A 144,179-nucleotide genomic window follows, 5' to 3' on the forward strand; every position below is an offset into this window, starting at 1 on the left:
CTTCGACGCTCCCGTCACATGCGACTCATGGAGGCCGCCATTTTGGGACCATTCTGCTACCGCCGACTGGACCAGTCATCCGCAGCTCGGCTCTGTTCCACTCGACCAGTCCCGGCCCCATCACCTCAAGAATTCTATGATGGCCGTCCGGGTCAATGGGTATGAGATGTCCTGCCTCTTCGACTCCGGGAGCATGGATAGCTTTGTCCATCCAGATACGGTAAGGCGCTGCTCCCATCGGATTTTCCCCGTATCCCAAACAATCTCCCTTGCTTCCAGATCACATTCCGTGCAGATCCGGGGGTACTGTGTCGCAAACCTTGTGATACAGGGCGTCGAGTACGCCAACTTTAAACCTTACATCCTTCCCCATCTCTGCACTCCCCTCTTATTAGGACTAGATTTCCAGTGTAACCTCCGAAGCCTGAAGTTCGGTGGACCCCTGCCCCCTCTCACCATCTGTAGGAAAAGAACCCCAGGCATCTCTTCAGGTCACCCCTCCCTCGCTCTTTGCGAACCTCACCCCCGATTGTAAGCCCTTCGCCACCAGGAGCAGACGATACAGTGCTCAGGACAAGGCCTTTATCAGGTCGGAGGTCCAGCGACTCTTGCGGGAAGGGATCATTGAGGCCAGTAACAGCCCCTGGAGAGCCCAAGTGGTGGTCGTCAGGACCGGGGAGAAGAACCGGATGGTCGTCCCCTACAGTCAGACGATCAACCGGTACATGCAACTCGATGCGTACCCGCTTCCCCGCATATCTGACATGGTCAACCAGATTGCGCACTACCGAGTCTTCTCCATGGTAGACTTGAAGTCCGCATACCACCAGCTCCCTATCCGCCCGGAGGACCACCACTGCACTGCCTTCGTGGCAGACGGCCACCTCTACCACTTCCTCAGGGTCCCCTTCGGCATCATCAGTGGGGTCTCGGTCTCCCAACGAACGATGGACCGAATGGTTGACCAGTACGGGCTGCGGGCCACGTTCCCGTATTTGGATAATGTCACCATCTGCGGGCATGATCAGCAGGACCACGATGTTAACCTTAAGAAATTCCTCCACACCACCCAACTCCTTAATTTGACCTATAACAAGGAGAAATGCGTTTTCCGCACAACCCGACTAGCCATCCTTGGCTATGTCGTGGAAAACGGAGTCTTAGGGCCTGACACCCATCGCATGCGCCCCCTCCTGCAACTTCCCCTTCCCCACTGCCCCAAGGCCCCGAAGAGATGCCTGGGGTTCTTTTCCTACTATGCGCAGTGGGTCCCCAATTATGCGGACAAGGCCCGCCCATTTATCAAATCCACCATTTTTCCCCTGATAGCTGAGGCCCGCCTGACCTTCGACCGCATCAAAACAAACATTGCCAAGTACACGATGCACGCTGTGGACCGTTCCAGGTGGAGAACGATGCGTCGGACTTTGCCCTGGCCGCTACCCTCAACCAGGCAGGAAGGCCCGTGGCTTTCTTCTCCCGTACCCTCCATGCCTCTGAGATTCGACACTCCTCTGTCGAGAAGGAAGCTCAAGCCACTGTGGAAGCTGTGCGATATTGGAGGCATTACCTGGCCGGCAGGAGATTCACTCTCCTCACTGACCAACGGTCTGTTGCCTTCATGTTCAATAACAGACAGCGGGGCAAGATCAAGAACGACAAGATCTTGAGGTGGAGGATCGAACTCTCCACCTATAGCTACGATATCTTGTATCATCCTGGGAAGCTGAATGAGCCCCTAGATGCCCTGTCCCGCGGTACTGTTGCTAACTTTGCCTTAGTTTAATTGCTCTGTTTTATCACCTTTGCTCTTGAGTCGCCAGGTATCTTTCTGATACCGCCACGTGGTTCAAGTCAGAGTAATGATCAATAATCCAATACACCGCTTAGTAAGATTTAAATCAAAGCACATTTATTATACACAGTAATCACTACTCATGTACAAATTCTACGTCTAAGCTACTTCTACAGCTAACAGGCCAATACTTAACTTGGAACTGGCCCACCAGGTCAGGGAAACAAATGGCCTTTCGTTCGGGTTCTGAGCCTGCGGGATTCGAAGTTGGTACGGACTGGTAGCTAGGAGCGCCTATCTCGTAGCGAGCGTTGAAGCAAGACTTACTGGATATCGGCGGCGGCTGAACTGGTCACTGTCAAGGGTTGGTTCGCGTTGCTGAGTGACCCGGTCAAAAAGAACGGTTTGAACTTGGGCTTAATTCTTATCGTCCCCAGGGGTTTCCCGCCTTTCGGGGCGGACCCTGTACCTGGTTCCAAGTGATTGGACTTGGTCCCAATCACTTAGTTTGATTTTCTCCAATGCTGGAGCGGTTCCCTGATCGATGGGCGGTCTTGAGGTGGTCGTTCACCTCCTTTTGTGTAGGCTTCTGCTGGCGCCGAAGAGTCTGGTTTTGCTTTGTGTGTCTAAATGTTGCTCATTGTTCCCGGGAATTGCTCATTAATATGCAGATGGCTGGTGTTTTGTTATGCTGATGGTTGCTGGTATCGATATTGTCTGGCCTTTCCAGAGGTAAATACACACTCAACCTGCAGCTGCTCGTTTGTGTCCTGTTGACTGACTTTCCCATCAGCCTTTGCCGTTCGCCATTTTAAATCGGAAGTTAGCTATTTTAAATCGGGAGTTAGCCATTTTAACTGGCTTTAAATTAGAGGGGAGTTACCAGAAATGAGAGGAGTGTTTAATCTTAGAATGGAATGCAGTGGAGATATGTTTAAGTTTATCTTGGCCCTCACAAAATTCAAAGAGAAGGAGGACAAAACCTTTTTTCTAGGGCTTTTGAGAATATAGCAACCCAGATGGCCAAGTGATAAGTGGACATTACCCATGCAGAATAAATTGATGGGACAGACACATGAAGATTATGCTTTCCTGTCAGAGGAGCCTGGTGACAGTGGGGAAGAAGCTGTTTTTGAGTCTGTTCGTGCGTGTTCTCTCAGAGAAAAGAGCTAACACTTTGAGTCCAAATTACCCTTTGTCAAAGCTAAAAGGTATAGGAAGTGGGAGATACTTATAGGGCATAGAAAGGAAAAGGTGATGGAGTTGCATTGCTGGTTAAAGAAGAAATGAACGCAATGTTGGGGAAGGATATTAGCTCTAACAATGTGGAATCTGTATAGGTAAAGCTGAGAAAGATCAAGGGGCAAAACACATTTGTGGGGTTGTTGGGAATGCCATTAAACAGGAAATTAGAGATGCATGCGATAAAGGACATCTACTCGGCAATGTGGAAAATTGCCCAGTTAAGTCGGATGCACAAAAAGCAGGACAAATCCAACTTGGCCATGTCCAAATACAACAAGACTGACAAGTGGCAAGTAACATTTGTGTCATACAAGTGCCAGGCAATAACCATTTCCAACAAGAGAAATTATAAACATCACCCCTTGACATTCAATATCATTACCAGCGCTGAAATCCCAACCATCTACATCCTGGGGGTTACCATTGACCAGAAACTGAACTGGACTACCCATATAAATACTGTGGCTACAAGAGCAGAGCAGAGAGGGCAGCATGGTGGGGCAGTGGTTAGCACTTTAGCACTGCTGCCTACGACGTTGAGGACTTGGGTTTGATCCCGGCCCCGGGTCACTGTCTGTGTGGACTTTGCACATTCTCCCCGTGTCTGCGGGGGTTTCACCCCCACAATCCAAAGATGTGCAGGTTAAGTGGATTGGCCATGCTAAATTGTCCCTTAATTGGGAAAAAAAATAATTGGGTACTCTAAATTTACTTTCAAAAAAGGATGAGATTGCAGAGTACTTAGAAGTGCAGGATAAAATAGGACCGAGTCAGCATGGCTTAGTCAAGGGGAGGCCATGCCTGATAAATTTGTTAGAATTCTTTGCGGAGGTAAGGAGGAAGTTAGACAAAGGAGAACCAGTGGACATGATACATTTGGATTTTCAGAAGGCCTTTGACAAGTGCCATACAGGAGGCTGCTACATAAGATGGTGTTAGGGTAAAGGTCCTGGCATGGGTAGAGGATTGGCTGACTGGTAGAAAGCAGAGATTGGGGATAAACGGGTCCTTTCAGGATGGCCGCCGGTGACTAGTGGTGTTCTGCAGGTGTCAGTGCTGGGACCACAGCTATCCACGATATACATTAAGGCTCTGGAAGAAGGAACTGAGGGCACTGCAGATGATACAAAGGTATGCAGAGGGATAGGTTGTGTTGAGGAAGCAGGGGGGCTGCAGAAGGACCTGGACAGGCTGGGAAAGTGGGCAAAGAAGTGGCAAATGGAATACAATTTGGAAAAGTGAGGTTATGCACTTTGGTAGGAAGAAAAGAGGCATAGAGTATTTTCTAAATGGGAAAACGCTTTGGAAATCAAAAGCACAAAGGGACTTTGGAGTCTTAGTTCCGGATTCTCTTAAGGTTAACATGCAGGTTCAGTTGGTGGTTAGGAAGGCAAATTCAATGTTGGCATCCATGTCGAGAGGGCTAGAATACAAGAGCAGGGATGTACTGTTGAGGCTGTATAAGGCACTGGTCAGATCCCATTTGGAATATTGTGAGCAATTTCGGACCCCGTATCTAAGGAAGGATGTGCTGGCCTTGGAGGGGGTCCAGAGGAGGTTCACAAGAAAGATCCCTAGAATGAAGTATTTGTCACATGAGGAGTGGTTGAGGACTCTGGGTCTGTACTCGATGGAGTTTAGAAAGATGAGGGAGATCTCATTGAAACTTACAGAATACTGAGAGGCCTAGATAGAGTGATCATGGAGAGGATGTTTCCACTAGTAGGATAAACTAGAACCTGAGGCCACAGTCTTAGATTAAAGGGACAATCCTTTAAAACAGAGATGAGAAGGGATTTCTTCAGCCAGAGTGTGGTGAATCTGTGGAATTCATTGCCGCAAAAGGCTGTGGAGGTCAAGTCACTGAGTGTCTTTAAGACAGAGATTGATAGGTTCTCCATCAATAAGGGAATCGGGGTTATGGGGAGAAGGCAGGAAAATGGGGATGAGAAACACATCAGCCATAATTAAATGGCAGAACAGACTCGATAGGCAAAATGGCCTCATTCTGGTCCTATGTATTAAGGTCTTATGGTCTTGGTGTGTAGGGGCAATTTCAAAGTTTGCAGATGACACAAAACTTGGAAGCATTGTAAACTGTGAGGGGGACAGTGTAGAACTTCAAAAGGACATAGACAAGTTGGTGGAATGGGCAGATAAGGGGCAGATGAAGTTCAATATTGAGAAGTGTGAGATGATTCATTTTGGTAGGAAGAACATAGAGAGGCAATATAACATAAGGAGCACAACTTTAAGGATGTGTAGGGGACAGGGACCGGGTTGTATATGTGCATAAATGATTAAAGCTGGCAGGACAGGCGGAGAAGCAGTTAAAAAACAGACAGTATCCTAGGCGTTATCTGTAGTGACATCGAGTACATGAACGAAGACACTAATTAGACCTCATCTGAGTTCCAACTTCAGGAAGGATGTGAAGGGATTGAAGAGAGTGCAGAAGAGGTTTAGAAGAATGGTTGCAGGGAAGAAACACTTCAGTTTCAAAGCTAGTTTGGAGAGGTTGGGACTCTTCTCCTTGGAGAGGAGGAGGCTAAGAGGATATCTGAAAGAGCGGGCTACACAGAATAGATAAGGAGAAATTCTTCCTGCTCATGAAAAGATCGAGAATGAGAGGGCACAGATTTAAAGTGATTTGCAAAAGAAGCAAAGGTGATGTAAGGAAAAATCTTTTTTACACGAGTGGTCCTGGTCTGGAATGCGCTGCCTGGAAGTGTGGTGGAGGCAGGTTCAATCGAGGCATTGGGGGTATTCGGTGATTACTTGTATCGAAACAATGTGCAGGGGTATGGGGAAAAGGAGGGGAATGGCACAAAGTGCCACTCATTTGGAGAGCTGCTGCAGATACAGTGGGCTGAATGGCCTCCTTCAGCACCCTAACAATTCTGTGAATTGTGAACAATTACATTTAATTAAATTGCAGTTGTCTCAGTGGATGGAGCTCTCATCTCTGAGTCAGCGGAAGTTTGAATCCAAAAAATGTGTGCACGTAATCCAGGATAAAACTTCAGTGCTCTGCTGAGGGTGGGTCGGACATTCAAAAGTGCCATCTTTGGGATCAGACATTAAATTGACGTCCCATCTGCCCTCTTCGGGGGTGTAAAGGATCCGAAGGCAGCATTTGAAGAGTTTTCTTTATGTGCTGGCCAAAATTCCTCCCTTCATCTGCTTCAGTAATAAAGATTAACTAGTTATTTATCTCTTTTGCTGTTTGTGGGAATGTGCCAAAGGCAAATTGGCCGTTGTGTTCATAAAAACCAAAGACTGCAATGTAAAAGTAACATAGTGACTGAGAGTATGGAAAGGTGTTTATAAACGCCTGCTCGATCTATCTTTTCACCTTGTTCCGAGTCTTCGCGCCTTAAATAATGCAACGCGACAGTTTGATACTTTGAAGCTTAAATAGTTAAACACCTGAAAATTGCAGACTTGTGCGGTGTGGCTTTAAGAGTCGAAGTTCTGGTCGGGTTATTATCTCCAGGGGAGTTTAAATACAGCAACTGTGAGCCAATCATAAAGAAAGTATGTCTCTTCCCCACCCACCCCCACTCTCCATCAGCACCACGTGGGGTAGAGGTTTCACTCCCTCCCTCTCTGTGGTTTTTATTTCATGAGAAAGTAATTGGAAAGTAGCGAAATGATTGAGTCATTGAGAGGCAGACCCTGAAAGAGAGCGAGAGAGAGAGAGATACGAGTGAGGAACAAGGGACAACGGAGCAGAGAGAGAAAAAAATCCAAGGGAAAAGCGAGAGGGAACTGGGTGTGAAGTGAGTGCAATAGGTTCATTCAGGCTGAGGTTTAATGTTTGCAGTTGCAAATTTATGGTTTGAGATTTAGATATGGTGGGTTCTCTTTCACCCCCACCCACCCAGCGATCTTAGCTCCCCTCTAGTCCTACACTTCAGCCCGGGGCTCATTGAGCAGCTCCCGGGAGGGACGGGGACAGACCCGGGGACAAAGCGGAGGTGGCAGCCGCAGGCTCTGCGCCATTCATTTCTTTTTGTTTGAATTCTTAGTTTAATTACACTTAGAGTTACAAATCCTGTCTCTGTCCTCAGACTGGGGTCGTTCTGACGAGAGGAGTTCGCAAAACTTTTTGACCTGAATCAAACCAGGTGGTTTTAAACTAAACCGGGACTGGAAACTGAACTAAACCCCAGCGCTGAAATTGATTGATCCAGACGGGAAACTGACTACAAGGCAGCAGCATGCAGTTCCTGTTCTGCCTGCTCTACATCTCCCAGGTAAGTAGTCTGGGCTGACTCACAGAAAGATATTAATTTTAATATTTGATGTGAGAGGTTAATGGGTGTGTTTTGCTTTTTGTTTCGAAGTCTTTAAAAAGAAATCTAGGATACAGTGTGCACGCGTGTGAGGATAAAGAATTAGAAACTTGCATTTAAATAGCGCCTGTCACAGCCGCCGGCCCTCCCAGAAGCCTCTTTAATAGTCATTGGATGAGATTTTGAAGTGGAGCCCCAGTTCGAATGTGGCAAACGTGGCAGCCAATTTGTGTGCAGCAAGATCTCGTGGGCAGCGCTGAGTTCATGGATCAGCTCATGTGCTTTTAGATGTTGGTTGAGGGATGGGGATGAATGTTGGCCAAGACACTAGGGAGAACGGGCAGAAAACAAAGGGGATGTCTGATTATTGATACTGTTCTGTGTGCGTGATGTTAAATGGAAGTCTAGGAAGGACTACTAACCTGTACCGGGGCTCTGCACATGTGTCTACTCTGCACCTTAACCAGAATATCCTGTTGGGAGAATTTGTTGCTGGCATTGTGTGCTATGATTGAGCGCAAGCAAGATGCCACGGTCCATTGGGAGTTAGTAAAAGTTTGCTTTAAATTTATCCCTGAGGAGGCGGTGGGCCTTTTCTTGAACTGCTGGCAGTAGGTGTGATACAACTGGGTGGCTTGAGATACCAAAGAGGGAAGTCCATTGTTGGTGGGGACTGCCACATATGGGCAAACAGGGCGAGAACTATAGATTTTGTTTTTTTAAAAAGGGACATTGTTAAAAAACCATTTGTTTCAATGATCTGACATCATAGTTACTTTTAACTTAAATTCTTAACTGTTATGGTGAGGTTTGAGTTTGTATCCTCTCAATTACGAGTCTGGGTTGTACAGCTCATGCCTCTGGAGTTTGGGGTGAATTGTCTTGGTAGCTAATCACTGCTCACTGTTTATTGATTGCCTCTGCTGGCAAGTACAAGCCTGTGCGTATGATGTGAGGAGAAGATCTGACTCCTTTCCAATAGCTTCTGTGATCAAACAGCCTGCCAATACTTACCACCTCGTCATGTAAATGTAAATATTCCCCCCCACCCCCAATGTCACGTGCAGGGAAGATGAATGCACGATTCCTGTGGAATTGTATCTCTGGAATGTGTCAACGCCATCGAGAGAGAACATTTAATGGGAGAAGCAGGGATGCAGAACACAATCCCTGAGACGCCTCGGCTTGTCAAAAATGGGTTGATGATTTATTTTTCACTAATTATTTTTAGCAGGTTTTAATTTTTATTAAAAATGGTTGAGTTCTACAACAGATACTGCCCTAAGCTGCTAACGCATATCCTTTCTCTGACTTATTACAGCAAAACTTCAATGTCGTTTAAGCCCTACTCCCAAATTTTTGTTATTTAACCACCTTTCCTGCTGACTGTCTCAAGGGTATGGTTCCACAGGCATCCACTGACACCTTGATTGGGTGGTGTAACTTCATACTTGTGACAATAAAAGGTTGTTACTATTATTATTCTTCAAGCGGGAGTCTGGCTGCATGTGTTATCAATTCATGTTTGATCCAGGTCTTTCCTCTGCACCCACAGTTGAGTTTGACAGGGGGTGTTACTGAACAGTAATTAGCAGGTATCCCCATCCCCAGCTGAGAGGTGCTGAGGCCGATGATAGCTCGCCCTAATGTGAGAGATCTGCATCAGGATGTAAATTTGATTAGGCGACTTCTAGTCCTGTCTTTTGGCTCAGTAGCTAACACTCTTGACTCCGAATCAGAATGTTGTGCCTTCAAATTCTACTCCGATTTGAGCCTGTAATCTAGGCTGACACTTCAGTTCAATATTTAGGGAGAGCTTCTCTGCTGGAGGTGCTGTGTTTCAGATGAGATCGTAAACGGAGGTCCAGTATGCCTTTTCAGGTGGATGCAGAAGATCCCATGGCACTCCTCAAAGAAGAGGGGAATTTCCCTGATGTCTTGGTCAACAATTCTTCAACCACGGCGGCATGTGGCACAATGGTTAGCATTGCTGCCTAAGGCACTGAGGACCCGGGTTCGAATCCCGGCCCTGGGATCCCGACTCCGTGTGGAGTTTGCACATTCTCCCCGTGTCTGCGTGGGTTTCACCTCCACAACCCAAAGATGTGCAGGTTAAGTGGATTGGCCATGCTAAATTGCCCCTTAATTGGAAAAAATAATTGGTACTCTTAAATTTAAAAAAAAAAAAAAAAAAATTCTTCAACCACCATCATCACTAAAACAGATTATCTTGCTATTTACACCCTTTCTGTCGATGGAAGCTTACTGTGTGCAAATTGCCTGCTGCATTTCCTAAAGTACAACAGGGATTACACTGCAAAATACTCAATTGGCTATCGAGCAATTTGGTGTGTCTTGAGGTTTTGAAAGGTGCTATATAAATGCACGTCTTGTCTGGCTTTTTCACCAGCCAATGGAAAGCTGTGTTCTGATTCCAAGGTTTTCAGACTAAGAGTTTAATCAAGGAAATGCTTGAGTGAAATGAATTTCAGATGAAGGTGAAATTAGTTTTCACCAGTAGCTGTAAAGAAGTTCCTAGCGAATTTGGGAAGTTTAATTTGCCTTTTTTATAGTTGAAGACCAGCTTCATCTCCTATCTTGGGTTCCAAGTTATTGAACTTTCTAATTCGTTCCACTCCCTCACTCTTCGTCGTTTCCATCGCCCCCTGCAATTCCTCCCTTTCTAGAAAATATCCAATTTCATTTAAGTGTGTATTGAAGCTGCTGCTGCTGCCATCCTTTCAGACAGTGCATTCCAGAGCATGACAGCTCATTGCAGGGGCTTAGAATTGTACATGTGATAGTGTGGTGAGATTTTTGTGCAGCAAGTCCTGCTCTTAATTTTGATTACGGTTACCTCTCTCTACATTCCTGGAGGACATCCCTGTGAAGTCACTAGAAAAGGGTCTGATGTGCAAGATTTCCATGACCGTTGATTCTTCCCCCCCCCCCCCCCCCCGAAGCCTGAGGGGCACTGAGGTTGTGATCCAATTGCTGTCTTGCTTAAGATCAGCTAACTGATACCAGACTGGATGGCCAAACTATGGAGCTTCCTGCCTAGTTTGCTTCAGTGCAGCAGCAGATGCAGCCTTTGCCTGTGGATGAATTTGGATGAAAAAGCAGCTTTAATCTGCAATGCGCTTGGTGTCATTTTTCATGCCTGAAGGCCAGGAGCGGTTCCACTTCCTCACAGCTGTGCAACTGAAGCCCATGCAGACCAAGAATTTCAAGACCACCATTTTTCAGAACCATGTCTGACGTTTTGATTAACAGAATGTGCTGTGTTGACACTCAATTATTTTCCAGTCCTGTAGCGGATCTTCAGTAAAATGGCCATATTAGTTTCTGTATAAACTGTTGCAGCTCCAACCAACCAATCTTCCCATCCCCACAACCACTTAGATCATTTTTATTCTTCTTTCTTTGTTATTATAATTGGCATTTTGTGCTCATTCATGCTGCCCTTGATGAGTGGTTTTTTTTCTTGGAAGTGTTGGTTTGCACTGGTTTGATCCAACTGAGTGACTTGCTAGGCCACATCAGAGTTAATCATAGGATCCCTACGTGCAGAGGGAGGCCATTCGGCCAATCGAATCTGCACCGACCCTACCCTACCTAGGCCCAATCCCCTGCCCTATTCCCGTAGCCCCACTTAATCTACAGATATTTGGACACTTAAGGGGCAATTTAGCAAGGCCAATCCACCTAACCTGTCCAAATTTGGACTGCGGGAGGAAACCGGAGCACCCGGAGGGAACCCACACAGACACGGGGAAGTGCAAACTCAACAGTCAGTCTCACCCGAGGCCGGGATTGAACCTAGGTCACTGCCGCTGTGAGGCAGCAGTGTGAACCAGATTAGTGTGGAGCTTCTTTAGTCATACGTAGTAGGCCAGACAAAGTAAGGCCAACAAATTCTTTTTCCTAAAGAATAGTAGTGAAAGGGTTGAAATTTTATGACCTTCTGACAACTTGATGGACAATTTTATTTTATTTTTACTGATGGTTGCGTTTTGTTTCTGGATTTTCTTTTTAAAACTGAATCTAAATTCTCAAACTGCTATAGTGGGATCTGAATTAAGAATCTCCTAGCTTTTTAATTCGGATCCCTTTTATAACCCATACAGTTACATGACCATCAAGCTAATGTACTCCAGAATTCACCAGTTAGTGTGGCAGTGAACTGTGCAGCTGCAGGTTTGATTGGCCACGGTCAGTTGAGCTCCATATCCCTGTGATGCCTCGGGGATGGGAAAGTTGGGCTGAGCCATTTCTAGAAAACATAGGAACAAGAAAAGGCCATTTCGCTCTTGGATTCACCACGGCATTTCGGTGACCTGCTCACAAAGTCACAATGTAATTATAGATTAAGTAGGATATTTGACTGATTTTAACTCCAATCACTTGGATAATTTTCTCACAATTCCCTCTGCCATTGTCGTTCCTGGAATTTATTCCACAAATTGATCACATTTTGGATGAAGAATCTCCCTGATGGTCATAAAATTGCCTGATAACTAGCCTGAATCTGTGCCTCCTGTTTCTACAGTTTAATTGAAAGTAATACTGTATTGTGGATTTTGTTTTGAATCTTTGGCAATCATGTATCTATCCCTCAATAGATTGCCTCCTTCCCAGGCAGGTATTTCCTCTTAATTTGGCACCGTAACATTGGGGACCAGCCTTGTTTATAGCTATCCTCCACATTGCCTACAGTTCTCAAACGTCTCCCTTATTTCTTGGTGATCAGAGTTGACCCAGGGTTCTCCCATTTCAATAATTAACATCTCTCTCTTTTTTAAAATAAATTTAAAGTACCAATTCTTTTTCTCCAATTCAAGGGCAATTTAGTGTGGCCAATCTACCTACCCTGCACATCTTTAGGGTGGGGTTGTGAGACCTACGCAGAAACGGGGAGAATGTGCAAACTCCACATGGACAGTAACCCGTGATCGAATAATAATCTTTATTAGTATCGCAAGTACGCTTATATTAACACTGCAATGAAGTTACTGTGAAAATCCCCTAGTCGCCACACTCTCTGTTCGGGTACACAGAGCGAATTCAGAATATCCAATTCGCCTAACGGCACAAACCACTGTGCCACTGTGCTGTCCTAATCAGTAACATCTCGAAGGAATGATCTATTGTCTTGTGATTTCATAAGCGAAACGAACCATTCGGCACAAAGTAGGCCATTCATCCCATCTGCCAATGCCAGCTCTTTGTGCTACCCATTTATTTATTTAATTTAAATTTAAGCGTACCCAATTATTTTTTTCTAATTAAGGGGCAATTTAGCATGGCCAATCCACCTGCCCTGCACATCTTTGGGTTGTGGGGGTGAGACCCACGCAGACGCTGGGAGAATGTGCAAACTCCACACAGATGGTGATCCGGGGCTGGGATTTGTGCTATCCAATTTGTGTCTCATTTCCCCACCGTTTACGCTTAACTTTGCAGTCTTTTTTTTCCCTTGAAAATTACCGTCAGCTCCAATTTCAGACATTGATTTACAGATCATAACAGTCTTGTCTCTCCTTTGATTCATTTGCTACTTTTCTTACTTGGTTGGCCATTCAGTCTTTTGATGCCACGGGATAACAATGGGTCACATTTCACTAACCGGGCGGGCAAAGGATGGGTGAGAGGTGAGAGGTCCTGGTGGACACAATTTAAATGGTTTCTTTAAAGATATTTGACGAGGTTTCACAATCTCTTTGCAGTTTCACCCCCTTCCCTCCTGAGGACTTGTTGCAGTTTAGCAGAGGCTGCATCCTACCCAGTGCCGCCTCCTCTCAGTCACCACATTTGGGATCCCAAAGATCTCAAGGGCAGCACGGTAGCATTGTGGATAGCACAATTGCTTCACAGCTCCAGGGTCCCAGGTTCGATTCCGGCTTGGGTCACTGCCTGTGCGGAGTCTGCACATCCTCCCCGTGTGTGCGTGTGTTTCCTCCGGGTGCTCCGGTTTCCTCCCACAGTCCAAAGATTTGCAGGTTAGGTGGATTGGCCATGATAAATTGCCCTTAGTCCAAAATTGCCCTTAGTGTTGGGTGAGGTTACTGGGTTATGGGGATAGGGTGGAGGTGTTGACCTTGGGTAGAGTGCTCTTTCCAAGAGCCGGTGCAGACTCGATGGGCCGAATGGCCTCCTTCTGCACTGTAAATTCTATGATAAAAATTTACTGCTACAGCTGGTCATGTCCTCACTCGCCATCAATTGCACACATGCATGCACACACACGCACTACACACACCACTTCACAGTGGAATAGGTCTGAGGGATAGTGAGCAGGATCCTCGGTCAGAAGGAATTCCCCACAAGTGAGAAGATGGCACAGTGGTTAGCACTGCTGCCTCAAAGCTCCAGGGTCCTAGGTTCAATTCTGGTCTCTGGTGACTGTTTCCACTTTCTCCCTGTGTCTGTGTGCGTTTCCTCCGTGTTCTCCAGTTTCCTCCCACAGTCCAAAGATGTGCAGGTTAGGTGGATTGGCCATGCTAAATTGCCCCTTAATGTCCAAAAGGTTGGTTGGGGTTACGGGGATAGGGTGGAGGCGTGGACTTAAGTATGGTGCTCTTTCCCAAGGGCGCAGACTTGATGGGCCATTTGGCCTCCTGCACTGTAAATTCTATGAAGTGTGCCTTTCATGTCGTGCCCATTGTCAGGTACGGTTTTGTTCTACTCAACGATGTAGGATGTGAGCTGCTTCCCATTTCATGTTGGGTTAGGGATTCCTGGTTTAGGGGTCCTCATTAGAATTGTGGAGGAGCAAAAGGATTTGGGTGCTCATGACACAAATCATTAAAAAGTAAATTCATAGTTGCAAAAGGCAATACGGCGCAATCTCAAGGGCCAGAGTACAAAGGAAGAAACCGTGATGCTTCAGTTGGATAGAGAATTAGTCAGACGCCCTCAAGGGCCGGAGTACAAAGGAAGAAACCGTGATGCTGCAGTTGGACAAAGAATTAGTCAGATGCCACTGGGTTTAAAAAAAATAAATTTAGAGTGTCAAATTAATTTTTTTCAATTGAGGGGCAATTTAGCGTGGCCAATCCACCTACCCTGCACATCTTTTGGGTTGTGGGGATGAAACCCACGCAAACACGGGGAGAATGCGCAAACTCCACACAGACAGTGAGCTGGAGCCATGATTGAACCTGGGACCTTGGTGCTGTGAGGCAGTAGTGCTAACCACTGCGCCACCGTGCTTCCCCTGATTCACTGGGTTTTAAAGGGTGGGTTAGGTTATGAGGGCTGGTTGCTTGAACTTGTTTAGAAGTTTAGGCAGTTGAAGACTGATTGAATTGAGATTGTCAAAAGTGTCGATCTAAAGAAACCACTTCCTCCGTTGGGTGAATCCAGAACAAGGGGCATCATCTTGAAATTATAGTCGGGCTGTTCAATTTTTAAATCATTGCGTAGGTGAAATAGCACTGAATCTGGCCACCCTGTTCATGTCATAGTTTATCCTCCACTTGGGCCTCCTTTCATGTTTTCTCAACTAATTATATCAGCATTATTCCTTTCTCCTCATAGGCTTGTCTAATTTCCTCTTCAATACATCTAAACTATTCACCTCAACCATTCCTTGTAGTGAGTTCCCCATTCTGGGGTTTAAAAGGTTTCTTTGCTCCCTATTTGTTTTTTAAAAAATCTTTTATTGATGGCCTCGAGATTTGCCCTTCAACACAAGTAGAAACATTTCAGTTGACTACTCTATTCAAAACCTTTTCACATTTTAAAGACCGCTAGGTCACCCCTAAGCCTTCTCCTATCAAAAGAACAGAGACTAGAAGACAGTGGAGCAGAATTAGGCCACTTGGCCCATCGAGTCTGCTCCGCCATTCACTCATGGCTGATATTTTTCTCATCCCCATTTTCCTGCCTTCTCCCCATAACCCCCGATCCCCTTATGAAAATGAAAATCGCTTATTGTCACAAGTAGGCTTCAAATGAAGTTACTGTGAAAAGCCCCTAGTCGCCACATTCCGGTGCCTGTTCGGGGAGGCTGGTACAGGAATCGAACTGTGCTGCTGGCCTGCCTTGGTCTGCTTTAAAAGCCAGCGATTTAGCCCAGTGTGCTAAACCAGCCCCTGGTTCTTATTAATCAAGAACTTATCTATCTCTGTCTTAAAGACATATGATTTGCCCACCACAGCCTTCTGACAGAGTTCCCAAGAGACCAACTAATCCTGAAGGGTATACCTGTATTTCTGTTAATCATCTAACCTTTCCAGTGCCTGTGCATATTTTTTATGATGACCACAATTATGCGCAGCATGGCAGATAAGTTGTATTTTTAATAAATATATATTTTTATTCTCCTCCTTTTTCACATTTTCTCCCACATTTACACCCATCAACAATAAACAATAATCAGCAAGATATGTCAATCCCCATAATAACAACGATCCCATCCACTCACCAACCCCCGAACCTCAACCCGCATGTTTACATAAACAAATGACAAAAAGGAATCCGGGATTACCCGTAGTCACCCTCAATCTACACAGCCCCCCCCCCCCCCCCCCCAAACTAATGTTCGATGTTATCCAGTTCTTGAAAGTGCATAATAAATAGTGCCCATGACTTGTAGAACCCCTCCTAGCTACCCCTCAGTTCGAACTTAACCTTCTCAAGGGTCAAGTATGCCAACAGGTCCCCCCGCCACGCCAGGGCACTGGGTGGAGAGGCTGCTCTCCATCCCAGCAGGATCCGCCTTCGGGCGATCAACGAGGCGAAGGCTATGATATCTGCCTCTGCACCCGATTCCAACCCTGGCTGGTCCGACACCCCGAATATGGCCTCCTGTGGACCCGGGTCCAGTTTCACATGCACCACCTTGGAAATTACCCTAAACACCTCCTTCCAGTACTCCCCTAGCTTTGGACAGGACCAAAACATATGAAGGTAATTCACGCCCGCCCCCCCGCAACGCTCACACACATCCTCTACTCCTTCAAAAAATCGGCTCATCCTCGCCCTCGTGAGGTGCGCTCTATGCACCACCTTCAGCTGTATCAGCCCCAACCTCGCACATGAGGTGGAGGCATTCACTCTCCGGTGCACCTCACACCAGACCCCCTCCTCTATACCCTCTCCCAGCTCTTCCTCCCACTTTGCTTTGATCCCTTCCAGTGGTGCCTTATCCTCTTCCAGAATAGCTCCGTACACCGCTGACACTGCCCCCTTCTCCAGTCCCCTTGTCGCCAACACCTCCTCCAGCAATGTGGAGGCCGGTTCCTCTGGGAAGCTCTGTATCTCCTTCCTGGCAAAATCCCGAACCTGCATGTACCTAAACACTTTTCTCCCTGCTCTAGCCCATACTTCGCTTCCAGCTCCCTCAATCCTGCAAACCGACCCCGAAGAAACAAATCTTTTAGCGTCTTAATCCCCTTCTCTTCCCATTTCCGAAAACTTCCATCCCACCTCCCTGGCTCAAATCTGTGGTTCCTCCGAATCGGCATTTCCCTTGACCCTAAACCCAACCCGAAGTGTTGGCGAAACTGCCTCCAGATTTTCAATGAAGCTATTATTACCGGACTCCCTGAATATTTCCCTGGAGCTATCGGGATCGGCGCTGTTGCAAGTGCCTTCAGCCCCGACCCCCTGCACAAACTCTCCTCCATTCTGACCCACTGAGAATCAACCCCTCTGACCCAGCTCCGCACTTTCTCCACGTTCTCCGCCCAGTAGTAGTACAACAGGTTCGGGAGACCCAAACCCCCTGGCCGCGAGGTTTGCTAGTGTCACACGGGAGGGTTTAAACTAGTATGGCAGGGGGATGGGCATGGGAGCAATAGGTCAGAAGGTGAGAGCATTGAGGGAGAACTAGGGAATAGGGACAGTGGGGCTCTGAGGCAGAGCAGACAGGGAGAAGTTGCTGAACACAGCGGGTCTGGTGGCCTGAAGTGCATATGTTTTAATGCAAGAAGTATTATGGGTAAGGCAGATGAACTTAGAGCTTGGATTAGTACTTGAAACTATGATGTTGTTGCCATTAGAGACCTGGTTGAGGGAAGGGCAGGATTGGCAGCTAAACGTTCCAGGATTTAGATGTTTCAGGCGGGATAGAGGGGGATGTAAAAGGGGAGGTGGAGTTGCGCTACTGGTTCGGGAGAATATCACAGCTGTACTGCGGGAGGACACCTCAGAGGGCAGTGAGGCTATATGATTAGAGATCAGGAATAAGAAGGGTGCAGTCACAATGTTGGGGGTTTACTACAGGCCTCCCAACAGCCAGCGGGAGATAGAGGAGCAGATAGGTAGACAGATTTTGGAAAAGAGTAAAAACAACAGGGTGATGGGAGACTTCAACTTCCCCAATATTGACTGGGACTCACTTAGTGCCAGGGGCTTAGACGGGGCGGAGTTTGTAAGGAGCATCCAGGAGGGCTTCTTAAAACAATATGTAGACAGTCCAACTAGGGAAGGGGCGGTACTGGACCTGGTATTGGGGAATGAGCCCGGCCAGGTGGTAGATGTTTCAGTAGGGGAGCATTTCGGTAACAGTGACCACAATTCAGTAAGTTTTAAAGTACTGGTGGACAAGGATAAGAGTGGTCCTAGGATGAATGTGCTAAATTGGGGGAAGGCTAATTATAACAATATTAGGCGGAACTGAAGAACATAGATTGGGGGCGGATGTTTGGGGGCAAATCAACATCTGACATGTGGGAGGCTTTCAAGTGTCAGTTGAAAGGAATTCAGGACCGGCATGTTCCTGTGAGGAAGAAGGATAAATACGGCAATTTTCGGGAACCTTGGATAACGAGAGATATTGTAGGCCTCGTCAAAAAGAAAAAGGAGGCATTTGTCAGGGCTAAAAGGCTGGGAACAGACGAAGCCTGCGTGGAATATAAGGAAAGTAGGAAGGAACTTAAGCAAGGAGTCAGGAGGGCTAGAAGGGGTCACGAAAAGTCATTGGCAAATAGGGTTAAGGAAAATCCCAAGGCTTTTTACACGTACATAAAAAGCAAGAGAGTAGCCAGGGAAAGGGTTGGCACACTGAAGGATAGGCAAGGGAATCTATGTGTGGAGCCAGAGGAAATGGGCGAGGTACTAAATGAATACTTTGCATCAGTATTCACCAAAGAGAAGAAATTGGTAGATGTTGAGTCTGGAGAAGGGTGTGTAGATAGCCTGGGTCACATTGCGATCCAAAAAGACGAGGTGTTGGGTGTCTTAAAAAATATTAAGGTAGATAAGTCCCCAGGGCCTGATGGGATCTACCCCAGAATACTGAAGGAGGCTGGAGAGGAAATTGCTGAGGCCTTGACAGAAATCTTTGGATCCTCACTGTCTTCAGGGGATGTCCCGGAGGACTGGAGAATAGCCAATGTTGTTCCTCTGTTTAAGAAGGGTAGCAAGGATAATCCAGGGAACTACAGGCAGGTGAGCCTTACTTCAGTGGTAGGGAAATTACTGGAGAGAATTCTTCGAGACAGGATCTACTCCCATTTGGAAGCAAATGGACGTATTAGTGAGAGGCAGCATGGTTTTGTGAAGGGGAGGTCGTGTCTCACTAACTTGTTAGAGTTTTTCGAGAAGGTCACTAAGATGATGGATGCAGATAGGGCAGTGGATGTTGTCTATATGGACTTCAGTAAGGCCTTTGACAAGGTCCCTCATGGTGGACTAGTACAAAAGGTGAAGTCACACGGGATCAGGGGGGAGCTGGCAAGGTGGATACAGAACTGGCTAGGTCATAGAAGGCAGAGAGTAGCAATGGAAGGATGCTTTTCTAATTGGAGGGCTGTGACCAGTGGTGTTCCACAGGGATCAGTGCTGGGACCTTTGCTCTTTGTAGTATATATAAATGATTTGGAGGAAAATGTAACTGGTCTGATTAGTAAGTTTGCAGACGACACAAAGGTTGGTGGAATTGCGGATAGCGATGAGGACTGTCAGAGGAAACAGCAGGATTTAGATTGTTTGGAGACTTGGGCGGAGAGATGGCAGATGGAGTTTAATCCGGACAAATGTGAGGTAATGCATTTTGGAAGGTCTAATGCAGGTAGGGAATATACAGTGAATGGTAGAACCCTCCAGAGTATTGAAAGTCAAAGAGATCTAGGAGTACAGGTCCACAGGTCATTGAAAGGGGCAACACAGGTGGAGAAGGTAGTCAAGAAGACATACGGCATGCTTGCCTTCATTGGCCGGGGCATTGAGTATAAGAATTGGCAAGTCATGTTGCAGCTGTATAGAACCTTAGTTAGGCCACACTTGGAGTATAGTGTTCAATTCTGGTCGCCACACTACCAGAAGGATGTGGAGGCTTTAGAGAGGGTGCAGTAGAGATTTACCAGAATGTTGCCTGGTAAGGAGGGCATTAGCTATGAGGAGCGGTTGAATAAATTTGGTTTGTTCTCACTGGAACGAGGGAGGTTGAGGGGAGACCTGATAGAGGTCTACAAATTTATGAGGGGCATAGACAGAGTGGATAGTCAGAGGCTTTTCCCCAGGATAGAGGGATCAATTACTAGGGGGCATAGGTTTAAGGTGAGAGGGGCAAGGTTTAGAGTAGATGTACGAGGCAAGTTTTTTACGCAGAGGGTAGTGGGTGCCTGGAACTCGCTACCGGAGGAGGTGGTGGAAGCAGGGACGATAGTGACATTTAAGGGGCATCTTGACAAATACATGGATAGGATGGGAATAGAGGAATACGGACCCAGGAAGTGTAGAAGATTGTAGTTTAGTCGGGCAGCATGGTCGGCACGGGCTTGGAGGGCCGAAGGGCCTGTTCCTGTGCTGTACATTTCTTTGTTCTTTGTTGTTGTTCTGCCTTCCCCTCTGTAGCAGCACCTTACTCACTCTGGCCACCTTCCCTCCCCATATGAATGAGGTAATCCTTCCCTCAATCTCCCTGAAAAAAGACTTTGGCAGGAAAATCGGTAGGCATTGAAAAATAAACAGGAATCGTGGCAACACATTCATTTTAACCGCCTGTACCCGACCTACCAGTGACAGAGGAAGGCCGTCCCACCTTGCTAGATCGGCTTTCACTCTCCCCACCAAACTAGTGATGTTGTTCATGCGAAGCCTCCCCCACTCCCGGGCAAACTGCACCCCCAGATACCTAAAATGAGTCCCTGCTCTACGGAATGGCAGCCCCCCCACCCCCGGCCGAGACACCACAAAGTACTCACTCTTGTCCAGGTTCAACTTGTACCCCGGGAAAGACCCAAATACCCGCAGTAGCTCCAATATTCCTCCTATCGACGCACTCGGCTCCAACACATACAGCAGCAAGTCGTCGGCATATGAGGACACCCTATGCTCTATCCCCCCCCCCCCCCGCACTATTCCTTTCCATGCTCCCGAACTTCCCAATGCGATGGCCGACGGCTCAATCGCAAGTGCAAACAGCAGGAGGGACATAGGACATCCCTGTCTCGTCCCACGGTGGAGAGAAAAGTATCTCGAACTGATATTATTTGTGCGGACACTCGCCTTCAGTTCCTTATATAATAGCTTTACCCAGTTCACAAACCTTGGTCCAATCCCAAACCGCTCCAGCACTGCCATCAGGTACCCCCATTCTACCCGATCAAACGCCTTCTCGGCGTCCAATGCCACAACTATCTCTGTTTCCTTTCTTTCCGCCGGTGCCATAACAACGTTCAAAACCCTCCTAATGTTCGAAAACAGCTGCCTCCCTTTCACGAACCCCGTCTGATCCTCCCCTATCCCCTTCGGAAGGCACTCCTCCAGCCTACCCGCCAGTACCTTCGCCAACACGTTTACGTCCACATTCAGAAGTGATATGGGCCGATACGACCCACACTCCGTCGGATCCTTATCTTTTTTTAGTAACAGGGAAATCGATGCCTGCCCCAAGGTTTGCGGCAACACCCCCTTCCCTATCGCCTCCTCAAACATCCCCACCATCAGGGGTGCCAACCTATCCTTAAATTTTTTATAATATTCCACTGGAAACCCATCCGGCCCTACCACCTTCCCCGACTGCATCCTCCCAATCGCATCCTTTATCTCCTGCTCCACTATCGCTCCTTCTAATGTAGCCCTGTCCCCCTCCCCTAGCCTCGGGTACTCCAACCCATCTAGGAATTCCTGCATCTCACGGTCTCCCCCAAGTGGCTCTGACTTGTACAACCTCTCATAAAACTCCTCAAAAACCTTGTTCATCAGCACTGGGGCCACCACCAACTTCCCTGCCCTATCCTTCACCTGAAGAATTTCCCTTGCTGATGCCTCCCTCCGGAGCTGACCTGCTAACTTAGGCCTCATCTCCATGTTCATAAACTGCACCCCTTGCTCGTCTCAGTTGGCGCACCGCCTTCCTGGTGGACAGTCGGTCGAAGCTCGCCTGTAGTTCCTTCCTCTTTTCCAGCTTCGCCAGGTCCCCATCCTCTGCATACCTCCTATCTACCTCCAACATCTCATCTATTACCCTCTGCCACTCCAACCTCATCTTTATCCACCCTGGCCTTAAACGGAGTTACCTCACCTCTTACCACTGCCTTTAGAGCCTCCCAGACGACTGCCTTCGACACCTCACCCGTACAAATTGAAACCTACATATTCCTTAATTACCTTTTCAATTTTCTCACCGAACACTTGGTTCCCCAAAAGCCCCACATCCAATTTCCACCCTGGTCTCTGCGCTGCCCCCTTCTCCAGCACCATATCCACCCAATGTGGAGCGTGATCTGACACTGCAATTGCAGAGTATTCCGACCCCTTGACTCCAGCCAGCAAAGCCTTACCCACCACAAAAAAGTCGATCCGCGAGTATACCTTATGGACCGCTGAGAAAAACGAATACTCCCGTTCCCTTGGGTGCAGGAACCTCCAAGGGTCCACCCCTCCCATTTTCACCATTAGCCCAGCCAGCGCCTCCCCCCCATGGGACCAGCAAGCGTGGCCGTGATCTGTCCAATCTTGGCTCCTGCACCAAGTTCCAGTCTCTTTTCCCCCCCCCCACAACCCCCCCACAATCAGATCATGCGTGTCCAAATCTGGAATAGCCCCAAACACCTTCCTCGCGAATCCCACATCGTCCCAATTGGGACCGTATACACTTAACAGCGCCACTAATCTCCCCTCCAGTGCCCCTGTCACAATCACATCTACCCCCCTGATCTGCCACCACCTTCTCCATCTGGAAGCGTACCCTTTTGCTGACCAGCACCGCTACCCCTCGAGCCCTTCCATCAAATCCGTAGTGAAACACTTGGCTAACCCAGCTCTTTTTAAGTCTCACCTGGTCCTTCACCCTCAAGTGAGTCTCCTGCAGCATTGCTACATCGGCTTTCAAACTTTTAAGATGTGCAAGCGCCCTTGACCTCTTGACCGGACCTCCAATCCCTCTCACGCTCCACGTGATTATCCTTACTGGGGGTCTCTCACCCCCCCACCCCCCCACCCACCTTTTTTTTTAATCCACCATCACCATACCACCGGGCCCTGCCCCATAAGCCTGACCCGCCCCTGTCCATTGTTAACATCGAACCCCCCCCCCCCCCACAAAAACATCCCCCAACATCCATCCCTCCACCCCCTCTTGCTCGCCTCGTAGGCCCATTGAAGCCTGCTATCCAGGCTCCAACGTCCGCAGTCCTCCTGTCACCTCACCCCCGTTCACAAACTGACTTTAGTTAGCTAGCGCGGGTGGCTCCCCCCGCCAAGACCTCTCGCCCCCTTCAGCCCAGTCCCAGAGAAAGAAACACCAAAACAAACCCAACAATCCAACCGCTACAATTCACTAACATAACATTTAACCGTCGCAACACAGAACACCATTAACTTGAACTCTGAAACAATGCAAAGAGAAGTAAATTTCAATACAAATCAGTAAAAAGAAAGTTGTAACATTTGTACATTTTCCAGCCGCTCAAACACAGTCCACAGTCTCTCTTCCAGTTCCGCTCTTCACGTCTGTCCCAAGCCTTCTGCCCTCACGCACGCCTCCGCCGCCTCAAAATAAATGTCTTTGGCGTTATATGTTACCCTCAACTTCGCCGGGTACACCACACCAAATCGCACCCCCTTCTTATACAAAGCCGCCTTCACTCGCCCAAACGCCGCTCGTCTTTTTGCCAACTCCACCGTCAAGTCCTGGTAGATCCGAACCGCAGTACCATCCCACAGCATCTCACGCTCCTGCTTCGCTCAGCTTAATACTTTCTCCTTCATGCAAAACTTATGGAAGCAGATAATTACTGCAATTGGCGGCTCGTTCACTTTGGGCTTCGGCCTTAATGACCGATGAGCTCTGTCTAGCTCGTACAGGGTAAGGCTCTCACCCTCCCCCATCAGCTCCGCCAACTTCTTAGCGAAGTATTGCGTTGGCCTTGGGCCCTCAGTCCCTTCGGGCAAGCCCACAATTCTCAAATTGTGCCGCCTTGAGCGGTTTTCCAAGTCTTCCAGCTTTGCTCGGAGTCCTCTGTTAACCTCCACCACCCTCTGCAGCTGCAGCTCGTCTCCCATCGAGGTGACCTGGTCGCTGTGTCGTGTCACGGCCTCCTCCACCTCCTTCATCTTCTCGCCCTGCTCTCTCACCTCGGCCTATGCCTTTGCCACCTCCACCCTCATCAGGCCGTTTGCCTCCTCCACCCATGACCTCAACACGACTGCCATCTCTTTCCTCAAGGCCTCCATGTGCCTCACCAAATGTTTTTCCAGCTCCACCGCCATCACCTCGGTCATCTTCTCCACCGTAAGTAGTGCGGCCCCACCTTGCAGTTCGTCTTCCGCCATCCTCGCCTTCTCCTTCGGCGGCGTACCCGCGTTTCCTCCTTTCTTCGACGCTGCTCTTCGCATCCTTTAGCGGCTTATTGTTTTTTAATCTTTATTTTCTCCTCTCTCCCCCTTCACCCTCCTGCCCTTCATCAATCTGACATTCTTCTTTTTTGAAAAAAAAAGGGGGAAGAGAGAAAAAAAAACTTTCACCAAACTTCCTTAAATCTTCTTTCTTTCTCCTCTGCATTCACCTGGGACCAGGCTTCAACCTTCTTTCTTCTTCCTAGGTGGAAGCCATCCGACGTGGAGCACCCTCCCTACATGGTGCTCTGGCCTCGGGCCTGCTGCCTCGGCCTCCTCGTAGCTCCGCCCCGCTACTCTGACCTGCCGGGCCCGGCGCCGCAGCCCCCCGACACCCGCGCGGGGTTCTTCGCCGGTTTTTAAATCAGCCCCGCTGGCTGCTCGTGGCGGCCCCAAAGGCCGAACATAGTCGGGGGGGGGGGGGTGCGTGAAAACTCGGGGATTTTCCCGAAATTGCCGCGAATCGCGGCCACCGGTGGGAGCTCTTGTTGTTGCGGCCGCCCTGCTCGCCCACGCCACCGGAAGTCCCAGATAAGTTGTATTAGTATCAAATTACATTTTAATTCTAACCCTCCAGAAATCAACCTAGTGCTTGGTTTGGCTTTTTGTGCAATACTAACTTGAGCAATGTCTTTAGTGATAGGTGTATTCCTAATCCCAGATCCCTTTGCTGTTCTACTTTGCTTATATTATTTTCTAAGCAATATCCAATCTCCTTATTTTACTTGCCAAATTGTATTACCTCACATTTATTTATGGGAGGCACAGTGGTTAGCACTGTTGCTTCACAGCGCCAGGGACCCGGGTTTGATCCCCGGCTTGGGTTATCTGTGTGGAGTCTGCATGTTCTCCCTGTGTCTGTGTCGGTTTTCCTCCGGGTGCTCCAGTTTTCCCCCACAAGTCCCAATGATGTGCTTGTTGGATGAATTGGATGTTCTGAATTCTCCCTCCATGTACCCGAACAGGCGCAGTATTGTCCGACTAGCGGATTTGCACAGTAACTTCATTGTGGTGTAATGACACTTATTATTTATGGTGAACACTAATAAAGATTATTATTATTTATGTTGAAATTAATTTGCAATCACATGGCCATTCTGCAAGTTTAATATTTCTGGTAATGTTGTTGCAGTCCTTCTCGGTATTGACTCTCCCTCCCAATTTGGTGGTGTTGGCAGATTTCGAGATTGCTCTGATTCAAGTCCAAATCATTAAAATAAATTATCAACAATGTCTCAGTATTGATCCTTGTAGAATACCAGGTCCCATCTTTTGCCATTCTGAATATAATTACCATTTATCCCTACTCTCTGCTTGCTGTCTTTAAGCCCTGACCAAGTATTCTCTGACCTTTTTTTCATGAATCTAATTTGGGGCATCTCATTAAAGGTTTTTGAAGATCTAGATCAATGATATCTGCTACATTATCTATCTCTGTTACCTCTCCACAAACAATTCAAGTGAGGTTGATCAAACAAGACTTTCCCTTTTGAAATCCATGCTGACTATTCATGGAGTATTGTGCCCAATTATGGGCATCACAACTTGGGAAAGGTGTGAAGGGTTTGGAGAGGGTGCAGAAAAGATTTATGAGAATGATCCCAGGGATCAGAAAGATTAGAGAAGCTGGGAATTATTCTTTTGGAGAAGACAAGATTGAGGGGAGATTTGAGGAGTTCACAATCATGAGTCCAGAAAGAGTAGATGGTGAGAAACTTTTCCCAGGAGGGAAGAAAATCTGCCATCATTGCCTGGACTGGTCTACATGTGAATCTAGACCCACAGCAATGTGATTCACTCTGAACTGTCCTTGGGAAATGGCATAACAAGCTACTCTGTTGTATCAAACTGCTACAGAAAAGTTAAATAAGAAAACCAGCATTGACCTCGGCATCGGAAGCAGCAAATGCAGATCCAGCCCAGTCAACCCTGCAAAGTTGGACACTCAACATGTGGAGTCCCGTTTCCAAATTTGGGGAGTGGTGCCAAAACCTACTCTGCCATGCCCAATGGCTGTAATTAAGATTTGATGCCCCTGACCTGTCCACCACTCCCTGTCACTCCATGATGTCACAGCTGCATGTCAAGATACTGGGTTCAGCAATGGCTATGGGTCCTGACAATATTCCAGCCGTAGTCCTGAAGACTTGTGCTCCTGAACTAATTGCACCCCTAGCCAAGCTGTTCCAGTGCAGCTACAAAGCTAGCATAAACCTGAAAATGTGGATAATTGCCCAAGTGTGTCCTCCCCTCAAAAAAACAGAACTAATCCAATTTGACCGATCACTACCTCATCAGTCTATTGTCAATCATCAACCAAGTGATGGAAGATGTAATTGACAATGTTATATTTATGGTACGTACTTAGCAATAATCTGCTCAATGGTGATCAGTTTAGGTTCTGCCAGACAACTCGACCCTTAACTTCATTTATAGCTTGACAGGGCTGCACGGTGGCACAGTGGTTAGCACTACTGCCTCATGGTGCCGGGTCACTGTCCGTGTGGAGTTTGCACATTCTCCCCATGTCTGCATGGATCTCAACCCCACATCCCAAGATGTGCAGGGTTAGGTGGATTGGCCACGCTAAATTTGCTTAATTGGAAAAATAAAATTTTAACCCTTGACCAAATGTTCATAAAAGAGCTAAATTCAAGAGATGAGAATGACAATACATGACATTATTGCAGCATTAAGGAACCCTTGCAAAACTGTGAATCGGGAATGTTCACCACTGGTTAGGGTCATACCTAGCAAAAAGGAAGATGGTTGTAGGACACCAATCATCTCTTGCACCAAGACATTTCTATAATCAAGACTAGATGTTACAAAGGTAACAAAAAGACCAAACTAAAGCCTCTGTATCTGTTTGTGCATAGCATTCATAACAAAGTAGTTGATTGCATACATTTAATTAAACACATATGATCTGATAGCCATTCCTGAATTATGGCTGCAGGATGACTGTGATTGGGTCCTGAATATTGAGTGGTATATTTGACACTTGAAGAATATGAAGCTAGGTAAAGATGGCGGGGTAGTATTATTAATCAAGGTTGGCATTTGTGCAATAGTTCGAGATTATCTTGGTTCAGGAGATAAGGATGTAGAATCGATTTGGGTGAAGATGAGAAAAAGGGAAATAATTAACTAGAGAGTGGCTACAAGCCCCTAACAGTAACCACAATCCAGTATGAAGTATACAAGGAGGCACATTGGGTGCTGTGATAAAGGGACAGAAATAATCATGGGCGACTTTAATCTACACACGAACTGGGAAAAATCAGGTTGGCAGTAGTAGTCTGGCTGAGGAGTTCAGAGAATGCTTTCAAGATAGTGTTTTTTAAAGCAGCAGCACGTCCAGTTTGAAAGGGAGAAGGGTGAGTCTAAGACTAGTGTTTTGAACTTAAATAAGGGCAGCTATGTGGGCTGAGCTAATTGAATTGAAGGGAACTGGAATACTAAGCCAGACTCTAGAAAAGATGCTAGAAAATGACTAAAGGGTTGAGAAAAAAAAAATAGAAATTAGAGTATGAGAGAAAGCTAGCTAGAAATTTAAAAGTAGAGAGCAAGAGTTTCTACAGGTATCTTGAGTGTAGGTCCTCTAGAGTGAGAATGGGGAGTTAATAGTAGATAACAAGGAAACAGTGGATTAAATGAACAGATACTTTGCTTCTGTATTCACTTCGGAGGACTCTAGAAGCACTCCAGTAATAGCTGTAAATTAGGAGGTGAAAGGGAGAAGGGAACTTGATGAAATTACAATCACTTGGGGAGAGGTACTGAGCAAACTGATGAAGCTGCGGCCTGACAAGTCTCTGGTTCCTGATGGACCTCATCATAGGGTCTTGAGAAGTGGCTATTGAGGTAGTAGATTCTTGGTATTAATTTTCCAAAATTCCCTAGATTCTGGAGTATGTTCATACGCATTCCTCAGGGTAGTGTCCCAGGCCCAACCATTTTCAGCTGCTTCATTACTGACCTTTCCTCCGTTGTTATGACGTCTTGGGCTAGGGGACGGTCAATTCCAGCCCCACTTTACCTGGAATTGCAATATAAGTGAATTAACAAATAATTCTTCTAAAGTATTCAAGATCTTTGGCCCAAGACTGCTCCAATGACTTGCAGGCTCCAGATTGCTTTTTAAAAAATTTAGAGTACCCAATTCTTTTTTTCCAATTTAGGGACAATTTAGCGTGGCCAATCCACCTACCTTGCACATCTTTGGGTTGTAGGGGTGAAACCCGCGCAAATACGGGAGAATGTGCAAACTGCACACGGACAGTGACCCAGAGCCGGGATTGAACTTGGCACCTTAGTGTCGTGAGACAGCTGTGCTAACCACTGTGCCACTGTGCTGCCCTTCCAGATTAAGTAAAAACACAATTGTTTGTTTACAAATAAGAGTCAAAACATGCAATAATTAATCTGCGACGATTGGCTGCTAAACGATTATTTTCCCCATGTACTGTATCACCCTCTATCCAGATATGCACACAGGGAGGGAAAGGGGTAAAATGATGGGGATTAAAATAGATTCATAGATTCATAGAACATACAGTGCAGAAGGAGGCCATTCGGCCCATCGAGTCTGCACCGACCCACTTAAGCCCTCACTTCCACCATATCCCCGTAACCCAGTAACCCCTCCTAAACCTTTTGGTCACTAAGGGCAATTTATCATGGCCAATCCACCTAACCTGCACGTCTTTGGACTGTGGGAGGAAACCGGAGCACCCGGAGGAAACCCATGCAGACACGGGGAGGACGTGCAGACTCCGCACAGACAGTGACCCAGCGGGGAATTGAACCTGGGACCTTGGCGCTGTGAAGCTACAGTGTTATCCACTTGTGCTACCGTGCTGCCCATTATAGGAATAAAAGAGATATGTTCTTATTGCTGATGTTGAAGTCTTTGTAGTCGACTATCTTCTCTGGATGTGGAGTGTTGAAAACCGCCAATTGGATTGGATCTTCTGGTATGTGCATTCTGTCAGAACTCGCGAGAGAAAGACTGTCAGGACACTAGAGCGGTCAGCCAGAGAGAAGCGAGAGAAACTATTTCCAAGTTTATTAATCAAAAGTGTGCTTCATTCTACAAAACAGAGCCTATCAATCGTCATCGAGAGCCAGTTCATGTCCTAGGAAATTGATTTAACCGATTGGCTGTCAGCCACGTCCATCAAAACATATCCGTTTTGATGGGCCAGACCAAATAACCCTTCTGCCCGCAGGTGTCCTGAGGTCAGGCCAGATAACACCTCTGCTGGGGGTGTCCCATTTTGTTTAAAAATCAAAAGTGCAGTCCAGATACCAAAGTTATAGGAATCGGATTTAAATAGGAGGCTGTTCATAATCATAAGCCCAGCAGTGCGGATGTTTGATGTTCTGTATTCAGTAGCATTTACCAACCCCCCCCCCCTCCTTCATACTGAAGCAGTTTGACTGACCCTGGCGGAACACAAACTGTGCGTCCATGAGCAGGTTATTGCTGAGTAAGTACCGCTTTGTAGTACTGTTGATGACCCCTTCCATCACTTTGCTGATGATGGAGAGTAGACTGATGGGGTGATAATTATCTGGGTTGGATTTGTCCTGTTTCTGGCGTACAGGGCACCTACGGAATTTTATACATTGTTGAGTAGATGCCAGTGTTGTAGCTGTACTGGAACAGAGTGCGGCATGTTCTGGGGCACATGGGAAGGCATTGTTGGCGGGGTTGAGGAAAGCACAAAGACTGGGCGATTGTTATCTCAGACTGTCATATAGTTTAAGCCAGACAACGTTTGGGCTTGATGAGTGGCAAGTAACATTTCATACTACACACAAGTGCCAGACAATAACCATCTCAAATAAGAGAGAACCTAACCAACTTCCATTGACATTCAGTGGCTTTACTTTATTATCACTGAATCCCCAAGTATCAATCTCTGGAAGATCTCTTGGGGAAGATCTCGGATACTTACCAGGTGATGCAGGAGGAGGAGGCCTCGGTGGTGGAGTTGAAAGGTAAGTGGGAGGAGGAGTTGGGAGAGGAGATCGAAGAGGGGACATGGGCAGATGCCCTAGGGTGGGTGAACTCTTCCTCTTCGTGTGCGAGGCTCAGCCATATACAGTTTAAGGTGCTGCACAGGGCACACATGACTGGGACAAGGATGAGCTGGTTCTTTGGGGGTGAGGACAGGTGTGTTAGGTGCTCAAGGAGCCCAGCAAATCACACCCATAAGTTCTGGGCATGCCCAGCGCTGGAGGAATTTTGGAAGGGCGTAGCGAGGACGGTGTCGAGGGTGGTAGGATCCAGGGTCAAACCGGGACGGGGGCTCGCAATATTTGGGGTGGCAGAGGAGCCGGGAGTGCAGGAGGCGAAAGAGGCCGGAATTCTGGCCTTTGCGTCCCTGGTAGCCCGGCGAAGGATTCTCCTTCAGTGGAAAGATGCGAGGCCCCCAAGCGTGGAATCCTGGATCAGCGATATGGCAGGGTTCATTAAATTGGATAGGGTGAAATTCACCTTGAGAGGGTCGGTACAAGGGTTCTTTAGGCGGTGGCAACCGTTCTTAGACTTTCTGGCAAAACGATAGACATTGGTCAATGGCAGCAGCAGCTCGGGGGGGGGGGGGGGGTTACTTTATTTTTGTTTATGTTATTTACACTGGAGGGTCTGAGGGGCTGTATCCACCTGTTGTGTTAAGTCGGGGTGTTAATGTTAATTTATTATTTATGTACGGGGGGGAGGGGTTTGGGGGGTTGCTTTTTTAGACTGTGTTTTGTACTTAACCCTGTTGGGTTCTTTTTTCTTTCTCATTTTGTTATTGATATTTTATGAAATTCTTTAATAAAAATTTTTTTTTTTTAAAAAAGCAACTACAACACAGGACCACTTGCGTGCCAAACAGCATTAGCAGCAAGTGATGGACAGAGCTAAGCTCTGCTGTCCTGCCACATCCAGTCGTGAATGGTGATGGACAATTAAACAATCCCTGGAGGCTCCACAAATATACCCATCCTTAATGATGGGGGAGCCCAGCACATCTGTGAATCAACTGTGCCACCCGTGACCCTGATGAAATTTGTTATTAGTGTAATTCTTAGTATAATCTGGATTGTCTAGCAAGTGCTAGCCAATCCCAAAAAACAAGGCTGAGGCATTTGCTGCAATCTTCAGCCGGAAATGCCGAGTGGATGATCCTTCTTTGTCTCCTCCTAGAGGTCCCCAGCATCACATCTGTCAGTCTTCAGCCAATTCAATTCATTGCATGTGATGTCAAGAAATAACTTTAGGTCCCGGGGGCTGCAAAGGCTATGGACCCTGAAAATATTCTGGCAATAGTACTGAAGACTTGTGCTCTACAACTTTCCGCGCTCTAGCCAAACCGTTCTGGTACAGCTACAACCCTGACATGCAGCTACAACCCTGACATGCAGCTACAACCCTGACATGCAGCTACAACCCTGACATGCAGCTACAACCCTGACATGCAGCTACAACCCTGACATGCAGCTACAACCCTGACATGCAGCTACAACACTGACATCTACTTGGTAATGTGGAAAATTGCCCAGGTATGTCAGATGCACAAAAAGCAGGTCAAATCCAACTTGGCCATTTCCAAATGCAACAAGACTTGAAACTGACAAGTGGCAAGTAACATTTGTGTCATACAAGTGCCAGGCAATAACATCTCCAACAAGAGATATTCTAAACATCACCCCTTGACATTCAATATAGGGCAGCACAGTGGCGCAGTGGGTTAGCCCTGCAGCCTCACGGCGCTGAGATCCCAGGTTCAATCCCAGCTCTGGGTCACTGTCTGTGTGGATTTTGCACATTCTCCCCGTGTCTGTGTGGGCCTCACCCCCACAAACCCAAAGATGTGCAGGGCAGGTGGATTGGACACACTAAATTGCCCCTTAATTGGGGGAAAACAAATAATTGGGTAGTTTAAATTTATTTTTAAAAAAAGATCAAGAGGCGAGAAATCCTGCAACGTGTAATTAATCTCCTTACTCCCTAAAGCCTGTCCACCATCTACGTGTTGCTAAATTGAACTTAACTGCATGGGTCACCAACGTCTGGCAGGTTTCTGGATGTGGTACACTTGGATTTCCAGGAAGCTTTTGATGAAGTTCCATGTAAGAGGTTAGTGTGCAAAATTAAAGCATATGGGTTGTGGAATAATATATTGGCATGGATTGAAAATTGGTCAGCAGACAAGGAACTGAAGAGGAAGCCTTTTTTGAAATAACGAGCTGTGACTCGTGGCGGGACCCAGCTATTCACGGTGGCGCAGTGGTTATCATTGTTGCCCTACGGCACCAAGGTCCCAGGTTCGATCCCGGCCCTGGGTCACTCTCCATGTGGAGTTTTCATGGGTTTTGCCCCCACAACCCAAAGATGTGCAGGGTAGGTGGATTGGCCATGCTAAATTGCATCTTAATTGGGAAAACATTGTGTACTAAAAGGCAAATGTATGTTGGCCTTCATTGCAAGAGGACTTGAGTACAGGAGCAAAGATGTTTACTACAGCTGTACAGGGCCTTTGTGAGACCACACCTGGAGTGTCGTGTGCAGTTACCTGGAATATTGTGTGCAGTTTTGGTCTCCTTACCTGAGAGAGGATATATTTGCCATAGGGAGTGCAGCCAAGACTGATTAGTGTGATGGCAGGATTGTTGTATGGGAAGAGTTTGGGTTGACTAGGCCTGTATTCAGTGAAATTTAGAAGGGTGAGAGGCAATTTCATTGAAATATGTTGACGGGGCTTGACAGATTGGATGTAGGGATGTTGTTTCCTTTGGCTGGGGTAGGACGTCCAGAACAAAGGGTCACCGTCTCAAGATATGAGGTAAGCTATTTGGGACTGAAATGAGGAGTGAGGGTGCTGATCCTATGGAATTCTCTACCACAGAAGGCTACGGAGGCCAAGTCACTGAAAATATTTTAAAAGGAAACGGGTTTCTAGCTTATAAATGTGGGGAGAGAGCGGGTGTATGGTATTGTGAGAGACTCTCAGCCAAGCTCCTATTGAGTGGTGGAACAGGCTTGAGGAGCTGAATAACCTCCTAGTTTCTATATTTCCATGTATCAAATAGCATGTCCCTTCAGCTGTTCGCAACAGGCAAACTACTGACCATACTCAACCAGCTCCTGCTTGCAAAACTTTGTGTCCAACATTAGATGTCCATCTGCGATTGGAGAACACTTGCTAACCAAATCTGCTGCCTAAGAATTACACTGATAAATTGCGGATTTAGACTGATAGTTAATTGCAGATTATCAGTTGGGCTCTCGGCATGCGAGAAGGCTTGTGCAGGCACACGGTGGTTCACACTGCTGCCTCACAGTGCCAGGGACCCGGATTCAATTGCTGCCTTGTGCATCCAGGTGCTCCAGTTTCCTCCCATTGTCCAAAGCTGTGTGGGTTAGGTGGATTGGCCATGCTAAATTGCCCCATGATATGCAGGTTAGGCTATGGGGTTTCGGGGATGGGGCTGGGGTGGGGTGGGTGGGGGAGTGTATATGGATAGCTCATTCAAAAGGGTTGGTGCAGACACGATGGGCTGAATGGCCTTCTGCACTGTAGGGATTCTATGATATATTCACACACATGGTCCTGCACTTGGCAGACAGAAGGAACACGTCAGCACATTATGCCTTTTCCAACTAAAGAAAATCTTTGGGGAACGGCGGTCTCTGGTCATTTCCCATGAAAACGGGAATGGGCACAATCGAATGGCCTCGCCACGCCCAACTCGGTGATGCTATGAAGCCATTAAATCTTGTGAGATTCGCGGTGCTCGGAATGCCTCTTGCTCGCAAGATCTAAGGGATCGTATGAGATGTCGCAATCGGCTCACTGGAATATGTCGGTGCCAGATGCTTTGGATGCCCGGGAATGAACGTCTGCACCCGAGAGACCTGGTGATGGCTATTCTTTTTTAAAAAAATTTAAGAGTAGCCAATTATTTTTGGTTTCCAATTGAGGGGCAATTTAGTGTGGCCAATCCACCTAACCAGCACATCTTTGGGTTGTGGGGGTGAAACCCACGCAGACATGGGGAGAATGTGCAAACTCCACATGGACAGTGACCCAGGACTGGGATTCGAACCCGGGTCCTCAGCGCCGCAGTCCCAGTGCTAACCACTGTGCTGCATGCTGCCCCAAACCTTTCTTTTCTTAGGGGATGTTTAGCATTTTAATGGGGCTCTTTGGTGGGAGGACGGTGGAGGGTGAGTGCACCTTTTTTTCTTCTTCATAATGTGGGGGAGGCGCACGTAGTGGGGTGGGGGGGGGGTGATCAAGTGGTTAAGAGTTTTAGAGGGGGATGGAATTGCTGTTTGGTTCAGTGGAGGGGGGGTACTGCTGATGGGGGTGGGGCAGTTGAAGTGCAATAAGGAGGGAATTGGTGACGGTAGACATATGAAGGTTTGACCTGGTGAGCTGCAGGATGTGAGCTGGGGGCCGGCCTAAGAAGGAGGATGTTCTTTTTAAAATTTAGAGTACCCAATTAATTTTTTCCAATTAAGAGACAATTTAGCGTGGCCAATCCACCTACCTGCACATCTTCTGGGTTGTGGGGGTGAAACCCACGCCAACACGGGGAGAATGTGTAAACTCCACACGGACAGTGACCCAGAGCCGGGTTCGAACCCGGGACCGCAGCGCCTTGAGGCTGCAGTGCTAACCACTATGCCATCGTGCTGCCCTAAGAAGGTTAATCGGCAGGGGAGGGGGGCAGGTTGCCCCCTGACCAGACTGGTCACCTGGAATGTGAGGCGGCTGAATGGGCCAGTCAAACGGCCGCGCGTGTTCGCACATCTAAGGAGTTTAAAGGCGGATGTGGCATTTCTACAGGAAACGCACTTGAAGATTGGGGGCCAAATTAGGCTGCGAAAGGGATGGGCGGACAGGTTTTTCATTCGGGGTTGGACTTGAAGATGCGGGGAATGATGGCGCTAATAAATAAGCGGGTAGCATTTGAGGTGGGGAACAAAGTGGCAGAGCCGGAGGGAAGGTTTGTGATAGTGAGCAAGAAATCGGAAGGGGATTCCAGTGGTCTTGGTGAATGTTTATGCCCCAAGTTGGGATGATAAATTCATGAGGCGGAGGGCAGCACGGTGGCACAGTGGTTAGCACTGCTGCCTCACGCCGCCGAGGTCCTAGGTTCGATCCCGGCTCTGGGTCACTGTCCGTGTGGAGTTTGCACATTCTCCCCGTGTTTGTGTGAGTTTCGCCCCCACAACCCAAAGATGTGCAGGGTAGGTGGATTGGCCACACTAAATTGCCCCTTATTTGGAAAAAATGAATTGGGTACTCTAAATTTATTATTTTAAAAAAATCAGGCGGGTGTTGGAGAAGATCCCAGACCTTGACTCGCACCTGTTGATTATGGGGGAGAGGGGGAAACATTAAGACGATCATCGAGCCAAGATTGGACTGGTCGAGTCCGCAGTCAGGGAGGGTGTTGGCGGTGGCAAAAGAGCTGAAGGTGTTCATAGGGGTTGGCCCTTGGAGGTTTGGGAGGCCGAGGGCGAATGAATTTTCATACTTCTCCCATGTGCACAGGGATACTTTGTGGTGGATGGGACTCTGCTGGTGGGGTGGCAGACTCGGGGTACTTGGCGATTGTGGTTTCTGACCATGCACTGCACTGAGCGGACTTGCAAGTGGACCGGGTGGAAGGAGGGGTGGGGGGTGGTTTGTTAACTGGGCGAGCGGATGAGGGCTGCCATTCGGGGGTATCTGGAGCTGAATGACATGGGTGAGGTATCTGCTGCCATATTATGGGAGGCGCTTAAGGCAGTCGTCAGGGGGAGTTGATATTGATTCGGGCGCACAGGGACAGGCTGCAGTGGGCAGAGATGGCAAGACTGGTGGAGCTCCTGTGGGTAGATGGGAGATATTCGGAGGCCCCTGAGGCGGGATTGTTGGAGGAGTGTCAGGAGCTCCAGATGGAATTCGGGTTGGTGTCGACGTGCGAGGGAGATTGGAAAGGTGAAGAGAGGTCTTGGACCTGGTGGGGGAGAATGGGGCGTTTGAGGAATTTTATAGGAGGCTATATGAATCGCCCGAGTCATATGCACACTGTGCACCACCTTAAACTGTATCAGGCTCATCCTTGCACAAGAAGAGGTCCCGTTTACCCTACGCAGTGCCTCACTCTATACTCTCCAATTGATCTACCCGCCCAATTCCGCTTCCTATTTCTCCTTGATCTTCACCACCCGCTCGCCTCCCTGCTCCCCCAGCCACTTGTATATATCCCCAGTTCTTCCCTCCCCTTCTAAATCCGGGAGCAGCAGTCGCTCCAGCAGAGTGTATCCCGGCAACCTAGGGAACCCCCTCCCAGACCTTTCGCGCAAAGTCCCTAACCTGCAGATACCTGAACGTACTCCCCATCGGCAGCTCTACTCTCTCCCTTAGCTCCTCCAGACTGGCGAACCCTTCCTCCAAATACAGATCCCTTACCTTGACCAGCCCCACTTCCTTCCACTTCCTGTATACACTATCCACCACCCCCCCCCCCCCCCCCCGGCTCAAAGCCATGATTCTCGCACAGCGGCGTTAGCACCAACATCCCTTCCACTCTAAAATGCCTCCTCAACTGTTTCCATATCTTCCCTGCGGACTGCACCACCGGGCTCCTTGAATACCTACTTGGAGCCATTGGCAACGCTGCCGCCACCATAGCCCTCAAACTAGACCCCTTACAAGATTCCTCCTCCATCCTAACCCACTCTACCCCTTCTCCTTCCCACCACCACACCTTGTTCACATTCGCCGCCCAATAATAATGAAGTACGTTCGGCAATGCCAACCCTCCCTCTGCCTGTGTAGCAGAGTCCTCCCCACCCTCGGCACCTTCCCCGCCCTTACAAAGTCAGAAATGATCGTCTCCACTTTCCGAAAAAAGGCCCTTAGCATAAAGATCAGGACAGCTTGAAAGATAAACAAGAGCCTCTGCAGAATATTCATTTTCACCACTTGGACCCTCCCTGCCAGCGTTACGTGAGGGTGGGGTATTACCTATTGCTTATGTGACTTCTTGTTCGTTCTGCTGCTCTTGGTTTATGTATATATTTATAAATGCCTTCATAAAAATGCTGTCAAAAAGAAATGGTGCCCTTGTCTCTTCCTGCACTGACTAGTGCAGGAAGCAAGGTCAGCGTTGCCTCTGCGGGGCGGTCCTTGCCGAGGTCAAAAAGAGCCCCATTTGATCGTGGGGCTGTTCTCAGAAATACCCCATTAAACGCGCCCAAAATGGGACTCTCTTTCATGTTACATCGTGCCCAATGTCACCTGCCTGATTTGCATGTGAAACAGAAACTTGGCGGTGAACAATTCTGTTAATTAGAGTCAACATACCAAGCAATCAGCACTCTCTTCTCATGGAGTATAAATTGTTCCCTTGACTTTTGGCTTATCCTGATGAGTGCAAGTCCCACAACTTTGAAAGCATATCTCTTTTTAGCAATACTCAAGTTCTGTACTACTAACAACTATTTAATATTTCTATTATTTCTCTATCGTTGCCTTTCTGTCCATTAACAAATGGCCTTTTCCCATCTTTGATGTTCCTTTCACATATTTTACTATTTTTTCCTGTGCTCCTTCATCATTTCTCTTTGCCCTCTCATGCTACCCTCTGATTCCTAATTGCTGTTCGACATCATTGTTTGCCAATATAGTCCCGTTTATGTTCCTAAGCTCTATTCCCAGCGTCTCTTATCTCTATCCACGTTGGTACTATTTCTGTCTGGCTGGTGGCAATTGTGCAGACACTGCACCTCCCTGTTTGTTGATTTGGTGTTCAGAATCTTTGGGCATGTGAGTTCCACCATGTACACAGGGAGAACATGCAGACTCCGCACAGACAGTGACCCAAGCTGGGAATTGAACCTGGGACCCTGGAGCTGTGAAGCAAATATGTATGCGTGGCTAGCTTCATATGCCTATTGAAAGCTTTGCCCGTTGACAAGTTTGTTCAGTTACGATTTTGATGGAGATGACCACCTATGACCAAACCTTAAAATTTAAACTCTGGTGGTGGGTGAAGGATCTCCCACCTGTCATTACCTGCACCACTGTGTCTGTAAAAGAGTGCCTTTATTATGATGGCTTTGTTCATTAAGATTTTCCTCTATTAGTGCATCCACGCTGACCATTGTGGACCCTTCACAGCTACTGGCCTGCTGCAAACCTTACATATTCCTTTTTCCCTGACAGCACAGAAAAGCACCCCCCCCCCCCAACCAGACGTAGAAGGCGCTGTTGTGTTTTTGTACAACAGCACATGAAAAAAAAATCACAACATTGGTAACTGTGTCCTCCAACAGTGATTGGCATATAAACAAGCTAATGTGGCAGAACAGTGGTATAGTCAGGGGAGAGGGGCTCTGAATGGATGGATGGATGGATGTTTGGTTCCCCACAGGTCACCTACCAAATTTAACGTGAAGCACATGTTGAAATGGCAGCGACCGCCAGTCGGTCACCCAGTAGTCAATTAATTAATCAAACTCCCATGTGAAATCGTGATTAGTAATCTTACTATTTTAGATATTGTGGTTCCTGTTTATCTCAATATCAAATGAGTACTTTTATTTACCTTCAGCTGGTCACTCTGATATCTTTGTTCCATTACAATGATGGGGGAAGCTGTCGATGAAACTCCAGTCCTGGCCTCAGATTAACTTGGGTGCAGCAAATCGATCAATTGCTTTAACTGCCCAGTGTAAACCATGTGTTTTTTTTTAAACTACCAAGCTGAAGCTTCTCCAGAATGCTTTTAACTTTGCAATCCAGTCCTAATTAAACCGAAAGAGACCGGGCTTTAAAGAATTCTGCAGGAGCTGGCTGAGGAATGGTCTGGCTGGCAGTATTCAAGGCCTCAAAACCGTTCTAATTTGTTGCCTTTTAAAAGAATTCAGTCCTGGTTAATGGTAGGTGGTGGGGGAGGGAGGGAGTGTTTAACAGTGTCTGTCAGACACCAAATAACCTCCAGCCTGTGCCACAGATGCACCATCTGCACAGACCTTGTCTAAACTTACTTCCTCCTTAATTGCCTGTTCTGTCGACTCCTATTGTGTGGAATTAAAGAAAAGAATCTAGATTATTTACTGTGGAGCCTCACTGCTCTGTCTTCCGCCCTCTTTGGAGGCTATGATTCTTGGTGGCTGAGAGATTCTTTTTATGCCTGGCTTTGAAGGCTGAGAACTTGTGCTGGTGTTTGCTCTCTCAAAAACATGTGTGCTTCTGGACCACATGTCCAGCGGGTCCAGTCGCTGTCCCATTGTTTCATTGTGGATCTGAAGCAGTCTGGTCTCCTGGTGGAAATACTGAGCCTGTGATGTGGAATAGCGTCGTGTAGGGAGGAAAGGTTTTTTTTTAGAGATGGGGGTTTCAGAATTTTTTTTCAAAAAATTTGAGCCATTCGCGTTGAGGGCCGCTGGATGCGTGAGGTGTGAATGCTGCTGCGGACCAGGATGAGCCCAGGATCAAACTCCTTCCAACCCATCTTTTTCTGTCCATTCCGCAATTCCATCAATTGTACTATTAGCTGATGTCAGATGTGGTCTTCCATGTCCCTGGGTATTGGGGAAAGTGAAAAATCTGCCGGTATTTCTGCTCCTATCCAGCCAGGCCTTTTCATTTTAACTCGTTCATGGGATGTGAGCATCATCTTAATTGCCCTTGACAAGGTGATGGTGTGCTACTGCTTTGAACTTCTGCAGTCCATGTGGTGTAGGTACACGCAGAGTGCTATTGGGGAGGGAGTTTCAGGATTTTGACCCAGTAACAGTGGGGGAATGACTGATATTCCAGGTCCGGATTTTAGGTGACCTTGGCGGGGAATGTCCATGCTGCACTTGTCTTTCTAGATGGTAGAAGTTGCAAGTTTGGAAGATACTATTGAAAGAGCATTGAGTTGTTGCACTGAATCTTGTTGATTGTGCACACTGGCAACAGTGGTGGAGGAAATGGTTGGGGTTCCAGTCAAGTGGACTGCTTCATCCTACATGGTGTTGAGCTTCCTGAGTGTTGTTGCCCCTGCACTCATCCAGGCAGGTGGAGAGTATTACATCACACTCCTGACTTGTGGACAGGCTTTGAAGAGTCGGGGGGTGAATTACTCATCACAGCATTCCCAGCCTCTGACCTGCTCTTGTGGCCATAAGTTTTTATGGCTGGTTAAGTTCCATTTCTGGTCAATGGTAATCTGGATTGCTGAATTCTCCCACCATTAGCAATAGTAATGCCATTGAACATTAAGGGGAGATGATTAAGTTGGGAAATTGTCAATATCTGGCACTTCTGTGGCCTGATTTGTTACTTGTCACTTAACATTCCAAGCCTGAATGGTGTGTATGGGCTGTGTCAGTATCTGAAAATTTGTGCATGGAACTGAACATTTGGAATCTTCACTAATTATCCCCATTTCTGACCTTCCGATTGAGGGAAGGTCATTGATGATGAGCTGAAGATAGTTGGGTTTGCACTCGTCCGAACTCCTGTAGCAGAGCTGAGATAATTGGCCTTCAGCTACCTCAGCCACACCTGCCTTTGTACGAGGTATGACTCTGGAGAATTTTCCCAGATTCTCATTGATTTTAATTTTGTTAAGGCTCCTAGCTGCTGTACTCAGTCAAATAGCTATCTTGATATTGAGGGCAATCACTCTCGCCTTTTGACTTCAATTCATGTTTGGACAATGATTGTGAATAGACCAGGATGGTAAATGGCTAAAATTGGATTTTGTTCAGCTTTTTATGGACCACATAGTCGGGTTAGATGTCTGTATTGTATCTGTACTGAAACAGCTTGGCTGGAGGTGTGCCCAATTCTGGAGCACTTGTTTTCAGTACTACGGCCAGGATGTTGTCTGGGTCTATTGCCTTTGCTGTATCCAGTGCCTTCAGCTATTTTTTAATAACCTATGGAGCAAACTAAATTAGCTGGCTGGCATTTGAGATGCCAGCAGAAGTATGAGTGGGAGCAATGGTTAATCAGCTTGAAATCAGCTGTGCAATTGCCCAATATTTTTTAAATCTAAATTTAGAGTACCCAATTCATTTTTTTTTCCAATTAAGGAGCAATTTAGCATTGCCAATCCACCTACGCTGCACATCTTTGGGTTGTGGAGGCGAAACCCACGCAAACACTGAGAGAATGTGCAAACTCCACACGGACAGTGACCCAGAGCCGGGATCGAACCTGGGACCTCGGCGCAGTGAGGCAGCAGTGCTATCCACTGCGCCACCATGCTGCCAGCAATTGCCCAATATTTGAAGAGGATCATCAGTGGTGATGCTTCAAATAGTGGAATAGCCTGCCAGAATTCAGTAAGTAGCCCCAAATACTGAATCTATATTAAAGATATGATCCATATGATGCATGGTACAGCATGTAAAATCTATACTTCAACTCCATTTACCTTGTGCATTGTGTATATGAGGAGAATAGCGGGCTGAAGGACCCTGGGGAAACCTTTCACGACTAGAGATCTCATGAGTTTTGAGTGGTGAAGATCAAAGATACTGGGCCTCCACAGCTGTTAAATTCCTTCCTATTGTGTGCGCTGTGGTTTTTTTTACAAAAAGAGAAGTATACGAAGATATTTACACACAGTTTAAAGGCTTGTGAAGAGGTTCTTGGGCAGTGAGCCAGTTCAGTTGTCCAGCAGATTCAAACAAACTAGTTACATAGCCAGCGATACTGATCAATGGTTTGAACATTGAACATCTGATAACCTACTTACTGATGGCAGATTGACGAAGGGTGATACAGCCAGTACCCAGTTCCCCCTCAATCTCGCGAATTATATTTTTACCATGTATGAAGAGACCATTCAGTCCATTACCCCCTCTGCTAGCTCTAGGGCTATCTCTTAATCCCTTACCCCATTTCTTTTCCAAAATTGTTCCCACTTCCCTTTAAAAGTTATTCTGGACGGTGCGGTAGGTGGCACAGTGGTTAGCACTGCTGTTTCAGGGTGCTGAGGACCTGGGTTTGATCCCGGTCTCTGGTTGCTGTCTGTGGAGTTTGCATTTTCTCCCCCTGTCTGCGTGTCACAACCCAAAGATGTGCCGCGTAGGTGAATTGGCCACGCTAAATTACCCCTTAATTGGGGGGAAAAAAGAGAATTGGGACAAAAGAGAATTGGTACACAAAATTTATATTTAGAAAAAGCGATTCTGGATCCTGTCCCTAACATTGTTCTGGTTGGGCTTTCCATGATTTAATAAATTCGAAAAACAATTATAAATTTTTTTTTTTAATTCTCCTTTTTCACGTTTTCATCTAAATTTACACCCACCAACAATCAACGATAACAAATACAATGTCAATCCCCTGGCCAACAATTCCTCCCTCCCACCAACTCCCAAACAACCCTCAACATTTTAAATACAAACATCAAAGAAAAGGAATCCGGAATCCACCATCACCCCATACATAGTCACCAACAGCCTTCGTGTTCAATGTCGTCCAATTCCTGAAAGTGCATAATGAACAAAGCCCATGAATTGTAGAACCCTTCCATCCTTCCCCTCAACTCAAACTTCATCTTCTCGAGTGTATCCCTCCGCCAGGCCACAGGGGGGACATCATCTCCACCCCAACAGGATCCGCCTTCCGGCGATCAGCAACATTGCCTCCGCACCCGCTTCCAACCCAGCCGATCCGATATGCCGAATATCACTCCCAGAGGACCCGGCTCCAGCTTAATATGTACCACCTTCAAAATTACCCTAAAGACCTCCCTCAAATTCTAAAAACAATTTGAGAAATATTTTGAAAGGCAAGGGAGGGAGATGATGGAGACCCCCAAAGTCTATCGAGGAGGTGCTTGGCCCAATATGGGAGAAGTCCGGGACAACTTCGAAGGCCATGAAAGAAGATGGAGAGGTGCTGAAGGATGTGGAGGGGACCTTGTCACAGCATAGCAACCACATTGCCTCATTGGAAGCTGAGATCCTGCTGGGTGTGCTGTGATTCTGCTGGTGGATGAGAAACGTGAGCCGAGGGTGAAGGTCGAGAACTTGGAGAACAGGTTAAGTAGACGTGGGCTGTTGGAGGGTGTGGAAGGCCTGAGGCCAACCGAGTATTTTTTCCAGTTGTTTGCAAAGCTGGGGCGGAGTAAAGAAGACACGAACAGATGTCCCCTCCTTAGCTGGATAGAGCCCACCGATCACTGCGGCAGAGGCCTCTGGTAAATGAGCCACCATGGGCAGTGATAGTCCGTTTTCATAGCTTCCAGAAGAAGGAGCGGGTCCTGAAATGGGCCAAAGAGAACTGGGACGTGAGGTGGGATTGAAACAACGTCCGGATTTACCAGGACATTGGGGCAGAGCTAGCGAAGAGGTGTGCAGCCTTTAATAGGATGAACTCGGCATTATATAAGAGGGGAGTCCATTTTGGTGGTGTACTGGCGAAGTTGGGAGTTGAGTAGAACTCGAAAGTTAAATTTTTTGATACATCGGAGGGGATGGAGGTTTTTGTCAAGGAACAAGGACTTGGACTTAATTGAAAGTGTTTGAATGGGACCTCAATGGGTGTGGTTGGGAAGGGTTTGCTTGGCGATGTTTCCGTATATATTTCTGGTTATTTGGGCGTTCTTGTTCTGTATTTGAGGGGGCGTGGAGTGTCCAATGTATATGTATTTGGGGTGGGATGGCCGAGGTAATGGTTGAGGCAGCAATATGGATAATCCATCGCCGATGGTAGGATGTTGAGAATTGCAAGAGCTTTGGTTTCATTAGAACATAGGAATTAGCAGCAGAACTAGGCAATGCAGCCCTTCGAGCCTGCTCCACCATTCAATCAGATCATGGCTAACCTCTTCCTGGACTCAAATCCACCTCCCTGTCTTTTCGGTTATTCCTTTGCACAGCAGGTGAGCTTCTCTTTTTTTTTTCTTTGTTCTTTAGGTGTGGGCCCTAACAGGGCTACCTCACTAGCAGTTAGGTCTTAGCGAATGGGAGTGAGGTGGGGGAGGGTCTGCGGCCTGTGGAACCTGATTAAATGAGTTTCGATGAGCCTAGCGTGCTTGCCTGGTATAAGGCGCTGAAAAGGCATCTGACAGGGTAGAACGGGGGAATCTTTTTGCGGTTTGGGGGAGGTTTGGATTAGGGCCCAAGTTTGTGTCAAGGATATGCCTGTCTAAAAAAACTCCCTCGGCTAGTGTTCACACCAACACCATGAGCTCTGGGTACTTTCAATGAAATAGGGAACGAGACAGACCATGTCCCCCTATTGTTTGCATCGACGATAGAGCCTTTGGCCATCACTTTGAGGGCTTTGGGTAAGAGGAAGGGGTTAATTTAGGGGAGGGGTGGAGCATCCCTGTATGCTGATGACCATTTACTTTGTGACAGACCCAGCCCCCACTATGGGTGATATAATGGAATTACTGAGGTGCTTTGGCTCTTTTTCCGGATATAAATGAAATCTGCAAAATGAGTATTTTCTGGTAAACCTGGGGGTGCTTCCAGTTCGCCGGGTCTCTGGTGTCCGAGATTGGGCCCGACTCCGTAAACTAGTATGTAGGGTCAAGACCAACCTGCAAAGGTGGGATAACCTTTCCCTGTCCTTGGCAGACAGGGTCCAATTGATCAAGATGAACATTCTGCCACGATTCTTGTTTTTATTCTAGTGTCTGTTGGTTTTCCTTCCCAAGTCTTTTTTTGGGGGGGAGTGTTGAGAAGTTGATGTCATCCTTTATGAGTGGGCAAGACCATGAGGATTTGTAGTGCAGTCCTTCAAAGGGATAGATAGTCGGTGGGGGGCCTGGCATCGCCAAAGTTGATATTTTATTACTGGGCAGCTAATGCAGAGAAGGTTGGGTTGGTGCAGTGATCTACATGGGTGCAGAGAGAATAAAGGTCATGTAGGAGGTCTTGTCTCGGGGCATTAGTGACGGCCTCGCTCCTGTTCTCGCCAACTAACGTATTCATCAAATCTAGTGGTTTCCACTTTGAAGATTTCGAGACAATTTTAACAACATTTTAAACTGTGGTCAGTGTCAAAGCTGGCTCACATTAGTGCCAACCATTTGTTCAAGCTGGTGACATTAGATGCCATGTTGGGGGTGTGGGAAGGGGCTGCAGAAATTGGGCAATTTATTCCTCGAGGGATGGTTCGCCAGTCTAGAGGAATTGATGGAAACGTTTGCGCGCTCTGGTTTAAATTCATTCAAATATCTCCAAGTTTGTAACTTTGAGAGACTGAGTTTCCCGATATTCCCAGTGGCGCCCCAACATCTCGGAAATGTTTTTTTCCTCGTGAGGTTGGAGGAACGGGGCAGTTCTGGATGGATTTTATTGGAAGATTCAGTGTCCATGGAGGAGATTAAGGCTAGATGGGAGGAGGAGTTGGGGCCATATTGGGTGATGTGTGAAGTGAGGTCCTTCGTAGGGTAAACTCCATGCCTACGTGCGTGCGGCTTGGGTGATCCAACAAGGTTTTTAGGGTGCACCTGATCCAAGTCCAAAATGAGGTGTTTTGCAGGGGTCAAGGCGAGCGCTGGTCTTGCCCCAAGCTTGTGGGTTTCTGGGCCTCCTTCTTTAGCACCATGTTGGCGATTCTGTAGATTGAGCTGGAACCCTGTCCGTTAGTGGCCATACTTGGGGTATCGGATTCACTGGAGCTGCAGACCAACGCGGGGGCCAATGTCCTGTCCTTTGTCTTGCTGATTGTTCGGAGGCGAGTACTGATGGTCCCCATATCCACCCAGTGCCTCGGTGTAGCTGGGAGATCTGATGGAGTTAAGAATGCTGTGAGGGGAGCAATTGGTGTTCTAAGATGCAGTCATTTGTTTGTTTCAAGGAATTGGTCACCGTTAGTTGTTAACGATTGGGGGGAGGTAGAGAGAGAGATGGGGGTGTGAGGATTCAGTTTTTGTGGGTTTGTTCTATTTTTCTGTTTCCTTCTAGTTGACGAATGTAAAAAAAAATAATTCAATTTTATAAGTTGAGAAGTGTTAATAAAAACAGCTTTATAAAAACAAATTCTCAATTGGTGATTATCTTTTTAAAAAAATATATTTTATTCGAGTTTTTTGGCCAAACATAACAATACGTAGTGTTTCTTTTACACAACATTAAAGCAATATAAATAGCCGTGGCCAGTTTTTAAACAAGTAAATAAATAATATATATAAACAAAAACAAAAGAAAAACAAAACTAAATGGCAACTGCCTTGTCCAAAATAAATACTCTCCAAAATTACAGTCCAACAGTCCAATATACAATTACATATACCAAATACCTATACATGTACAATAACATCCCTGAGAGTCCGTCCGATTACTCCCCCCCCCCCCCCCTCCTGGGTTGCTGCTGTTATCTACTTCTTTTCCATTCCCTCTATCTTTCTGTGAGGTAGTCGACGAACGGTTGCCACCGCCTGGTGAACCCCTGAGCCGAACCCCTTAACACAAACTTAATCCGTTCTAACTTTATGAACCCTGCCATATCGTTTATCCAGGTCTCCACCCCCGGGGGCTTAGCTTCCTTCCACATTAACAATATCCTGCGCCGGGCTACAAGGGACGCAAAGGCCAACACGCCAGCCTCTCTCGCCTCCTGCACTCCCGGCTCTTCTGCAACCCCAAATATAGCCAACCCCCAGCTTGGTTCGACCCGGACCCCCACCACCTTCGAAAGCACCTTTGCCACCCCCACCCAGAACCCCTGTAGTACCTGGCATGACCAGAACATGTGGGTGTGATTCGCTGGGCCTCTCGAGCATCCTGCACACCTATCCTCTACCCCAAAAAATTTACTAAGCCGTGCTCCAGTCATATGTGCCCTGTGTAGCACCTTAATTGGTGATTATCTTAAATTTATTGCCTCTAGCTCCTGGCTCATCAGCTAGTGGGGATAGTTTCTCTTCACTGATTTATTTTTTGCTCCCTGCTCTGATGCAACTTTCCCATTTAGTGGACTGTTGGGGTATCAGACCAGACCCCAAGTTTTTTTTTTAGGATACTGGACCAGACCCCAAACAATTTGTAAAGCTGTGAGGAAAGGATCCTTCACCCCCAGAGTGATGACTCTGACCAATAGGTATCTTGTTAAAACATTAGGGGAGGCGGTGGTGTAGTGATATTATCGCTGGACTAGTAATCCAGAGATCCAGTCATGCTCTGGGGACCCGGGTTCGACTCCCGCCACGGCAGACGGTGAGATTTTAATTCGATAAAAATCTGGAATTTAAAGGTGACCATGAAACCACTGTCGATTGTTGGAAAAACCCATCTGGTCTACATGTGACTCCAGACCCACAGCAATGTGGTTAACTCTTAAATGCCTTCAGGGATGGACAATAAATGCTGGCTTAGCCAGCGACGCCCACATCCCATGAACAAATGTTTTAGAACGTTTTTTTCAGAAAATATTTTATTAAGGCATTTAGAATTTTAACAATTTTAAACATCAAATGAAAACAAAAACACAATAATATAACAAACCCTAGCCAACATGGCTACATAAACAATGCCACCTTTCCCAACCACCCTTCTGTTGGTTCTCCTATCCTTACTTGTGTCCCCCGTGCGCCCCCCCCCCCCCCCATCCTTGCTGACGGCTTAATTCTTCTCGAAGAAGTCGATGAACGGCTGCCACCTCCGAGCAAACCCTTCAAGGCGAATTTTTCAAGTCTGAGAAGCCCTGCCATGTCGCTAACCCACACCCCCGACCTCGGGGGCTTCGAGTCCCTCCAACCTAGTAAGATCCGTCTCCGAGGGCAGCGCGGTGGCGCAGTGGGTTAGCCCTGCAGCCTCACGGCGCTGAGATCCCAGGTTCAATTCTGGGTTCGCTGGCCGTGTGGAGTTTGCACATTCTCCTCGTGTTTGCGTGGGTTTCGCCCCCACAACCCAAAGATGTGTAGGGAAATGAATTGGGTAGACTAAATTTATTTTTACAAAAAGAAAGATCCGTCTCCGGGCCACCAGGGAGGCAAAGTCCAGGACGTGGGCGCCTCTCACCCCCTGGGCTCTCGGGTCACCTGACTTCTAACACACCGAAGATCGACACCTCTGGACACGGAACCACCCTCGCTTTAAGACCTCTGACATGCCGTCGGCAAGCCCCTGCCAGAAACCCCTTCTCCTCGGACATGCCCAAAACATATCGACATGGCTCATGGGACCCCCCACACAGATCTCTGAGACCTTCCCCTCTCCTACTCCTGTTCTCGATACGACCTTATCCTGTAGCCCCTGGGGTGGCAGATGTGGGAAGGTCGAAACCTGCCTCTGTACAAAATCCCTCGCCTGCAGATACAGGACCTCATTCCCCCCCCCGGCAACTCAAACGCCTCCTCCAGCTCTTCCAGGCTCGGGAAGCCCTCTTCAATAAGAGGATCCCCAAATCTCTCGAACCCTGCCTGCTGCCACCTCCGAAACCCCCCATCCAGCCCCCCCCGGCTCTGAGCGAACCGGTGGTTATCGCATATCGGTGCCCACACCGATGCCCCCTCTAACCCCAAGTGCTGCCTTCACTGTCCCCACACCCTCGGGGCTGCCACTGCTACCGGGCTTGTGGAGTACTGAGCCGGCGAGATCGGCAGAGGTGCTGTTAACAATGCCCCCAAACTTGTGTCCTTACATGAGGCCGCCTCCACCTGTTCCCCTCCCCCACTACCACTTCCTCACCATTGCTATATTTGCCGTAGTTAATAAAATTCGGGAGGGCCAGCCCCCCCAAACGCCCCCGCTCCAGCAGCACTTTTTTCACGCGTGGGGTTTTACCCGCCCAAACAAATCCCAAGATATCTTCGTTCACCTTTTTGGAAAATGCCTTGGGAATAAAAATTGGGAGACTCTGGAAAACAAACAGAAACCTCGGGAGGACCGCCATTTTAACTGTCTGTACCCGCCCCACCAATGACAATGGGTGCGCATCCCACCTCCGAAAGTCCCCCATCTGTTCCGTTTAGACAGCTGCTCCCACTCCCGCGCCACCTGGATACCCAAATAGCGAAAGCTCCCTCCCACCACTTTGAACGGCATCTCGCCCAGTCTCTGCTCCTGCCCCCCCCCCCGCCTGGATCACAAAGACCTCACTCTTATCCATATTGAATTTGTATCCCGAAAACTGGCCAAATTCCTCTGATATCCCCATAATCCCTCCAATTCCCCCCAGTGGGTCCAATATGATCGTCCGCTTAGAGCGAACCCAATCCACAAATCCCTGCCCAAACGCAAACCGCCCCAGGACCTCCCATAAGTATTCCCACTCCACCCGATCAAAGGCCTTCTGTGCCCATGGCCACCACCACCTCAACCTCGCACCCCTCTGGAGGCATCATGGTTATATTCAACAACCTCTTAACGTGGGTCGCCAAGTGCCGCCCCTTGACTAATCCCATCTAGTCCTCCCAATTACTCCTGAGACGCAGTCCTCGATCCTTGTGGCCAGGATCTTTGCCAGTAATTTGGCATCCACATTTAACCGGGAAATCTGCCTATACAACCCACAATTTTCCAGATGCTTATCCCGTTTTAAAATGAGGGAGATCGATGCCTGTGACAACGTCAGAAGGAGTGCTCCCAACTCCTTTGCTTCATTGAGGGCCCTTGCCAACAGTGGGCCCAACACCCCCGAGAACATCTTACAAAATTCCACTGGGTACCCATCTGGTCCCGGGGCCTTACCCGATTGCATCGCCTCCAACCCCTCTACCACTACTACAAGCCCAATTGGGGCCCACAAACCCTCATCAACCTTCGGGAACTCCAACCCTCCAAACCTCTTCATCCCATCCTCCTTGGCTGGGGGTTCCAACTTATACAATTTGCTATAAAAGTCCCTAAACACCCCATTCACCCCCGTCGGGTCCAAGACCGTGTTCCCTCCTGTGTCCTTCACTTTCCCAGTTTCCCTCGCTGCCTCCTGCTTCGTCAACTGGTGTGCTAACATCCTGCTCGCTTTCTCCCCATACTCTTATACTGCAACTATTCCTTCACAACTGCCCTACCGCCTTACCCGTGGTTAACAACCCAAATTACATTTTCAGCTTCTGGTGTTCCTTTAACAGCCCTTCCTCCGGGGTCTCTGAATATCTCCTGTCTGCCTGCAGGATTTCCTCCACTAGCCTTTCTATCTCCACCCGCTCTGCCTTTTTCCTGTGTGCCCGAATCAAAATAAACTCCCGCCTGACCACTGCTTTCAGTGCCTCCCAGACAGTACCTGCCGAAACTTCCCCCGTGTCATTAATCTCAACTTATCCCCGGATGGCCTTACTCACCCGCTCACACGTCTCTTCCTCCGCTAACAGTCCCACATTCAGCCTCCATTGTGGGCGCCCCCCCCCCCCCCACACTCACTCGTAAATCCACCCAGTGCGGCGCATGGTCCGACACCACAATTGCTGAATATTCAACATCCACCACCCCAACCAACAACGTCTTATCCACCATGAAAAAATCGAGGGAGCACACCTTGTGCACATGGGAGTAAAACAAAAATTCTTTCGTTAAAATCTTTTTTGACCACATCATTAGCAGCAAAGAAAGCGCTTTACAATTATCAGTTAAACTGTTCTTAAATAAAAGGAAAAACATTAAACTCATTAACTACACCTGCCACTATATATTTTTCAACTAAGTGACCTATTACAGTTCAAAATCTACTCCTAAATAAAGTTAGCAATCAGGGTTTCTTGCTGTGCTCTGTGCAGACCTTTGGCGAGAGATCCTTTTTAGGAAGAACCTGAAAATCCTTCTGTCTTGTCAGACTACAATCCTGCAGCAGACCACTGACACCCCCCCCCCCCCCCACACTAATTACATCTGTACCACATGACCTGCTTAGCTTGGACTAAACACCATTCCCTCATTAAATTATCTACACCACAGGGACTCTCCTTTCTATGAACAATATTCCATTGTCCATCTCTGTAAACCAGTCAATGGTTAAAATTAGTGACTACCTTTTACGACTCAATCACAGCTTTAGAAGACATACATTGTCTATGTATTTGAACCAGGGTTTTTAATAACATTATTACAAAAAATATAATAATTTCCGACATCCATCACAGGAATTTTCCTCACCTTAATTACATTTCTCTGTATTAAATTGAGTCGATAGATGTCAAATCTTTGAGAAGGTGACTGAACAGGTAGACGAGGGTAGAGCAGTTGATGTGGTGTATATGGATTTCAGTAAAGCGTTTGATAAGGTTCCCCACGGTAGGCTATTGCAGAAAATACGGAGGCTGGGGATTGAGGGAGATTTAGAGATGTGGATCAGAAATTGGCTAGCTGAAAGAAGACAGAGGGTGGTGGTTGATGGGAAATGTTCAGAATGGAGTTCAGTTACAAGTGGCGTACCACAAGGATCTGTTCTGGGGCCGTTGCTGTTTGTCATTTTTATCAATGACCTAGAGGAGGGCGCAGAAGGGTGGGTGAGTAAATTTGCAGACGATACTAAAGTCGGTGGTGTTGTCGACAGTGTGGAAGGATGTAGCAGGTTACAGAGGGATATAGATAAGCTGCAGAGCTGGGCTGAGAGGTGGCAAATGGAGTTTAATGTAGAGAAGTGTGAGGTGATTCACTTTGGAAGGAATAACAGGAATGTGGAATATTTGGCTAATGGTAAAGTTCTTGGAAGTGTGGATGAGCAGAGGGATCTAGGTGTCCATGTACATAGATCCCTGAAGGTTGCCACCCAGGTTGATAGGGTTGTGAAGAAGGCCTATGGAGTGTTGGCCTTTATTGGTAGAGGGATTGAGTTCCGGAGTCGGGAGGTCATGTTGCAGCTGTACAGAACTCTGGTACGGCCGCATTTGGAGTATTGCGTACAGTTCTGGTCACCGCATTATAGGAAGGACATGGAGGCTTTGGAGCGGGTGCAGAGGAGATTTACCAGGATGTTGCCTGGTATGGAGGGAAAATCTTATGAGGAAAGGCTGATGGACTTGAGGTTGTTTTCATTGGAGAGAAGAAGGTTAAGAGGAGACTTAATAGAGGCACACAAAATGATCAGGGGGTTAGATAGGGTGGACAGTGAGAGCCTTCTCCTGCGGATGGAAATGGCTGGCACGAGGGGACATAGCTTTAAACTGAGGGGTAATAGATATAGGACAGAGGTCAGAGGTAGGTTCTTTACGCAAAGAGTAGTGAGGCCGTGGAATGCCCTACCTGCAACAGTAGTGAACTCGCCAACATTGAGGGCATTTAAACGTTTATTGGATAAACATATGGATGATAATGGCGTAGTGTAGGTTAGATGGCTTTTGTTTCGGTGCAACATCGTGGGCCTAAGGGCCTGTACTGCGCTGTATCGTTCTATGTTCTAAATGTAAGTTAACCTAATTATGGTCCCTGAAATTCTCTCCCAGTCCTCTTGACTCAGTGGTAACACTGTCTATTCAAGTTGTGGGTTCAACTTCCAACCCAAAGAATTAAGTGTGTGGTCCAGGTTGACACTCCAGTGCAGTACTGAGGAACTGCACTTGTCTGAAATGTTAAATGGAGATGTTTGCTCTCTTCATGGACAAAGATCCAATGACGATATTTTCAGAAAGATTAGAGGAGTTCACCTGGTGCCTTGACCAATATGTCCTTGCAACTGAAACCGCTTAAAGGTCATTTATCACATTGCTGTTTCTGGGGCATTGTTTGCAATGCTTCCTACTTAAAAATCATGACCACATTTCTAAAATATTTTGTTAATAGTGCAGCACTTTAGGATGTCATGAAGGATGTTGTTGTAAAAGCAATTTTTTTCCCCCTCTGTCTCCAAAGGTTGATGGGGTGGCTGCTAAACGTGTAGATAATTGAATAAAAGAATGGTTGCAGCATGGACTTGAGGCCATTGGGTTCATGCCAGCTCCCTGTACGAGCATCTCTGCTAGTCCCATCCCCAGCCCGTGAAACTTGCAATTCTTTTTCTCTTCATGTACTTTTGAAAGCCATAATGGAGTCTCTCAAGCCAAGAATTACATATCTCGATCAGTCACTGTGTTCTATAACAGTATTTTTTCCCCCTGTCACCGCCGCTTCTTTTGCCGCTCCGTGTCCTCTGGTTCTCAACCCTTCCTCCAGCTGGAACAGTTTCTACCTATTTCCTCTGTCCAATTCCCTCAGGATTTTGAACACTTCAATCAAATCCTTTCTCTAAAAAGAACAACCCGCAGCTTATCCAAACTATCCACATAACTGAAGTCCCTCACCCTAAAACCATTCTACATAGAAGCATACATACCCCCCCCCCCCCCCCGCCCCATATCCCTTGAACCCTTTAGCACCAAAAGCTCTATCTAATTCCTTTCTGAAACTACACAACGTTTTGGCATCAACTACTTTCTGTGGTAGTGAGTTCCACAGATTCACCACTCCGAGTGAAGACATTTCTCCTCGCCTCAGTCCTAATAGGTTTACCCCTTATCCTCAAACTATGATCCCTCGGTCTGGACTCCCCCCACCCTCTGGAACATTCTTCCAATCCTGTCTCATCCTATTTTATACGTTTTTATGTGATCACCTCACTCTTCTAAACTCCAATTAATATAATCCTAATCGACTTAATCTCTCCTCGTATGACAGTCCTGCCATCCCAGGAATCAACCTGGTAAACCTTTGCTGCGCTCCCTCCAGAGCAACAACTTCCTTCTTCAGATAAGGAGACCAAAACTGACTGCACCAAATACTCCAGGTGTGGCCTCGCCAGTGCCCTATACAATTGCAGTAAAACATCCCTATACTCAAATCCTCTCGCTATGAAAGCCAACATACATTTGCCTTTTTAACTGCCTGCTGTACTTGCACGCTTACTTTCAGTAACTGATGCAGCGACTGAGGACACCAAGATCTCACTGAGTATCCACCTGTCTTAATTTACACTTATTCAAATAATAATCTGCCTTCCAAGTTTTGTTATCGAAACGGTAAACCTCACATTTACCCACGTGCATATACCCCCTCAGCCTGTTCAAATCCTGCTGAAGCATCTCTGCATCCTCCTCACAGCTCATCCTCCCACCCAACTTTGTATCATCTGCAAATTTGGAGATAGTGGGCTGGATTCTCCGTCCTGCCGCGCCATATTTCTTGTTCAGCACGCCGGCGGGAATACTCCATTTCGCTGCCTGGTCAATGGGGTTTCCCATTGTGGGGCAGCCCCACGCCGTCGGGAAGCCCTCGGGCTGCCGGTGAAATGGAGCATCCCGACGGCAGAGAATCCAGCTCAATACAATTAATTCCCTCGTCCAAATCATTAATATATAATATGAGCAGTTGGGGTCCTAGCACAGATCCCTGCAGTACCCCACTAGTCACTGCCTGCCAATCAGAAAAAGACCCAATTTATTCCAACGTTTTGCTTCCTGTTTGCTAATCAGCATAGACTCCACACGTAATCCGATGCACTTTAATATAGTAATCTGCTATATATGACCTTGTCAAAAGCCTAAATAAACCACACCCAACGATTCTCCCTGGTGAACTCTACTAGTTACATCTTCAAAGAATTCTAGTAGATTTGGCAAGCATGATTTTCCTTTCATAAATCCATGCAGACTTTGTCTGATTACACCACAGCTTTCCAAATGCTGTGCTATGTAATCCTTGATAAATGGACTCGAGCAACTTCCCTATACCTACGTTAGGCTCACTGGTCTCTCACACCCTGTTTTGTCTCTACCTCCCTTTTTGAATAGCGGGGTTACATTCGCTACCCTCCAATCTGTAGGAACCATTCCAGAGTCCAAAAACGTTTTTAAAAATTATAAATTTAAAGTGCCCAATTCTTTTCTTTCCAAATTAAGGGGCAATTTAGCGTGGCCAATCTACCTACCCAGCTCATCTTTGGGTTGTGGGGGTGAGACCCACGCAGACACTGGGAGAATGTGCGAACTCCCACACGGACAGTCGCCCAGGGCCAGGATCGAACCCAGGTTCTCGGTACCATGAGGCAGCAGTGCTAACCACTGCGCCACCATGCTGCCCAGTGTCCAAGAACTTAAAATCTTTACTACATTCATCCTAAAGCTTTTGCATCCTTCCTGAAGTGTTGTGCCCAGCATTGGTCACCATACTCTACTTGAGGCCAAACCAGTGTTTTAAAAATGTTCACCCGAATGTCTTTGCTTTTGAACTCTCTGCCTCTATTTACACAGCCTGGAATCCTATATGCCTTATTAACTGCTTTCTCAACCTGCCCTGCAACTTTCTGCCATTTTTGAACATATGCTCCCAGGCCCCTCTGTTCCTGCACTGCCTTCAGCTTTAACCTTTTTATATTCCAGTATATTGCCTCTCATCCCTCTCCTTGCTTTTCCTACCAAAATGAATCAATTTGCGTTTCTCTGCATTAAATTTAATCTGCCTCTGCTCACCCATTTCTGCCAGCCAGTCCATAGAGCATACAACAGGTTTCTTAGCAACTACTTGGTGTCAAGAAATACACCAAAGGGTCCAGAGGAGATTCACAAGAATGATCCCTGGAATGAAGAGCTGTCGTATGAGGAACATTGAGGACTCTGGGTCTGTACTCGTAGGAGTTTAGAAGGATGAGGGGGGGATCCTATTGAAACTTGCAGGATACTGTGAGGCCTGGATAGAGTGGACGTGGAAAGAATGTTTCCACTTGTAGGAAAGATTAGAAGCAGAAGAAACCATCTCCGACTAAAGGGATGATCCTTTAAAGCAGAGATGAGGACGAGTTTCTTCAGCCAGAGGGTGGTGAATCTGTGGAACACTTTGCCGCAGAAGGCTGTGGAGGCCAAATCACTGAGACAGAGATAGATAGGTTCTTGATTAATATGGGGATGGGGGGTTATGGGGAGAAGGCAGGAGAATGAGGATGAGAAAAACATCAGCCATGATTGAATGGCGGAGCAGACTCGATGTGCCGAGTGGCCTAATTCTGCTCCTATTGTCTTATGGTCTAACTACCACCATTTTTAAAACAACACAAATTACACGGCGTTATAGAAATGTTTTAAAATTATGAAAGGTGGGGTAGAGAAGCAGACTACCTAGCAGTTGAGAAAAGAAGTGCGCAATTAAGTTCAAGAGCGTAGGAAAAACTCTGAATGCTGGCAGACTTGAAATGGGAGGGGGACATAAATGTGATTAGGACTAAGTGGACTGGGATAGGTTGATTAGTCCATTTCTATAGAAATGATCCTATCAACTGACCCTGGAGGACATCAGCTTTACATCATACCCAAAACACACTGCTTTCTGAATTTTAACCAACTTCCTGTCTGTGCTACGACATTCCCTTTTACACCTCGTGCATGAATTTTATCAATGAACTTCCTATATGGCACCTTACCAAATTCCTTTTTATGAAAATTCTCGTACATCGCATTCACTGCGTTCCTTTCAACAATATGTTCCGTTATTTAATTTGCTGGAGGTTGGTTAGAGCAGTTGGCTGAATGGCTGGTTCGAGATGCGGAGTGTCGTAAACAGCGAAGGTTCAATTCCTGTACCCACTGAGGTTATTCATGAGGGCCCCGCCTTCACCCCCTCGCCTGAGGTGTGGTGACCCTCTGGTTAAATCACCACCAGTTATCTCTCCCCTCAAAGGGGAAAGCAACCTATTATATTTTTATAAAACCAAAAGGAGAACAAACAGGAAATCACATGACAAATAAATAACTCACTCCCCCTCATGCCACCCTCCCCTGCCGTAACCCTCCACCCACTCTGCCTCTTTTAACCCCAAAGTCTCTCTTTCATCTCCCCCCCCCCCCCCCCCTGCTGACTTCTTAACTATCCTTGAAGAAGTCGATAAACGGTTTCCATCTCTGGGCAAACCCCTCCACAGACCCCCTCCCGGGTCCTTCTATTCCAACAGGTTCCGTCTCTGGGCTACCAGACAGGCAAAGGCCAAAACGTCTGCCTCTCTCGCACCTTGAACTGCCGGGTCCTCTGACACTCCAAAAATTGTCACTTCTGGACTTAGGAACACCTTCACCCTCAGCACCTCAGACATCACATCAGCCAACCACTGCCAAAATCCCTGAAGTTTTGGACAGGCCCAAAACATGTAGACAAGATTTGCGGGGGCCCCCATGCACCACCCACACCTAACCTCCACCCCCTAACTTCCACCCCCTCAAAAAACCTGCTCTTTCTGACCAATATCATCTGCGCTCTGTTAACTACTTTAAAAGCCTAGCGCACAAAGAGGATACATTCACCCTCTTCCGAGCCTCCTCCCATAACCCAGCCTCCAGCACCCTCTCAGCTCTCCTCCCACTTCAGCTTAACTTCTCCTATCGGGGCACCCTCCCAGTCCAATAATTCTTTATAAATCTCCCGACACCCTGCCCTCACCAACCCCTGCCTTCGACACCACTTTGTCCTGCAACCCCGGGGCGGCAGGTCAGGAAAGGACGGCCCTATTTCTTCAGTTTTGCGCCTGTAAGTACCTGAACCCATTCCGCTGGGCAGTTCATGCTCCTCTACCAGTCCCTCCAAGCTCAGGAAGTTGTCCCCCACGAATAGGTCGCCATACCGCTCAATCCCCACCCACCGCCACTTCCGGAACCCCGCGTCCAGCCCCGGAACAAACCTGTCATTCCTGCCTAAACCGAGGCCGCCTCCAGCCTCGGGTGCTGCCGCCACTGTCCCCACACCCTCTGGGTCACCACCATTACCGGACTTGTGGTGTACCTGGCCGGCGAGAACGGCAGAGGCGCCGTCAATAGTGTCCTTACAAGAGGTTGCCTCTATCCGCTCCCAATCTGACCCCCCGCCCCGCCCCCCCACACTCACTCCCTGTCCATGGCTATATTTATTGCCCAGTAGTAGTAGTTCATCAAATTGGCAAGGCCACAACCCCCACCCCCCCATGAACTATGGTCATGAGTTGCTAATATTTGTCAATTTCTTTTCTAATTGCTTGAAATATTTCATACTTAACTTTTTTTGGGTAGGGGAGTGAAGTAGTTCAAAAGACAGTTACATTGTAGAGAAAAAAAGAACCTTTGATTCCTATTGGTACAGTGAGTTGGATGGCCTGAATGGCTTTCCCCTCTGTATTTAACCTAGTGAAATCTAATTTGCTTTTCTTTGTTCAGGAATGTTTTTTTTTGTGTGACTCACTTCTGTATGTTAGACTGGACCTCCCACTCTCTTTCCCCATCCCCCTCTCTGACAACCTCCAATGCAGCTGAATTTGGTATGGTACAATCTACAGACTGGATCAGTGTGTGGCGATCTTCTCAATCTAAGCTGCTCATGTAAATTGGAAACAGCCAGCCTCGGAATGAACAACGATTGAAGCTGCAAATCACAGGATCCTAGTTCATCTGCACTTTACTTTTTCCTTCAACCCCTCTCTTCCCTTCTTAGTCCTCCTCCTGCTCTCACTGCCCTTCCTACTAGCTCTTTCCCAACTTTTTGCACTCTCCCTATTCTACCTCTTTCTCTTTCCCTGCAGTCCCCCCCCCTCTCCTCCCCCTCTCCCCTCTCCCTTTCCTCTCCACCTTCCTTTCCTTTGTCCTCAACGCCCTTTCCTTTCTTCTTTCCCTCCCTCCTTTCCTGGCCCATTACAGCAAAGGAAGAATTATTGTCATGTTATTAATGCAAGTTAATCAAGTAGAGAACTGTAATTTTGCTGGAAGCTACACTTGAGCAATTGATGGCAGTCGCACAAACCGAGCCATTCAAACCCCAGCCTGCACAGAGTTTGCTGATCTTGGCTGAGACCAAATGGGCAATACATTTGGCCTCAGTGCCTCTGGGCGAGGGGAAAAAGAAAAATGTCGGCAGCTCTGGTGTATCGTCGGAATAGCTTGTCAACATTCATCATGTAGGCCAGGAATATCCCAAGTATTTTGTTTCTGAGGCTCTGTTCAACGCAATAGAGCCTCGGGGGGACAGGCGTGAAGTTCAAATCGCTGTGGCTATTAACTTGCATAATTCTTTAGTTACTGATGGTTCTGATTTAGGATTTGTTCACCAATCAGCAGCGGTACTAGAAACAGCTCTTGCCAAACCTCCAGTCACAGGAAATCCAAATTGGATAAACCAGAGTCGGGAATATTATCGCAGAAATAGGGCAGTGTTGTCCACACCTTTAGGAGGGGAAGGGTAGTCATAGGTTTGTTGAGACTTTGGAGAGGTTTCATCAAGTGATCTTCTGGCTCCCCCCATTTCATTCAATGAGACCGTGCTTTCTGAACTCCACTGGGAATCGGGACACTAGAATCACAGAATAATACAGTGTAGAAAAGGCCCTTCGGCCCATCGAGTTCCACCACGGCATGAAAGGGACCTGGTCTACCAATCCTAATCTCATTTGCCAGCGCTTGGCCCATAGCTTCAAATGTTAAGATGCGCCAAGTACTCATCCAGGTACTTTTTAAAGTATGCGAGGCAACCCGCCTCTACAACCCTCCCAATTCCTGATTATCAGTCAAGTCGCCTTTCTTCCCATCCCTGATATTTTTATAACTAACAAACAAAACCATTTATATTAAAAAAATATATTTTTTTTTAAAGTGAAGAAAAATACACAAAGGGGCTTTGTTTTGTATCCGTGTTACTGTCTGGAAGATTCATTTTTAATTCCTGGAAATTTTGGCTGGATCTGGGACGGTTGGAGGTTTGGTGGTTTTGACAGTAATGGTATATGCAGAGGCCCAAATGATTAACTTCAAAAAGTTATGGATAAAACACATACTGGGTGCAGGTAGAGACTACAAAGATTAAACACTCCGCTGGATCCAATTTTCCCAGTGCTGCTTGGGACAAGGAAAGTTGAGGAAAATGGCAATCTGGATTCATTACTGGAGATGCAAGGATGGATAAGTACTGTTTAGCTTTGTTCCATTCCCTTTGGGGCGAGGTACTATTTAGGCAAACCTTTTCCTCAAGAGGTTAAGTATGAGAGTGACGTCTATGATGGAATATTATATTCCATAGGATATCTGGATAGGATGACTGGTCATTCGGCTAGACAAATCCATGCTGGATCCACTTAATGCTTCATTTTCCTCTTCTAAATCTGCCATCGTAACCGTCTACTCCCTCCTTTCTCATGCTTGTCTAGTTTCCCTTAAACACATTGATACTATTCACTTCCCTGAGGTAATGAGGTCCACTCTTTGGGTGAAGAAGTTTTTTCTCAATTGTCTATTGGGTTTCTCGGTGGCTCTCTAATATTGATGGCTTCTAGTTACACTCTTCCCCACAGTAGAAACGTGTTCACTATATTCACTCTTTGGGTTACCCCTCAGCTGCTTTTTTTTATCCAAAAGACCCAGCCTGTCGATCCTTTCTTTACGTATAACCATTCTTTTTTTTATGGCTTTTCTAACCTGTGATGCATCCTTGAGTCCGTATGCTCCATTGCTGAGGGATGGCCTCAGCACACCCTCCATGCTGAGGAAGGCCCTTAAAGCAGTTATGAGAGAGGAGATAATCGCCTACAAGGTGCATACGGATGGGCCGGAGCGGCAGAGCCTGGTGGATGCTATCCTTGAGGTACATCATCGGTACTTGTGTGATCCTACCCTGGAGCCACTGGTGAGCAGGAAGAAGCTGCAGACCAGTTTGAACTGCTGTCCACAGGCAAGGCAGTGAGCCAGCTGTGGCGCTTGAGTGGGGTATTTTACGAATATGGGGAGAAAGCCAGCCGTCTTTTAGCTCACCAACTGAGGCAGCTTCCTGGGAGATTATACAGATTAGGGATTGGAGTTCCAGCTTGGCCTCCGCTCTGGTTAAAGTTAATGTGGCTTTTGAGGCATTCTACAAGAGCCTTTACAGATCAGAGTCCCTGGAGGAGTGTTTGATCATGTCGATATTCTTAGATGGGTTATCCTTTTCAGTGATGGGAGGGGGGGGGGGGGGGGGGGGGGGGGGAAGAGAAGGAGATGGGAGGAGTCGGAGGCCCCATTTAGCCATGAGATACTAAAAGATATTGGATAGATGTAAACGGGTAAAGCTCCCGGCCCCGATGGTATAGGGTTTTATAAGGAGTTTGTGGGTCAGTTGACTCCAGTGATGGTGGGCATGATCAATGACTCCTTGTATTGGGGTTCATTGCCTGCTGCACTTTTGCAGGCTTCTATCTCTCTTGTACTGAAGAAGGACAAGTGCCCCACGGAATGTGGGTCATATCGACCCATATGGCTATTGAACATGCACACCAAACTACTTGCCAAGGTGTTGGCTCTGCGACTGGAGCCCTGTCTCCCGGAGGTTATTGCAGAAGACCAGACCAGCTTTATTAAGGGACGGCAATTATCGGACAATATACGATGGTTGTTGAATATTGTTCTTTTCCCCTCTCCCGTGTCCATGACTGAGCCAGAGGTGACTGTATCTATGGATGCCAAGAAAATTGTTGGATATAAAATATGAAAACTCAATAAAAAAATTTATGCTGAAAAAGCATTTGATAGGGTGGACTGGGACTACCTTTTTGAGATCCTTGGGTGGTCCGGATTGTGGCAAAGGTTCTCTTCGTGGGTTTGACTATTGTATAGGATCTGCATGGCTAGTGACTGCTCTAATGCCTTGAGTTAGGGGTGCCCTTTGTTGAATAAGGGTACTAGATGGAGTGTCTCAACTCGTGTTTTAGCGATGGAACCTTTGACCACAGTGTTGAGTCCTTAAGGTAAGTGGTAGGGAATAAGAAAGGAGGGGGGGGGGGGGAGGAGCATAGGGTGTCTTTATACACAGATGACCTTCTGCTTTATATTATGGATTCAATCTCCACTATGGATGAAATAATGAAGTTACTGAGGAGTTCTGGCTCCTTTTCACGGTAGAAGTTGAATCTGGATAAGGGTGAATACTTTCTGGTCAATCCCCGGCGAGGAGAGCCAATCTGGAGGGGTATTACCTTTTTGTTTTGTTCAGTCTAGCTTTTGGTATCTGGGTAGCCCATGATTGGGCTCTGCTTCATAAATTGAACTCTGCTAGTTTGAGTAAGGTTCAGTCCGACTTCGTTATTCCCCTGTCCTTGGTGGGCAGGGTCCATACTATTAAAAAGGAATATCCCCCCAAAAGTTTTATTTCTTTTTCTCCCCACTTTTCTCTCCCTAAATTCTTTTTTGATAGGGTTAATAAGTTGATCGCCTCCTTTTGTGGGCAGGCAAGACTCCAAAGATTCTGAGTACATTTCTTTCGAGGAACAGACGGTCTAGCGTTGCCGATTTGCTCTTTTATTATTGAGAAGGTGTTAGGGTGGTTCAGCGATCGTAGTTCCGAATGGGGACAGATGGAGGCCAGATTGTGCAGGGTCTCTAGTTAGTAGTGCTGGTAATGGCCTAGCTGCCATTTTGTCTGACAAGTATTCTTCAAACCCGGTGGTGGTGTCCACTCTAAAGATATGGTAGCATTTTAGGTTTTAATCAATATTGTTACTGGCTTTTATCTGTGATTTAAAAAAAAAACATTTATAAAAAAAAATAAAAAATTAATTTACAGAATGTGGGCGTCGCTGCTTAGGCCAGCATTTATTGCCCATCCCTAGTTGCCCTTCAGAAGGTGATGGTGACTTACCTTCTTGAACCGCTGCAGTCCTTGAGATGCAGGTGCTCCCATTGTGCTGTTAGGGATTTCCAGGATGTTGCCTCAGCGGCAGTGAAGAAACGGCGATATATTTCCAAGTCAGGATGATGAGTGACTTGGAGGGGAACCTCCAGGTGGTAGGTTCCCTGGTGGGTTCCCAGGTATCTGCTGCTTGTCCTTCTAGATGGTAGTGGTTGTGGGTTTGGAAGGTGCTGACTAAGGAACCTTGGTGAGTTACTACAGTGCATCTTGTAGATGGTACACAGGGCTGCCACTGTTCATTGGTGGTGAAGGGTTTGCATGTTTGTGGAAGAGGGTGCCAATCAAGCGGGCTGCTTTGTCTTGGATGGTGTCGAGCTTCTTGAGCGTTGTCGGAGCTGCACTCATCCGGGCAAGTGAAGAGTATAATCATTATACTCCTGACATCTACCTTGTAGATGGTGCACATGGCTGCCACTGTTCATTGGTGGTGGAGGGTTGGAATGTTTGTGGAAGGGGGAGCAATCAAGTGGTTACTTTGTCCTGGATGGTGTTGAGCTTCTTGAGCGTTATTGGAGCTGCACTCATCCAGGCAAGTAGAGAGTATCCCATCACATTCCTGACTTGTGCCTTGTAGATGGTGAACAAGTTTTGGGGAGTCAGGAGATGAGTTACTTGCCGTCCTACTTATTTGACCACCTATTTGTGCTGCTGAGTTTAGACTCTACGTTCAGGTAGTTTTGGGGTGGTGGGGGTGCAGTGTAGGGGGGGTGGAGAATGGTCTTGAGAGATTTGGGGGCTTATTCATAGAGGGACAGTTTGCCAGTCTGGAGGCGCTGTCGGCAAAGTTTTGATTCTCTGGGACGAATTTGTCGCGATCCCTCCAGATTCGTAGGTGCGGAAGGCCTTTCCATCATTTCCCCGTCATTTCCCTTGGGCACTGCCGTCGACCCTGCTGAGGAGGGATTTTATCTTGGCGGAGTCTGGTGGGGGGGGAGGGGCGGAAGTAGAGTCTGGTGGGGTGGGAGTATAGTCTGGTTGGGGGAGGGGGGTATGGGAAAGGGTATCAACACCATGTCAGTGATTCTTAATGTCAATCTGGAGCCTTGTCCTTTTGGTGGTCACTTTTGGGGTGCAGTTGGGGGTGAAGGGAGGTGTCCTCGCCTTTGCCTTGTTAACAGCGCGAAGACGGGTTCTGCTGAGGTGGAGGTCTTCTACTCCGCCCAGCGTCTCAGTCTGGTTAGTGACCTCATGGAAATTTTGCACCTGGAGAAGGTCAAGTACACCGTCAGGGGGTCAGTTGAGGGGTTCTACCAGAGATGGCAGCCATTCATTTCCTTCTTTAAAATGTTGGCCACGTCAGCTGTTGCCGGGGGTGTGGGGGGGAACTTGGCAGTTTAGTTTCCTGGGGGGGATTCCTTTTGGATGAGATTTATATGGTTGGTTGGGTTTTGGCTGTATTGAGGTAGCACAATGGTTAGCACTGTTGTTTCACCGCCTCGGGGTCCCAGGTTTGATTCCCGGCTTGGGTCACTGTCTGTGCGGAGTCTGCACAGTCTCCCCGTGTCTGAGTGGGTTTCCTCCAGGTGCTCCAGTTTCCTCCTACAAGTCCCGAAAGACATGCTTGTTGGGTGAATTGGACATTCTGAATTCTTCCTCCGTGTACCCGAATGTGGCAACAAGGGGATTTTCACAGCAACATCATTGCAGTGTTTTAAACATTTTTTTAGAGAACCAATTATTTATTTTTTCCAATTAAGGCGCAATTTAGCGTGACCAATCCACCTATCTAGCACATCTTTAGGTTGTGGGGGTGAAACCCACGCAGACATGGGGAGAATGTGCAAACTCCACACGGACAGTGACCCAGAGCCAGGATTCGAACCCGGGTCCTCAGCGCCACAGTCCCAGTGCTAACCACTGCGCCACATGCCGCCCTCTTCATTGCAGTGTTAATGTGGGCCTACTTGTGACACCAAAAAAGATCATTGTTATTGTATTGTGTGACATTCGTCTTTTGTGGTGTTGGTTTGTTATAAATGAAAAATCTTAAATACAGATATTTTTTTAAAAATGCGAATACAACCCTGCCAGACCTGGGTCTAGAGTTTTAGTTTATTCAATACATCCCACTTTTTACATTTAAAACACTTGTATCATTACTCGCCTCATTGTTCAATGTCATAACTACTTGTTCTATTTCCCAGTAAAATAATTACTAATTATTGAATATTTCTGCCATCTCTCTCTATCTGTGGTAAAATCCTGTCTGTCCTTTAAAAGCCCTATTTTCATCATCTCTTTTATTGATGTGCTTTTGCTCCTTGACAATGTAGCTTTTTTCTTATTATTGTTTTTTCCCTTTTTCTCCTCGTCTCATTCTATCTTGTCATGCACTCTTTTGCTACCTATGTACTTGGTGTATGCCTCCTAACCCTCAATTGTTCCATTTTGTCTTTATTTGTTCATGGACTCACCAATGATTAGTTTGTTCCTTTTCGTGGAATATATTTTTCCTACACTCTGAACACCATTCTCAATGTTTCCCGTTGTTCTAAATTGTTTGTTGACCGAGGCAATGGAAGGAGGATAACAACAGAGTGCATGATGGGAGTGCCTGTCGGATGAGTGAGAATAGGCCTTCACTTGTTCAGTTCATCTACCCCATTCTGAATGCTTTTTTGTTCTGCACTTGACCAACATTCTTCCCCAGTACAACTCCAGTGGAGTACTGGGGAGATGGGGGAATAGAGAATTTCTCGATGTTGGTAAGTGCTTCGGTTCATTTCTATGCCAATTTTCCCTTCACTCGTCTCTCATGGGGTATCTTTCTACTGTAGCCATTCTTTATGTGAGCAGACTGTTTAATCATAGGGAGTTTGGAGGCGGGGGGGGGGGGGCACAGTGGTTAGCACTGCTGCCTCATGACGCCGAGGACCCAGACTCGATCCTGGCCCAGGTCACTGTCCATGTGGAGTTTGTACATTCTACCTGTGTCTGCGTGGGTCTCACCCCCACAACCTAAAGATGTGTCTTGTAGGTGAATTGGCCACGCTACATTGCCCCTTAATTGGAAACAAATAATTGGGTACGCTTGAGTTTATTAAAAAATGTAATTAAAAAAGCAGTGCCATGCTCACATTGGCACTGCCACCTAATAATGCTGATCAGGAGAATTGGAGCAGGCTCTTCATTGCTGGAAGGATTTACTTGGACATGGTTACCATGATGTCCTGTAGAGTGGGCATGATGTCCTCCACTGCTGAATGCGGGCACTTGCCATCGAGGCTCACACTTGAATGATGGCTCCTTGGGTGTGGACATTAGCATCCTCTGGAGATGGACTGGAAGCACCCCTGCCCTTGCTGGAATGTCTTGTTTAATCTTCATTTCTTGATCCCCAGGTGCTGGCGGAAGAAGTCTGCCCGAGTGGCCAATTTACACTGCAGAATGAGTGCTGTGACCTCTGCCCTATAGGTCAGGGTGTCGTTAAAGAGTGCAGCGTCACCAACACCCTATGTCAGCCTTGTGAGCAAGGTAAGTGCCTCGAGCATGTTTGCAATCTCTCAAGGTCTGCAATCTCTCAAGGTAACATAAACTTCTATCTTCACCCCCAGCCTCCCCAAATTATTCACCTCGGATGTATCATTCCTTGCACAATTGCAGCAATACATCTCTAATCCTACACTCAAATCATCTCGCTTGCACTCATCTTCCTGTCTCCTCCTGTTGAAATCATCTCTTTCTTGTGTCAGCTGTGGCTCTATGGTGGCATAATCCCATCTGAATCTGCATATGGTTGGCACAAGCCCCACTGTGGAGCCTTGAGCATATAATCTGGATTGGCAAGTGCCGAGGACCTGCTGCACTGCTGGAGGTGTCCTTTGGATGAGAGGCAACATCTGCTTCTTTGGGTAGTTGCAAATGATGCAGTGATACCACTTGAAAGAAGAGTAAGCATGCAGGGGCAGCAGACAGTAAGAAGGCAAATGGTATGTTGGCCTTCATAGCGAGATGATTTAGTGTAGGATTAGAGATGTTTTGCTGCAATTGTGCAAGGCATTGGTGAGGCCACACCTGGAGTATTGTGTACAGTTTTGGTGTCCTTATTTGAGGAAGGATAGAATCATAGAATCATAGAAGTTTACAGCATGGAAACAGGCCCTTCGGCCCAACCAGCCCATGCCGCCCAGTTTTTAACCATTAAGCTAGTCTCAGTTGCCCGCACTTGGCCCATAACCCTCTATACCCATCTTACCCATGTAACTATCTAAATGCTTTTTAAAAGACACAATTGTACCCGCCTCTACTACTACCTCTGGCAGCACATTCCAAGCACTCACTACCCTCTGAGTGAAGAAATTGCCCCTCTGGGCCCTTCTGAATCTCTCCCCTCTCACCTTAAACCTATGCCCTCTAGTTTTAGACTCCCCTACCTTTGGGAAAAGATGTTGACTATCTACCTTGTCTATGCCCCTCATTATTTTATAGACCTCTATAAGATCACCCCTAAGCCTCCTACGCTCCAGGGAAAAAAGTCCCAGTCTATCCAGCCTCTCCTTATAACTCGAACCATCAAGTCCCGGTAACATCCTAGTAAATCTTTTCTGCACTCTTTCTAGTTTAATAATATCCTTTCTGTAATATGTTCTTGCTATTAGATGGAGGGGGGGGGGGGTGTGAGTGAAGGTTTATCAGGTTTATTCCTGGTGATGGCAGTACTGTCATGAGGAGAGACTAAATTGGTTAGAAAGAATTAGATATAGCTCTTGGGGCTCAAGGAATCCGGGGGAAGGTGGGATCAGGGCATTGAACTTGGATGATCAGCCATGGTTATAACAAAGATGGAACAGGCTCGAAGGGCCAAATGGCCACCTCCTGCTTCTATTTTCTATGTATGTTTCTATGAAAGAGCAGATGAGATCTTCCAGGCTTCTGTCTGTTAATTATCCACCAGATTATCTGGTCATTTTACTCCATTTAATCGTTTAGGATTTTTCTGTGAGCAGATTAGCTGCCAGATTTCCCTACATTACAAATAGTGACAACACATACTAGCAGCAGTGTTTTAGAGGGTTTTGAGGTTGAAATTTATGTAAATGCAAGAACTTGTGTACAGTTTGGTCCCCTTATTTGAGGAGGGATGTAGTTACATAGAGACAGTCAGAGGAGTTTCCCTTGATTGGTTCCAGAGATGAGGGCTTTATCTTGTGAAGAGAGATTGAGCAGTTTAGGCCTATACTCTTGAGTTTGGACCTAATTGAGGTATATTTGAGGATCAAAGGTATTGACAAAAGTAGACGTAGAGCGGATTTTTCTCTTGTGGGGCAACCTAGAACGAGAGGTCATGGTTTTAGGATAAGGGGTAGCAGATTTAAAACCGAGATGAGGAGAAATTGCTTCCTGAAGGGTCGTGAATCTGTGGAATTCACTACCTCAGCGTGCGGTGGATGCTGAGACAATGATGAGTAATGGATTGAGAGTTATGGAGAATGGATAGGAAAGTGGAATTGAGGCCGAGATGTTATCAGCCATGGTTATATTGAATGGCAGAGCACTCTTGAGGGGCTGAATTGCCTTCTCTTGCTCCTAGTTATTATGTTCTTTCTGAGGCTGGTTTAGCTCACTGGGCTAAATCGCTGGCTTTTAAAGCAGACCAACGCAGGCCAGCAGCACGGTTCAATTCCCGTACCAGCCTTCCTGAACAGGTGCCGGAATGTGGTGACTAGGGGCTTTTCACAGTAACTTCATTGAAGCCTACTCGTGACAATAAGCAATATTCATTTCATTTTTTTAACTGCATGAGTTGGTGTGGGGATGGGGATTAAACCGGAGACCCGCCCAAATTGTACTAGTTCCATTTCCTCACTACCTTTTTGTTTTGTTGCAGGTGTGACCTTCTCAACCAGTGCCACCCTCAGCCGCTGCCAACTGTGCTCAAGCTGCCCTGACAAGATGAAGGTTTTGCACCCATGCCAGGCCAAGAATGACACCCAATGCCAATGCGTGGAAGGTTACTACTTGCAGTCCGGCAGCAACAGGTGTGTGCTGTGCACCACCTGCCTGCAGGGCTTTGGGGTGGTGGTGGAATGCCTTGGGGACCAAGACACCAATTGCCAGCCATGCCCCAGCAACTACTTCTCTGAGAAGGCGAACAGCTTGCAACCGTGTGTGGCGTGTCGCATCTGTGGCGAGGATCATTTTGTGTTGCAAGAGTGCCAAGCGACTTCAGACACGGTCTGCCTGAGTAAGACCTGCTCTTTACATTCTGATTTATCTTTCCTTTTGTATTTCAACCTGAAAGTTTTGCTAGGCTGCTCCCTGGGGAAACTCCCATATATGTCTTTCCCAACATAGAGAGAAATTCCAGTATGCGGCCACTGCCCACAGTGCAGTCCACCTGCTCAGGTGCAAAGAACGAGGGAGAATTGTGACATTTCAGAGTAGGGAATGAGTCCTCACAATTTGACGCTCCGAAGCCCTTGTATCATTTCATTGTTTTGGCATTTCTTTGATTTCAGGCAAAAGAGCCCGAGCTTGTGCAGTATTTCCTGATCATAACTTCTCAACTCACAAACCAATTAATCTAGACTAATCCCATTTCCCACATATATATTTAATGTGGTTCCTGGTTCCCTTTTAAATGATGATATGACCATAAAACGGAGGAACAGAAGTAGGCCATTCGGCCCATCGAGTCTGCGTTGCCATTCAATGAGATCATGGCTGACCTGATATAATCATCAACTCCACTTTCCCGCCTTATATCCGTAACCCTTGATTCCCTTACTGATTGAAAATGTGTCTATCTTAGCCTTGAACATGCTTAAAGGTCCCAACCTCTACAGCTCTCTGCCATAACAAATTCCACAGATTCACTATCCTAAGAAGAAATTCCTCCTCATCTCTGCCTTGAATGGGCGACCCCTTGCTTGATTATGTCCTCTGGTCCCAGACTCTTCCACAAGGAGAAACTACTCTCAGCATCTACCCTGTCAAGCCCCCTGAGCATCTTGGGGGCGATTCTCCAATATGGAGCCCAAGTGTTCACGCTGTCGTGAACGCCGCCGCGTTCCACGATGGAGCGAACCAGGCCTGGGCGTGACCGATTCTGTCCCCCACAGGGGGCCAGCACGGCGCTGGAACGGTTCACGCTGCTCCAGCCTCCTTTCGTGGAGCCAAATGGACGCCGCGCCAACCCGCGCATGCGCAGTTGGGCCGCGCCAACCTGCGCATGCGCGGGAGACTTCTTTAGCGCGCCGGCCCCGACTCAAGATGCCGTCGGTGTTCAGGGGCCGGCGCGCCAGAAAGTCAGCCCGGGGGGGGGGGGGGGGGCGGGTGGGGGGGGGGGGGGGAGAGGCCGGCCCGCCTGCCGATCGGTGGGCCCCGATCGCGGGCCAGACCCAGGGGTGAACGGCGCCGGCGGCGGGACTATGTCGTATCGGCGCGGCCGCTCGGCTCATCCAGGCCGGAGAATTGGCGGCCCCTTTATATGTCTCAATAAGGTCGCCTCTCATTCTTCTGAACTCCAATGAATAGAGGCTCAACCTACACAACCTCCCCTCATAAGAAAATCCATCCATACCCAGAATCAACCTAGTGAACCTTCTCTGGACTGCCTCCGATGCCAGTTTATCTTTCCTTAGATGAGGGACCAAAACTGTTCACAGTACAGGTGTGGTCTAACTAGTGCCCTGTACAGTTCTAGCAGGAGATCCCTATTTTTACATTCCATTCCCTTTGAAATTAAGGCCAACATTCCCATTTGCCTTCCTAATTACCTGCCGAACTTGCAGGTTAATTTTTTTTGTGATTTGTGCACGAGGACCTGAAATCGGTCTGTGCTGCCGTTTTCTCCATTTAAATAATAATCTTTACTGTTATAAGTAGGTTTACATTAACACTGCAATGAAGTCACTGTAAAAAGCCCCTAGTTGCCATATTCTGGCGCCTGTTCGGGTATACAGAGGGAAAATTCAGAACGTCCAAATTACCTAACAACACGTCTTTTGGAAGGAAACCAACGCAGACATGGGGAGAACGTGCAGACTCTGCACAGACAGTGACCCAAGCCAGGTATCGAACCTGGGACCCTGCCGCTATGAAGCAATTGTGCTACCGTGTATTCCGCTCCTTTATTCTGCCTACCAAAGTGCCTAATTTCACATTTTTCTACATTTGTTTTCCACCTAGCAGCTTTTTGCCCACTCCTAACCTGTCAATATCCCTCTGTAGACTCTGTGTCATCCTCATCACTTGCCTTCCCACTGATTTTAATCTTAGCCTTGCTTCTGATAAAGAAATCCATGTTCTTGTTTCAGTTCTAGCATCCTGTATGTTTTCTTTTTCTACCCTGCCACCTCTTTAGAATTGGTTGCAGTGACTTGGATAAACAATGGAATTAAAATGTGGTTTTTCGTTCCCTCTCGCCTCCCTGTTTAGACAAAAACTCATCGCTGCTGAAGGGACCACAGGTCGAGCCAGTAAGAGTGGACTCAGAGTCTAGTACTGTCAACTTCACTGCCTACGACACGGGGAAGAACATCATTCCAGTTTACTGCTCAATCCTTGCAGCAGTCATCATGGGACTTGTAATCTATGTCACTGTGAAATGGTGAATTTTCCATACCAGTAACTTTATATAAAAAAAAACAAATTGCTCTTCATATTAAAAAGACAAGTTGCTCGTCATATTGTGTTATTTTGCTTCATCTTCCTCCGAAAAGGAGAAGTAGTCACTACTGAATGTAAGGTCTAGCTGCAGAAAGCCTCAGATTTAATCCCTGGTCTGTTCTGAATTACTGCACTCCGTCAACTGGGACTCTTTTTTTTTTTTTTTTTGTTGGAGGAATTGCAGGTTGGGGAGGAGAAGAAAAAAGAGATGGGGAAAAGAATGGGTAGTAAAAAGTTTCATTAATAAATGAAACATTTCTTGCTGTCTGCTTGATTGGGCCTGATCATTGACTGTGTTCACTGCCTGTGGCTCTCAACCCCTGTCATGTCCCCCTATGGAACCATACAATTTCTACAATGCAGAAGGCCATTCGGCCCATCATGTCTGTATTAACACCCTGAAAGAGTACCCTATCTGGGCCTACTCCCTGCCCTGTAACTCCTCCTAACCTGCACATCTTTGGACACTAAGGGGGAATTTAGCGTGGCGAACCCACCTAACCACCTCTTTGGACTGTGGGAGGAAACCAGAGCACCCGGAGGAAACCCACGCGGACACTGGGAAAAAGTGTAAACTCTACACAAGACAGTCGCCCAAAGCCAGAATTGATCCCAGGTCCATGGTGCTGTGAGGCAGCAGTGCTAACCACTGTGCCACCATTAGTCTCCTGTTACAAACCCTGCTCTCTTTCACATTTCAACTGCTCCATCCTCTCTCCCTTCTTCCTCCCCTCCTCTCTCCCTTCTTCCCCCCCCTCCTCTCTCCCTTCTTCTCCCCTCTCCTCTCTCCGTTCTCCCCCCCCCCCCTCCTCTCTCCCTTCTTTCTCCCCTTCTCTCTCCCTTCTTTCCCCCCCCCCCCCCCCTCTCCCTTCTTTCTCCCCTTCTCTCTCCCTTCTTCCCCCCCCCCCCTCTCTCCCTTCTTTCCTCCCTTCTCCTCCTCACCCCCCCCCCCCCGCTCCAAGGGACTGGGCACGCCGGGGGGGGGGGGGGATTGGAGGGAGAAGTAAAGTACTTGTTTAACACCCTACCAATGTCTTCCGGCTCCATGCACAGATTGCCTCCTTGGTCCCTAATAGGCCCAACTCTATGCCTGGTTATCCTCTTTCCCCATAGTATACTTATAGAATGTCTTTGGATACTCCCTAATCCTACTTGCCAGTGCTTTTCCATGCCCTCTCTTTGCTCTCCTAATTGCTTAAGTTCCCCCTTGCACTTTCTATACTTCACTTAGGCCTCTGCTGATTTGTTCCCTTTGTACCTGCTAAAAGTCTCTCTTTTCTTTTTCTTATCCTGTCCTGAATATTTCTAGACATCCAGGGTTCTCTGGGTTTGTTGTTTCTACATTTCACCCTAAAGATGTTGGGCCTGTACTCCCCCATTTCCTTTTTGAATGCCCTCCACTGCTCTGCCATAGATTTTCCCACAAGAAGCTGTTCCCAGTCTACTTTGGCCAAATCCTGCCTTATTCTCATAAAATCTGCTTTCCCCCGATCCAAAACAGTTTTTGCAGATCATTTATTTCTCTTTCCATAACAAACTTAAATCATCCAGTGTTGTGATCGCTATCACTAAAATGCTCCCCCACTGCCACCTTGAACATCTGTCCAGCTTGATTCCCCAGAATTAAATCCAGTACTGCTCCGTTCCTTGTTGAACCGTCTACATATTTTTAAAATTTAAATTTAGAGGGCCCAATTCATTTTTTTTTTTTCCCAATTAAGGGGCAATTTAGCGTGGCCAATCCACCTACTCTGCACATCTTTGGGTTGTGGGGGCAAAATCTACGCAAACACTGGGAGAATGTGCAAACTCCACACGGACAGTGACCCAGAGCCGGGATCGAACCTGGGACCTCAGTGCCGTGAGGCAGCATTGAATCGTCTACATATTGACATCAAAAGCTATCGTGAATACATTTCAAGAAACCCACCCCCTCTAAACCCTTTACGCTATGACTATCCCAATTAATGTCGGGGAAGTTGAAATCTCCTAATCTAATTACCTTATTATTTGTCTACATATCTGCTCCTCTATTGCCTGCTGGCCCCGGCAACGTGACTTCCCACTTGTTATTCCTGCGCCCAACCCACAAAGCCTCATTTGGAGACCCGTCCAAGATATCGTCCCACCTTACTACAGTAACTGGCTCCTTAATAATGCAAAACCACCACCTCTTTCACACCCTCCCCAGTCCTGCCCTCCCATGACCATGTCTGTGTGATGGCGATGATATCACAATTCCAGGTGTCAATCCACGCCCTTAACTCATCAGTCTGGCCTATAATACTCCTAGCATTATAGTAGAGGCCATCCGGCCTTGCCTTACTCCCATGGAAATCAACATGGCCGAACTACCTCTTGTCTTGTTTCCTTTCCTATAATATGCTGTGTCCCTATTGTACTAACGCTCTGTGCCCCCTCCTGCTGCCGAACTAGGTTAAACTTCTCCCAACAGCAAAACTGTTTAGAGCGAACCCACTCTTGCTGTCTCTGCTCAATGTCACTTTGTCTCACCCTTACACTCTCTCTTTCTTCCTACAGCTGGAACACGTGTAAGCAGAAGAAACAGTTGGCGAAGGCACGAGCTAATGAGCTTGATGCAGGACCCGAGGGCGAGAAGCTGCACAGCGACAGCGGGGTGTTTGTCGACACCCACAGCCTACATGAACCCCAACTCAGTAAAAGTATGACTGCTCTGGCATTGGACATTATTGTTTCATTATCTCAACTGCTGATTGGGGTGGGTGGGGGGGGGGGGGTGCATGCAGGACTGCAGAAGCGTCACTACTAAGGCTGACTATTTTCACAACAAATATGGGGAGTTGGGTGGCTTTATTCCTGGGTGGACCTGAAGTAGTTGTGTTGGGAGCCAGCAGTCGGACTATTTCCCTGCTTTCTTGGGTTCTGCTGTTGGGGAGGGCATTCCTGGAAGTAATCAGAAATGTAACTGCAGCCTGTAATTCACTTTGCTGTTTTCCCCCTACAAACACCCAAATTTCTCAATCGGATTTCAGCCTGTAATTCAATCCTAGGTGCCTGATCTTCAGTCTAGTCAGTGTATGACATCGGTTAGCACAATATTCCGGTTCCAGTGTTGACCATTAATTGCCTAACGTGATCTGTTTTCTTCCTAACCCCTCAGTTGTTCGTGCCAACCCATCCCTTTACAGCAAGCTCCCACTGCAGAAACGGGAAGAGATAGAGCAGCTGCTCGGCAACCAGGCTGGCAACCGCGCTGATTGGCGCAGCCTGGCACACCACCTGGGCTACGACGAGGAGCGAGTGGCCACCATTGGCCGTGGAGAGGATTCGGCTCACACACTGCTGTCTGATTGGTCGATGAGGGATGGTGGAAATTTGGACGTGCTTTGCAAGGCCTTGGGGAGGATGGAGAGGGATGATGTCACAGAGTGTCTAAAGTTGGAGCCAGCCGTGACCTCTCTGGTGTGACACCAAGAACAGCTTCCACCGTAAGCCTTTAACACATTGAAGATTTTGACTTGCTCACAGGCAGAAGACATTCACCCAGACTTGAAAGTGTGGCCAAGTATTTTTTTAAACTTATTTAAAAGAGCAAAACTCCTTGACTGTAACTAGGATACATTGTGAGGCAATCTGTTGACTGTCTGGGAATTGTGAATGGAAATTATCAGTGGATGAAGTCTTGCCTTTGGCCCACATCTGACAATACTTTGAGATGTGTGAGAGGTTTTTCTTTCTTGATTTATTTTTTATTTTTTAAGTATCTCCTGTCATGTGCAGGATTGCACAGACACAACCACCTGCTCCGTTTGCTCACTCCCTCCCCTCGTAGGTGCCGACTCTTTCCTCTGGATTGTGTTTTTTAAAAAACAAAAGTGATAATGTTACTGCACTAGTGATCCAGAGACTGAACGCACCATGGCAGCTAGGGAATTTTAAATTTGATTAACTTGGAATAAAAATCTAGCATTAGGAACGGGAGAACCTGAAACCTACATAACTGTTGTAAAGTCCCATCCGGTTCACCAATGTCCTTTAGGGAAGACAGTTTGACCTCTTTCCTGGCCACGTCTACCCGTGTCTCCAGACAAACACCAACCTGCTTGATTCTCCATTACCCTCTGAAGCAATGCCAGTCAGTAGTATTTAAGAAGGTGTCTCCGTGCCATCTTCTTGAGGGCAGTTAGGGCTGGGCAATAAATGCTAGTGACACCCATATCCTGTTTATTTTATTTTTTTAAAATCCTTTTGCTTCCTCCTCTCCACTACTTTGCTTCAGTGACTTCTTTATTTGGGGATAGCAAATGTTGAAAAACTCTTAGCTTGGAGAAGCATCACACTTGAACCAGTTTTCTCCCTGGATCAACCAAGACTGGCACGCACACTTTCCAGTGGGGAACAGGTGTGTGTCTCTTCGCAATAGGGAAAGACATTTTTTTTAGTGTGAGAATAGGAGGAAGAGGCTGAACTACAGGAAGTCATTCTGGTTTGGTTCTCCTCACTAGCAAACTGGATTCAGACTTGTGGACCTCTGGATTAGCAGTCCAGCTGGTCACACCCCTTGTACACATGGGGACTCCCTGCTGCTTTTGCTAACTTGTAAATCAGACTTGTATAATTCGGGTGCTTTGCACTAAAAATGGCTGCCCGCTGCTGTGGTTCTCTGCAAAATGGCTGCCCATAAAATGGCTTGGTAAAGCTAGAAGAAATCATAATAGTTTTTAAAAAAGCAATTTAGAGTACCCAATTAATTTTTCCAATTAAAAGGCAATTTGGCGTGGCCAATCCACCTACCCTGTACATCTTTTGGGTTGTGGGGGTGAAACCCACGCAAACACGGGGAGAATGTGCAAATTCCACACGGACAGTGATCCAGAGCCGGGATCAAACCTGGGACCTCGGCGCCGTGAGGAAGCAGTGCTAACCACTGAGCTGGCATGCTGCCCATAATAGTAGGTTTGGTCACATTGAACAAGAGCTATTTGCACCTTTGTGATTATTTTATGTATGAGAGATTTTTCTCTTTGATTACAACTCCATTTTCAAATATTGAAATGTTCCCTTGCAGACTCCGCTAAGTGTCCTTACCAAGTGAATCACAAATCAATGCTCTGTTAACTGATCCAAGTCAAAGGAGCTATGTTTGCCACCTGCCCACCTATGGTTTAAAGAATGGAATAAATCAGCTAGTGTTTAGTCCCTCACTGCTGCCTAATACCCTTGATTTGGTTCTCGAGCAATCCATGAAGGTCCTCCATGAGGGGATCTTCAGGCTGGTCCAAAATGCACCGTGCAAACTGACAATGCAGTGGTCAAGGCAATACGAGAGAACGAGGAAGGGCACTCATTTTGGGGCGGCACAGTGGTTAGTACTCCGGCTCTCTGCACCGAGGACTATCCCGGCCCTGGGTTTCTGTGTGTGAGGAGTTTTCACATTTTCCCCATGTCTGTGTGAGTCTCACCCCCACAACCCAAAGATGTGCTGGGTAGGTGGATTGGCCACGCTAAATTGCCCCTTGTTTTTTTATTCTTAACTTACTACTCATTGCTGGCCTCGAACAGGTTTTGGAACAGGCCGACAAGCTGCCCCCAAGTATCCAGGAAGCTTTCCTCCAACCTTCGGATGGCATATTTAATCTTCTCCAGGTGGAGAAATTCCGAGGTCAGCAAGCCAGTCTGCAGCTGTGGGTGGTGCTGCTGATTGCCAGCCGAGCAGGATTCTCCGGCATGCGATTAAGGACGCGAAGGCAAGGGCGTTAGCCCCCTTCCCCTTGTGTAGTTTTGGCTGCTCCGATAGCCAGAAGAGTGCCACTATTGGGCATTGCTTCACCCTCACCCCACAACCTTGGACATTGCCTCGGAGAAAGCTGTACCCAGCAAGTTTGGGACAAGCCCAGAACATGTGGGTGTGGTTGGCCGGGCCCCTCTGGCACCATTCACATTTATCCTCCACCTCCGAGAAGAACCTGCTCATTCGGGTTCTGATCAGGTGCACTCTGTACACCACTTTGAGCTGCATTACGCTGAGCCTTGCGCAGGAGGAGATGGAGTTAGCCCTGCTCAATGTTTCGCTCCAGAGTCCCCACCCTACCTCCATCCCTAGTTCGTCCTCCCATTTTTGTCTGGTCTTGTCCAGTGGTGTTTGCACTTTGTCCAGCAACTGTCCGTATATTTTCCCACATAGCCCCCACTTCTTGTCGCTTGTGCCTATCAGGTACTCCAGTAATGTGGTTTCTGGGGCTCCGGGGTACCCTACTGTCCCTTTGCATAGGAAGTGCTCGATTTGGAGGTGCCTCATTTCCTGTTCTTTTGCTAGTTTCCACTTCTTCGTCCAGTGTCCCCAATCTATGCCCTGCTTAAAATTCCGCGACCGTCGGTGTGCCCCGTCCTGCCTCCATCTTTTGAAGGTGGTATCGAGCATGGCTGGGGGGGAATCTGATTGCCGCAGATGGGGGACATTTTAGTTAGCCTGAAATGTTGTCTCAGCTGGTTCCATGTTCTCAGCCTGGCCGCTTCCACTGGGGTCATTGTGTATCTTGTTTAGGGGATAGGAGTGCTGTAGCCAGGGCCTGGAGGGTCGTTCCTTTACGGAGGCCTCCTCCATTTGTACCCAGTCCGTGCCGGGTTCTTGTACCCATCCCCTCACTCTTTCTGTGTTGCTGCCCAGTGGTAGTATTGTAGGTTTGGTAAAGCCACAAACCCCCTTTGATTTTCCTTCTTTGCAGTGTCGGTTTGGGAATTCTCGGGTTCTTACCCCCCCATACAAACGCCATGATTATACTGCCTACATTTTGGAAAAAGGCCTTGGGGATGAAGGTCGGTACGGATCTAAACAGGAAGAGGAACCTCGGCAGTATGTTCATCTTGATCGTCTGCACTCTCCCCGCCCGGGAGAGTGGGATGAGTCCCACCTTTGAAGAATACCAAATTCAGAATCATCTAGATTTATCTCTCCTCTGAGTTGCAACAGCTAACACCACCACCTCCTCCTCTTTTCCTTCTAATAATAATAATCTTTATTGTCACAAGTAGGCTTACACTGCAATGAAGTTACTGTGAAAAGACCCTGGTCGTCACATTCAGGCGCCTGTTCGGGTACACCGAGAGAATTCAGAATGTCCAATTCACCTAACAGCATGTCTTTCAGGACTTGTGGGAGGAAACCGGAGCACCCGGAGGAAACCCACACGGACACAGTGAGAACGCGTAGACTCCGCACAGACAGTGACCTAAGCCAGGAATCTAACCTGAGACCATGGAGCTATGAAGCAACCGTGCTACCTACTGTATTTTTGCCGAGTTTTCCTTACTCTTACGTGACCCCCTATTGGAACCTCATGCACTACACCCAAAACCTCCTTTCTATAACCCACCCGCAATACTTGATGAACTTCTGCCCACTTCTCATCTGCCTGAATATGCAACGGTCTCCATTTTCTCAATACATTATTTCTAATGTAATAACACTCTGGTATACACTCGGATTCTATTCCTGTAAATGTTTTCTGATACAACTACTTTATGGTTAGCACTGTTGCTTCATAGTGCCAGGTACCTGGGTTCGATTCCTGGCTTGGGTCACTGTCTGTGTGGAGTCTGCACGTTTTCCCTGTGTCTGTGGGCTTCGGGTGCTCCGGTTTCCTCCCACAAGTCACAAAAGATGTGCTTGTTAGGCAAATTGAACTTTCTGAATTCTCCCTCAAGTGTACCCGAACAGGTGCTGGCGTGTGGCGACTAGGGGATTTTCTTTTTCTGTTTTTAAAAAAATAAATTGAGTACCAAATTCCTTTTTTTTTCCAATTAAGGGGCAGTTTAGTGTGGTCAATCAACCTACCCTGCACATCTTTGGGTTGTGGAGGTGAGACCCACGCAAACACAGGGAGAATGTGCAAACTCCATACGGACAGTGACTCAGGGCTGGGATCGAACCTGGGTCCTCGATGCCGTGAGGCAGCAGTGCTAACCACTGCCGTCCCTGACTAGGGGATTTTCATAGTAACTTCATTGCAGTGCTCATGTAAGCCTACTTGTGACACTAATAAATAATATTATTATCTCCAAATCTTTGTGCTGTAATTGTACCAAATTTCTAGAACTAAAGATATCCATTTCATCCACCATCTGTACAAACATTGTTTCTGATAACTGAACCTGTGGCTTTGTGATCTTGTCACCACACAATCCGGAAATGCCCGAGGCTATGCTTCTTGCAACACGTCAATTGTCTGACTTTCCAACGGATTTTCAACCACAATAGGGATCACTCCCACTTGTGATCCAGTAATATCATCACCTAGGATAAATTGTATCCCTGAAAAAGGTCATTTTTCTATCACTCCAACCACTACTTTACATTGGACTCTCTACCTTACCTTACAGTGGCAGACTAATTCTCTCACCATTAATTCCACATATTACACCTTTTCTGGCAATGCTCCTTACGAACTACATGTCTCATTTCTCTCCATTAAAAATTGACTTCCTCCTGTATCCCTTAAGATCTTGATCTCCTTATCCTACTACAAGTTGCACACATGAGTAAACCTTCCTCACAAATAAAATATTTAAAAAAGGTCTGGCACCTGCTTATCCACCAACATCTGAGCAGGTTGTACACTTTCCACCACTTCCACTGGAACCATGTTTTCTTTCCCCCACTTGAATAAACCCTACTAGCTTATCTTGATTTACCGAGTGTCTTCTCAGTACTTAAGTCACCAACACTGCAACTTCAAGTGTCCAATTTTATTACAATGAAAACATTTAAGAGATACTCTTCCACTATCATAGGTTTCCCTTTTAACCTGAGGCAAACTCCTTCATATCCCCAACTAGACCTCCTTTGCCTTGGCTACCTGTGAATTTCTCATTTCCCTAGTTTCTATCCTTCATGATTGAAATTTATATCGAAAACAAGACCTTAATTTGCGAACTAATTAAAATCATCTGCCATTTCTGCAATCAGTCTAGAGTTCAAATTCTAAATTCTTTTTTCCTTTTCTTCTCGTTTTCCTTATCCATTTCTTTTTCCTTTTCTTCTCCCTTTTTCCTTACCCCTTTTTTCCTTTTCTTCTCTCTTTTTCCTTACCCCTTTCTTCCTTTGCCAATTTTTCCATTTTCCCCCTCGAGCTTCCTCCTTTCCATTTCCTTTTGAAAAGCCCTTTTTTTTTTTTTCCTTTTCTGCCCTCTCGTTCCTTATCTTCATTTGCCAATCTCTCCTTTTTCTTTTTCCTGCATCTAATTGTTTAATTTGTAATTGAATTGCAGCTAATTCTAATGATTCAGGCTGTATCTCTGGCAAACTTAATGCTGAACTATGTATTGTCTCCATGAGATAAAGTCAACTGCACCTTTTGTTTTAGTCACTGAAAGAGCCATTTCCAGTCACTCCCTATTTAAATTGTGCCACCTGGAAGAAGGCACCCGTTCGCCACACCAAGTTCAATAATCCCAAGGCAAACAAGGAATTATAGTTTTAAATTCCAATTAAAGAGCCCCTAATTTTATTACGATCCTGGACCAAACCTCAGTGGCTAGGATAGTGTACAGAAACCCCAATATTTTATTTTAATGTTGTAGGCCTGAGGAAAGGATACCTCATTCTAGGAGTGATTTCATGCAAAACAGGGATATGGTATATTAAAATATCTTTAACATCACACCAGAAAATAGCCGATAATTGGCCCTTAAACAATGCTCAGAATACAGTGACATAGTGACCCTTAACTGCTCTCATTATTTCCATTCCAACAACAAAACCATCTGCGGTCCCAATCCACTTTTAAATACAGTTAGCACTCAGGAATACTTGCTGTATAAAGATGTCTTGGATACTTTGAGGATGAGAGACCCTTTGAGACTGCATGAAAGAAAGAAACCTGACAACTAGTCAGAATCTCTGGCTGTATTTCTTCAGAAACCGTCTCGGCTCACCTTCCAGCCAAAAGCTAACACTGAAAACCTCAAAATCTGACTGCTTCACCCCCTGGCTTCTCCCTGTAACCACATCATCTTACTAAGCTGTACCCATGTCTCTAACTACTTCACAGGGAACCCTCTAAGTAAATTAGCCCAAACTTTTACAATGCTTTAATTGCATCTTTTGCTCCAAAAGCCTAGCTGTCTTTCATACCAGGATTTTTAAAAACATGACTGCAGCAGTCACGCACTATGCCAGGCTTTCAACCCTTACTGCACCAAATACATACAGTACATCTGAAATTCCTACATTGTGCGTGTGTGTGTGTGTGCACCTTTCTCTATTTTGTGGTTAAAAGGGGGCTTCGGACACTGGTACAGTGGTTAGCCCTGCTGCCTCAGTGCCGAAGACCCAAGTTTTAAAAAGGGGCTTTGGCATTGAGAATGCATGGGGTTGGTTCGGTTCCTTGATGCACTTGGGAGGTCACTAGTGATTCCACAGCTCAAAGTTTGGGAAACACTGGTATAACATGAGATTGGACTTCCAGGACTTGAGCGGCTGAAAACAAAGAAGAGGAACTGACTGAACATGGAGACTGTCATGATTCTGAGGCTCTTCAGTGCGGAACTGGACATTACCTCGTGTGTCTCATCAAAAACACTGCCATTCTTCCCGTTAATCAAGTTATTTTGCAGTGTCAAGTGAAAGCAAGTGGGGTAGAACTGTTAAGCAGTTTGCAGGGTCTTTTGCCCACCTGTAAGTGGTCTGACATCCATGATGTTTGAGAACCATGACCATAGGTGGATATTGACTGTGACCACTCCCTCCAAGTTACAAAACCTTGCCAAGACTATGATAGACTCATACATGTTACTTGGTTCGTTTTGTGGGTGGGGTGGGTTGCTGCCTGTGTGGGACATGCTCCAGCAAGGGTTAGCACCTTCAGGAGAGGAGGGCAGAACATTTGCGGCAAAGCAAATCAAGAAAAACTCTTATGCGTCACTCTACCTCTGAAGACACAACTTTATTGGGGCGTGTTTGTGAGTGGCAGGCTGTTTGTAAAGTGTTCGTATTTGTGCAAAGCCCAGATTGAAATCTTCGCCTGCAGTAGGGGTTTGTTTCTTTGGTCTTGTGTAGAATGAAGTCTCTAATTCCTGTTCCTATTGGACAAAGAGCATAAAACTGCCCAAAGATTGGTGCTAATGACCGATGCATCAGACATGAGGAAGGAATAGGATTACAAGATCTTTTAAGGGACAGTTCTGTAAGAATGTTAAAGACCATCAAGAAAAAGCCACTGAGGGGCAGCACGGTGGCGCAGTGGGTTAGCTCTGCTCCCTCACGGCGTCGAGGTCCCAGGTTCGATCCCGTCTCTGGGTCACTGTCCTTGTGGAGTTTGCACATTCTCCCCGTGTTTGCGTGAGTTTCGCCCCCACAACCTAAAAATGTGCAAGCTAGGTGGATTGGCCACGCTAAATTGCCCTTAATTGGAAAAAATGAATTGGGTACACTAAATTAAAAAAAAAAAAAAGAAGAAAAAAACCACTGAAGATGGCTGGTGCAGGAAGTAGAGCTTGAAATTCATAGTTGACATTCACCATGGGTGATGTTGTGGTCATCATTCAGGGAACTTCAATCTGCTTGTGCTATGGGTAGATTGAGTGTACATTAGTGGAGTAGAGGGAGCTTTACTTCTAACCCATGTTTAATGCTGGTCCTCTGGCCAAAATGACTGTACAGTGCTGAGCATTGGTTTGCCCGGCTTGAGGGCACAACATTTGTTCAGTTCAACAAAATGAAAAATATCCAAAATGGCTGCCACATTACCAAAAATGGCAGTCAGTGTCCAGTATTGTGAAGTATTTACTAATTTCTTGTCTTGATGTCAGTTTGTTGAGGCAAATCATTACCTATGTATGTATCATTGTTTTTATAGTTTTTTTTTCCAATACATATAGTACAAAATGGGTACAATTATCCCAGAGATTTTGAAAGAGAAGGAATTGTCAGCTTTCAATCTTTGGCTCCTGCCTTTTTTTCTGGAACTTTCTCTTGTACGTGAAGTAATGAAGGGTGGAATTTTCTGCTCTGGCGTCGTTGCAGACAGTTTGACCGTCATCTTGTTGTGCTGTCGTTGTTTAATTGTGTCCGACAAATTTATATCTTTAAAATCACTTGCATTATGTTATGCCAAATAAACATTTGAAATATTACACTCCACCCTCGGCAGTTTGTTTGTGGCTGTTTATTTCTTTTGTGATATTCTAGGATTTTCAATAATCTGCTGATGTCATTTACTGCTCTACAGAGGAGGGTGTAAACTTCCCCCTCCAGTTTTGCCCTCGGTCTCTGAGGTGGGGTTCTACAGGCACTAACTGGCTGCCGCACTTGTGTCCATTCTTAGTTGTAGCAGGCTGGTTGGTTGTGGTTGGTCATAGCAAAGTAAATGCATTATCGGGGAGAGGCAGATCAGACTTGAGAGTCATTGATTTTTAAAACTTGGTTTTTGGAATATTGGCCTCATTGACAAGGCCAGCATTTATTGCCCATTCCTGGTTGAATGACTGAATAAGGGGCTTGCCGAATCATCTCAAAGGGCAGTTGAGAGTCAATTACATTACGATTCCCCCTTTCCTCCAGGCACGGACCCCCATCCCTGACGTTTTATGGGGCAGTGAAAGGCCACGGGCTGTAGTTGGAGAAGCAGTGAGATCAGGAAGTTTCCGGAGGGTGAGGTCAAGCTGGCTGAAGACCAAATTGGGAGTGGTTAGAGTTGGGAGAAGGAGCTTCAAACTTGGGAATTGGATTTATACTTCTGGGAATTCTTTTAGGAGAGTGGGGCTGATTAGATGCCGTAAGAACAAATCCTGTGTAGACATGAGGCTGAGTTGTCTTCTGTACTGTATGATTAAAATAGGCAACAGTGTCAAATGGACAGTTAGGATTCTGGGACATGAGTGCTTGAGGTGAGGGCAGATAATTAGGGACAAACTCCTACGGAGTGACTATACTTTTAAGAATGTGAGGGCGAGATATGACCCTGGATCTATAAATGGCTTGTCCGTATTTAGCTCCACTCCTGCTGAGGTTCTGGGTACTAGCGCTGCAGTACTGCTTGTCCCCATCCATCATTAACTGTAAAAGAAAGATGGCTTTAATTGAGATCAAAGCGATTGAGGGAGAATGTGATACTCTTGGGTAAAGCAGAGCTTCACAAGCTCGGATTTGCAGAGGCCAAAGGTGAAAGGCTGTGCCCTTCCGAATGGCATTGACAGTTGCTGCGTATGGAACGCATTTCCAGACGTTTTTGGGGCAGCGAGGCTGGAATATTTGAACATTACATTCTCTCTTTTCCTTGGCTTTCTAGTGTCTGTTGGGTGCTAATTGCCTTGCAAAGCATCATCCAACTGGCCAGTTTACATGTGAACCAAGGGAGTGAATATTAGACTGGCGTGTTCCTTCAATTGTGGAGAGACTTGGGCGGTCTCCAGAGGCAGGTTTACACTTTGTGGGGCCCTATTTTCACCTTCAGTTCCTCGTCACGCGTGCCCAACCTCGCCCCACAGAACACAAAAGGCATGGTAGCACAGTGGTTAGCACTGTTGCTTCACAGCGCTAGGGCCCCAGGTTCGATTCCCGGCTTGGATCACTATCTGTGTGGAGTCTGCATGTTCTCCCCGTGTCTGCGTGGGTGTCCTCCGGCTGCTCCGGTTTCCTCCCACAAGTCCTAAAAGACGTGCTGTTGTTAATTTGACATTCTGAATTCTTCCCCCAGGCACCAGAATGTGGTGACTAGGGGCTTTTCACAGTAACTTCATTACAGTGTTAATGTAAGCCTACTTGTGACAATAAAAGATCATCATTAAATACACACATTGATCACTGCTTTTGTGCTTTGCATAACTTGTAAAATCATGTCTGTATGAATAATTGCTGAATTGAAATCCAGGTTTCCCTCCTCTTGTCAGAATGATGATCAATATTGTGATGAGTTTTGAGGCAAGCAAAATGGAACTTGCTGATGAGCAACGAGATGGAAAAATCACTGCAGTGCAGGACAAAATGAACCAGTCTAATGCAGGAGCAATCACTCAATCAACAAGATGCATACCCTGCCTTTCAGTACATGGAGTCTCATTCAGTTTTAAAAGTTAGCTTTCTTACTTCCTCTCTCAAAATCAAAGAACCTATTGCATAAACTCACGTGAGCGGAGTATCCAATCAGTCCATCCAATATCACTGGCTCTGTCTGTAGGACTCGTTTCATTGTCCTAGAAGGGACTTTCTGAAGGCCAGTCTTGAGAGTGATGGTGGTTAGTCTGTGACCAGCTACAGCCATTATATCAGACCAGCAATGATCCATTTTGAAAAACAGAATTTAAACAAAGAAATATGGAAGACAGACAGATTTTCAAGATTGTCTCGCTTTGTCCCTTCTAGCACAGCAATTAAGATAGTTTTTTCCCTACACTTAACACTTTTTCACAAAATCATCAGTTACATAATTTAAAAAAAGAATTAACGTACCCAATTATTTTTTTCCCCAATTAAGTGGCACTTTAGCATAGCCAGTCCACCTGCCCTGCCCATCTTTGGGTTGTGGGGGGTAAAACCCATGCAGACACTGAGAGAATGTGCAAACTCCACCGGGACAGTGACTCAAAGAACAAAGAACAAAGAAATGTACAGCACAGGAACAGGCCCTTCGGCCCTCCAAGCCCATGCCGACCATGCTGCCCGACTAAACTACAATCTTCTACACTTCCTGGGTCCGTATCCTTCTATTCCCATCCTATTCATATATTTGTCAAGATGCCCCTTAAATGTCCCTATCGTCCCTGCTTCCACTACCTCCTCCGGTAGCGAGTTCCAGGCACCCACTACCCTCTGCGTAAAAAACTTGCCTCGTACATCTACTCTAAACCTTGCCCCTCTCACCTTAAACCTATGCCCCCTAGTAATTGACTCCTCTACCCTGGGGAAAAGCCTCTGACTATACACTCTGTCTATGCCCCTCATAATTTTGTAGACCTCTATCAGGTCTCCCCTCAACCTCCTTCGTTCCAGTGAGAACAAACCGAGTTTATTCAACCGCTCCTCATAGCTAATGCCCTCCATACCAGGCAACATCCTGGTAAATCTCTTCTGCACCCTCTCTAAAGCCCCCACATCCTTCTGGTAGTGTGGCGACCAGAATTGAACATTATCCTCCAAGTGTGGCCCTCGAGGCTGGGATCAAACACGGGTCCTGTGAGGCAACAGTGCTGACCACCGTGCCACCCACATCAGTTACATAATTGTAGGTAAAATATTTGACGCACTTTCAGTCATCAATATTGCTGAACTTGTGAAATGTTCCTGACTCATCGGACTTTGCAAATAATTTTTCACTCCTTCTCAATACAGAAAAAGAATGTTCACTGGGAGCAGTTGTGACAGGTATTGTCAAAAATATTTTCAGAATGGTTCCACATTTGGGAAAAGTTGCCTGCAAACCACGTTCAAGTCTGTACAAATCAGCTTGTGATTTCTAAGCACCGAACACATCATTACCAATGAAATTAAGGAATTGTTTCACTTCATCTTCAAAAGGTTTGGTCTATGTCCTCTCAGTAGAACTGGCTTAATTTCTTAATGCAGTGGCTTTTAGCATTCTCATCCGAACGTCCGTCATAGTACGCAAAATAAATCAACGGGGTTTTTCTTTTCAGAGATTCACTTCTCCTTGGCAATTGCAAAATTATTGTGTTACAAATAACTGACAGTCTCAACGATGATCTTCTCTTTCACTTTTAAATGGATTTCATTAAAAATTAATTTCCTGCATATTGTATGCTTCTCGTCAGCAGAGGGACCTGTATTTTTAGTTAATGTTAGTGTCCCTTTACAGTAATTTTGAACGCCTGTGACAAAACTTTTAACAGGCTAACAATTATGCAGCATTCAGTAAAGTTATATAAACATTTTGCAGTCCCTTGCTTTAATCATTTGAAATAAATAGTTCCACTAGAGAGTAAAAACAGCACTATCGTGGCAACAACTTTACTCCAATAAGAACACTCTTCAGGCTGAGCCGATTAACACAGAATTAATTCTTCCAGATAATTTACATCTTTGAGTGAACAACTACATAGCTTTAATATGAGCTACAATATTACCCTGGTTTGGTTGAGTCACCCCTCGCCTGCTCCCCTTGCTGCTTGATGGCTGCTGACTGGCTGGCTCACCTTTGCCCGGTGCCTCACGCCTCATTTCTGCTGACTGGCCTGCCCTCCTTAGCCCTGAGGGGGTCGGGTCGCTCCTTGCCTGCTCTCCTCGCTGTTCAACAGCTGCTAACCCTGACTGGCTGGCTCACCATCTCATGGCTTTCGCTCAGCCCCGGCGTCCCACCTCCCTGTTGCTGGCTGGCCTGCCCTCTGCATCGCTGGCTGGGTTGAGTCGCCCCATGCCTTCTCCCTTTGCAGCACGGCAGATGCTGACTTACTGGCTCACCCTGGCTCTTGCGCCACACCTCTGTCGCTGGCTGGCCTGCCCTTCTCAGCCCTAGTCAAGTTGCCCCTCATCTGCTCAACGGCTGCCGATGGGCTGGTTCACCTTAGCTCGTGGCTTTTGCCGGCTGCGTCGCCTTGCTGTTGCTGGTTGACCTGCTCTCAGCCCTGGGTCGGGAAACCTTCTGGCTATGTCTTTTTTCATAAAAGTAAAACACAAGAAAATCTGCCTCTTCCCTCCTCATCTAGTAGCCTTTCGTTCCGCGTGCACCTCAACATTTGGATCAGTTTGTTTTCCCCCTCTAAGGAGACTTGACTGATCAGAGTCAGATATCATAGAATCCTTATAGTGCAGGAGGAGGACATTCGGCCCATCGAGCCTGCATCGATCCTCTGAAAGAGCACCCTACCTGATGTGTTGGGTGTTCTGGATCACATATAGGTCGCCAACACTTGAAGTAGTGCAATACTATTTTATTAAAAGGTTAACTATTTAAACATACTTGAACTGTGGGTGAATACGACACCAACTAAAGACCTTTGCCTTGTCCTAACCAGTTGATGCACTCAGCACATGGTGAATGTCTGTGTTGCAGGCTGTGAGCTCTGTGCTCCTAGCTAGCTGCTACTCGAATGAGCGGGAACTCTGATGTCCCCTGTCTTTATAGTGCATGTGCTCTCACTGGTGATTGGTTGCGGTGTTGTGTATGTTGATTGGTCCCACTATGTGTCCATCAGTGTGTGTCTGCACCATGATATGCTGGTGTATATTATGACACTACCGAGGCCCAATCCCCGTAACCGCACCTAACCTACACATGTCGCTCTGTATTGCCTGCTGATAGGTTCGATGAGCCCTGTGCCTAGGCACTATGTGTTTCTTTATAAATCCGCCTCTGGCAGTCTCCATCTGTGCACCACACCTCAGGATGGATATGTTGACCTCGGAGGAAGTTCAGCACAGCTTCACCAGAACTGATACGGAGCAACCACTTCCTCTGGTGCGACAATCCAGCAAAAAATGGGCACAATGTTCAAATTTGAGCCAAGTCATTTAGCAGTGATTGCAGGAAACACATTTTATAGAAAGGTAGTCAAAATGTGGAACTCCCTTCCTAACAGCACTGTGGGTGGACCGGCTGCAGCAGTTAAAGCAAATCACTCACCGTCTCGAGGGCAGTTCATGATGGGCAAGAAATTATTGCCTTTCTAGTGGCTTTTGCATTCCGTGAATGAATTTTAAAACATAAAGTATGGATGTTTGGGCGAATTGAATTTTCAAGACCAAGACTGATTAATTTGGTAGGGGATCGAGGATTATGGAGCAAATCAGGGTAAAGTACAGATTAGAAATGATCTAATTAAGGCTTGAGAGGCAGAATGGCCTCTGGGTGAGAAGAGTATTTATTGCAGTCTGGCTGATCCCTGCACTTCACCACTGACCTCGGAAACACTGTTGCTCATTGTAGCATGCAGATTAACCGTTAACAGCACAGATTAGAAAGGGTTTAGCTGGGCAGAGCGTCTCGGCACAGACTTTGCATTTTCTAACCAAGTTACTGGTGGGCACCAGCTGCTTCTACTTTTATGTACGTGTGTCCCGATGGTTTGATTGTCAGATGCCTTGAGCCCTGGTTTGATCGAGTTAACTGACACGAGGAATGCAATAGTTTCAGGCTCCTGGGTCGAAAAACATCAGCCAGGGCAGTAAGCCCTCTGGAATGTTAATGGGGGTCACAAAATCAGGTGAGGCCTCTTCCGAGTTGATTAGCTTCCAGATACTTTGGAAGTTCACAAATGCAGAATGCCCATCGGACCTTGGGACATGGGTGATGGCAAGGCCGCATTTATTCCTCTTCTCCAGTTGGCCAGAACACATTGAGTCAACCACATAGCACATGACTGGTGTTACCGTACTTGGTAACAATGGCAAGTTCTCTTCCCTAAAGCCACGTTAGTGACCCAGTTACAATTTTGTTTTACAAAAATCCCAACAGTTCTCCACGGTTATTTTCTTTCGCAACTTGCCATTGTTATGCTCTCACAAGCATTATAACAATCTCAATTTGCATTCATATGGCTCCTTAAATGTACGAAATGTGCCATGGTGCTTTGCAAGAACATAATGAGCCAAAGAAAAATAAATGCCCCATATTTAAAGCAAGAGCAATTAAAGCGGTAGGGTTTAGAAAGGGTCTGACAGGAAAAGGGATAAGTGGCGAGGCCAAGCGAATTTCAAAGTGGCTTTGCAACCAGTGAGGTAGCAGGGTCATAGAGTCACACAGCAAAAAAGAAGCCCTTCGGTCCATCCTGTCTGTGTCAGCCATCAAGCACCTATCCTAATCCATTTTCCTGCATTTGGTCCATAGCTTTGTACGCGATGATGTTTCCAGTGCTCATCATCTAAATGCTTCTTAAATGTTGTGAATGTTCCTGTCTCTACCACCCTTTCAGGCAGTGAGTTCCAGATTTCCACCACCGTCTGGGTGAAAATGTTTTTCTTCAAATCTCCTACCTATTGCCTTAAATCTATCTAGTTATCGATCCCTCTACTAAGGGGAAAGGTTCCTTCCTATCTAGCCTATCTACGTCCCTCATAATTTTGTACACCTCGATGAGCCCCCTTCAGCCTTTTCTGCTCTAAGGAAAACAGCCCCAGCGTAATCAACCTCTCTATAGATGAAATGCTCCAGCCAAGGCAACCTCCTGGTGACTCTTCTCTGCACCGTTTCTAGAGCAATCACATCCTGCCTCTACTGTGGTAACCAGAACTGCATTGCCGTGGCTTAACGAGTGTTTTATACAGCTGCATCATAACCTCCCTGCTCTTGTATTCTATGCCTCGGCTAATAAAGGCAAAAATCCCATATGTCTTCTTAACCACCTTAGGTCCTGCTGCCTTCAGGGATCTTTGGACGTGCACCACAACTCCCTCTGTACTTCCTAACATCCTACCTTTATTGTGTATACCCATGCCCTGGTTACCCTCTTGCTCTTAATATACTTACAAAACACCTTGGACTGTTCCTTTATTTTACCTGCCGGCAGGGCGGCATGGTGGCGCAGTGGTTAGCACTGCTGCCTACAGCGCTGAGTACCCGTGTTTGATCCCGGCCCCGGGTCACTGTCCGTGTGGAGTTTGCACATTCTCCCCATGTTTGCATAGGTCGTACCGCCACAACCCCCAAAAAAGATGTGCAGGTTAGATGCATTAGCCACACTAAATTGGAAAAAAAAGAATTGCATACTCTAAATTTTTTTTTTTAAATGATACTCGCTCTCCTAATTTATTTTTTTAAGACCCTCACCACCCCGCGCACCTTCTGCACTCCTCTAGGGCTTCCACTGCTTTTGAGTCCCCTGTGCGTGCCATGAGGCCTCCCTTCTTTTCCTTATCCTATCCTATACATATACCTTGACATACAGGGTTCTCTGGACTTGTCGGTCCCACTCTTTACCTTTACGGGAACATGTTGGCCCTGTACTCTTTCTATTTCCTTTTTCAACTGAAGCGAGGCTGAAGCAGGGTGAAGATGGTGATGCGTGGAGAAGCAAGTAAGTGGTTTATGTGATGGAGGAAACATAAGAGTTGAAAACTTAGTTCAGAATCAGTAGAATGTTGATGTTGTGAACCGTTTGCTTCAGCCTGAGGCAGTGGCCAGAGAAGGGAATGAAATTGGTAGCATGGTTATAGAATTTGTGGAAGGGGATGAAGGCAACATCCCCAGCACTTCTGGTTGAGGATTCTGGATCTGTACTCATTGGAGTAGAAGGATGAGGGGGAATCTTATTGAAACTTACAGGATACTGCGAGGCCTGGATAGAGTGGACGTGGAGAGGATGTTTCCACTTATTGGAAAAACTAGAACCAGAGGACACACTCTCAGACTGAAGGGACGATCCTTTAAAACAGATGAGGAGGAATTTCTTCAACCACAGTGTGTTGAAACTCTTTGCCGCAGAACGCTGTGAAGGCCAAATCACTGAGTGTCTTTAAGCAAGAGATAGATAGCTTCTTGATTAATAAGGGGATCAGGGGCTATGGGAAGAATGGGGATGAGAAACATATCAGCCATGATTGAATGGCGGAGTAGACTCGATGGGCCGAGTGGCCTAATTCTGCTCCTATGTCTTATGGTCTTATCGTCTAATGATTAAATGAAGAAATTGTTGGCTCCAAGACTGAGGCAGTGGGTTGAGGAAGGGAGGTAGTGGAGGGTCAAGCTGGCTCGTTAGCATACCGTTATGGAATGTGAATCTATGTTTTCAGATGATTTTGTTAAAGGGCATGTGTAAATGTGGAAGACATAGGTGTCATAATACACGCCAGTATATTATGGTGCAGACACACACACACTGATGGACATGCAGTGGGACCAATCAGCATACACAACACCGCAGCCAATCACTAGTGAGAGCACATGCACTATAAAGACAGGGGACATCAGAGTTCCCGCTCATTCTAGTAGCAGCCAGCTCGGAGCACAGAGCTCACAGCCTGCAACACAGACATTCACCATGTGCTGTGTGCATCACCTGGTTAGGACTAGGCAAGGGTCAACAGTTAAAGCTGGTATTGCATTTACCCACAGTTCAAGTATGTTAATACAGTTAACCTTATAATAAAATAGAGTTGCACCACTTCAAGTGTTGGTGACCTGTTTGTGATCCAGAACACCCAACACATCAACAGGGCCAGGGTTAGATTGTTGGGAAATCCAGAGGCAAGAGTGTGGGAGCAGGAACAAAAGCTAACAGATGAAAGATGTTTGGGAGAATGTGTAGTCGACCATATTAAAGACTGCAGGATGATGATGAGCTATACCACAGTTACGTCACTAGCATATCATTTGTGACTTTGATTAGGGCCATGTCAGTGCTGTAGCAGGAGCTACATTATTGAAGGGGTTCAAACATGGTGAGAGAAAGATGAGCACTGATTTGGCTGGGGACGATTTGGAGAGGAAAGGACAATTAGAAATGGGTGAAGTAGTTTGCAATGGTCAAAGATGGATGATGACAGTGGTTTTGAATGGTAAAGGGAATTGATGAAGATTTTGGGGCAGCACAGTAGCACACATGGCTAGCATTGTGACTTCACAGCGCCAGGGTCCCAGGTTCGATTCCCTACTGGGTCACTGTCTGTGCGGAGTCTGCACGTTCTTCCCGTGTCTGCGTGGGTTTCCTCCGGGTGCTCTGGTTTCCTCCCACAGACCAAAGACGTGCAGGTTAGGTGGATTGGCCATGATAAATTGCCTTTAGTGTCCAAAAAGGTTAGGAGGGGTTATTGGGTTATGGGGATAGGGTGGAAGTGAGGGCTTAAGTGGGTCGGTGCAGGCTCGATGGGCCGAATGGCCTCTTTCTACATGGTATGTTCTATGTATCTCTGTGTATCTATGTATTTTGGCTGGCATATGTGGGCCAGGAAGAGAACCATAGGCAAGATGAAAGATGGGACTCGTTATCAGGGTTAGGAGAAGGCTGCGGGGATGTCTGACTTGGAGGGGAAGTGTGGCGGGGTGGGGCGGAAACAAGCATAAATTTATTAGATATCTGTTGCACACCTCATCATTTGTGGTTTGTGCGTTGGGACCTCAGGTTTCTAGTCCAGCATCAAAGCCATGAGCTTTACCGTACTTCACCCTAACTGATGTTCCAAAAGACTGGTGGTATTAAATCCCAGCTTGGGTGAGGAAGGGCAAATTTAAAAACAAAAGTCAGAGAGGTTCCAGTTCTGAAGGTGAGTCGAGCTGGTTTTACTCTGACTTCCTGAGCTCAATCTCTCAGATGTCTGGGAGGTGTTCAACCGGGTAACTGGATCCCATAGCTCCAGGTTAGTTGACATACAAAGTTAATCAAAAACCTTCTTGTGTCCCCTCACTCATGTTTGAATCCAAATGCTGAGGATGTGATTTATTTCAGTGCTGGAGACTCCCAAAAGAAAGTGTGCCCATTCTCAAGGGTGTGCACAACTCTTCAAATTAAAGATTTTTATCCAACCCAGAGCTGTCATGTTCTGTGTAACTAACAGGTGGGAAGAATATTTGTGCCAATACTCATTATCAAAGTCATCATCAGTATGGGAGGTATCTGTGGTTTAATTACCATAAAATTATACATTCCTTTGTTCTTATTTCAAGAACCGTGACAAGGAAAAGATCACCCACTGTTTGAATGAAACCCAGCTGAGGTGTAGCATAGGCTACAGTTCCCTCAACACTGTCCAATCAAACAGCTTAGATACAAGGTGTATCTTCCAAGACACTGTCCAGTCAAATATTTCCAGATCAGGTATAACTAAGTAAGATGCTGAGGGAAACCTTTCACAACAACAGCCCATTCAGGGAATTGCTTGGATACATGTCAGCCCTCCGAGTTACGTGGCTGTCTCTACCTAACTGACTCCTGATCTATGAGCTTTAATTAACTGGACGTTGATGAGGCAACCCACTCCAGGCTGGAAAGGCGATTGAACCCAGTTGGCACTAATCTGATGCAAAGCGGCCATCCAGACAACCAGCGCCCCCCACAGAGGCTGGGTTGCTGTGGCAGCAGACACATTTACATAAATGCTGTAGTCGGGAACTGGGGTTGGGGATTGTAGAAGCTCCAATTTCTTTCCCCCTTTGGCTGACCAGGAATTTTACCACCCATCATAGGAATATGTTGAAAGGGTTTACAAGTTGACACTTACCTGCTTGACCATGTCATGAATTCAACTGCAAGGTCCTGGAGTGGGACTTGAACCTGGAACCTCTGGCTCTGAGGCAGGAACTCCACCCCACTATGCCACAAGGTACTGACAAACAATGGCATGGTTAACTTTGGCAAACATTAAGTACAGTAGAGAAGTTGAGGAGTGGAAATACGTGCAATGTGTCTTCTCTGGTGACCCGAAGTCTGTGAAAGGCATGCCTTAGAAAATAGTAGCAGGCAGAGGTCATTCGGCCCTTCCTGCAGCAGCTTCTTCATTTGAACACAGTAAAGAGAACAGGAGTTAATGAGAGCCTCATTCTACCTCTCTTGAATTGCACCCATTGTCAGAATGGTATTAAATGGTGAAGGAAATCTCAAGTCACAGTGCTATTTTATTCCTTTCAACCCAGATGGTATCTTTTTAAAAATAAATTTAGAGTACCCAATTCATTTTTTCCAATTGAGGGGCAATTTTAGCGTGTCCAATCCACCTACTCTGCACATCTTTGGGTTGTGGGGGTGAAACCCACGCAAACACAAGGAGAATGTGCAAACTACACACGGACAGTGACCCAGAGCCGGGATCGAACCTGGGACCTCGGCGCCGTGAGATTGTAGTGCTAACCACTGCACCACCGTGTTGCCCTCCCAGATGGCATCTTGCCTGTTAGACCTTAACCCTTACCTGAGGCCTCCCAATAAAATTTGAATATAAACCCAATACTTCAAGTGCTGTAATGGAGCGTATATTAAGATTGTGTTGACGTCTCTGGAGTGAAGCTTAAAAAACACAACCCTCTAACCCAGGTGCCAATGCTGTGAGAATCCTAAAGGTGTCATCACCCTTCAATGAGTTGAGCCAATGAGTAGCCAAGGCCTAAAGGCCAGTGAGGGCCATTACCTTGGAATACCACATCTAACACCATTGTGGGAGCTGCATTGTCACAAGAATTACAGTTGCTTGTTATCACCTCCTCAGGGGAAAGAACTAGAGATAGATAATAAATTCCAGCCTGACTAGTGATGCTCTCATCCTGCAAACCAATATGCGATATATTCCCAGCAATGGCAGTGAGGAAGCAACAGTCTCTTGAGGTGAAGTAATCAGTGGGAAGCGTAGCTGCTTAGGAATACAAAAAAGCACGAAAAGACAAAACTCAGGAGAGGTTACGATAGTCCCCATCCCACAAAATATGACACAGTGTATGGAAAGGCTCAGTAAACCAAGGTCCACTACACTAAGAAAACAAAAAGGGACGGTCAATAGAGAATTAAAGGTGCTATATTTAAATGCGCGCAGTGTACGGAACAAGGTAGATGAGCTTGTGGCCCAGATTGTGACTGGCAGGTATGATGTGGTAGGCATCACAGAGACATGGTTGCAGGGGGTTCAGGACTGGCATTTAAACATCCAGGGATTCACAACCTATCGAAAAGACAGGGAGGTGGGCAGAGGGGGTGGGGTTGCCTTGTTAATTAGGAATTAAATTAAATCAATAGCACTAAATGACATAGGGTCAGATGATGTGGAGTCTGTGTGGGTAGAGTTGAGGAACCACAAAGGCAAAAAAACCATAATGGGAGTTATGTACAGGCCTCCTAACAGTGGTCAGGACCGGGGGCACAAAATGCACCACGAAATAGAAAGTGCATGTCAGAAAGGCAAGGTCACAGTGATCATGGGGGACTTCAATATGCAGGTGGACTGGGTAAATAATGCTGCCAGTGGACCCAAGGAAAGGGAATTCATTGAATGTTTACAGGAGGGCTTTTTGGAACAGCTTGTGATGGAGCCCACGAGGGAACAGGCCATTCTGGACTTAGTGTTATGTAATGAGCCAGACTTGATTAAAGATCTTAAAGTAAGGGAGCACTTAGGAGGCAGTAATCATAATATGGTAGAATTCAATCTCCAATTTGAAAGAAAGAAGGTAGAATCAGATGTAAAGGTGTTACAGTTAAATAAAGGTAACTACAGGGGCATGAGGGAGGAACTGACGAAAATCGACTGGGAGCAGAGCCTAGTGGGAAAGACAGTAGAACAGCAATGGCAGGAGTTTCTGGGAGTAATTGAGGACACAATGCAGAGGTTCATCCCAAAGAAAAGAAAGGTTATCAGAGGGGGGATTAGGCAGCCATGGCTGACAAAGGAAGTCAGGGAATGCATCAAAGCAAAAGAGAAAGCCTATAATGTGGCAAAGAGTAGTGGGAAGTCAGAAGATTGGGAAGGCTACAAAAACAAACAGAGGATAACAAAGAGAGAAATAAGGAAAGAGAGGATCAAATATGAAGGTAGGCTAGCCAGTAACATTAGGAATGATAGTAAAAGTTTCTTTAAATACATTAAAAACAAACGGGAGGCAAAAGTTGACATTGGGCCGCTCCAAAATGACGCTGGTAATTTTGTGATGGGAGACAAGGAAATAGCTGAGGAACTAAATAAGTACTTTGCGTCAGTCTTCACAGTAGAAGACATGAGTAATATCCCACCAATTCCGGAGAGTCAGGGGGCAGAGTTGAATATGGTAGCCATCACAAAGGAGAAAGTGCTAGAGAAACTAAGAGGTCTAAAAATTGATAAATCTCCGGGCCCAGATGGACTACATCCTAGAGTTCTAAAGGAGATAGCTGAAGAAATAGTGGAGGCGTTAGTTATGATCTTTCAAAAGTCACTGGAGTCCGGGAAAGTCCCAGAGGATTGGAAAATCGCTGTTGTAATCCCCCTGTTCAAGAAGGGAACAAGGAAAAAGATGGAAAATTATAGGCCAATTAGCCTAACCTCGGTTGTTGGCAAGATTCTAGAATCCATTGTTATGGATGGGATTTCTAAATTCTTGGAAGTGCAGGGTCAGATTAGGACAAGTCAGCATGGATTTAGTAAGGGGAGGTCATGCCTGACAAACCTGTTAGAGTTCTTTGAAGAGATAACAAATAGGTTAGACTAAGGAGAGCCAATGGATGTTATCTATCTTGACTTCCAAAAGGCCTTTGATAAGGTGCCTCACGGGAGACTGCTGAGTAAAATAAGGTCCCATGGTATTCGAGGCAAGGTACTAACATGGATTGACGATTGGCTGTCAGGCAGAAGGCAGAGAGTTGGGATAAAAGGTTCTTTTTCGGAATGGCAACCGGTGACGAGTGGTGTCCCGCAGGGTTCAGTATTGGGGCCACAGCTGTTCTCTTTATATATTAACGATCTAGATGACGGGACTGGGGGCATTCTGGCTAAGTTTGCCGATGATACAAAGATAGGTGGAGGGGCAGGTAGTATGGAGGAGGTGGGGAGGCTGCAGAAAGATTTAGACAGTTTAGGAGAGTGGTCCAAGAAATGGCTGATGAAATTCAACGTGGGCAAGTGCGAGGTCTTGCACTTTGGAAAAAAGAATAGAGGCATGGACTATTTTCTAAACGGTGACAAAATTCATAATGCTGAAGTGCAAAGGGACTTGGGAGTCCTAGTCCAGGATTCTCTAAAGGTAAACTTGCAGGTTGAGTCCGTAATTAAGAAAGCAAATGCAATGTTGTCATTCATCTCAAGAGGCTTGGAATATAAAAGCAGGGATGTACTTCTGAAGCTTTATAAAGCATTAGTTAGGCCCCATTTAGAATACTGTGAGCAATTTTGGGCCCCACACCTCAGGAAGGACATACTGGCACTGGAGCGGGTCCAGCGGAGATTCACACGGATGATCCCATGAATGGTAGGCCTAACATACGATGAACGTCTGAGGATCCTGGGATTATATTCATTGGAGTTTAGGAGGTTGAGGGGAGATCTAATAGAAACTTACAAGATAATGAATGGCTTAGATCGGGTGGATGTAGGGAAGTTGTTTCCATTAGCAGGGGAGACTAGGACCCGGGGGCACAGCCTTAGACTAAAAGGGAGTCACTTTAGAACAGAGATGAGGAGAAATTTCTTCAGCCAGAGAGTGGTGGGTCTGTGGAATTCATTGCCACAGAGGGCGGTGGAGGCCGGGACGTTGAGTGTCTTTAAGACAGAAGTTGATAAATTCTTGATTTCTCGAGGAATTAAGGGCTATGGAGAGAGAGCGGGTAAATGGAGTTGAAATCAGCCATGATTGAATGGCGGAGTGGACTCGATGGGCCGAATGGCCTTACTTCCGCTCCTATGTCTTATGGTCTTGATTGTCTTCTCTGTCACACGCCCAAGAGGGAGCTGGATACATTGAGGGTAGAAGAAATTAAGCAGGAAGTGAGTGGGACTTTCTGAACTGTAGGAACAAGGTAGATGAATCTCAATGGTGATCCACAACCCTCTGCTCCTTTATGTGATGAGAGGCTGGGATCTGGGAAACTCACAGCTCCTACTCTGCCCCTACCCTGATGACACTGAACATATACGTATATTCACTGATCTTAAAGTGCATACAACGCAGCACCTTACAATGAGCCAGCATGACACATTTCTGACTTAGTGACGTGACTGAGCGGCTTCGAGGATTCTAACAGCGCTTTTGGAGCTGAGACACAGGCTTGTGGTTTCACTCCAGAGACTTGAGTACATTATTGTAGCTGATACTTTGTTGCAGTACTGAGGGAGAGCTGCACTATCAGAGTGAAGCCTCAGGCAGATAAAACCTATATGAAGAGCAGTGGATTGCTCCCCACTAGTGGCTTAGTCAATGTTTATTCCTCAACTTACATCAGTAAATTGATATTTATGGGGGCGCTACGGTGGCACAGTGGTTAGCACTGCTGCCTCACGGCGCTGAGGACCCGGGTTCGATCCCGGCCCCGGGTCACTGGCAGTGTGGAGCTTGCGCATTTTCCCTGTGGTCTCACCCCCACAACCCAAAAATGTGCAAGGTATGTGGATTGGCCACACTAAATTGCCCCTTAATTGGAAAAAGTAATCATTGGTATTTGTAGAATTTTCCTTTGTTCAAATTGGCTGCTCCGTTTCTTAACGTACAACATTGACTGCAATGCAAGTTCTTGTATTGCACAAAGTTCATCAGCATATGAACCATATGCCAGGATCATCAGAACCTGCTCAATTTGACGAAATGCTGACGGTGCAGCACAGTGATGTTGATGGGACAGCACGGTGATGCTGATAGGGCAGCACGGCAGCATAGTGGTTAGCACAGTTGCTTCACAGCTCCAGGGTCCCTGGTTCAATTCCCGGCTTGGTCACTGTCTGTGCGGAGTCTGCAAGTTCTCCTCGTGCGTGGGTTTCCTCCCACAATCCAAAGATGTGCAGGGTGAGGTGCATTGGCTATGCTAAATTGCCCTCAGGTTAGGTGGGGTTACTGGGTTACGGGGATAGGGTGGAGGTGTGTGTTTAAGTGGGGTGCTCTTTCCCAGAGCCGGTGCAGACTCGATGGGCCGAATGGCCTCCTGCACTGTAAATTCTATGATCTCATTCTATGATCAAATCCCACAGTTCTAAATTTCAGGAGCTCTGGTCCATTAAGCAGCATCTTCCGAGTGTTGAAGGGGGTGGGGCAGCTGAGCGCCTGGTCTGTTAAGGTGGAGCTTAGGTGAAGGGAACAGTACAGTTGAATGGAGGCCAAAAAAGGTTTATTTGTTGGGCTTGAGTGAGTTTTCTTTTCAGAATAGAGTCTGCCTTTTGACAATGGTTTCTGGTCTGACGCACTGTTCATCATGATGGCTCATCGTCTAATATTTAGGTTACTAAATGACTTCAGGCTATGCTCTGACCTCTGCAATTCTCCCAGTAATCTGTCATTACAGTACCCACAGGTGCAGCATTTTTGGAATTCAATTTAGCAGTTGTTTTATTGATAACCCAAATGTGCCGCAAAATAGATTCCAGCTGCAACTTGGGTAATCCTTATATTTCATATATAAACCTTCCAATCACAGAACCTTAAGCACAGGAGGCCATTAACCCCATGGGGCTTGTGCTGAGTCTTTGAAAGATGTGTCCAATTAGTCCCACTCCTTTGGTTCACCCCACAGTCACTACAAATTTTACCTTTTCAAATATATATTTAACTCCTGTTTGAAATTTATTACGGAATCCACCAGATCATAATCAACCACTGTATAACAACTAAGTTCATATCCCCTCTAATCGTTTGCCTAATTATCTTAAATCTGTGCCCTGTGACCCATTTGCCAGTTAAAACCTCTCTAACTTTAATAAGTTGTTAAATTGCTGCCCTTGATGGGCAAGGAAAGGGTTAAAAATAAAAGTAACCATCCCTCTAACAGTGGTCAACTAGCTTGACATATTCTGAATGACCACCTTACAGTGGTGTGTGTACGTGTGTGAGAGTGTGTGTGGGGGGGTGGGGAGTGCCAGTACCTGTGGATTTGTATTCCCCAGGCAGAGGAGGGAGATAAGGAACAAATCAAAAGGGAGCTATGGGTAAGGAATGTTGCTTCCTTTAAATGGAAACAGTGAGTGAGAGGCACAGGCCTCAATTTCTTGTCGTTCCCCCCCCCCCTTCTACTTTGCTGGCAGGCAGGCAGGCCGGATTTAATCCTAGATTTTGGTTTCCAGCGTCTGCATGCGATTAAACAGCAGATGTGGGGGCAGCTGTTCCATTCTTTTCAACTTTGATCATCACAGTCGAGAAGAGCAAGGCAGCAGAATCCACGCCCAACATGTGCGGCTACGGAGTCAAAGGCAGGACTGATCAATAACAAGTTGGAAACAAGAGGCAGTCGGGTGAAGAATGGGGGGGGTGGGGGTTACCTTGATCGCCATGGTAACAGACCCAGGCCCAAAGCCCAGAAAGGTTGTAGCAAGTAGGAGATTAAGCAGTGGCAAGGTCGCTTTTCTTCTCCTGACTCAACCTATCTGCTTTCCAAAACACTTTTGTGACATTTGCTGTAAGGAATTCAACAGGCTGCCACCAACCACAACAGAATTTTTTTAAAAAACTTGCTATTTGTCGTGTTATTGTTGAGAAGCTGTGCCTAAAAGACCAAGGCAAAGCTGAACTGAATGAGAGAGAAAAGTAGGTGAACTTGGAAAGTCATAGAATTTACAGTGCTGAATTAAGGTGGTGAGACAATTGCATTTCCCAGGATTTAGATGATTGAAGGATGACCCAGCGGAGTTTAAAATGATAAAAAAGGGGGCGGCACAGTTGTTAGCACTGCTACCTCATGACACCGAGGACCCGGGTTCGATCCCGGCCCCAGGTCATTGGCCGTGTGGAGTTTGCACATTCTCCCCGTGTCTGCGTGGGTCACACCCCCACAATCCAAAGACGTGTAGGGTAGGTGGATTGGCCACGCTAAATTGCCCCTTAATTGGAAATAAAAGATAAAAATGGATCCAGTAGAGTAGAGGGAACAGTTGTGCAAGGGGACATCATTTTAAAATTAGAGCTCGACTATTTGGCAGTGAATTCAGAATAATGCTTTGTCACGCATGAGGTAAAGGAAATCAGGAACCTAGACCCCCCTAATAACTGGATGCTGGGTCAACGGAAGCACTCAACATTTAGAGGTTGGCAAGGAAGGTGGCTCTGGGGTGCCCCATAGGATTCAGGAACATAGACATAGGCAGAACATAAAATGTCACTCTGTCAAACACAGTCACAACAAGAGGATGCAGACTCAAATTCAGCAGAGGGAAGGTAAGAGACAATTCAGATTTAACTGCTTCAATCAGCGCCGGGTGAATGAGTGCAATTGCTTTTTTAAAAAAAATTGTTTGATAAATGTTGTGTTATGTAATTTGGAATAACACAAGCTGCCACTTGATGCAGTTTTGAGTAAAAGATACTCCAGTCTTTGAAGTGAGTTCAATGTGTTTTATTGAACTATTAGCACAGTTCTCAATGAGTTCGACTCTCTGCTAATCTAAATGTAGAAACTCAGTCTAACTGAACCAGCCTTGCTCTAAGCCACATGCTGGGGTGTGATGCTGAGGACACATCCTGTCTTACTCTGTAGAAGTTGGTCTGTGGAAAGAGGCGGGGTGTGAGTGCCTCATCCCTTTTATAGTGAGATACCACCCCTGAGTGCCCTGACTACTCATTGGTTGTGTCCTATTCAATGTGTTCATTAGCTGCATGTTTGCATTTCATGACATCTCCCCTTTTTAAAAATGTTTTGTTGGCGTATGTGAATATATTTACATGTGAATGAGTCTGTCTAACGTGACTGACAGAGGACAACAGAACAGAACAAACAAAACAAACATTCACAAGTCCAGTCTCTGAGGCTTGCGTCTGATACTGGTCGACCGCCGGAGAGGTGACGGAGGGGATGACGGCGCCTCGACAGGCGGGTTGGAAGCCTGACTGGTGGCCTCATGGTGCGAGGTATCAGGAGGTGGCAATTCAACATTATGGAAATGGAGGAGAAAGTAGTTGCGGGCAGGCAACTTTGCGCAGTGCCTGTCGATTCCTTCGCACTATGTAGCCATCAGCCATACGTACGACATAAGAGCGGGGCGCGGCCTGTCAATCAACGACAGCTGGGGCAGACCACCCATCCGGTTCATAGAACATTACAGTGCAGTACAGGCCCTTCGGCCCTCGATGTTGCGCCGACCTGTGAAACCACTCTAAAGCCCATCTACACTGTTCCCTTATCATCCATATGTCTATCCAATGACCATTTGAATGCCCTTAGTGTTGGCGAGTCCACTACTGTTGCAGGCAGGGCATTCCACGCCCTTACTACTCTCTGAGTAAAGAACCTACCTCTGACATCTGTCCTATATCTATCTCCCCTCAATTTAAAGCTATGTCCCCTTGTGCTAGACATCACCATCCGAGGAAAAAGGCTCCCACTGTCCACCCTATCCAATCCTCTGATCATCTTGTATGCCTCAATTAAGTCACCTCTTAACCTTCTTCTCTCTAACAAAAACAGCCTCAAGTCCCTCAGCTTTTCCTCATAAGATCTTCCCTCCATACCAGGCAACATTTTGGTAAATCTCCTCTGCACCCTTTCCAATGCTTCCACAGCCTTCCTATAATGCGGCGACCAGAATTGCACGCAATACTCCAAATGCGGCCGCACCAGAGATTTGTACAGCTGCAACATGACCTCATGGCTCCGAAACTCAATCCCTCTACCAAGAAAAGCTAACACACCGTACGCCTTCTCAACAACTGTCTTGATCCTGACAGTGTCTGCCGGGGATAGCACGGCCAGATCAGTGGCATGGGCATCATAGCCCTGCTTTTGACGGTCTCTTAGCTGCTGCATCTTCTGCAGCACTGGGAGGTGATCCAGGTTGGGCAGGTGTATGGCTGGAAGCGGCGTCCGCAGGTCCCTGTTCATCAGGAGTTGAGCCGGCGACATGCCAGTGGACAATGGAGTCGCCCTGTACGCGAGCAGTGCAAGGTGTATGTCGGAGGCAGAGTCCACGGCCTTGCAGATAAGCCGTTTCACAATGTTTCGACTTTTCCATTGGACTGCGGATAGTGCGGACAGGAGGTGACATGCTGGAAATTGTATGACCTGCGATTCGATGTGCTGGATGATCTCCAGTGGCTCACTGGGCGAGGTGACGGAGTGGGACAATGCACCAGCGATGATGAGCTCCTTGCCAGTTGTGTACACTAAGTTGAAGCCAAACCTCCTAAGTTTAAGCAGGATTATCTGCAACCGAGGAGTCAAGTCGTTCAGGTCCTTGTGGATGATGTGGACCAGAGGCCTATGATCCGTCTCGACAGTGAATGTCGGCAGGCCGTAGACATAATCATGAAATTTGAGGATGACGGTGAGAAGACCCAAGCATTCCTTCTCAATCTGTGCATATCTGGTTTCAGTGGGCGTCATCTTGATGCGTAGGCTACTGGTGCCCAGGGTGATGTGATATCTCGTTGAAGCAACACTGCACCGATGCCATCCTGACTCGCATCTGTGGATATCTTTGTCTCCCGGTCTGGGTCGAAGAATGCCAAGACTGGTGCAGTGCTGAGCTTGGCTTTCCGCTCCAGCCACTCTGTCTGGTGTGCTGCCTTCCACTCAAAGGCAGTTGACTTTTTCACCAGGTTGCGTAGGGCCGTGGTATGTGTGGAATGAACTTGCCCAGAAAATTGACCATACCCAAGAAGCGCAGCACCGCCTTTTTGTCCTCAGGGACCTTCATCGCCTCGATGGCCTTGATTTTGTCTGTGTCCGGGCGCACACCATGCTGTGAGATCTGGTCGCCGAGGAACTTGAGCGTCGATGTGCCAAAACAACATTTGGATCTGTTTAAATTTAGGCCGTTGGCATGTACACAGCGGAATACCTTCTGGAGACGGGACACATGTTCTTCAGGGGTTGTGGACCATATGATGATGTCGTCCACGTACACACGAACCCCTTCGATGTCTTCCATCATCTGCTCCATGATGCGATGGAATATCGCCGATGCCAAGATGATGCCTAATGGCATGCGTTGTAGCAGTATCTGCCAAAAGGGGTGTTGAAGGTGCAGATCCTTCTGCTGGACTCTTCCAGTTGGATTTGCCAAAATCCCTGTGATGCATCCAATTTGGTGAAGAAGCATGCGTGTGCCATCTCACTCGTGAGTCCCTCCCGCTTCGGGATGGGGTAGTGTTCCTACATGATATTCTCATTGAGATCCTTGGGATCAATGCAGATGCGCAGGTCCCCCGAAGGCTTCTTTACGCACACCATGGAGCTGACCCAGTCAATCGGTTCGATGACCTTGGATATGATGCCTTTTTGCTGAAGATCCTTGAGCTGTGCCTTCAGGCGCTCTCTCAGTGGAGCAGGGGCATGTCGTGGTACGTGGACCACTGGCTTGGCATCAGGTCGTAGCAGAATCTTGCATCGATACGGCAGCGTGCCCATCCCGTAGAACACATCTGGATACTGGGCGAGGATATCGTCGATGCCGGCCTGAAGATCCACATGGGAGGATGTTGTGGTGTATACCCTTTGAATGAGGTTCAGCTGCTTGCAGGCGTGCGCACCTAGTAGGGATGCCCTGTCCGGCTTAACAATTTCAAAGCGTAACCGTGCTTTGTGTGTCGGTTGGATACGTGCAGATGGCAGGATCCCAGTGCCATGATGGCATTCCCGTTGTAATCCAGGAGCTTGCAGGCAGCTGGAAGGACCGTGGGGGGCTTCTTAATGCGTCTGAAGTCTGCCTGTGAGAGGAGGTTGGCAGAGGCATCTGTGTCCAGCTTGAACTGGATGGGGCAGTGACCTTCATCACTGCTCGCCATTCGTCCTCGGAATCCACAGCAAGGATGGATTGGACTTGCGATGTGTCTGGTGTGGCATATTCACACGTTATAATAATGCCCACATGGTAGGCGCTGTCCAGGAATTAATCATCTGGATCCGTTGCACTGCCGGGATCAGAATCCTGTATGCGCTGTCGTTGGAATTGGGAGGGCTGGCTCCTGACTGGTGATGCAGATCTGTACAGGGCTGCATCGTGGCCTGGCTTCCCGCAGTTTAAACAGTGTCTGCCTCTTGCAGGGCAGTGTTTCTTTAAATGGGCGGTGCCACAGTTCGAACACGTCATGACGCTCCGTGTGTTGTTGCACATGCGCAGTGCGGTTCTCAGACGTCTGCACCTGCGCAGTGCGGGTTTCGGCCGCTTCGTTATCCCGTTCGCATCGCGCATGCGTCGGGCCCCGGGAAGAGCACACAAAATGGCCGCTTTCGTCAATGTTGAGGCGCTGCGCCCGGGAGATGGCCTGCACACTCTCTGCCTTGTGGAAGGCTAGTCTATCACTTTCTGCCGTTTTTTACTGGGAATAGCGATTTTCAGCGTGCTCATGCACTGTGCATGTTTCAATCGCGACTGGCAGGGTTGTTTGCTTGATCTTCAGTAACTGCTCTCTCAGAGGATCAGAGTGAACTCCAAAAACGATTTGGTCTCTGATCATGGAGTCAGTGATATCACTGAAGTTGCAGGATTGCGCTAGCAGTCTAAGGTTAGTTAAATATGAGGTGAAGGATTAGTCTTTACCTTGCAATCGCTGCTTGAATATGAGGCGCTCGAAGATTTTGTTGGTGTCCACCTCACAGTGGCTGTCAAACTTGTCCAGGATGGTCTGAAACTTTGTCTTGTCCTGGTCTTCGGCGAAGTGAAAGGAGTTGAATATTTCCGAGGCGTGATCACCCGCTGTGGTGAGGAAAAGTGCTATCTTCCGTGCATCAGACCCACCACTGAGGTCTGATGCTTCGACGTAAAGCTGAAATTTCTGCTTGAATGTCCGCCAGTTGGCACTGAGATTGCTGGAGGTTCTGAGCTGGTGAGTAGCCGGAATCTTTTCCATTGTGCCGGTATACATTCGCTGGTCGTCACGGACCTTGCTGAGTTGAACTAACTAGAGTGAACAGACTCCTGGTATCATGTTGTGTCATGTAATTTGGAATAACACAAGCTGCCACTTGATGCAGTTTTGAGTAAAAGATGCTCCAGACTTTGAAGTGAGTTCAATGTGTTTTATTGAACTATTAGCACAGTTCTCAATGAGTTCAACTCTCTGCTGATCTAAATGTAGTAACTCAGTCTAACTGAACCAGCCTTGCTCTAAGCCACATACTGGGGTGTGATGCTAAGGACACACCCTATCTCACTCTGTAGAAGTTGGTCTGTGGAAATAGGCGGGGTGTGAGTGCCTCATTCATCCCTTTTATAGTGAGATACCACCCCTGAGTGTCCTGACTGCTCATTGGTCGTGTCCTATTCTATGTGTTCATTAGCTGCATGTTTGCATATCATGACAATAAATACCTGTAATAAGTTTAAGAGGGTAGCAAGAGGTGTGGTAGGGTAGTTCCCAGAGATTGGTTTTGCTGGTTTTGCATGTCTCCAAGTTGCTGGATATCTAGTAGATTCATTAATGTCCCTTACAAATGGCACACCACAGATCTGCACATTTACTGTACACTCCTGCAAAAGAGACCATTTGGAGTTAGCCTTGGTCCACGTGGATGTGCTTTCATCTCAGAATCAGTCGGTTTGATCTCCATTCCAGAGACAGGACACAAAAGCTGTCCCAAGGAGAGGACGAAGGCCGATGTCTTGGCCTTCGCCTCTCTGATTGCACGGCGGCGAATTTTGCTGGAGTGGCGGTCGGCATCGCCACCGGGGCTAGCAGCATGGTTGGGTGACCTGTACGACTTCCTGCAATTAGAGAAGATAAAGTTTGAGTTAAGGGGTCTTCAGGGGGTTTTGAAGAAAGGTGGGAGATGTTTGTGACAATGTTTGAGGGGCTGTTCGTCGCGGGGAGGGGGGTGAAAAAGGGGAAAAATCTGTACAGACTGTGTGGTTGATTGTTGGGAAGTACGTTTCCCGGGGTGTTTGTTCGCTGTAACCTGTTTTGATACATGTTTGTAATAAAATACATTTACAAAAAAAGGATACAAAAGCTGTACTAACAGTCCAATCTCATACGACTCTGTCAGAGGTGCTGTCCTTCCGATGAGACCCAAACACTCCCAGCCCATGACCCCCAACTTCTCTGCTCCAGGAATGGGCCTTGATCATCTTTCCTTGCAGTCCCGGCAGCTGTCACGAACACCATCCCAATGACCATTTCCAATGGGAGGAGTGAGCCAGGAAAGCCTGTTGTGCTCCTCAACCGAGTGGTGAAAAAACAAGTTGCATTTTCACAACTTGGTGTTGCCGGGACGGATGGAGGTACTGGCCAATCAGATTGCAGAGGGCAGTGGATTTGCAGATACAATCCAATCAGCCATGATCTTATTGAGCAGGCTTATTCCTGCTTCTAATTGGTATTTATTTGTATGAGATATTAAACTGATGATGAACTGCTGTCAGGTGGGTGTAAGGGTGGCACGGTAGCACTGTTGCTTCACAGCTCTAGGGTTCCAAGTTCGATTCCCGGCTTGGATCACTGTCTGTGCAGAGGCTGCACCTGCTCCCCGTGCCTGCGTGGATTACCTCCGTTTTCCTCTCGCTGTCTAAAGATGTCCAGGTTAGGTGGACTGGCGATGATAAATTGCCCTTAGTGTCCAAAAAGGTTAGGTGGGGGTTACTGGGTTACGGGATAAGGTGGAGGTGTGGGCTTAAGTAGGTGCTCTTTCCTCAGGGCCAGTGCAGACTCAATGGGCCAAATGGCCTCCTTCTGCACTGTAAATTCTATTTTATGAAATTATCTTAGGGCACAATTCAAAGTGCAAGGTAGTTCTTGGTCAATATTTAACTGACAGATTACCTAGTCTTTACTTCATTGATGTTTCAAATTGACTGCCTCATTTCCAACAATTGTGACTTCACTTCTGAAGTAATTAATCCAAAAAACTACTCTGGGACGTCTTGACATCGTGAAATGCAACTTGCTCAGTTTAAAAAATATATATATTTTATTAAAGTTTTCAAACACAATCTTTTCCCCTTACAAATCAACAAAAATGTTAATGTGATAACTGATATATAACATTGTTTAAATAATATAATAACCTAACCAAATAACACAAAGTAATGCTCCCCCCCACCTCCGCTCCCCATCTAGAACACAAACAATTTACCCCCCCCCCCCCGGGCTGCTGCTGCTGGCTATCTATCTTCCCCCTAACGTTCCGCTGGTCGAGGAACGGTTGCCACCGCCTGGTGAACCCTTGAGCCGATCCTCTCAGCGCAAACTTCATTCGCTCCAGTTTTATGAACCCCGCCATATCGTTTATCCAGGCCTCCACACCGGGGGGTTTCGCTTCCCCCGTAAAATCCTATGCCGGGCTACTAGGGATGCAAAGGCCACAATATCGGCCTCTTTCGCCTCCTGCACTCACATAGCTAACCCCCAGCTTGGCTTGACCCGGACCTTCACCACCTTCGAGATCACTCCCGTCACTCCCCTCCAATACCCCTCCAGTGCCGGGCACGACCAAAACATATGTGTGTGGTTCGCCGGGCTTCCCCCGCACCTCCCGCACTTGTCCTCTGCTCCGAAGAACCTGCTCAACCTCGCTCCCGTTATGTGTGCTCTATGCAGCACCTTAAATTGGATCAGGCTAAGCCTGGCACACGAGGAAGAGGAATTTACCCTACTTAGGGCATCAGCCCACAAACCCTCCTCAATCTCCTCCCCGAGCTCTTCTTCCCATTTTCCCTTCAGTTCGTCCACCAGCTCCTCGCCCTCTTCTCTCATCTCCCGGTATATCTTGGACACTTTTTCCTCCCCGACTCACACACCCTGTCCTGGATCCCTTGTGTCGGGAGCAGCGGAAATTCCCTCACCAGTTGTCTCGTGAACGCTCTCACCTGCATATACCTAAAGATATTTCCCAGGGGCAGCTCATACTTTTCCTCTAGCGCTCCCAGGTTCGCAAACGTCCCATCTATAAATAAGTCTCCCACTCTCCTGACTCCTGCCCGGTGCCAGCTCTGGAATCCTCCGTCCAGCCTCCCTGGGGCAAACCTATGGTTGTTCCTGATCGGGGACCACACCGAGGCTCCCAGCACACCCCTCTGTCACCTCCATTGCCCCCGATACTTAATGTTGCCGCCACCACTGGGTTCGTGGTAAACGTTTTCGGGGAGAGCGGTAATGGCGCCGTCACCAGCGCTTTTAAGCTCGTTCCTTTGCAGGACATCATCTCCAACCTTTTCCACGCCGCTCCCTCTCCCTCTATCATCCATTTACGGATCATCGCCACGTTGGCGGCCCAGTAGTAGTCGCCCAAATTCGGCAGCGCCAGTCCCCCTCTGTCTCTGCTACGTTGTAGGAACCCCCTCCTTACCCTCGGGGCCATCCCTGCCCACACGAAACTCATGATGCTCCTATCTATTTTTTTAAAAAGGCCTTAGTGATCAGTATAGGGAGACATTGGAACACAAATAGGAACCTCGGGAGGACCATCATCTTAATCGCCTGCACTCTGCCCGCCAGTGACAGCGGCTGCATGTCCCACCTTTTGAAATCCTCTTCCATTTGTTCCACCAGCCGAGTCAGATTGAGTCTGTGTAAGGTTCCCCAGCTCCTGGCTATCTGAATCCCAAGGTATCGGAAGTTTCTTTCCACTCCCTTTAGCGGCAGGCCATCTATCCCTCTACTCTGGTCCCCAGGGTGTATCACGAAAAGCTCACTCTTTCCCATGTTAAGCCTATATTCCGAGAAATCTCCAAACTCCCTCAATATCTGCATGACCTCTGTCATCCCCCCCACTGGATCCGTCACATACAGCAATAGGTCATCCGCGTAGAGTGACACTCGGTGTTCCTCTCCCCTCTAACCACCCCTCTCCATTTCCTGGAGTCTCTCAGCGCTATGGCCAGTGGTTCAATTGGCAGCGCGAACAGTAATGGGGACAGCGGGCATCCCTGTCATGTTCCCCTGTGTAGTCGAAAATACTCCGACCTTTGCCGATTTGTGACTACACTTGCCGTTGGGGCCCCATAGAGGAGTTTAACCCAGCTGACAAACCCCTCCCCGAACCCGAACCTCCTCAGCACCTCCCATAGGTACTCCCACTCTACCCTATCAAATGCCTTCTCTGCATCCATTGCCGCCACTATCTCTGCCTCCCCCTCTGCTGGGGGCATCATTATCACCCCCAATAGCCGTTGCACGTTGACATTCAATTGTCTCTCCTTTACGAACCCTGTCTGGTCTTCGTGCACCAGCCCCGGGACACAATCCTCTATCCTCGTTGCCAGCAACTTGGCGTCCACATTTAGGAGTGAGATAGGTCTATAGGACCCGCATTACAGCGGGTCTTTATCTCGCTTCAAGATTAGTGATATCGTCGCCTCCGACATTGTCGGGGGTAGGGTCCCCCCTTCTCTGGCCTCGTTAAAAATCCTTACCAGCAGCGGGGCCAACAAGTCCACATATTTTCTATAGAATTCCACCGGGAACCCATCTGGTCCCGGGGCCTTCCCTGCCTGCATGTTCCCCAGCCCTTTGGTCACCTCGTCCACCCCAATTGGCGCCCCCAGGCCCTCCACGTCCTGCTCCTCCACCTTCGGGAACCTTAGTTGGTCCAGAAACTGCTGCATCCCCTCTTTTCCCTCCGGGGGTTGGGACCTATATAACCTCTCGTAAAAGGTCTTAAACACCTCGTTTATCTTCCCTGCTCTCCGCACCGTGGCTCCAGTTTCATCCCTAACTCCCTTGCCGCTGTCCTCTTTCGAAGCTGGTGGGCCAACAGGCGACTCACCTTTTCCCCCATATTCATATCTCATCCCCTGTGCCTTCCTCCACTGTGCCTCTGCCTTCCCTGTGGTCAGCAGGTCGAACTCCGTCTGGAGTCGTCGCCTCTCCCTGTATAGTCCTTCATCCGGGGCCTCCGCATATTTTTTATCTACCCTCAGAATCTCCCCCAGTAATCTTTCCCTTTCTTTGGCCTCTGTTTTCCCCTTGTGAGCCCTGATGGAGATCAACTCTCCCCTGACCACCGCCTTCAGTGCTTCCCATACTACTCCCACTCGGACCTCCCCATCGTCAATGGCCTCCAGGTACCTTTCGATACGTCGCCGCACCCTTCCGCAGACTCCCTCATCCGCCAATAATCCCACATACAGTCGCCAGAGTGGGCGCTGCTCCCTCTCCTCTCCTAGTTCCAGATCCACCCAGTGTGGGGCATGGTCTGAAACAGCTATGGCTGAGTACTCAGTTCCTTCCACCCTCGAAATCAGTGACCTTCCCAAAACAAAGAAAACTATCCGGGAGTATACCTTATGGACATGGGAGAAAAAGAACTCTTTGGCCAGCGGCCTAACAAATCTCCACGGATCCACTCCCCCCATTTGGTCCATAAACCCGCTAAGCACCTTGGCCGCTGCCGGCCTTCTTCCGGTCCTAGATCTAGATCTATCTAACCCTGGGTCCAGCACGGTGTTGAAGTCCCCCCCCCATTACCAGGTTTCCTACCTCCAGGTCCGGGATACGTCCCAGCATCCGCTTCATAAATCCCGCATCATCCCAATTCGGGGCATTTACATTAACCAGCACGACCTCCATTCCCTGCAGTCTGCCACTCACCATCACATATCTGCCACCGCTGTCCGCTACAATGTTCTGAGCCTCGAACGACACCCGTTTCCCCACCAATATGGCCACCCCTCTATTCTTTGCGTCCAGCCCGGAGTGGAACACCTGTCCCACCCATCCTTCCCTTAACCTAACCTGGTCCGCCACCTTCAGGTGCGTCTCTTGGAGCATGGCCACGTCTGCCTTCAGTCCTTTTAAGTGCGCGAACACTCGGGCCCTCTTAATCAGCCCATTTAGGCCTCTCACGTTCCACGTGATCAGCCGGACTCCCCTGTCGACTAGCCATCACCCTCTCTGGGCCAGTCCCACGTCCCGGTTCCGCGCACCCACCCGTCCCCCAGGCGGCGCATTCCCGCCCCGACCACATTTTCTTTTACCATTTCCCTTTCGATCTCTGCAGCAGCAACCCAGTTATCCCCTCCCCTCCCGCTAGACCCCCATCTAGCATGGTTACTCCCCCCATATTGCTTCCGAAAGTCAGCTGACTTCAACTGACCCCGGCTTCTCCCGCTCTCTCCTTGACCCCCCGTGTGAGGAACTCCCATCCACCTTGCGCCTATCTTCCCGCCATCATCTTTCTGACGCGGGAACGAGAAAAAGAAACCCTGTGTTCTCTAGAGCTGTCCCGCCCCTCATGGCGCAGCTCCCTCTGCCGCCCCACTCCCATTCCCCATCCCCCGCCTGTGTCTCTTCTTCTTCCCCCCCACCGGCGGCCACATTTCTCAATGTCCCCCCTCCCCAATTTACATCTCTATATATATCAGCATTGTCCTTTCCCCTCCAACATCAGTCCCTCAGTTCTGATCCAGTTTCTCGTTTTTAATGAAGGTCCATGCTTCTTCCGCCGTTTCGAAATAGTAATGCCTCTTCTGGTGCATGACCAACAGTCGCGCCAGCTGCAACATCCCGAACTTCACTTTCTTCTTGTGCAGCACCTCCTTGGCTCGATTGAAGCTCGCCCTCCTTCGCGCCACCTCCGCACTCCAATCCTGATCCACTCGTATCACCGCATTCTCCCATCTACTACTTCGTACCTTCTTGGCCCGTCTCAGAACCACCTCTCTGTCATTGAAGCGGTGAAATCGCACGATCATCGCCATAGGTGATTCACCCACCTTTGGTCTCCTCGCAGGGACCCGATGGGCCCCTTCCACTTCCAAGGGGGCCTCAGCTCCCATTAGCGAGCGTAGCATCATGCCCACGTAAGCCCCGCCGTCAGCTCCTTCCACTCCCTCGGGGAGACCCAGGATCCGGAGGTTCTTTCTCCGTGATCTGTTTTCTAGGACTTCAATCCTTTCGGTGCACTTCTTATGGAGCGCCTCGTGCGTCTGCATTTTGACCGCTAGGCCCAGGATCTCGTCCTCATTGTCAGTCACCTTCTGCTCCACCACACGGAGCTCTATCTCCTGGGCCTTTTGTGTCTCCTTAAGCCCCTCAATTGCTTGTAGCATCGGGGCCAGCACCTCCTTTTTTAGCAGCTCCACACACCGTCTTAAGAATTCATCCTGGTCCGGTCCCCATGTCACCTGGACTCCCTCCGCCGCCATCTTGCTCCTTTCTTCCTTCTGCCACTGCCCTCGAGGATTCTTCGGGATCTGGTCGCCGCCGCCGATATTTTTCTTTTTTTGCTTGTTGGGGGGGGGGGGGGGAAAAGAAGAGACTCCCTGTTGCCTCACCCCACACCGGGTTTCGTCCCGAAAAGAATTCCCCGTTGGGGCTCTTAAAAGAGCCCGAAGGTCCGTTCGAGCTGGAGCCGCCGAAACGTGCGACTTAGCTGGTCATCGCCGCAACCGGAAGTCGCAACTTGCTCAGTTGACTGAGAGGTACAACAGGCTTCCTGTTAACTCCGCCTATTGGAAAATGGTTATTGGGATTGGGCTAGCAAGTCTAAAAGATTCCGATCTGAACCAGCTCCAGCCTTGCACGAGAAGACCGTTTTCCCAAGTAAAGTAGCCACGGAGTTTTACAGTACAGAAAGAGGCCCTCGGCCCATCGGATAACTAGCTAGGGTGGAGCCATACTTCAAACAGGAACTGAGAAGATTAGGCTCCACAAAACCTAAACTGAGGGCTGAATAGTGTAAGGGGTGGAAAACCTGCTATCCCACTATCTCCCCACCCTCCACCGGAAACTATGTTGGCGTGGATCCAACATGCTCCACGCCAACCCAAGTGGGGGCTCGGTCCTCTGTTGGATCTGGCAGCACCAGGAAGTTGTCAGTGGCAGCCGCTAGGGCAACAGGTGAAAATAACGATCGATGCCCTGGATCACCGGAGCAGGCAGGTCCGTGCTCATGGGCAGGGGTGGTTTAAGGGAGAGAGTGGTTAGGAAGGGAGCGGGGATTTCAGCCTAACCATGGGGCAAAGACAGCCGAAGAACACACGGAGGGCGCAAGAGGGAGGGCGAGGGGGAGCGGGCAAGACGCAGGGCACGAGAAGGACAGGACGCAGAGGGTCGCGAGAGTGGGGGCAATTGTGGGAGCGCGTGCGAAGGGTCGCGAGAACGGGAGGGATTGGGGGAGCGTGCCCGGAAGATCATCAGAGGGGGAGCGCGCGTGGAGTAACTGGGAATGAGTACGCAGAGAGTAACTGGGAATGAGTATACAGAGGGTAACCGGGAATGAGTACGCAGAGAGTAACTGGGAATGAGTATACAGAGGGTAACCGGGAATGAGTATGCAGAGGGTAACCGGGAATGAGTACGCAGAAGGTAACCGGGAATGAGTACGCTAGGAGTAACCGAGAATGAGTACGCTAGGAGTAATCGGGAATGAGTACGCAGAGGGTAACCGGGAATGAGTACGCAGAGGGTAACCGGGAATGAGTACGCTAGGAGCAACCGAGAATGAGTACGCTAGGAGTAATCGGGAATGAGTACGCAGAGGGTAACCGGGAATGAGTACGCAAGGAGTAACCGGGAAAGAGTACGCTAGGAGTAACCGGGAATGAGTACGCAGAGGGTAACCGGGAATGAGTACGCTAGGAGTAACCGGGAATGAGTACGCAGAGGGTAACCAGGAATGAGTACGCAGAGGGTAACCATGAATGAGTACTTAAGGAGTAACCGGGAATGAGTACGCAGAGGGTAACCGGGAATGAGTACGCTACGAGTAACCGAGAATGAGTACGCTAGGAGTAACCGGGAATGAGTATGCAGAGCGTAACCGGGAATGAGTACGCAAGGAGTAACCGGGAATGAGTACGCAAGGAGTAACCGGGAATGAGTACGCAAGGAGTAACCGGGAATGAGTACGCAAGGAGTAACCGGGAATGAGTATGCAAGGAGTAACCGGGAATGAGTACGCTAGGAGTAATCGGGAATGAGTACGCAGAGGGTAACCGGGAATGAATACGCTAGGAGTAACCGGGAATGAGTACGCTAGGAGTAACCGGGAATGTGTATGCAGAGGGTAACCGGGAATGAGTTCGCAGAGGGTAACCGGGAATGAGTACGCTAGGAGTAACCAGGAATGAGTATGCAGAGGGTAACCGGGAATGAGTACTTAAGGAGTAACCGGGAATGAGTATGCAGAGTGTAACCGGGAATGAGTACGCAGAGGGTAACCGGGAATGAGTACGCTAGGAGTAACCGGGAATGAGTACTTAAGGAGTAACCGGGAATGAGTACGCAAGGAGTAACCGGGAATGAGTACGCTAGGAGTAACCGGGAATGAGTACGCAGAGGGTAACCGGGAATGAGTACGCAGAGGGTAACCGGGAATGAGTACGCTAGGAGTAACCGGGAATGAGTACTTAAGGAGTAACCGGGAATGAGTACGCAAGGAGTAACCGGGAATGAGTACGCTAGGAGTAATCAGGATTGAGTACGCAGAGGGTAACCGGGAATGAGTACGAAAGGTGTAACCGGGAAAGAGTACGCTAGGAGTAACCGGGAATGAGTACGCAGAGGGTAAACGGGAATGAGTACGCTAGGAGTAACCGGGAATGAGTACGCAAAGGGTAACCAGGAATGAGTACGCAGAGGGTAACCGGGAATGAGTACTTAAGGAGTAACCGGGAATGAGTATGCAGAGGGTAACTGGGAATGAGTACGCAAAGACTAACCGGGAATGAGTACGCAGAGGGTAACCGGGAATGAGTACGCTACGAGTAACCGAGAATGAGTACGCTAGGAGTAACCGGGAATGAGTATGCAGAGCCTAACCGGGAATGAGTACGCAAGGAGTAACCGGGAATGAGTATGCAAGGAGTAACCGGGAATGAGTACGCTAGGAGTAATCGGGAATGAGTACGCAGAGGGTAACCGGGAATGAGTACGCTAGGAGTAACCGGGAATGAGTACGCTAGGAGTAACCGGGAATGTGTATGCAGAGGGTAACCGGGAATGAGTTCGCAGAGGGTAACCGAGAATGAGTACGCTAGGAGTAACCGGGAATGAGTATGCAGAGGGTAACCGGGAATGAGTACACAGAGGGTAACCGGGAATGAGTACGCTAGGAGTAACCGGGAATGAGTACGCAAGGAGTAACCGGGAATGAGTACGCTAGGAGTAACCGGGAATGAGTACGTAGAGGGTAACCGGGAATGAGTTCGCAGAGGGTAACCGGGAATGAGTACGCTAGGAGTAACCAGGAATGAGTATGCAGAGGGTAACCGGGAATGAGTACTTAAGGAGTAACCGGGAATGAGTATGCAGAGGGTAACCGGGAATGAGAACGCAGAGGGTAACCGGGAATGAGTACGCTTGGAGTAACCGGGAATGAGTACGCAGAGGGTAACCGGGAATGAGTACGCTACGAGTAACCGAGAATGAGTACGCTAGGAGTAAGCGGGAATGAGTATGCAGAGGGTAACCGGGAATGAGTACGCAAGGAGTAACCGGGAATGAGTACACAAGGAGTAACCGGGAATGAGTACGCAAGGAGTAACCGGGATTGAGTACGCAGAGGGTAACCGGGAATGAGTACGCTAGGAGTAACCGGGAATGTGTATGCAGAGGGTAACCGGGAATGAGTACGCAGAGGGTAACCGGGAATGAGTACGCGGAGGGTAACCGGGAATGAGTACGCTAGGAGTAACCGGGAATGAGTATGCAGAGGGTAACCGGGAATGAGTACTTAAGGAGTAACCGGGAAGGAGTATGCTAGGAGTAACCGGGAATGAGTACGCAGAGGGTAACCGGGAATGAGTACGCTAGGGGTAACCGGGAATGAGTATGCAGAGGGTAACCGGGAATGAGTTCGCAGAGGGTAACCGGGAATGAGTACGCTAGGAGTAACCAGGAATGAGTATGCAGAGGGTAACCGGGAATGAGTACTTAAGGAGTAACCGGGAATGAGTATGCAGAGTGTAACCGGGAATGAGTACGCAGAGGGGAACCGGGAATGAGTACGCTAGGAGTAACCGGGAATGAGTACTTAAGGAGTAACCGGGAATGAGTACGCAAGGAGTAACCGGGAATGAGTACGCTAGGAGTAACCGGGAATGAGTACGCAGAGGGTAACCGGGAATGAGTACGCAGAGGGTAACCGGGAATGGGTACGCTAGGAGTAACCGGGAATGAGTATGCAGAGGGTAACCGGGAATGAGTACGCAGAGGGTAACCGGGAATGAGTACGCTACGAGTAACCGAGAATGAGTACGCTAGGAGTAAGCGGGAATGAGTATGCAGAGGGTAACCGGGAATGAGTACGCAAGGAGTAACCGGGAATGAGTACGCCAGGAGTAACCGGGAATGAGTACACAAGGAGTAACCGGGAATGAGTACGCTAGGAGTAATCGGGATTGAGTACGCAGAGGGTAACCGGGAATGAGTACGAAAGGAGTAACCGGGAAAGAGTACGCTAGGAGTAACCGGGAATGAGTACGCAGAGGGTAAACGGGAATGAGTACGCTAGGAGTAACCGGGAATGAGTACGCAGAGGGTAACCGGGAATGAGTACGCAGAGGGTAACCGGGAATGAGTACTTAAGGAGTAACCGGGAATGAGTATGCAGAGGGTAACCGGGAATGAGTACGCAAGGAGTAACCGGGAATGAGTACGCAAGGAGTAACCGGGAATGAGTACGCAAGGAGTAACTGGGAATGAGTATGCAAGGAGTAACCGGGAATGAGTACGCTAGGAGTAATCTGGAATGAGTACGCAGAGGGTAACCGGGAATGAGTACGCTAGGAGTAACCGGGAATGAGTACGCTAGGAGTAACCGGGAATGTGTATGCAGAGGGTAACCGGGAATGAGTTCGCAGAGGGTAACCGGGAATGAGTACGCTAGGAGTAACCGGGAATGAGTATGCAGAGGGTAACCGGGAATGAGTACACAGAGGGTAACCGGGAATGAGTACGCTAGGAGTAACCGGGAATGAGTGCGCAAGGAGTAACCGGGAATGAGTACGCTAGGAGTAACCGGGAATGAGTACGTAGAGGGTAACCGGGAATGGGTACGCTAGGAGTAACTGGGAATGAGTATGCAGAGGGTAACCGGGAATGAGTACGCTACGAGTAACCGAGAATGAGTACGCTAGGAGTAAGCGGGAATGAGTATGCAGAGGGTAACCGGGAATGAGTACGCAAGGAGTAACCGGGAAAGAGTACGCTAGGAGTAACCGGGAATGAGTACGCAGAGGGTAACTGGGAATGAGTACGCTAGGAGTAACCGGGAATGAGTACGCAGAGGGTAACCAGGAATGAGTACGCAGAGGGTAACCGGGAATGAGTACTTAAGGAGTAACCGGGAATGAGTATGCAGAGTGTAACCGGGAATGAGTACGCAGAGGGTAACCGGGAATGAGTACGCTAGGAGTAACCGGGAATGAGTACGCAAGGAGTAACCGGGAATGAGTACGCTAGGAGTAACCGGGAATGAGTACGCAGAGGGTAACCGGGAATGAGTACGCAGAGGGTAACCGGGAATGGGTACGCTAGGAGTAACCGGGAATGAGTATGCAGAGGGTAACCGGGAATGAGTACGCTACGAGTAACCGAGAATGAGTACGCTAGGAGTAAGCGGGAATGAGTATGCAGAGGGTAACCGGGAATGAGTACGCAAGGAGTAACCGGGAATGAGTACGCAAGGAGTAACCGGGAATGAGTACACAAGGAGTAACCGGGAATGAGTACGCTAGGAGTAACCGGGATTGAGTACGCAGAGGGTAACCGGGAATGAGTACGCTAGGAGTAACCGGGAATGTGTATGCAGAGGGTAACCGGGAATGAGTACGCAGAGGGTAACCGGGAATGAGTACGCAGACGGTAACCGGGAATGAGTACGCTAGGAGTAACCGGGAATGAGTATGCAGAGGGTAACCGGGAATGAGTACTTAAGGAGTAACCGGGAAGGAGTATGCTAGGAGTAACCGGGAATGAGTACGCAGAGGGTATCCGGGAATGAGTACGCTAGGGGTAACCGGGAATGAGTATGCAGAGGGTAACCGGGAATGAGTACGCAGAGGGTAACCGGGAATGAGTACGCTTGGAGTAACCGGGAATGAGTATGCAGAGGGTAACCGGGAATGAGTACGCAGAGGGTAACCGGGAATGAGTACGCAGAGGGTAACCGGGAATGAGTACGCTCGGAGTAACCGGGAATGAGTATGCAGTGGGTAACCGGGAATGAGTACGCAAGGAGTAACCAGGAATGAGTACGCAAGGAGTAACCGGGAATGAGTACGCTAGGAGTAACTGAGAATGAATATGCAGAGGGTAACCGGGAATGAGTACGCTAGGAGTAACCGGGAATGAGTACGCAGTGGGTAACCGGGAATGATTACGCAGAGGGTAACCGGGAATGAGTACGCTAGGAGTAACCGGGAATGAGTATGCAGAGGGTAACCGGGAATGAGTACGCAAGGAGTAACCGGGAATGAGCACGCTAGGGGTAACCGGGAATGAGTATGCAGAGGGTAACCGGGAATGGGTACGCAGAGGGTAGCCGGGAATGAGTACGCAAGGAGTAACTGGGAATGAGTACGCTAGGAGTAACCGAGAATGAGTACGCAGAGGGTAACCGGGAATGAATACACAGAGGGTAACCGGGAATGAGTACGCAAGGAGTAACCGGGAATGAGTACGCTCGGGGTAACCGAGAATGAGTACGCAGATGGTAACCGGGAATGAATACACAGAGGGTAACCGGGAATGAGTACGCAAGACGTAACCGAGAATGAGTACGCAGAGGGTAACCGGGAATGAATACACAGAGGGTAACCGGGAATGAGTACGCAAGGAGTAACCGGGAATGAGTACGCTAGGGGTAACCGAGAATGAGTACGCAGATGGTAACCGGGAATGAATACACAGAGGGTAACCGGGAATGAGTACGCAAGACGTAACCGGGAATGAGTACGCTAGGAGTAACCGAGAATGAGTACGCAGAGGATAACTGGGAATGAGTACGCAAAGGGGGTCTGGCACGGAGGCGCAGTGGTTAGCATTGCTGCCCATGGTGCTGACGACCCGGGTACGATCCCGGCTCCTGGTCACTGTCTGTGTGGAGTTTGCACATTCTCCCAGTGTCTGCGTGGGTTTCACCCCCACAATCCAAAGATGTGCAGGTTAGGTGGGTTGGCCACACTAAATTGCTCCTTAATTTGAGAAAAAATTGGGTACTCTAAATTTATAAACAAAAAAATGAGTACGCACAGATTAACCGGGATTAAATGCGCACAAAGTAACTGGGAGTGTGTGTGCAGGGAGCAATTGGGTGTGCGGAGGGAGTAACCAGGAGTAAGTGCAGAGGGAGTAACCGGGAGTGAGTGCGCAGGGTGTAACAGGAGTGAGGGCATGAGTAACTGGGAGTGAGTGTGCAACCAGGAGTGAGTGCGCAGCATGTAACCAGGAGGGAATGCACACAGAATAACTTGGAGTGAGTACGCAGGGACTAACCAGGAGTGAGTGAGTAGAGTGTAACTGGGAGTGAGGGTATAATGTGTAACTGGGTGCCAGTGTGCGGAATATAACTGGGAGTGAATGCGCAGACTAACCGGGAGTGAGCACGCAATGTGTAACCAGGTAACCGGGAGTGAGCGTACACAGCATAAATAGAATGTGCTGGTTGCAAACCAGAAGGAAGTGTTTTGTGCTCGTGCAAACCAGGTACGAGTGTGCACAGAGCAACCAGGAATGGGCATGGCAGAGTTTAATATGAGAAGACAATATCTGGCCATCTGGCAGATACTAGGACTCAAAACAATAGAGGCCCTAAAGCATGGAAAGTGCCGGGGGAGGTTGTACTCAAAAAAGAAATCAGAAGAGCAAAAAGGGGCATAAAAACCCACTACTTGGTAAAACCCCAAGATACTTTGTGTATGAAGGGTAAGAGGGTTACCAGGGAAAGAGTACAGCCCATTAGGGACCAAAGTGGCAATCTCTATGTGGAGGCGGAAGACTGGGTGAGGTTATAAATGAGTGTTTACTATGGAGAAGGATGGTGTCGACCTAAAGATCAGGATGGGTGACAGTGATCTAATTGAACAAATTAGCATTGAGGGAGAGGTGTTAGCAGGTTTAGTGGGCTTAAAAGTGAATAAATCCCAAGGCTCATACGAGATTTATCCCAGATTATTGTATAGGGCACAGAGGACAGCTAATGTCCAACAAGGGAAGTAGGGATAAACCAGAGAGTCTATCAGCAGGAAGGAAATTATTGGAAACAAATTCTAAGGAATCAATCTCCATTTGGAGGGAAGGATTAATCAAGGATACTCCACTGCTGCCTCACGGCGCCGAGGTCCCAGGTTCAATCCCTGGCCCTGGGTCACTGACCGTGTGGAGTTTGCACATTGTCCCCGTGTCTGCGTGGGTTTCACGCCCACAACTCAAAGATGTGCAGCGTAAGTGGATTGGCCACGCCAAATTGCCCCTTAATTGGGAAAAAAATAATTGGATACTCTAAATTTTTTTTTTAAAATCAAGGATACGTTGCAAGACTTTGTCAGAGAACTCATGTCCATCAAATTTGACTGAGTTTTGCGAGGTGTGTAGATGAGGGTAGTGCAGTTGATGTAATCTACGTGGACTTCAGTAAGGCTTTTGACAAGGTCCCGCATGGGAGACTGACGAAGAAAGTAAGAGTCCATGGGATCCAGGGCAATTTGGTAAACTGGATCCAAAATTGGTTTTGTGGCAGGAGGCAGAGAGTAGTGGTCAAAGTTTGTTTTTGTGCCTGGAAGCCAGTGTTCGGTAATGTTCCACATGGATCAGTGCTGGGTCCCGTGCTGTTTGTAGTAGACATTAATGATCTTGACATTAATGTGGGTGGTATGAACATTAGAGGGTACAGATGTTTCAGGAGAGATAGAGGGGAATGTAAAAGGGGCGGGGGAGTAGCATTACTGGTTAAGGAAAATATTATAGCCGTACTGCAGGAGGACACCTCAGAGGGCTCATACATTGAGACAATCTGGGTAGAGCTCAGGAACAGGAAGGGGGTAATCACAATGTTGGGGGTTTAAAACAGGTCGCCCAACTGCCAGTGAGACAGAAGAGCAGCTACGTAGAGAGATTTCCGATAGGTGCAAAAGTAGCAGGGTTGTTGTGGGAGGGGATGTTAACTTCCCCTAAATTGACTGGGACTCATTTAGTGCTGGGGGCTTGGATGGGGCAGAGTTTGTAAGGTGTATATAGGAATGTTTCTTGATGCAATATGTAGATAGTTCAACGAGGGAAGGGGCAGTACTGGACCTGGTATTGGGGAATGAGCCTGGACAGGTGGTTAAAGTTTCAGTAGGGGAATATTTTGAGAGTAGTGACCACAATTCCGTACATTTTAGGGTACTTTTGGAGAGGCATGAGGTAACCCTCGGTTTATGGTGCTAAACTGGGGGGGTAGGCAAATTACGATAACATTAGACAGGAATTGAAGAATTTGCATTAGGTGCGACTGTTGGATAGTAAATCAACATCGGACATGTGGGAGTCTTTCAAGCGACAGTTGATTAAGATTCAGAAAAGTTATGTTCCTGAAAACGAAGGCTAAGTAGGGGAAGTTTAAGGAACCTTGGATAACGAGGGATAATGTGAACCTATTCAAAAATAAAAAGGATTTCCGTGTGGAGTTTGCACATTCTCCCTGTGTTTGCGTGGTTTTTGCCCCCACACCCCAAAAGATGTGGTTAGGTGGACTGGCCACGCTAAATTGCCCCTTAATTGGGAAAAAATGAATTGGGTACTCTAAATTTATTTTAAAAAAGGAAAAAAAAGAAGGCTTTTGTACAGTCTAGAACGGTGGGAATAGTCGAAACCCTGGAGGAGTATAAAGAAAGTAGGAAGGTACTTAAGTGGGAAATTAGGAGGGGTCATGAAAAGTCCTTGGCAAGTAGGATTAAGGTGAATCCCAAAGCTTTTTAAGCATCTGTAAAAAGAGGGTGGCCAGGGAAAGGATTGGACCACTTAAGGAAAGTGGGGGAATCTATATGTTGAGCCAGAGGAAATGGGCGAGGTAATAAATGAGTACTTTGCATCAGTGTTCACCAAAGGACTTTGTTGATGATGATTCTTGGGTAGGGCGTGTGGATAGTCTGGGTCATATTGACATCAAAAAGGAAGTAAAAGGACATTAAGGTAAATAGATCTCCTGGGCCAGATGGGATTTACCCCAGAAGCAAGGAAGAAAATTGCTGGGGCCTTGACTGACATCTTTGTATCCTCATTGACTGCAGGTGAGGTCCCAGAGGACTGGAGAATAACTAATGTGGTACCGCTGTTTAAGAAAGGTAGCAGGGATAATCCTGGAAACTAGGCAGCATGGTAGCACACGTGGCTAGCACTGCTGCTTCACAGCGCCAGGGTCCCAGGTTCGATTCCCTGCTGGGTCACTGTCTGTGCAGTCTGCACGTTCTCCCAGTGTCTGCGTGGGTTTCCTCCGGGTGCTCCGGTTTCCTCCCACAGGCCAAAGACGTGTAGGTTAGTTGGATTGGCCATGATAAATTGCCCTCAGTGTCCAAAAAGGTTAGGAAGGGTTATGGGAATAGGGTGGAAGTGTTGGCTTAAGTGGGACGGTGCAGACTTGATGGGCCGAATGGCCTCCTTCTGCACTCTTATGCTCTATGAGCCTCACGTCGGTAGTAGGTAAATTATTGGCAACACAAGTGGACAAGTCAAGAAAGCATATGGAATGCTTGTCTTCTTTGGACGGGGCATCGAGTAAAATACTGGCAAGTCAAGCTACAATTGTTTAGAACCTTGACAAGGCCGCATCTGGAGTATTGCGCACAATTCTGGTCGCCACACTACCAGAAAGGTGGTAGTTTTTGGACGGTGCAGAGGAGGTTTACCTGAATGTTGCCTTGTCTGGAAGGTGTTAGCTATGCGGAGAGGCTGAATAGACTCGGACTGTTTTCATTAGAACTACGGAGGTTGAGGGGCGACCTGATGAGGTCTACAAGATTATGAGAGTCATGGATAGAGTGGATGGGTAAGCACTCTTTCCCAGGGTGGAGGGGTCAGTCACTAGGGGGCATAGGTTTAAGGTCTGTGGGGCAAAGGTTAGAGATGTGCGAGGCAGGTCTTTTTTTTTTTTTTAAACACAGAGGGTGATGAGTGCCTGGAACGCGCTGCTGTGGAGGTTGCAGAAGCAGATACATTTAAGTGCAGGGAGGTTATGAATAGAGATCGATGAAATGCTCAATAGGCCACAGTTAGAGTACTGTGTGCAGTTCTAGTTATCACACTATAGGAAGGATGTGATTGCACTGGAGTGGGAGCAGAGTAGTTTCACCAGGATGTTTCCTGGGCTGGAGCGCTTCAGCTAACAAGAGACTGGCTAGGCTGGGGTTGTTTTCTTTGGAGCGGAGAGGGCCTCGCTGAGATGTACAAAATTGTGAAGGACATAGATAGGGTTAACATTCACAACATTGGAGAAGCATTTAAATGAGCACTTGAAATGCTATAACATACAGGCTACGGACCAAGTTCTTGGAAATGGGATTAGGATAGGTGCTTGATGGCTGAGACGGTCACGATGGGATGGAGAGCCTCTTCTTTGTGCTGTAAACTTGACTCGGACTCATGATCAACTCACGGTGTAAAGAGCATATTGGCATGGATGGATTGGCTAGTGAACATAAAACAAAGGAATTGCCAAAAATTGGTCTTTTTCTGGTTGGCAAGATGTTACGAGTGGTGTGCCAAAGGGCCTGAACTTTTTACAACTATACGAATGATTGGAGATTTAGCCGTGAAATTTGCTGATGACAAAAAGATAGGTAGGACAGTAAATTGTGAAATGGACCTAAAGAAGCTACAAAGGGTTTAGATGGGCAAAGCGCTGGCAAATAGAGTATACGGTGTTGTGAAAGGGTCCATTTTGGCAGGAAGATTAAAAAATGAACCTAATTATCTAAATGGTGAGAGTGCAGAGCCCTGAGATACAGAGGGATCTGGGGTTCTGGTGCATGAATCACAAAAGGCTGGTACAGCAAGTAATTAGGAAAGCTCATAGAATGTTATTGTTCATTGAGAAGGGAATTGTGTAGAAAGGTAGGGAGGTTATGCTTCAGCAATACAAAACACGAGTGAGACCAAATCTGGAGTACTGGATACAGTACTGATCTCCTTATTTAAGGGAAGATGCAAGTGTGTTTGATGCAGTTCAGAGGTTTATTAGACTGATACATGGAATGGACAGGTTGAACAGCTTAGACTTGTATTCACTGGAGTTTAGAGGGGCAAAAGTTGACTTGATTGAAACCTTTTAAGATCCTGAGAGATATTGACAGGGTGGATGTGGGGAGGATGTTTCCTCTTGTGGGAGAATCTAGAACTAGAGGCCAAAATAAGAGGTCACTCATTTGAGACAGAGATGAGGTGAATGTTGTTCTCCCAGAGGGTTGAGAGTCTTGGAACTCTTCCTGAAATGGCAGTGAAAGTGGAGTGTTTGAATATTTGTAAAGCAGAGCTAGATAGAACCTTGATTAACAAGGGGGTGAAAGGTCATCAGGGGTAGGCAGGAATGTGGGGGATGAGGTTACGACCAAACCAGCCATGATCTTAGCGAATGACAGAGCAGACTCGAAGGGTCGAGTGCCCCCCCCCCCCCCCCGCTCCTAATTGGTAAATCCGTATGTGAATTGTGAAAACAAGGGGACATGCGAGGAATAAACGAGAGCGAGCAAGACTACATGCTCGGAAATAAGAGATAAAACATGAGTGAGTGAAAATGTGAGAAGGTATAGAGAAAACGAGGGAAAGCCGAGAGATAAAACAAGAGAAAGCAAAAGAATAAATCTGATTTCAGACCTACAAATAAAAACCTGTGGGAGGGTGCATGAAGAGATCACGACTGGGCAGTGTCATGGGAGTGTGCCCTTAAGAAATGTTTTTGTCTTATCACATGGCTTCAGTGATGTCATTGTGTGGGTGGGGCTGGGCTGTGGCTCAGAGTTTGACTTTCATTTTGGTTTGGGCTTGTTTTGGTGGCTCTGAGTTTTTTGCTTTTGTTTTCACATTTGGCTGCTGCATTCAAACAGACAAGTATCTTGGGAGTGTCTGTCTCTACCTTCAGCTTCAAAGCTGTTTCCAGACTGCTTGATAACTTGAAAAGAAATAATTGTTTTCTGGAAGAAATTCAAACCCGCTGTTTTGGAAAGGACACAAGAGCATCCAAACCAGGTCTTGAGTGCTGTGTGCTGGGCCACACCTTTGAAAAGGGGTTTCTGGCATCTTGTTATTAAATTGGAACAGCTCAAGGGGGAAATTTATTAAGGGTTATACATAAGAGTACTGTAACTGTGTGGGGTATTTATGTTGGTAGTTGATAAAAATGCTTATTGTGTGACTTTATAAAAATGTTAATTCGTAGAATAAACTTTGTTTTTGATTAAAAGTGCTTATGGCCTCTGTTGAATAACACCTGAAAGGTAGGCCCTTGTGCTCACCGTAACCAAAATAAATAAACAGTTGTAGGTCAGGTGAACTCCATGATATACTTTCGAGATTTCTAAACCTTGGCCCATAACAAGAGAAAGAACACAGGAAAGGTGGGAGAGAGTGTTTAGAGGGCGAATGCAGCAGGGGACACACTGAGTGAGAGCACGCGCAGGGAGGGAAGTCAGGAGACGGTGAGCAAGCGCACAAAAAGAGAGAGAACGCGAACACAGTGAGATTACACAGAAAAGTGCACAGAGCGCAAGTGCAAGAGAGAACGAAGATAAACAACAGTGTACAAAAATGGAAAGAGCTGAAAAAACACAAGAGTTCATGCACACCGACCGATTAGAATAGGCAGTGGGCGCAGACAGAAAAGTGCAGAGAGGTGTGGAGATAGGAAAAAGGGCACATGCAAAATGTTTTTCTTTTATACTCTTGCACAATGTAGGTGTTTTGCCATAAAGTTTAATGAAACTAGCAACACCTCTGTACAGTTCATACTGAGAATATAACCATTATGTTATAGCCTCTCAAAAGTACCTAAGCTGTATCCTGTGGCTAATAGGATGCCGTAATTTATTGCTACTTGTCTAGTCAAACGTTTCCTCTCCCTGAATCTGTTGCTTTAGTTTATAGTGTCTCAACCCCTCCCTTCTCCCGAGAGTCACTGTCTGTCAAAGGAGCCTGGCTTTAGCCTTAAATGGTTAGCAAAAGAACAACAGGGGTGAAGTTCTTTTGAAAAAGGAAGACTCCAGGCTGATTTCAAACAATGTATTTCTTTTTTTTTATACTTTTAAAAATACACAACATTCATCCCTGCAAATATCCAGCTCCTAGCACCAAGTGAAATCTCTGCAAGTTGTAAAATCACAAATGCACAAGCCACTTACCAGAGAGCACCCACTGAAATCCATTTCCCAGAGGGAGAGAGAGAGAGAGAGACACACAGAGAGAAAGAGAACATTCGGTAGCCATCCTTTCCAGTCCTCAGCTTGTGTCATTGAAGACTGGTTTTCCATAACAGTTTAATTATTTCTGAAATACTTGGGGAACTATGCGCTTTTTAAAACAAAAAATTCTCAGACTATATTACAGCATTGAATCAGTCACCAAACTGAAGATTTCCTTCAAGGTTTTGCTACCAGCCACTAAATATTTAATACATCGTTTTCCTGCTCCCTTCTCCTCCTCCCTCCCTCCTGTGTAATATGCTTTAATTTAATTCATTAAAAAAAATTCCACATTAATTGAACACATTTTTTTTTTTTTTTTTTTTAAATATCAGATGGACTCACGTAACAAAATGCTCGAGCCGAACCGGTTTTGGGTAGAACATTCAACTGTGGCCGGATAGGGTGGGGAAGAAACCACCCAACACCTTCCACCTATGGGCTGCAAGTGAGTCCAATCCATAATGACCCCCAACGCCACAGCTCATAGTCTGGCCCAAAGTATGCCAAAGCCGGGACCTGGGGAAGGTGGGCCGTTGTGAGTGGGTGAGGAAGAGAGATTTTTGTCTTCGCGCGCGATATGCTAACTCTTGTTTTGCCAGCACCGACCATGGTGCCAACCAAACATTGCTCAGGATCCAGGGCAAATCAGGAATATCAGCTGCACTTTCCTGCGACAAACTTTAAAAAAAAAAAAATTGTCCCTCCGGTTGCCAAGGCACCTTGCAACAAAAAAAAACATTGATTCAATGAAAAATCGCCTCCCAGCAAACAGGTCCAGTTACACAGGTGCCGCACCGCAAGAGGCTGTTCGCCACGTGAAAGTTAGTGTTGGCAGCCTATTCAACTGCAGGGGCCATCATGGCAGAGCACACTCTGGCAGGAGGTGGGGGGGGGGGGGGGGGGGGGGGGGCGAGGAGGGGGTGGTTGGGGGAAAAAGAGAAACAATGGGTCGTGAAGGAGAGCCAAGAAAGCGGCCCAAAGCGTCTGCCATTTCCCAACCCCGGTCAAAATGTAGAGAGGAGTCTTTATCTGAACACATTCTCCCAAGAACCCCTAGCTGACTTGAGGTCAGAGCCAAGAACCTCCCTGGCCTGTTTGGCCGGGTTACCACCTCCCTGGGAGGGAGGCGGGGACAGAAAGGTCGATCCGAATTTAAAATCTAATTTTGTTTAACCAGCTGAAGACCTTGCTTTGCTCAGCGAATAAACACCATCGCCCACTATCCAGACAAAAGGAGAAAAAAAAACGTTAAAGTCAGTACTAGTCACAGATCATTTCGCACAAGTTTTTTAAAAAAAAAACAGAAAAAAGTTTTAAAACTTTTTTTTTTCCCAAAACACACTCATCGTCACAATTTCTCTTTTTGCTGACATTAAATCGAAAGCAAAAAAGTTTTTTTTTTTAAACATTTTCTTTACATAAAAAAGTCCGTAAAAATTTAATACAGTAAAATGTTTCTTTTAAAGTACGACAGTTTTTTGTTGACTGTCGTTGATATACAGTCAGACAGAATTGATATCTAACCAATACTATAGTATTTACACAGTAAAACAGGGAGAATGATGAAACCCTCCCTGACCCCACACCCCCCCTCCCTCAAAAATGTAACTGTCAAAGTGAACAGGGACTAGTCATTAACTAGAAGTGGTTTGTTTGCCTTCTCAATATATTCACATATGCATTAAAACAGTATAATACAGATAGCTATGAGGAGAGTGAGAAGCTGCTTATAGATTCACATGGGTTTTGCTCAAGGACGGGGTAGGGCTGGGGGAGGGGGAACAGAGAGGGGTTTATTATTCAATCCACATCTGGTTCTTCTTTAGGCTTGTAAATGGCGCCAAATTTCTGCATGTACTTCTTGATGTATTCCTTGGTTTTATGCTTCACATTTTCATTGCACTCTAGGTCCTCGGGATTCTTGCATTGTTTCAGCTCCTTGTTCATGACACCGTGTGTCAACTGCGGAAGAGAAGGAACGAGAGGGGCGGAGGGAGGGGGAAGAGGGGGGCAGAGAGGGTGCAAGGAGGTGGGCAGAGAGGGCGCAGGGAGGGGGCAGAGTGGGTGCAGCGAAGGTGGGCAGAGAGGGCGCAGGGAGGGGGCAGCGGGCGCAGGGAAGAAGAGGGGGCAGAGAGGGCGCGAGGGGTAGAGAAGGCGCAGGGAGGGGGCAGAGAGGGCGCAGGGAGGGGGCAGAGAGGGCGCAGGGAGGGGGCAGAGAAGAGGGGGCAGAGAGGGCGCGAGGGGTAGAGAAGGCGCAGGGAGGGCGCAGAGAGGGGGCAGGGAGGGGGCAGGGAGGGGGCAGGGAGGGGGCAGGGAGGGCGCAGGGAGGGGGCAGGGAGGGGGCAGAGAAGAGGGGGCAGAGAGAGCGCGAGGGGTAGAGAAGGCGCAGGGAGGGGGCAGAGAGGGCGCAGGGAGGGGGCAGGGAGGGGGCAGGGAGGGGGCAGGGAGGGGGGCAGGGAGGGGGGCAGGGAGGGGGGCAGGGAGGGGGGCAGGGAGGGCGCAGGGATGGGGGCAGAGAGGGCGCAGGGAGGGGGCAGAGAGGGCGCAGGGAGGGGGGCAGAGAGGGCGCAGGGAGGGGGGCAGAGAGGGCGCAGGGAGGGGGGCAGAGAGGGCGCAGGGAGGGGGCAGAGAAGAGGGGGCAGAGAGGGCGCGAGGGGTAGAGAAGGCGCAGGGAGGGGGCAGAGAGGGCGCAGGGAGGGGGCAGGGAGGGGGCAGGGAGGGGGCAGAGAAGAGGGGGCAGAGAGAGCGCGAGGGGTAGAGAAGGCGCAGGGGGGGCGCAGGGAGGGCGCAGGGAGGGGGCAGGGAGGGGGCAGGGAGGGGGGCAGGGAGGGCGCAGGGATGGGGCAGAGAGGGCGCAGGGAGGGGGGCAGAGAGGGCGCAGGGAGGGGGGCAGAGAGGGCGCAGGGAGGGGGGCAGAGAGGGCGCAGGGAGGGGGGCAGAGAGGGCGCAGGGAGGGGGGCAGAGAGGGCGCAGGGAGGGGGGCAGAGAGGGCGCAGGGAGGGGGGCAGAGAGGGCGCAGGGAGGGGGCAGAGAGGGCGCAGGGAGGGGGGCAGAGAGGGCGCAGGGAGGGGGGCAGAGAGGGGGCAGAGAGGGGGCAGAGAGGGCGCAGGGAGGGGGCAGGGAGGGGGCAGGGAGGGGGCAGGGAGGGCGCAGGGAGGGCGCAGGGAGGGGGCAGGGAGGGGGCAGAGAGGGCGCAGGGAGGGGGCAGAGAGGGCGCAGGGAGGGGGCAGAGAGGGCGCAGGGAGGGGGCAGAGAAGAGGGGGTAGAGAGAGCGCGAGGGGTAGAGAAGGCGCAGGGGGGGCGCAGGGAGGGGGCAGAGAGGGCGCAGGGAGGGGGCAGGGAGGGCGCAGGGATGGGGGCAGAGAGGGCGCAGGGAGGGGGGCAGAGAGGGCGCAGGGAGGGGGGCAGAGAGGGCGCAGGGAGGGGGCAGAGAGGGCGCAGGGAGGGGGGCAGAGAGGGCGCAGGGAGGGGGCAGAGAGGGCGCAGGGAGGGGGGCAGAGAGGGCGCAGGGAGGGGGCAGAGAGGGCGCAGGGAGGGGGGCAGAGAGGGCGCAGGGAGGGGGGCAGAGAGGGCGCAGGGAGGGGGGCAGAGAGGGCGCAGGGAGGGGGGCAGAGAGGGCGCAGGGAGGGGGGCAGAGAGGGCGCAGGGAGGGGGCAGAGAGGGCGCAGGGAGGGGGCAGAGAGGGCGCAGGGAGGGGGCAGAGAGGGCGCAGGGAGGGGGCAGAGAGGGCGCAGAGAGGGCGCAGGGAGGGGGCAGGGAGGGGGCAGGGAGGGGGCAGCGGGGGGGGGCCAGGGAGGGGGCAGCGGGGGGGCCAGAGAGGGCGCAGGGAGGGGGGGAGAGGGCGCAGGGAGGGGGGAGAGGGCGCAGGGAAGAAGAGGGGGCAGAGAGGGCACGAGGGGTAGAGAAGACGCAGGGAGGGGGCAGAGAGGGGGCAGAGAGGGGGCAGGGAGGGCGCAGGGAGGGTGCAGGGAGGGTGCAGGGAGGGTGCAGGGAGGGGGGCAGAGAGGGCGCAGAGAGGGGGCAGAGAAGGCGCAGGGAGGGGGCAGAGAGAGCGCAGGGAGGGGGGCAGAGAGGGCGCAGAGTGGGCGCAGGGAGGGTGCAGGGAGGGGGGCAGAGAGGGTGCAGGGAGGGGGCAGAGAGGGCGCGAGGGGTAGAGAAGGCGCGGGTAGGGCGCAGGGAGGGGGGAGAGGGCGCAGGGAGGGGGGAGAGGGCGCAGGGAGGGGGGAGAGGGCGCAGGGAGGGGGGAAGAGGGCGCAGGGCGGGGGGGAAGAGGGCGCAGGGCGGGGGGAAGAGGGCGCAGGGAGGGGGGAGAGGGCGCAGGGAGGGGGGAGAGGGCGCAGGGAGGGGGGAGAGGGCGCAGGGAGGGGGGAGAGGGCGCAGGGAGGGGGGAGAGGGCGCAGGGAGGGGGGAGAGGGCGCAGGGAGGGGGGAGAGGGCGCAGGGAGGGGGGAGAGGGCGCAGGGAGGGGGGAGAGGGCGCAGGGAGGGGGGAGAGGGCGCAGGGAGGGGGCAGAGGGCGCAGGGAGGGGGGAGAGGGCGCAGGGAGGGGGGAGAGGTAGCAGGGAGGGGGGAAGAGGGCGCAGGGAGGGGGGAGAGGGCGCAGGGAGGGGGGAGAGGGCGCAGGGAGGGGGGAGAGGGCGCAGGGAGGGGGGAGAGGGCGCAGGGAGGGGGGAGAGGGCGCAGGGAGGGGGGAGAGGGCGCAGGGAGGGGGGAGAGGGCGCAGGGAGGGGGGAGAGGGCGCAGGGAGGGGGGAGAGGGCGCAGGGAGGGGGGAGAGGGCGCAGGGAGGGGGGAGAGGGCGCAGGGAGGGGGGAGAGGGCGCAGGGAGGGGGGAGAGGGCGCAGGGAGGGGGGAGAGGGCGCAGGGAGGGGGGAGAGGGCGCAGGGAGGGGGGAGAGGGCGCAGGGAGGGGGGAGAGGGCGCAGGGAGGGGGGAGAGGGCGCAGGGAGGGGGGAGAGCGCGCAGGGAGGGGGAGAGGGCGCAGGGAGGGGGGAGAGGGCGCAGGGAGGGGGGAGAGGGCGCAGGGAGGGGGGAGAGGGCGCAGGGAGGGGGGAGAGGGCGCAGGGAGGGGGGAGAGGGCGCAGGGAGGGGGGAGAGGGCGCAGGGAGGGGGGAGAGGGCGCAGGGAGGGGGGAGAGGGCGCAGGGAGGGGGGAGAGGGCGCAGGGAGGGGGGAGAGGGCGCAGGGAGGGGGGAGAGGGCGCAGAGAGGGGGGAGAGGGCGCAGGGAGGGGGGAGAGGGCGCAGGGAGGGGGGAGAGGGCGCAGGGAGGGGGGAGAGGGCGCAGGGAGGGGGGAGAGGGCGCAGGGAGGGGGGAGAGGGCGCAGGGCGGGGGGAGAGGGCGCAGGGCGGGGGGAGAGGGCGCAGGGCGGGGGGAGAGGGCGCAGGGCGGGGGGAGAGGGCGCAGGGCGGGGGGAGAGGGCGCAGGGCGGGGGGAGAGGGCGCAGGGCGGGGGGAGAGGGCGCAGGGCGGGGGGAGAGGGCGCAGGGCGGGGGGAGAGGGCGCAGGGCGGGGGGAGAGGGCGCAGGGCGGGGGGAGAGGGCGCAGGGCGGGGGGAGAGGGCGCAGGGCGGGGGGAGAGGGCGCAGGGCGGGGGGAGAGGGCGCAGGGCGGGGGGAGAGCGCGCAGGGCGGGGGGAGAGCGCGCAGGGCGGGGGGAGAGCGCGCAGGGCGGGGGGAGAGCGCGCAGGGCGGGGGGAGAGCGCGCAGGGCGGGGGGAGAGCGCGCAGGGCGGGGGGAGAGCGCGCAGGGCGGGGGGAGAGCGCGCAGGGCGGGGGGAGAGCGCGCAGGGCGGGGGGAGAGCGCGCAGGGCGGGGGGAGAGCGCGCAGGGCGGGGGGAGAGCGCGCAGGGCGGGGGGGAGAGCGCGCAGGGCGGGGGGAGAGCGCGCAGGGCGGGGGGAGAGCGCGCAGGGCGGGGGGAGAGCGCGCAGGGCGGGGGGAGAGCGCGCAGGGCGGGGGGAGAGCGCGCAGGGCGGGGGGAGAGCGCGCAGGGCGGGGGGAGAGCGCGCAGGGCGGGGGGAGAGCGCGCAGGGCGGGGGGAGAGCGCGCAGGGCGGGGGGGAGAGCGCGCAGGGCGGGGGGAGAGCGCGCAGGGCGGGGGGAGAGCGCGCAGGGCGGGGGGAGAGCGCGCAGGGCGGGGGGAGAGCGCGCAGGGCGGGGGGGAGAGCGCGCAGGGCGGGGGGAGAGCGCGCAGGGCGGGGGGAGAGCGCGCAGGGCGGGGGGAGAGCGCGCAGGGCGGGGGGAGAGCGCGCAGGGCGGGGGGAGAGCGCGCAGGGCGGGGGGAGAGCGCGCAGGGCGGGGGGAGAGCGCGCAGGGCGGGGGGAGAGCGCGCAGGGCGGGGGGAGAGCGCGCAGGGCGGGGGGAGAGCGCGCAGGGCGGGGGGAGAGCGCGCAGGGCGGGGGGGAGAGCGCGCAGGGCGGGGGGAGAGCGCGCAGGGCGGGGGGAGAGCGCGCAGGGCGGGGGGAGAGCGCGCAGGGCGGGGGGAGAGCGCGCAGGGCGGGGGGAGAGCGCGCAGGGCGGGGGGAGAGCGCGCAGGGCGGGGGGAGAGCGCGCAGGGCGGGGGGAGAGCGCGCAGGGCGGGGGGAGAGCGCGCAGGGCGGGGGGAGAGCGCGCAGGGCGGGGGGAGAGCGCGCAGGGCGGGGGGAGAGCGCGCAGGGAGGGGGGAGAGGGCGCAGGGAGGGGGGAGAGGGCGCAGGGCGGGGGGAAGAGGGCGCAGGGAGGGGGGAGAGGGCGCAGGGAGGGGGGAAGAGGGCGCAGGGAGGGGGGAAGAGGGCGCAGGGAGGGGGGAGAGGGCGCAGGGAGGGGGGAGAGGGCGCAGGGAGGGGGGAGAGGGCGCAGGGAGGGGGGAGAGGGCGCAGGGAGGGGGGAGAGGGCGCAGGGAGGGGGGAGAGGGCGCAGGGAGGGGGGAGAGGGCGCAGGGAGGGGGGAGAGGGCGCAGGGAGGGGGGAGAGGGCGCAGGGAGGGGGGAGAGGGCGCAGGGAGGGGGGAGAGGGCGCAGGGAGGGGGGAGAGGGCGCAGGGAGGGGGGAGAGGGCGCAGGGAGGGGGCAGAGGGCGCAGGGAGGGGGGAGAGAGCGCAGGGAGGGGGGAGAGGTAGCAGGGAGGGGGGAGAGGGCGCAGGGAGGGGGGAGAGGGCGCAGGGAGGGGGGAGAGGGCGCAGGGAGGGGGGAGAGGGCGCAGGGAGGGGGGAGAGGGCGCAGGGAGGGGGGAGAGGGCGCAGGGAGGGGGGAGAGGGCGCAGGGAGGGGGGAGAGGGCGCAGGGAGGGGGGAGAGCGCGCAGGGCGGGGGGAGAGCGCGCAGGGAGGGGGGGAGAGCGCGCAGGGAGGGGGGAGAGCGCGCAGGGAGGGGGGGAGAGCGCGCAGGGAGGGGGGAGAGCGCGCAGGGAGGGGGGAGAGCGCGCAGGGAGGGGGGAGATTGGGTGGGGAGATCGTGTGGCGAAGGAGAAGAGTGAGGGGGAGATGAAACATAATAGTTAATACCTATCTGCATTATATCTTCCATGCAGTTCCTCTCCTCTAGCCAAAGATGCCCACTCTCATTGGGGCTTGGAATTTACCTTCATATCCACTGGTTTTTTTTATTCAAAAAAATATACTTTATTCATAAAATTTATCATAAGCATTACAGAAACATTTCAAATTGTCCTGACTGTACATTTCCGGCAGAGTTACACATTGCCTCGACTTTCTTCCATTCAATTTTGATATTATTATACACATATCACTCTTTACATTACAATTCCTTCTTAAATATTTACATTGTCATGTTTGTTTTATACATGCTGCACTCAAGTGGTAGCTTAATTACAAAGGAGCCTGGACAGCGAGAGCCAGAGTTTAATCCAAAGCTCACAATTGCACTTTTAACCAAGGCTGATCTCCCACTCCTCTTGCCCAAACGTGGACAGGGATAACTGGAGACTCCCCCCTAGTGGCTGAGGTCAGCATCACTATTCCAATTGCTGATTGAGCAGGGGTCTCTCTCTTCCCTGTCTGTGTGCCTCAGGCCCATGTGGAGGCAGGCATAGTCTGTCAGGCATTTACTAATGAGGCCCCGGAAAAGAAATCCCACAAATCAACTAAAAAGGTGTTTTCTGTGCCCTTACCTTCCGAGCGAGATGCTTAAAGTCCTCTGTTGCTACAATTCTTCCTAATTTACAGTCAGGTTTCCGGTAGGGATTCAGGCACAGAACAATGAACTGGGAGATCTGGAAAGAGGAAAGGAAGTAAGATTGTGGACAAATCGTAGATTCCCACCCCAGCTCACTGTGTATTTCCACTATGTATTTTTCTTCCCCACCCCCACCCAAAACAATGACCATCATTGGGCTAATATTATAGAATGAAGTAAAAGTTAGCTCAGTAAGGCTGGTTTGTGATGCACAGCGAGGCCATCAGCTTTAGTTCAATTCCCATACTGGCTGAAGTTGTTCAAGAAAGCCCCAAATTCACAGCCTTGTACTTCGCCTGAGGTGTGGTGACCCTCAGATTAAATAGCCACCAGTCAGTTCTTCCCCTCAAAGGGGAAAGTGGCCTGTGGTCATCTGGGACTATGATTACTTTGCTTTATTATAGAATGAGCAGTACCTAAAGCAGCAAATAAGTTATTTATACAGCTCATCACGTTTTGTTCAGTTTTGGATATTACACTTCAGGAAGGACAAATTGGACTTGCAGATTCATCACGATAATACCAGCGTTCAAGAGACTAAATTAAAAGGACAGATCCCTTCCTTGTCTTGTATTCCAGAGAGAGACTGAAGGTTAATCTCACTGATGTTTTAAAATGGTAAAAGGATTTAATAAAATGGGTCTAGGGAACATATTTGTTTTTAAATCATTGGATCTTGGCCATTAACTGCCAATGCCTTAGTTCAGGAATTCCCTCCTTCAACTTCTCCTCCTCTACTGCTATCTTCCCTTTGTGCTTCAGTATCACTACTGCTATCTTCCCTTTGTGCGTCAGTATCACTACTGCTATCTTCCCTTTGTGCTTCAGTATCACTACTGCTATCTTCCCTTTGTGTTTCAGCATCACGACTGCTATCTTCCCTTTGTGCTTCAGTATCACTACTGCCATCTTCCCTTTGTGCTTCAGCATCACTACTGCTATCTTCCCTTTGTGTTTCAGTATCACTACTGCTATCTTCCCTTTGTGCTTCAGTATCACTACTGCTATCTTCCCTTTGTGTTTCAGTATCACTACTGCTATCTTCCCTTTGTGCGTCAGTATCACTACTGCTATCTTCCCTTTGTGCTTCAGTATCACTACTGCTATCTTCCCTTTGTGTTTCAGCATCACGACTGCTATCTTCCCTTTGTGTTTCAGTATCACTACTGCTATCTTCCCTTTGTGCTTCAGTATCACTACTGCTATCTTCCCTTTGTGTTTCAGTATCACTACTGCTATCTTCCCTTTGTGCGTCAGTATCACTACTGCTATCTTCCCTTTGTGTTTCAGTATCACTACTGCTATCTTCCCTTTGTGTTTCAGTATCACTACTGCTATCTTCCCTTTGTGCGTCAGTATCACTACTGCTATCTTCCCTTTGTGTTTCAGCATCACTACTGCTATCTTCCCTTTGTGCGTCAGTATCACTACTGCTATCTTCCCTTTGTGTTTCAGTATCACTACTGCTATCTTCCCTTTGTGTTTCAGCATCACTACTGCTATCTTCCCTTTGTGCTTCAGTATCACTACTGCTATCTTCCCTTTGTGCTTCAGTATCACTACTGCTATCTTCCCTTTGTGTTTCAGTATCACTACTGCTATCTTCCCTTTGTGCGTCAGTATCACTACTGCTATCTTCCCTTTGTGCTTCAGTATCACTACTGCTATCTTCCCTTTGTGCGTCAGTATCACTACTGCTATCTTCCCTTTGTGCTTCAGTATCACTACTGCTATCTTCCCTTTGTGTTTCAGCATCACGACTGCTATCTTCCCTTTGTGTTTCAGTATCACTACTGCTATCTTCCCTTTGTGCTTCAGTATCACTACTGCTATCTTCCCTTTGTGCGTCAGTATCACGACTGCTATCTTCCCTTTGTGCTTCAGTATCACTACTGCTATCTTCCCTTTGTGCGTCAGTATCACGACTGCTATCTTCCCTTTGTGTTTCAGTATCACTACTGCTATCTTCCCTTTGTGCTTCAGTATCACTACTGCTATCTTCCCTTTGTGCGTCAGTATCACGACTGCTATCTTCCCTTTGTGCGTCAGCATCACGACTGCTATCTTCCCTTTGTGCGTCAGCATCACTACTGCTATCTTCCCTTTGTGTTTCAGTATCACTACTGCTATCTTCCCTTTGTGCGTCAGTATCACGACTGCTATCTTCCCTTTGTGTTTCAGTATCACTACTGCTATCTTCCCTTTGTGCTTCAGCATCACTACTGCTATCTTCCCTTTGTGTGTCAGTATCACTACTGCTATCTTCCCTTTGTGCTTCAGCATCACTACTGCTATCATCTCTTTGTGCGTCAGTATCACTACTGCTATCTTCCCTTTGTGCTTCAGCATCACTACTGCTATCTTCCCTTTGTGTGTCAGCATCACTACTGCTATCTTCACTTTGTGTTTCAGCATCACTACTGCTATCTTCCCTTTGTGCGTCAGCATCACTACTGCTATCTTCCCTTTCTGTTTTAGCATCACTACTGCTATCATCTCTTTGTGCTTCAGTATCACGACTGCTATCTTACCTTTGTGCTTCAGTATCACTACTGCTATCTTCCCTTTGTGTTTCAGTTTCACTACTGCTATCTTCCCTTTGTGTGTCAGCATCACTACTGCTATCTTCCCTTTGTGTTTCAGTATCACTACTGCTATCTTCCCTTTGTGCTTCAGCATCACTACTGCTATCTTCCCTTTGTGCGTCAGCATCACTACTGCTATCTTCCCTTTGTGCTTCAGCATCACTACTGCTATCTTCCCTTTGTGCGTCAGCATCACTACTGCTATCTTCCCTTTGTGTTTCAGTATCACTACTGCTATCTTCCCTTTGTGCGTCAGTATCACGACTGCTATCTTCCCTTTCTGTTTTAGCATCACTACTGCTATCATCTCTTTGTGCTTCAGTATCACGACTGCTATCTTACCTTTGTGCTTCAGTATCACTACTGCTATCTTCCCTTTGTGCTTCAGTATCACTACTGCTATCTTCCCTTTGTGCGTCAGTATCACGACTGCTATCTTCCCTTTGTGCGTCAGCATCACTACTGCTATCTTCCCTTTGTGTTTCAGTATCACTACTGCTATCTTCCCTTTGTGCTTCAGTATCACTACTGCTATCTTCCCTTTGTGCGTCAGTATCACTACTGCTATCTTCCCTTTGTGTTTCAGCATCACTACTGCTATCTTCCCTTTGTGCTTCAGTATCGCTACTGCTATCTTCCCTTTGTGTTTCAGTATCACTACTGCTATCTTCCCTTTGTGCGTCAGTATCACGACTGCTATCTTCCCTTTGTGTTTTAGCATCACTACTGCTATCATCTCTTTGTGCGTCAGTATCACTACTGCTATCTTCCCTTTGTGCTTCAGCATCACTACTGCTATCTTCCCTTTGTGTTTCAGTATCACGACTGCTATCTTCCCTTTGTGTGTCAGCATCACTACTGCCATCTTCCCTTTGTGTTTCAGCATCACTACTGCTATCTTCCCTTTGTGTTTCAGTATCACTACTGCTATCTTCCCTTTGTGTTTCAGTATCACTACTGCTTTCTTCCCTTTGTGTTTCAGTATCACTACTGCTATCTTCCCTTTGTGTTTCAGTATCACTACTGCTATCTTCCCTTTGTGCTTCAGTATCACTACTGCTATCTTCCCTTTGTGTTTCAGCATCACTACTGCTATCTTCCCTTTGTGCTTCAGTATCACTACTGCTATCTTCCCTTTGTGCTTCAGTATCACTACTGATATCTTCCCTTTGTGTTTCAGCATCACTACTTAGAACCTTAGTTAGGCCACATAGAACCTTAGTTAGGCCACACTTGGAGTATAGTGTTCAATTCTGGTCGCCACACTACCAGAAGGATGTGGAGGCTTTAGAGAGGGTGCAGAAGAGATTTACCAGAATGTTGCCTGGTATGGAGGGCATAAGCTATGAGGAGCGATTGAATAAACTTGGTTTGTTCTCACTGGAACGAAGGAGGTTGAGGGGCGACCTGATAGAGGTATACAAAATTATGAGGGGCATAGACAGAGTGGATAGTCAGAGGCTTTTCCCCAGGGTAGAGGGGTCAATTACTAGGGGGCATAGGTTTAAGGTGAGAGGGGCAAGGTTTAGAGTAGATGTACGAGGCAAGTTTTTTACGCAGAGGGTAGTGGGTGCCTGGAACTCACTACCGGAGGAGGTAGTGGAAGCAGGGACGATAGGGACATTTAAGGGGCATCTTGACAAATATATGAATAGGATGGGAATAGAAGGATACGGACCCAGGAAGTGTAGAAGATTGTAGTTTAGTCGGGCAGTATGGTCGGCACGGGCTTGGAGGGCCGAAGGGCCTGTTCCTGTGCTGTACATTTCTTTGTTCTTGTTCTTTGTACTGCTATCTTCCCTTTGTGTTTCAGTATCACGACTGCTATCTTCACTTTGTGCTTCAGTATCACTACTGCTATCTTCCCTTTGTGCTTCAGTATCACTACTGCTATCTTCCCTTTGTGCTTCAGTATCACTACTGCTATCTTCCCTTTGTGTTTCAGTATCACTGCTGCTATCTTCTCTTTGTGTTTCAGTATCACTACTGCTATCTTCCCTTTGTGCTTCAGCATCACTACTGCTATCTTCCCTTTGTGTTTCAGTATCACTACTGCTATCTTCCCTTTGTGCGTCAGCATCACTACTGCTATCTTCCCTTTGTGCGTCAGCATCACTACTGCTATCTTCCCTTTGTGCGTCAGCATCACTACTGCTATCTTCCCTTTGTGTTTCAGTATCACGACTGCTATCTTCACTTTGTGCTTCAGTATCACTACTGCTATCTTCCCTTTGTGCTTCAGTATCACTACTGCTATCTTCCCTTTGTGCTTCAGTATCACTACTGCTATCTTCCCTTTGTGTTTCAGTATCACTGCTGCTATCTTCTCTTTGTGTTTCAGTATCACTACTGCTATCTTCCCTTTGTGTTTCAGTATCACTACTGCTATCTTCCCTTTGTGCGTCAGCATCACTACTGCTATCTTCCCTTTGTGTTTCAGTATCACTACTGCTATCTTCCCTTTGTGTTTCAGTATCACTACTGCTATCTTCTCTTTGTGTTTCAGTATCACTACTGCTATCTTCTCTTTGTGTTTCAGTATCACTACTGCTATCTTCCCTTTGTGTTTCAGTATCACTACTGCTATCTTCCCTTTGTGCTTCAGTATCACTACTGCTATCTTCCCTTTGTGTTTCAGTATCACTGCTGCCATCTTCCCTTTGTGTTTCAGTATCACTACTGCTATCTTCCCTTTGTGTTTCAGTATCACTACTGCTATCTTCCCTTTGTGCTTCAGTTTCACTCCTGCTATCTCCCCTTTGTGTTTCAGTATCACTACTGCTATCTTCCCTTTGTGCGTCAGCATCACTACTGCTATCTTTCCTTTGTGCGTCAGTTTCACTCCTGCTATCTCCCCTTTGTGTTTCAGTATCACTACTGCTATCTTCCCTTTGTGTTTCAGTATCACTACTGCTATCTTCCCTTTGTGCTTCAGTTTCACTCCTGCTATCTCCCCTTTGTGTTTCAGTATCACTACTGCTATCTTCCCTTTGTGCTTCAGCATCACTACTGCTATCTTCCCTTTGTGCTTCAGCATCACTACTGCTATCTTCCCTTTGTGCTTCAGCATCACTACTGCTATCTTCCCTTTGTGTTTCAGCATCACTACTGCTATCTTCCCTTTGTGTTTCAGTATCACTACTGCTATCTTCCCTTTGTGCGTCAGTATCACTACTGCTATCTTCCCTTTGTGTTTCAGTATCACTACTGCTATCTTCCCTTTGTGTTTCAGTATCACTACTGCTATCTTCCCTTTGTGTTTCAGTATCACTACTGCTATCTTCCCTTTGTGTTTCAGTATCACTACTGCCATCTTCCCTTTGTGCTTCAGCATCACTACTGCTATCTTCCCTTTGTGTTTCAGCATCACTACTGCTATCTTCCCTTTGTGTTTCAGTATCACTACTGCTATCTTCCCTTTGTGTTTCAGTATCACTACTGCTATCTTCCCTTTGTGCGCCAGTATCACTACTGCTATTTTCCCTTTGTGCTTCAGTATCACTACTGATATCTTCCCTTTGCGTTTCAGTATCACTACTGCTATCTTCCCTTTGTGCTTCAGCATCGCTACTGCTATCTTCCCTTTGTGTTTCAGTATCACTGCTGCTATCTTCCCTTTGTGTTTCAGCATCACTACTGCTATCATCTCTTTGTGTTTCAGCAACCCTACTGCTATCTTCCCTTTGTGCGTCAGTATCACTACTGCTATCTTCCCTTTGTGCGTCAGTATCACTACTGCTATCTTCCCTTTGTGCTTCAGTATCACTGCTGCTATCTTCCCTTTGTGTTTCAGTATCACTACTGCTATCTTCCCTTTGTGTTTCAGTATCACTACTGCTATCTTCCCTTTGTGTTTCAGTATCACTACTGCTATCTTCCCTTTGTGCTTCAGCATCACTACTGCTATCTTCCCTTTGTGCGCCAGTATCACTACTGCTATTTTCCCTTTGTGCTTCAGTATCACTACTGATATCTTCCCTTTGCGTTTCAGTATCACTACTGCTATCTTCCCTTTGTGTTTCAGCATCACTACTGCTATCTTCCCTTTGTGCTTCAGTATCACTACTGCTATCTTCTCTTTGTGTTTCAGCATCACTACTGCTATCTTCCCTTTGTGTTTCAGTATCACTACTGCTATCTTCCCTTTGTGTTTCAGTATCACTACTGCTATCTTCCCTTTGTGTTTCAGCATCACTACTGCTATCTTCCCTTTGTGTTTCAGTATCACTACTGCTATCTTCCCTTTGTGCGTCAGCATCACTACTGCTATCTTCCCTTTGTGCTTCAGTATCACTACTGCTATCTTCCCTTTGTGCTTCAGCATCACTACTGCTATCTTCCCTTTGTGCTTCAGTATCACTACTGCTATCTTCCCTTTGTGCGTCAGTATCACTACTGCTATCTTCCCTTTGTGCGTCAGTATCACTACTGCTATCTTCCCTTTGTGTTTCAGCATCACTACTGCTATCTTCCCTTTGTGCTTCAGTATCACTACTGCTTTCTTCCCTTTGTGTTTCAGTATCACTACTGCTATCTTCCCTTTGTGCTTCAGTATCACTACTGCTATCTTCCCTTTGTGCGTCAGCATCACTACTGCTATCTTCCCTTTGTGTTTCAGTATCACTACTGCTATCTTCCCTTTGTGCGTCAGCATCACTACTGCTATCTTCCCTTTGTGCTTCAGTATCACTACTGCTATCTTCCCTTTGTGTTTCAGCATCACTACTGCTATCTTCCCTTTGTGCTTCAGTATCACTACTGCTATCTTCCCTTTGTGTTTCAGTGTCACTACTGCTATCTTCCCTTTGTGCTTCAGTATCACTACTGCTATCTTCCCTTTGTGCTTCAGCATCACTACTGCTATCTTCCCTTTGTTTCAGCATCACTACTGCTATCTTCCCTTTGTGCTTCAGTATCACTACTGCTATCTTCCCTTTGTGCGTCAGTATCACTACTGCTATCTTCCCTTTGTGCTTCAGTATCACTACTGCTATCTTCCCTTTGTGCTTCAGCATCACTACTGCTATCTTCCCTTTGTGTTTCAGTATCACTGCTGCCATCTTCCCTTTGTGTTTCAGCATCACTACTGCTATCTTCCCTTTGTGCTTCAGTATCACTACTGCTATCTTCCCTTTGTGTTTCAGTATCACTACTGCTATCTTCCCTTTGTGCTTCAGTATCACTACTGCTATCTTCCCTTTGTGCTTCAGCATCACTACTGCTATCTTCCCTTTGTTTCAGCATCACTACTGCTATCTTCCCTTTGTTTCAGCATCACTACTGCTATCTTCCCTTTGTGCTTCAGTATCACTACTGCTATCTTCCCTTTGTGTTTCAGTATCACTACTGCCATCTTCCCTTTGTGCTTCAGCATCACTACTGCTATCTTCCCTTTGTTTCAGCATCACTA

General features: G+C 48.2%; 2 protein-coding genes across 2 annotated transcripts in view; one reads left to right on the forward strand and one right to left on the reverse strand.

Moving 5' to 3' along the window:
• Nucleotides 1-6,614: 6,614 nt before the first annotated feature.
• nradd (neurotrophin receptor associated death domain) lies at nt 6,615-83,390 on the forward strand. Its single transcript, XM_072468145.1, has 7 exons — nt 6,615-6,822; nt 7,114-7,299; nt 66,001-66,133; nt 68,487-68,843; nt 71,039-71,210; nt 73,811-73,953; nt 74,412-83,390. The coding sequence occupies exons 2-7, from the start codon at nt 7,264-7,266 to the stop codon at nt 74,717-74,719; spliced, it is 1,149 nt and encodes a 382-aa protein (XP_072324246.1). The 5' UTR covers nt 6,615-6,822; nt 7,114-7,263; the 3' UTR covers nt 74,720-83,390.
• Nucleotides 83,391-127,831: 44,441 nt separating this feature from the next.
• setd2 (SET domain containing 2, histone lysine methyltransferase) overlaps nt 127,832-144,179 on the reverse strand; it is a 140,613-nt gene continuing 124,265 nt past the window's right edge. The window contains 2 exon segments of the mRNA XM_072468146.1: nt 127,832-129,989; nt 136,120-136,221. Of these exon segments, the coding sequence (XP_072324247.1) occupies nt 129,828-129,989; nt 136,120-136,221 (264 nt within the window). The 3' untranslated portion in view covers nt 127,832-129,827.

The sequence above is a fragment of the Scyliorhinus torazame genome, chromosome 11 (genome assembly GCF_047496885.1).
Source record: "Scyliorhinus torazame isolate Kashiwa2021f chromosome 11, sScyTor2.1, whole genome shotgun sequence".
Taxonomy (NCBI): domain Eukaryota; kingdom Metazoa; phylum Chordata; class Chondrichthyes; order Carcharhiniformes; family Scyliorhinidae; genus Scyliorhinus; species Scyliorhinus torazame.

Coding starts and splice junctions, on each gene's coding strand:
- nradd (XM_072468145.1), top strand. CDS start 7,264: ATGCAGTTCCTGTTCTGCCTGCTCTACATCTCCCAG. Junction 66,134..68,486: donor ATGTCAGCCTTGTGAGCAAG/GTAAGTGCCTCG, acceptor GTTTTGTTGCAG/GTGTGACCTTCTCAACCAGT. Junction 68,844..71,038: donor TTCAGACACGGTCTGCCTGA/GTAAGACCTGCT, acceptor CTCCCTGTTTAG/ACAAAAACTCATCGCTGCTG.